The sequence below is a fragment of the Acomys russatus genome, chromosome 5 (assembly GCF_903995435.1).
Source record: "Acomys russatus chromosome 5, mAcoRus1.1, whole genome shotgun sequence".
Lineage (NCBI taxonomy): Eukaryota > Metazoa > Chordata > Mammalia > Rodentia > Muridae > Acomys > Acomys russatus.
Window position 1 is genome coordinate 7,407,355 of NC_067141.1, and position 120,956 is coordinate 7,528,310.

The 120,956-nt window shown below is 50.0% G+C and overlaps 8 protein-coding genes across 17 annotated transcripts; 4 read left to right on the plus strand and 4 right to left on the minus strand.

The window, feature by feature from the left end:
- The first annotated feature begins 16,814 nt into the window (after positions 1-16,814).
- On the plus strand, positions 16,815-22,983 carry Tlcd3b (TLC domain containing 3B). Its single transcript, XM_051145265.1, has 5 exons — positions 16,815-17,162; positions 17,993-18,076; positions 20,643-20,877; positions 22,262-22,357; positions 22,687-22,983. The coding sequence occupies exons 1-5, from the start codon at positions 17,038-17,040 to the stop codon at positions 22,972-22,974; spliced, it is 828 nt and encodes a 275-aa protein (XP_051001222.1). The 5' UTR covers positions 16,815-17,037; the 3' UTR covers positions 22,975-22,983.
- Positions 22,984-23,943: 960 nt separating this feature from the next.
- Positions 23,944-24,937, minus strand: C5H16orf92 (chromosome 5 C16orf92 homolog). Its single transcript, XM_051147182.1, has 4 exons — positions 24,868-24,937; positions 24,213-24,371; positions 24,055-24,136; positions 23,944-23,965 (listed from the first exon to the last, which is right to left on the minus strand). The coding sequence occupies exons 1-4, from the start codon at positions 24,935-24,937 to the stop codon at positions 23,944-23,946; spliced, it is 333 nt and encodes a 110-aa protein (XP_051003139.1).
- An 11,214-nt stretch (positions 24,938-36,151) lies between these two features.
- On the plus strand, positions 36,152-40,863 carry Doc2a (double C2 domain alpha). Of its 3 annotated transcripts, none has more exons than XM_051145266.1 (11): positions 36,152-36,248; positions 36,979-37,331; positions 37,774-37,853; positions 38,024-38,098; positions 38,211-38,320; positions 39,546-39,672; positions 39,759-39,818; positions 39,905-40,068; positions 40,158-40,239; positions 40,327-40,423; positions 40,513-40,863. In XM_051145266.1, exons 2-11 carry the CDS (start codon positions 37,058-37,060, stop codon positions 40,656-40,658), a joined length of 1,215 nt encoding a protein of 404 aa, XP_051001223.1. In that variant the 5' UTR covers positions 36,152-36,248; positions 36,979-37,057; the 3' UTR covers positions 40,659-40,863. The 3 variants fall into 3 exon arrangements, with proteins under 3 accessions (XP_051001223.1, XP_051001226.1, XP_051001225.1); XM_051145269.1 differs by lacking the exon at positions 36,152-36,248 and adding an exon at positions 36,642-36,828; XM_051145268.1 differs by lacking the exon at positions 36,152-36,248 and having other exon boundaries at positions 36,847-37,331.
- A 204-nt stretch (positions 40,864-41,067) lies between these two features.
- Ino80e (INO80 complex subunit E) lies at positions 41,068-52,393 on the minus strand. Of its 4 annotated transcripts, XM_051145273.1 has the most exons (8): positions 51,795-52,393; positions 51,566-51,636; positions 51,363-51,415; positions 46,895-46,973; positions 46,695-46,806; positions 46,241-46,357; positions 42,098-42,189; positions 41,472-41,617 (listed from the first exon to the last, which is right to left on the minus strand). In XM_051145273.1, exons 1-7 carry the CDS (start codon positions 51,873-51,875, stop codon positions 42,118-42,120), a joined length of 585 nt encoding a protein of 194 aa, XP_051001230.1. In that variant the 5' UTR covers positions 51,876-52,393; the 3' UTR covers positions 41,472-41,617; positions 42,098-42,117. The 4 variants fall into 4 exon arrangements, with proteins under 4 accessions (XP_051001228.1, XP_051001229.1, XP_051001227.1 ...); XM_051145271.1 differs by lacking the exon at positions 42,098-42,189 and having other exon boundaries at positions 41,068-41,617; positions 46,241-46,306; positions 51,795-52,391; XM_051145270.1 differs by lacking the exon at positions 42,098-42,189 and having other exon boundaries at positions 41,071-41,617; positions 51,795-52,387.
- On the plus strand, positions 51,874-55,191 carry Hirip3 (HIRA interacting protein 3). Its single transcript, XM_051147183.1, has 6 exons — positions 51,874-51,988; positions 52,718-52,972; positions 53,210-54,093; positions 54,167-54,335; positions 54,415-54,513; positions 54,585-55,191. The coding sequence occupies exons 1-6, from the start codon at positions 51,874-51,876 to the stop codon at positions 54,746-54,748; spliced, it is 1,686 nt and encodes a 561-aa protein (XP_051003140.1). The 3' UTR covers positions 54,749-55,191.
- An 816-nt stretch (positions 55,192-56,007) lies between these two features.
- Positions 56,008-75,913, minus strand: Taok2 (TAO kinase 2). 5 transcript variants are annotated; one of them, XM_051145279.1, is made up of 19 exons: positions 73,506-74,808; positions 70,287-70,453; positions 70,037-70,108; positions 69,841-69,942; positions 69,209-69,254; positions 68,999-69,095; positions 68,740-68,853; positions 68,539-68,630; positions 66,224-66,317; positions 66,045-66,126; positions 65,038-65,205; positions 64,629-64,895; positions 64,279-64,437; positions 62,454-62,819; positions 62,166-62,369; positions 61,742-61,981; positions 58,478-58,690; positions 57,333-57,515; positions 56,008-57,250 (listed from the first exon to the last, which is right to left on the minus strand). In XM_051145279.1, exons 2-19 carry the CDS (start codon positions 70,416-70,418, stop codon positions 56,732-56,734), a joined length of 3,150 nt encoding a protein of 1,049 aa, XP_051001236.1. In that variant the 5' UTR covers positions 70,419-70,453; positions 73,506-74,808; the 3' UTR covers positions 56,008-56,731. The 5 variants fall into 5 exon arrangements, with proteins under 5 accessions (XP_051001236.1, XP_051001235.1, XP_051001232.1 ...); XM_051145278.1 differs by having other exon boundaries at positions 64,629-64,913; positions 73,506-74,806; XM_051145275.1 differs by lacking the exons at positions 56,008-57,250; positions 57,333-57,515; positions 58,478-58,690; positions 73,506-74,808 and adding an exon at positions 75,859-75,913 and having other exon boundaries at positions 59,848-61,981; positions 64,629-64,913.
- On the minus strand, positions 75,914-87,012 carry Tmem219 (transmembrane protein 219). Its single transcript, XM_051145280.1, has 6 exons — positions 86,925-87,012; positions 85,754-85,952; positions 85,482-85,671; positions 80,666-80,895; positions 78,589-78,758; positions 75,914-75,985 (listed from the first exon to the last, which is right to left on the minus strand). Exons 1-5 carry the CDS (start codon positions 87,005-87,007, stop codon positions 78,621-78,623), a joined length of 840 nt encoding a protein of 279 aa, XP_051001237.1. The 5' UTR covers positions 87,008-87,012; the 3' UTR covers positions 75,914-75,985; positions 78,589-78,620.
- Positions 87,013-109,599: 22,587 nt separating this feature from the next.
- LOC127189936 (thymosin beta-10-like) lies at positions 109,600-109,734 on the plus strand. Its single transcript, XM_051146993.1, has one exon. The coding sequence runs from the start codon at positions 109,600-109,602 to the stop codon at positions 109,732-109,734; it is 135 nt and encodes a 44-aa protein (XP_051002950.1).
- Positions 109,735-120,956: the final 11,222 nt, after the last annotated feature.

Consider the following 120,956-nt stretch of genomic DNA (forward strand, 5'->3'; position numbering starts at 1 on the left):
ATGTCGGAGGAGGCAGCTTGGGTCCACTCCTCCTTCTGCAATGAAGGAACTGCCTGCCTCAGACATACTGTGTTTTTAAACTTTACTTTCTGGAGAGGAGGCAGAAAAGGATTAGTTGAAGACAAGGAAGAAGGCTTCCCTGGTCCCATGAAAAGGACAGATGCTCTGACTAAATGACAACGGTGTCCCAATATAAAAGCCTGGAAGTCAGGGGACACACTAGTCACCAAGTTCCTCATCCTCAAAGCCTACTCTGCCTTCCCTGCCAGGCTCCTCACTTGTTGTATGGAAATTTCAACATTTCTCAGCCCATCTCACTTACCAGCCTTCATCTTTTCCCCCAGTCCTGTCAAAGTGATTTCCGACCAACCACATCGTATCTCCCCAGCCCTCCTACCCCCCCCCCCCCCCCCCCCCCCCCCCCCCCCCGCCTCATTCCTTTGTGTTTTGCTTACAAGACAAGGTCTCATTCTGTAACTCAGTCTGGCCTGAAACTCACACTAAACATGGTAGTTTGGACCTCACAACAGACCTTACACTCCCGAGTGCAGGAATTACAGGCAAGAGCAGCCAGGCCATGCTCACACCTGAGCCTACTTCTTTTTCTACTTTGAACCACCAAAAACTACTGACTGCAGGATAAAACTCACAGCTTCAGCAGGTACCACAGCATCTCCGCTGAGCACCCTCTGGCCTCCCTCCAGACTCCAAGAATAAAGCAAAATTTCTTCCCTTCTGCTGACACTATGTGGGAGGACAGGAGGCACAGGCATATGTAAACAGATGTAACTGTGTGTCTGATGGATTCTTTCAGTGCCCCACATGAGCCCTGTTGAAGGGATGCTGAGCCCCTGCAGAGTCGCAGCTCTGTGGCCTTGGAGATGCTGAGCCTTCTGCCTAGTCCCCTTTCTTCCTTGTCCCTTGGGCCTGTGCTCGGCTTTGCCCTTCCAGGACCTTGCTGTAAACTTCTCGTTCTGCAGTCTGCAGCCTCATCACAGGATCCTGAACTTCTCCCCTGGGTGAGGCTGCTAGTGCTGGCTGCTTCTGATCTGCTTCCAAAGCCCAAGCGCCAGCACTTGGGATCGCCCGGGAGAGAATACTCACAGATTCTACAAACCACTCAAATTTTGTGAGACAGGGTCTCAGCCCTGGCTGTTAGGATTCTGCTTCAGTGGCCTACCCGTGATGTCACTGCTTACCTGCCATGGGGGTGTGACCTTGCCCAGGGCCATATAAAAGACAGACCCTCCTTGTGGTTCATGTGTGCTCTCTCTCTCTCTCTCTCTCTCCCTCTCTCTCTCTCTCTCTCTCTCTCTCTCCCTCTCCTCCTCTCTCCCTCTCTCCTTCCTCTCCTCTATCTTTCTCCTCCCTCCCCTTTACTCTCTCTCTCTCTCCCTCCCTCTCTCCCTCCTCTCCTCTATCTTTCTCCTCCCTCCCCTTTACTCTCTCTCTCCCTCCCTCTCTCCCTCTCCCTCTCTCCTTCCTCTCCTCTATCTTCCCTCCCCCCTTTACTCTCTCTCTCTCTCCCCTCCCTCTCTCCCTCCTCTCTCTCCTCTTTCCTCTCCTCTATCTTTCTCCTCCCTCCCCTTACGCTCTCTCTCCTCCCTCTTCTTCCCTCTCTCCTTCCTCCCTCCCTTTCTCTCTCCCTCCCCTTTACTCTCTCTCTCTCCCCTCCCTCGCTCCCTCTCTCTCCCTCTCTCCTTCCCTCTCGATTATCTTCTCCCTCCCGTACTCGTAATCCTCTCTCTCTCCCGCCCGCTTCCTCCCTCTCTCTCCCTCTCATCCTTCCGCTCCGCTATCTTGCGCCGATTCCGCCCCTTTACTCTCTCTCTCTCACCATCCCTCTCCTCCCTCTCTCTCCTCTCTCCCCCCTCTCCTCCGCCCTCTATCTTTCTCCTCCCTCCCCTTTACTCTCTCTCTCTCTCTCCCTCCCTCTCTCCCTCTCCCTCTCTCCTTCCTCTCCTCTATCTTTCTCCTCCCTCCCCTTTACTCTCTCTCTCCCTCTCTCCCTCTCCCTCTCTCCTTCCTCTCCTCTATCTTTCTCCTCCCTCCCCTTTACTCTCTCTCTCTCTCTCTCTCTGGGGTACTCCTTCCCTCTTTTCCTTCTTGCCCCAGGCTCACTTAATAAACTTCTCTACAACATAATGTCTGAGCCTTGTATTCTATCATTATCCTGGAACTCACTATGTAAACCAGACTTGCCTTAAACTCACAGAGACCTGCCTCCTGAGTGCTGGGACTAAAGGTGTGGGCCACCACCACCAGGCCACATGGGCTTTCTTTTTAAAAAAGACTTATTTATTGTATACGAGTGTTTTATACTGCAAGAAAGCTACAAGAGGGCTGGAGAGATGGCTCAGCGGTTAAGAGCACTGACTGCTCTTCCAGAGGTCCTGAGTTCAATTCCCAGCAACCACATGACGGTTCACAACCATCTATAATGAGATCTGATGCCCTCTTCTGGCCTGCAGGGGTACTAGTAGGCAGAGCACTGTATACGTAATAAATAAATCTTAAAAAAAAAAAAAAAAGAAAGCTACAAGAATTGTCAAGGGAGTCGGGCATGGTGGTGCATGCCTTTAATCCGAGCACTCAAGAGGCAGTGGGCAGGCAGATTGCTGTAAGTTCGAGGCCAGCCTGGTCTACAAAGTGAGTCCAGGACAGGCAAGGCTACACAGAGAAATCCTGTCCCCAAAAAACCAAACAACAACAAAGAATTCCCAGCACTTGGGACGCTGAGGCAGGTGAATTGCTCTGAGTTTGAGGCCAGCCTGGTCTATAAACTGAGTCCAGGACAGCCAAGGCCGCACAGAGAAATTCTGTTTTGAAAAACCAACAACAAAAACAAATAAACAACAAAGAATTGTCAGGGTCTGTTCCCCTCTGTGTAACAGTTTCATCTGAAATTGAAGCATTCCATCCTAAAGGGAAGTTCTTTAAACAGGAAAGTAAACAACTCAAAACAGCTTCCAGAAGTCCCTGAATCTGACCAGATTCACTAGCCCTCTCTCTCTCAAAACTGAGCGTCTCTCCCACACAAGTTGTGAAGACTCTTAAGACCAGTAGGTGTGGATCAACAGCGTCACTTCTGACCTGTGGAGCTGCCTGCTGGCTGTGCAGTGTGCTCTGGGTTCCCAGCTTTTGTGAGCTGTCACCTATCCTGGCCCAGGCTTTGGTGATACTGTTGTCTTTGAGTCATTTTGTTGGGAACGAGCATTCTAAGTCCTACCATTTTGCTTTCAGACTCCATTTAATCCTAGGGAGAAATTAAGTTCAAGGTCCCAGGCCCTAGGGAAACTGGGGTCTTCCTGATAGCTGAACAGCTTCTGTTGTGAGGAGACAGTTGTCTGAGTCCAGCCATCTTAGGGACAACTTGTAAGGAGACACTTGTCTGAGTCCAGACATCGCAAGGACAACTTCCCCGTCTTGCTGACATGATCAAACAAGTTCACATTCCCAGGCCCAGGGACCTACTCCTCCCCTGACTGATGGAGACTCCCCTGATCAGCCCTTTATGTCAAAATATGACTGGACACTGGTACAGCCCACCCTGCTCCCCTTCGCTCTATGGCTTCATCCTTTGATGTGCTGTACAGCGTCCCTTCAGTGTTGTAGTTCAGCTCCCGAGTCTCTTCTGCAGCCTTGGTTGATCAGTAGCGGCTTGATTACAATAAGTTTTGTCACGTGCATTGACCTGGCGTTTGAGTTATGTTGGATTTAAGCAGGCCACCCCCTCAACAATTTCTGCTCCTGTAAGTAATCCCAATGAAATTCACTGGCTCATCAAGTTGGGCTTTGGTGGTATCTGTAGGTCGGTCTTTCCTGGGCTCCCTATCTGAGGTGGGTAGATGTGTGTGTGTGTTTCCCTAGGGAAAGTTTTGTCACACTACAGCCCCTGGGCCCTGAGTCCCCTTTTAGCCATCTGTCATACTGACAGGATTCCAGTCATTCCTCACACCATCTCTAGCCTTCTCAGGGATGACTCTGAGCAGAGAGAACAGTGTTCAGCCACTCCCTGGTGCCAGCCTTGTTGACTTGAAGCGGTGTCAGATTGCCTCCTTGAGACTCTCTTTTCCTGAGTCTCAAGGACCAGGATGAGGCCAGTTTCCCTCTCTGCTGTAGGAAAGACCCCTAATGATACAAGTGTCCTCCCTGCCTGTCTTCAGCCCCTTCCCACAGAGAGCTGTGAGCCTTGGCAGGTGCCTGAGGATCACCCAGGCTTGGCAGTGGCCAGACTCACTGCTGATGGTATTCCGGTGAGTAGGAGAGCAGACAGTGTGCACCAAACAAGCCATAGGAGGGGTGATACCGCGTGCCTCACTTTGCCAAGGCCCCACTTCTACCCACATCATACCATCAGCAGGAGGTACGGAATCACTGACTTTACCATAGCCGCTAGCTGCCACGACTCCGTCTACCTGAGGTGAAAAGCTGGGAATGTCAGATAGCATCACAGATAGTGTTGAACTGACCCAGAAAAGTGAGAAAGCGATACCGTGGTCCCCATCATCACGGCTGGGTGAAAGATGGGGACCACAGAAGGACCAGCAGAGGAAGGAAGCTTCGTCAGGCACAGATGGGACCCTGAGAAGAGGGGAGTCAAGCAAGTAGCACTTTGACGTACTAATTTCAGCCCCCACGGGCTCCTGGGCTGGTGAGATGGCTCAGCAGGTACACATATGCATGTCTGAGGGGCTGAATTCCACCCCAGAAATCTACACATAAAGATGGAAGGAAAGAACTGACTCCTCTGATTTCCACATACATATGCTGTAGCATGGGTGCACCTACACACACACACACACACACACACACACACACACACACACACACACACACACATACACACACACATACACATATACACACACATACACACACACACATACACACACACACATACACACACATACACACACATACACACACATACACACACACACATATACACACACACATACACACACACATACACACATACACACATACACACACATACACACATACACACACATATACACACACACATACACACACACACATACACACACACATACACACATACACACACACACATACACACACATACACACACACACACACACACACACACACACACACACACACACACACACACACACACGGGGGGGGGGGGGGGGGCAGTGTTTCAGCATCCCGAATATGAAAGGCCTTTGTCTAGTACCTTCCCAACTCAGCTGGCTCTCATACCTATGTTCCCAGCACATGCGAAGACAAAGACAGGAAGACCCTTTGTTTGAGAATAGTCGAGGCTACCCAGTAAAACCCTGTCTTACAGACTGGGGGCAGGGTGGCTCAATGGAAGAGTATTTTCAAGGCATTCACAAGTCTCTTGGCTTGATCCCAAGTCTCAAAGAGAACAAGGAATCGGTCAGCCATTAATTAACGACTACCAGTGAGATCTCCTATGGGAACTGTGCTTCGTGTCTACCTTTTTTGAATCATTCCCAGAAGCCCTCTGTAGTTCCTGCTAGTGTCCCTATTTGTACACAAGCATTCCAAAGCTCTGGGGAGTTGAGTCACACAGGGCTCCTGGCGACAGAGTGGCAAAACCAGGATTCAGACCCAGGCAATATGACGGAGGTTCGGGTTCTGAAACAGACAAGATCGCATAGAAAAACCATCAAAGAACAGACCAGGAAATCCATGGTTGTCTGGCTCCATCTCACCTGCTGTGCACCTCAGCTTTTTCTGGTGTGGGGAGAAAGGGGGAGAACCAGACTTGCTTGGAACTGTACTAAGCCAGGACAGGTACAAACAAAAGAAATAAATAATGAATGCCCTGGCACCAGGCCAGAGTGTCAGGTGGGACACAGACACCACGGGCGGCTACTCAGTGGCTTCTTATTCACAGCCTTGGTCATAGCATGGCCGCATACTCTCCGCTCTGCCATCCACCAAAGTCCTAAGGATGAGTCTGGGAGCCTTTGGACAAGAGAGCTGAAAGCAACTGGAAATGGTAAACATCAGGCCCAGAGGAACCCGCTGACAGGTCTGCAAGGGTGGCAGAGCTGGGTAGAGGTGAGAGACTTCCCTGGTGAGCCAGGCTGAGGGAGGGAAGGACTACAGCAAAGCCGTCTGAGCAGAGCACTGGCCGCTCTGCCTCTGCACAGGCTGTGTACAGTGGGCGGTCCCAGGCTGGTGGCTGCTTCCTTCCAAGGATGCGTGGCCAAAGACTTCTGCAACACTTACACTGTGGCAGTGGGTGGGGGGTACCCCATCTTGAGTTTATTTTAGGAGGCATGCCAGTTCAGCAAGAACACACACATGCACACACGTGTGTGCATGTACACACACACGCACACACACGTGTGACTTTTCAAATATATTTTCCTTCTAGTTCCCTTTCTATACTTTTACTTTTTCTGCCCTATTTAAAAAACAGTATTGGGAGGCGGGCGTGGTGGCGCACGCCTTTAATCCCAGCACTCGGGAGGCAGAGGCAGGCGGATCGCTGTGAGTTCGAGGCCAGCCTGGTCTACAAAGTGAGTCCAGGATGGCCAAGGCTACACAGAGAAACCCTGTCTTGAAAAACCAAAAAAAGTGTGTGTGTGTGTGTGTGTGTGAATGCAGTTCTCTGTGTGCGTGTGTATGTGCGCGTGCATGTGTGTGTGCAGGTGCCCATGCAGGTGCCACAGTGCCAGTGTTCAGGGCAGAGGACAACTTTGTGGAGTTGATTCTTTTCTTTCAGCTTTGTGTGTTATCCAGAGATCAAGTGCAGCAGTCTGAGCAGTAGCGCTTTTGCCCACCAAGCATCTCTGCAGCCCCTCTTTTTTTTTCTCCCCCTTTTGAAACAGAGTCTTGCCCAGTCTACCTTTGAATGATCCTGCTCACTCAGCCGGCCAAATGCTGGGGTTACAGGTATAAGCCACAACACTGGGCCCCTTTCCACACTTCTGTTGTAGCCAGAAGAAAGTTCGCCTTTACCATCAGATTTTCCCACCCTCTCCTTCTTTTGGGTTTTTGAGACAAGGTTCCTCTATGCTGCCCTGACTGTGCTGGTACTTAATCTATAGACCAGGCTGGCCTCAGACTCAGAGACCCACCTGAATGCTGTGCTAAAGGTGTGCACCACCATACTTGGCCAGATTTACAATTATTCATTTATTTATTTTTTGGTTTTTCAAGACAAGGTTTCTCTCTGTAGCCCTGGCTGTCCTGGGCTCGCTTTGTAGACCAGGCCGGCCTCGAACTCACAGCGATCCGCCTGCCTCTGCCTCCCGAGTGCTGGAATTAAAGGCGTGCGCCCCCACCGCCCAGCTATTTATTTGATTTTTTGAGACAGGGTTTCTCTGCGTAGCTTGGCCCTAATGGACTTGCTTTGTAGACCAGGCTGGCCTCGAACTCACAGCGATCCGCCTGCCTCTGTCTCCCGAATGCTGGGATTAAAGGCGTGCGCCATCACCCGGCCAGGACTGGGATTTTTTGCACCTGACCTTACAGACAGTTGTGAGCCACTGTACAAATGCTGGAAATAGAACCCAGGCCCTGGAAAAGCAGATGCATCATCAGTTTGCGGCTCTAACCACTGAGCCATCTCTCCAGCCCTGTCATTTTTCAACAGTGCTAAATTTGGAGGCTACTAGGTTGTATTCTGGAATTCACACCATGAGGCTCAGACTCATGAAAGCAAACCTGCTGGCACACATTCAGAGAGCTGGAATTTAACCTAATAGAAAGTTCAAGGCTAGTCTGAGACACTTGAAATTTTGTCTCAAAATAAAAAAAAAGGAAAGTTCAGTTCCCAGCACCAACATGCCTGGCATCCAGCAAAGATTAAGAAAGGAGAAGATACAGCACTTGGGTCCTGAGTGCTGGGATTAAAGTCATGTGCTCTCACACCTGGCTCTTACTGTTACTTGTGTGTTGTTTGTTTGTTTATTTCTTTGTTTATTTTTAATTTTTTCTTGAGACAGGGTTTCTCCATAGCCTTGGCTGTCCTGGACTTGCTTTGTAGACTAGGCTGGCCTTGAACTCACAGACCTTCACCTGCCTCTGCCTCCCGAGCGCTGGGATTAAGGGCTGGGCCACAGCTCCTGGCTGGATGTTATTTGTTTAGTAAGAACACAAAGACTCGCTGTGTAGCCCAGGTTAACCTGGACCTCACTCTGTCACACAGTGACCTGAAACTCAGAACAATCTGTTTACCACAGCCTCCCTTATGCTGACCCCAGCCAGCCTGTCTTGTTGGCTCTCTGATCACACGTGGCTCAGAACTTGAGTGTCAAGGTGATGTCCTGTGCATTTTCAATGGGCAGCACGGTCTCTGTGAAAATACATTGCTTGGGGGCTGGAGAGATGGCTCAGTGGTTAAGAGCACACTGGCTGCTCTTCCAGAGGTCCTGAGTTCAATTCCCAGCAACCACATGGTGGCTCACAACCATCTATATAATGTGATCTGATGCCCTCTTCTGGCCTGAAGGTGTACATGCAGGCAGAGCACTATATACATAATAATAAATAAACAAACCTTTTAAAAAAATACAAAAAGAAAATACATCCCTTTATATTGGCACCTGTTCACTGTAGGCAATGATGACTTTCACAGATATCCTCACACCAGTTATCACAACCCTTGATCACACTCACCTTCCTGTACTCTTCTCCTTCTCCCGCCCCCCTGCCCCTCCCCTCCCTCTTCAGCTTTTGTGTTGTTCTTCTTTTTCTTTATTTCTTTGTGTTTGTATTTTGTTTAGGTTTGTTTTTTTGACACAGGGTCTCTCTGTGTTAGCCTTGGCTGTCCTGGACTCACTTTGTAGACCAGGCTGGCCTGGAACTCACGGCAATCTGCCTGCCTCTGCCTCCTGAGTGCTGGGATTACAGGCGTGCGCCACCGCTGCCCGGTTTAAAGCGGTGCCACAGTGGCATCAGAGGACAACCTAGTCCAGTTGCTTTTTCTTTCTACTTCACACTGGGTCTGAGGGTCAAATGAGGTCATTGGCTTTCCCAGCCAGAGCATCTTACCCACTGAGCATTTTACTGGCCTTTGTGTTTCTGAGACAAATCTCATTCTAGGCTCAATCCTCCTGTCTCGGTCTTCTGAATATTCCAGATGACAGTGGTGAAATGACCACTCGCTTAAAAACTCGGTTCTATTTTTTTAAAGACCTATTTAAAAATTTTTTGGAAGACACACACACACACATAAACATATATACAGTGTATATGTATTATTAACATTTTTGGTATAGGCAGTGACTAGGGGAAAGCTTCCTTAGGGATGTGTTTATGAAAAAAAAACTTGAGGATTGCAACAAGCCCAGATTTTCCTAAGTGGGTCATTGCCCACTGGTAGGTTGCAAAACCACAAAGTGCATTTGGCGGGGGATGTAAAAAGGTCCCAGAATGCTGCCTGAAAGGGACGCTCAGTACTGTGGGAAAGTTGACTGGGCTGGGGGGTAATTCAGTAGGAGAGCGCATGCGCACTGCATCACGGTACAGATTTCTGTGGGTCACTGAAACCGCAGGCAGCTACTGCGTCCCCCCCCCCCCCCCGCTTTCATACTCAGACAAGCCTGTGTAGCTGTGGGCCTTTGGCTTAAGACAAGAAGACATTGACAATGAAAAAAAGAAAAAAGAAAAAGAAAAAGAAAGAAATGTAGAAAAGTCTAGAAGGTTCTAGTGAGACGTGGGTCTGACGCTTCCCAGCTCCTGGCGCTACATTTCAGGCTAAGTTACGTGCCCAGAAAGGCAGCTGTCCCAGGGCACAGAGACAGCCCTGCCACAGGTTCAATCCCCGGGCTGGACGATTACAAAACCTCGCAAACAACCAAGCCTCCTCTCAGTTCCTGTGCGCTGCTTCCGCACAGGCATGCCCGTCCCTGGTTGGTTTGGTTTGATGTTTTAGAGGCAGGATTTCTGTGTAGCGCAGGCTAGCCTAGAATTTGTGATCTTTGTTTCAGCTGTCCGCGTTCTGGACCTCCAGGCACATGTACGTGTTTTATTTGTCGGTTTCGTCCTTTGGTGGGTGCTGAGGAGAGAACACAGGGCCTCGTGAAGGCTAGGAAGGGCTCTACCATTGAGCCACCATCCCAGCTTCTATTTCTATTTATTTTAAGAGACAGGGGCTTAAGTGCTGCAGATGAGGTTCAGTTGTAATGCCAAGCATGCCTTAAGCCCTGGGCTCCATCCCACTGCTGTATGAAGCCAGATATGGTAATGTCCTTTTGTAATCCTAGCTCTCGAGAGAGGGAAGCAAGAGCCTCAGAAGTTTAAGATCACACTTAGCTACATAGTGAGTTTGAGGCCAACCTGGGCTACATTAGTCCGTGACAGGGAAAAAAAAAAAAAAAGATCTTGAGTAGCTGGGCTGTTTTTCCATGTCTGTCTGAGACATGGGCCACACCACCCCTCCGGGCTACATGTTTTTCTGGTCAGCTGTAGAATCTGATTTTGAGATCCTCCCAACCTTGAAACTGTCAACTTTCTTATGTGCTGCGGCCTTGAATGCAGTAATGTACCGGGACCCATCTCTGGTCTTGCTTTCATTTTCAGCTCCACCCCTGAAATGAAGCTGTCCATCAAATCATCAACAAATTCTAATTGGTCAATTTTACCTAAAGGCATTAGAACGCCTCATCCCTTTCCTCGAGAACACAAACACACGATAGGGCGCGTGTCAGGAGACTGGCCAATGGGAGGACGGTATAATCCCATCAATCCACCAATGGGACGCTGATATTCCCGCCTGCCCAACTGCCTCATGGAGCAGTCTCGCACCCTTGCAGTTTGACACCTTTTTCCTCTGGTGCGAAGGTCCTTTAAAAGCCAAAAGACCGCAGGATGGCAGGCTCCAATTCCCTCCACCGCTCCTGGGCCTCCCCGACCCCTCTCCTCCGTGGAGTGGATGGGAGGAGAGGCTTTTTCGGGCAAAAAAATAATACATAAAAGATATGCACTCCAGGGTATCTGTTTTCTTTTTTCTTTTAATGGGATAATAATCACTTAAAGTTCCTTTCTTTTAATGTTTTAAAATTTCAAGTATTTTGACAATCTGAACACCCCCCTCCCTCCTTGCAAGCTTGGTTGCTGAGGGGAAACATCAGCCTCTCCCTTGCCCTCCCACATTTGTCCCAGAGAAGGGAGGCCTGTGACAAGTCTGAGAGAAACGACACGGAACTGGGTGTGTATCTGCAGAGGCTGCGGTCAGGTAGAGCCAGAGCGTGTACATCAGTAGGGTGAAGGGAAAGAAGCTGGGTGCGGAGGTTTTCTTTTCTCTCTCTCACTTCTCACCCCTCTCGCCCCGCCCCCCCCCCCGTTTCTCTCTCTCCGTGTATCCTAAGGATTGAACCCAGAGCCCCCCACACACGCACTATAGCCCTCACTTTTTTTTTTCTTTTTTGAGACAGGGTTTCTCTGTGTGGCCTGGACTCACTTTGTAGACCAGGCTGGCCTCGAACTCATAGTGATCTACCTACCTCTGCCTCCCGAGTACTGGGATTAAAGGCGTGCGCCACCACAACCGGCCAGCCCTCACTTTTTAAAAGATTTATTAGCCAGTCATGGTGGTGCACGCCTTTAATCCCAGCATTAGGTGGCAGAGGCAAGTGGATCTCTGAAATTTCCAGGACAACCTTGTCTATGTAGCAAGTTCCAGGACAGCCAAACTACACAGACTCTGTCTCAAAAAAAAAAAAAAAAAGTGTGTGTGTGTTTGTGTGTGTGCACGCATGCGTGTTTTCCTTGCATGTACAAGCTGTGCCAAGGAGGCCAGAACAGAGTGGAAAGTCCCTTGGAATTGAAGTTACAGATGCTTTGTGGGCCACCGTATGGGTTCTGGGACTCAAACCTGGATCCTCTGCAAGAGTGGTCAGGGCTGTCAGTCACTGAGCCATCTTCCCAGCCCTCTGTTTTTGTTAGTTTTGAGGCAGGGGCTTGCCCATGGTGTGCACCAACTTGTGATCCTTTTTCCTCAGCCTCCAGAATCCTGGGGTCGCTGTTCTGTGCTACCCTGAAAAGACATATAAGTTCTGGAAGTGTGGGCCATCTCCACAATGTGATGGCATTTGGTGATACGCACCCTGGAACCCCCCAGCATGGAGGAGGTCAATACAGAATAAAAGGAGTTCAAGACCAGCCTTGGGCTACAGAGCAATTTCAGGGCTAGCCTGGGCTACAGGAGGCCCTATCTCAAGGGAACACACACACACACACACACACACACACACACACACACACACACACACACACACAAAGCAAACAATATGTCCAGTTGCCTTGATGAAATGGTGGGAAAGTACAATGAAGGCCAGGCATGGTGGCACAGGTCTGCACTCTCTCTCAGATCTTAGTAGCTGAGACAGGGTGATCAGGAGTCAAACGCCAGCCTGGCAGACATGGCAAGGCCCTCTGTCTTAGGCCAAACAAGAAGTGATCCGAAAGATTAGACTTCAGGCATGCCTGGCAACTCACAGTGACTACAGAGGAGTGGGTCTCAAGGGCCACTGTGGCTTTACAGTAATGGTGGCTGGGGCGGGGAGGGGGGGGTCTGAAGAGCGTTGTTTTCATGGCCGTGTTTCTCTCCTGCAGACAGGCATGGCCCTGCTCTTCCTGCTGGGCTGTGGATTCTTCCCACTGTGCTTTGCTGTCCTCTGCTGGGGGCTGCAGCACCAAACCAGCTTGCGGATGGAGAGGAAAGAGGCTGTTTTGGTGGCATCCAAGTAAGATGGGAAGGGTGGAGCATCTTTCCTGGGGCCAGAGCTGGTGGAGCTGATGCAGCATCTTAAGAGGAGCTGGAGTGGACTCCAAGGAGTAGGACACAGGAGAGGGGGGGTGGGGCCCCGTTAAAGGGATCTCTTGCAAGTCACTGTCTCTCTGAGGTTTAGGTCCCTCACTTAGAAATGGATCTGATAATAATTTCTTTTTGGAGACCTGTGAGAATCACTGAGTGGGTGGGTGTCTACAGGCTGTGGGCTCTGAGGAGGTATAGGGCAGGATTTACATGACACCCAGTGGGAGGAGATGATGCCTGGCTCCCTCCAGGTGGCACAGAACCAGCATGCAAACCAGCATGTAAAATCCGTGTGAGCCAGGCAAGCGCTCAGTCACCCACCTGCACCCCAGCCCTTCCCCCTGAGGGTTACTTTGTGATCCAACTCGGTGTCAGACCATGGATTTGTCTGTCTTGGTCTCCCAAGTGCTAGCAATTGAGTGTTTATGTCAGCAGACAATCTGTTGGAGTTGGTTCCAAGGATTGAACACATAGAGGAAGGTTCTCTATCTCGGAAGTCATCAGGTTTGGCCATAAGCGCCTTTACTTGCTGAGCCATCTCACTGGACTGAAACTGGTTACTTTTGAACTGATAATCCAAACTAGGTTTTAAGGAGATCCTATCTTCTGCTGGGAATACCACGCTGGGAAATCACGTTTGTAGGCTGGGCCAGGCCCTCAGGCTGTTAACATAAAAGTGAGCAATGCTGGGATACGGACTGTGGGGAAAGCAGTGCTTGGAGGTTTCTTTGTTTCTCTTTCCTTCTTTTCTTTCTTTCTTTCTTTCTTTCTTTTTTTTTTTTCCAAGACAGGGTTTCTCTAGGTAGCCTTGCCTGTCCTGGACTCGCTTTGTAGACCAGGCTGGCCTCGAACTCACAGCGATCCACCTGCCTCTGCCTCCTGAGTGCTGGGATTAAAGGCGTGCGCCACCACGCCCGGCTCTTTCCTTCTTTTCAATGCTGGGTCTGGAGCTCTGAAATGCTAGATCACCTCCAAGCTATATCTCCAGCCCCCAAAGGCAGGGTCTGCCAAGGTGTTTAAATCCCTAGCATAGAAATCAGAAGCACAAAGCCCACAGTGCCCCCCAAATCCCCCCATTCCCCCCCCCATGTCACTCTGCTCTAATCAATACCACCCACAGTTAGTGCACAGTCCCTTAACCAGGTCTGTGGTCCACCGCCAAGGAATTTGGATACCAGCTCATCATCCCAACTTAATGCCTTTTGCACTTTTTGCTTGCTTTTGGGGTTTTTTTGTTTTGGTGTTTTTGGAGGTAGGGCATCACTCTGTAGCCTAGGTTATCTTGTAACTTTTTCAGGTTTTGTTTTTGTTGTTTATTTATTTGTTATTTGTTTGTTTGTTTATTATGTATGCAATGTTGTGTTTTGCCTGTACACCTGCATACCAGGATACCAGATCTCATTATAGATGGTTGCCAGCCGCCATGAGGTTGCTGGGAATTGAACTCAGGACCTTTGGAAGAGCAGCCAGTGCTCTTAACCTCTGAGCCATCTCTCCAGCCCCAGGTTTTGTTTTGTTTTTATCCTGTTACTCTTGGTGAACCTCCTGCCTCAGCCTTCTGAGTACTGGGACTACGGCCTGTCCCTCATGCTAGCAGCCCAGGCTGACCTGGGATTTTGCTGGGAATCTGCTGCATAGATCAGGTTGCCCTAGAACTCCCAGGGATCTGCCTGTCTCTGCCTCCTGTGCACCACTGCCTATGGCTTTTCCTGGAGTGAAGCAAACACAAGCTCGAGATCCCACATTACTAATGTGCATACCTGTTATCTTGACAAGGTTTTGTGTTTTTTTAAAAGATTTATTTATTTATTTATTATGTATCTGCATGGACACCTGCACATCAGAAGAGGGCATCAGATTACGTTATAGGTGGCTGTGAGCCACCACGTGGTTGCTGGGAATTGAACTCAGGACCTCTAGGAAGAGCAGATAGTGCTCTTAACTGCTGAGCCATCTCTCCAGCCCCCTTTTGTTTTTGTTTTTTTGTTTTTGTTTTTTAACTTGTAAGCCTTGGTTTCTCCTTCCCCAATCCTAGAAGATCAAAGGAACGTTGACGCAAATCTCCTAGTTCTGTGCCCAGACTGTAGTAAGACCTGGGCGTGTGGGCGAGTCTCCTTAGATGAGCTATCCAGGTTTACAACGGTCTCTAACACTAACCCCAATTTCTGCCAGTGCCAAGACTTCCCTCGGCCATTCCCACAGACTGCCACCAGAGGGAAGCACAAAATAGCGAATCTGCCCCTTCCCTTAGGGAGAGGGAGTAGGCTGTGGGCTCGAAAGGTCAGTTGTCAGTAGATTTTTGAGGCTTAACTCGGGGCCAGCGGGAAACACAAATTACAGTTAGGTGTCAGGCCCCCATAGTATTCAAGTCTGAACACCAGATGGGTTTGGGGAAGTCAGGCCTCTAGGAGGCTGGGAGGCTGTGGAAGGGTGAGAGCAGCTGTGGGCTAGGCCTAAGTTACCCTGGCTGTGCTTCTCCTTGGATTTAACGAGGGGCTGTATCAGGTGACTCCCAGGCTCTTCTCACTCATAAGCAGGGCTGTTCTGAAGAGTGGCTGAGGAGAAGAGGCCAAGGCAACAAGAGAAATAGGGCTGCAGGAGGCCATGCAGCCTGAGGGAGGGGGCTTCCATGCCTCTGCGTGGCTTTTCAAGGCAGTCCCCTTTTCTCAAGTCCATTCTTCGCCCCCCCTCCAATGCTGGCACTTCCTCTGTGGCCCAAGCTGGCTTCCCTGAGTGAACCGCTTGCTTCAGCTCCCTCCCTTACCCCCCCCCCCCCCCCGCCAGTGTCAAGTGTTGATGAGCCACCATGCCTAGTGTTTCCTTTAACCCATGCCAGTGACCAAAGCCATGCTGGAAGGGTTCCAATAGTGAGCCCTCTGTCCCCACTTACCTCTGTTCCTGCCATCTCTTCTCTTTCTGACCCTGGGGATCTTGGTTCACACCTCAGGACCATTTCCTGACCCCTAAGCAGTGAATGAGCACAGATTCCCGATCCTGTCTCAATAGTGAGGCAAGGATACCAGGCAGTGTGAGGTGGAGTGCATGCGTGGTGCCTGGGCGGTGTTAGCGTCTACTCCCACTGACTGGTGAAGGTCGGTGGGGGGGAGGGGGCGGGGAGTGTGAGCACCTCTGGGTCTGAAGGACACTGCGAGGTAGTTGTGTTCCTCTCTGTGTCTTCAGTGTTCCCTTCTGGGAAAGCAAGAAACCACCTACTCAGTCTGCCTTCTCCAGGGAATCTTGGCTGGAGTGAGCCACCCCTAAGCTGAGATCCCTACAGGCCACCGAGGGACACACATTTATATGTATAAGCATTGACAAAGGAAATGCTAGACATTTTCAAATTGCTGATGGAAACTGGGCTCGGTACCCCTTACCAGCTGAAGGACCCCAACGCTACCTTCTTCCCCAAGCGCAAAGCCCTCCCTTCCCTAGTCCCTGTCCCCAGCAGCCCCCTGCACTGCAGCTCCTGTCTCTTTAAGGACCTCCCCCTCCCTCTTTCCCATCTCTGTCGCAGCCGCTGCTGTGGCTCAGAGCTGCTGCATGGGAGACAACGCTGCTGCAGGTCCGGTTTCCTGGTGTCTGGTCGGTGCCACCATTTCCCTCCCCCTCTCCCCGCCCTCCCCCTCCCCCTCCTCACAGAGGGGGCAGGGGGCTGGGCACCAACTCTATAATGCCATGTGCAGTGTCTGCAGCACAGGGCAGCAGGGCTGTGGCGGCAGCAGGAGGAGATGGTGGTAGCCTGTGGTGGCGGGAGAGCGGCGTTGACTGGTGACCGCTTGCCCAGTTGCTCCTCCGCTTGGCCGGGTTCTTTCCTCCCTCCCTTTTTTCAGGGCTGGCACCACCGTCCCCCACCCCGCCTCCTTGGGCCCTCCCAGCCTCTCTCCACGTAAGCCCCCCCACCTGCCGCGGCTCTCCCTCCCCTCCCCCAGCTGCATCCTCCTCCTCCTCCTCCTCCTCCTGTCCCCTCTCCCTCTTGGTCCTCTCATCAAGTCCTCCCTCGGTCGTCTCTTTCCATCCCTCTCACCGGCGTTCTCCCACCCCCTCCCTCTACTCTGCCTAGCTAGCTCTTTCTTCCTGTGTCCCTAGTCTCATTGAAGTCCCTTTCTCCCGTGCCCTGAACTGGCCCCCTTGTCCCATCCTGTCCCCGCCCTGGCCCCTTTGTGCCTCCCCCTCCCTCCTTCTCCCTCCCTTCTCTACCTCTCACTGCCTCAGTTTGGTCCTCCTGTCCTTTCTGGACCCTCCGGTCTCCCTGCTGGGTCCAAGTCACCATGCTTACCCCAATGGTGGCTGGGGGGGTGGTGTTCCCCGGACTCTTCCTCCTATCCAAGAACACGCTCCAGAGGCTGCCCCAGCTGCGCTGGGAGGAGGCCGACGCAGTCATTGTCTCCGCCAGGTAAATGGCATGCCTTCCCTGAGTTCAGCCCCTCTCTCCCCAACAGGCTTCATGGGGAGGGACCCCCATCCCCTCCCTGGGCTCTGTGTCAGTGGGTAGGTTTACAGCCAAGCTTCCTCTGTCCTCGGACCTCACCTTCCCTGAAGGCCTCACTGAAGACCAGCCATCTGGTCGACTATTCAGCTTGATCGTTCTTGCTTTCCCCTGTCACCCCCACATCCTCTAAAGCAGGCCAGCCTATGACTAAACAGTCCCACAAGACAGCGGGGAGTGAGCCAAGGGGCAAGACTGTGTTTCTCAGGGCAAGTGTTTGGGGGTCAAGGCAGAGAGTAGTAGAAACTTGTACATTCCAAGACTAGGGCTCCCAGGAAGAGGAACAACTAGGGAAATAGTGGGAAAGTAGCTGGGGGAACTTGGGGTCACTGGGGGGGGCAGAGACTGTAGGCATGAGCCGCGTGGTGACTGGGTGTCCAAGGAATGCAGGACTCCCTTGGCCTCAAAGGACTCCAAGCCCCCAAGAGAAAGACCTCACTGCCAGCCAGTCCCAGCACTGGCTTACCTTAGGATGACCGCCTTGGTGTCCCGGGGGCGGGGGGGAGAGACTTAACTACCACAAACTAGGAATGAAGAAGGCTAGGAGAGGTGGGAACTAAGGGATCCCAGCTAAACATGGCTTCGTTGAAAGTGATGGTGGGAAAGCCTGGCGTGGGAGGAGGCTGACATGGAACAGCCCTAAGAAGTCCACGCTCCATGCTCTAAAGCACGGTGACTGGTAGGAGGAAGACACAGAGGCACCCATCTTATTTTCGCTCTTTGCTCTGTCTCCCTAGGCTGGTGTCCTCTGTCCAAGCCATCATGGCCTCCACGGCTGGCTACATAGTCTCCACCTCCTGCAAGCACATCATTGATGACCAGTAAGTAAGATAACCATCCTTGCCCAGGCCCTAGCAGTACATGTGAGGGACCTGTGGGACCTGGGATCCCACAGATCTCTAGTGGTCCCTGAACTGGCCCCCCCCCCAAAAAAAAAGTTCATGTGATTTGCTGCAACTCAATGCCAGGATAAGTTTATCCTGCCCTGTCTTAGAGGTCAGAAGCAAGGGAGCAAGGGTAGAGATGAAAAAAAGTCCTCAACGCACTTCCTGGTCGGCTCCCTGGCCTCTTGTCACAGGTTCTGGATGTCAACTGTGCCTTTTCCAACTCTTGCATCCCTCCGCTAGCATCCTTCCATACTCTGTTTCTATCCAGTACCTTAGCTGAGTGTCCCCTCACCGTGCCTGGCTCAGATCTCAAGTCCTTCTGGAACCCGTATGTCTAGCCTCAACTCGTGTCCCGGGGAGAAGAGAAAGAGATGACCCGAACAAGGCCACTAAGGCTCAGGCAGTGGGGGTTGGGGGGTGAAGAGGCCAAAATTTGGCACTGGCAGCTACTGCAGTGTTTGGTGCTTGCCAAAAAAAAAAGGCCCAGGTCTGAGAGGTGGGGCGGGACGAGGACAAGGGAAACACTGGCCCTGTCCGTGGTGCTGATCTTTTTTTTTTTTTTTTTTTTTTAAACCTGGCTAACCACGGGCCTCTGCCAGTTTGCTATGTGCCCAGGGTGTCCTTCCTTGGCTTATAGCTTCCAGCTCTACTGCCCTTCTGTGCTGTCCTTTAAGCCTCAGGGGACATTGTCTGGGTGACCCTGGTCTCTGTCCACCTTCTGGTGTCTGTCTCTTCCTTCCCCAGGGGTGAGCGCTCTCCTCCTGGGATCTAGAGTGAGGTCACATTCCTCCACAGAAGGGTTTCTGCAAGGGGGGACTTGAGTATGTTAAGTGCCTAGAACCGTTGGTGGCTCCATCGTGCAGAGGCTTAACTCTTAGGACTCTTTTCCATGACTTCACTTCCCCTTGCCCTCTCTCAACCCCTCCCCCAGCCAGAGTCTCCAGGAAGAGCCTGGGTGCCCGGCTGTGTCCTCTTCACCTGTTCTTACCTGGAGGTCACCTTTGGCTCCTTCATTCCCACCCCCAAGTCTGATCTTGGCCTTGTTTGTCCTTTAATCCGTAGGTAGGTGGGAGGATCAGGGCTAATCCGGGGCAACAGCTGTTCTTACCTCTGAGTACCTAATTGCTGAGAGTGTAGAGTTGGAATCTAACGCCTCACCTCACTTGTCAACCCAGGGCCTCGGTCCCTTCTGGTGCCCCCACATCCCAGAGTCCTATGGCTTCCATCCCTCATCACATCCCTAGGCAGTCTCTGAGCTTTCTCTGAGCGTGGTTGGGTCCTGTCTGTATTTCTGCTGTCTCTGTGGCCTCTCCCTTACCTCCCCTCTCTGACTCCTGACCACATCCCCCCTACATCATTGCAACATGGGCCGTTTCTCCCTTTTCAGGCCAGTCTATCTGGGTAAGCTGCTCCTATCTTTGGTTTGGTTTTTTGAGACAGACAGGGTCTCTCTATGTAGCCTTGGCTGTCCTGGACTTGCTTTGTAGACCAGGCTGGCCTTGAACTCACAGCAATCCGCCTGCCTCTGCCCCTCGAGTGCTGGGATTACAGGGGTGCTGCTGTTATCTTTGTGCTCTCCCCACCTCCCCTCCCCAGCACCCACACTTGGTGTATGGTGGCTAGCTGGGTTGGCTTTTTGGCTTTTGCTCTGTTCCTTCTGGCCCTTTCTGTCTCCTACCCCCACCTCAGGCCTGTCTGAGGATTCCTGGACTTGAGAAAGCCTCTGTGCTGACTCAAAAAAAAAAAAAAAAAAAAAAAAAAAAAAAAAAAAGCACAGCACAGCAAATCCTTGTGTTTCCCGTATTTGTTTACTCCAAAGTCTGTAGAACTCTCTCTGTTCTTGGCATCCTTGCTCGGCATTTTCTCTTTACCGCTGGCCATACCTGAACTAACAATAGACTGGCCACCTCGGAGCAAAGGCAAGCCATAATGACAGCCCCTCTGCCGCACTGGGGACTGGCTCCAGCTCCCGAACCTTCTGAGGCAGCGGGCTGATGTCAAGGACTCCTGTGGTTATTCCTTGGCCACATTACTTAGCCTTTCCACGGCACAGAGTTTCATGAGACGTGAACACGTTGCTGCTGTGTAAAGGTTGAAGTACCAGCATAGCATTTGACATGTGGTAAGCCGTCGTGGCTACTGGTGCTCGGCCACAGGCTCTCTCTGCAATACTTGGAAGTTCTTCATTTGTTCCGAACTGGGAATATCTTTGTACCTGGCCCCAGCTCATGTCCTTCGTTGCCCACAATCTGCAATTCTCCTGTCTCCTGTCCCAAAGGGTGCATGGAGGACAAAGACAGAGACGTGGTAGGTCCTGAGGTCTGTTGAGGCTGCCTGGCCTTGGGGCGTTTTTTTCACACACCACCAGTGTCTATAACTCAAGACTCAAGAGTTGTTGTGAGAGCCCCCTTGGGTCCTAGCTCACTCCCGTTGTACATCCTGCGCTGGGGGCTGCTCACCTGAGCCCTGCCCACCTACCTCTTCTTCCCCCTCCCCACAGGCACTGGCTGTCCTCTGCCTACACACAGTTTGCAGTTCCCTACTTCATCTATGACATTTATGCCATGTTCCTCTGCCATTGGCACAAGCACCAGGTTAAAGGACATGGAGGAGAAGATGGGACGCCCAGAGCACTGGGCAGCACCTGGGCCGTGATACGTGGCTACCTGCACAAGGAGTTCCTCATGGTGCTCCACCACGCAGCCATGGTGCTGGTGTGCTTCCCGCTCTCAGTGGTGAGTCCTCTCTTCTGCGGTCAGGGGAGTTGGGGGTGGGGGTGGACATCTGTTTCTCCCCAAAGCATGCCAGCAATGCAGCGTGCAGGTCCCATGTGGCTGAACTTGGGGTGGGCCTCTTGAGTCTTGAGAATCTGGGATGCCTTAAAGTGATGGCTACATGTATGTGGGCCTGTCCTCCTGTGGATGTAAGCAGGAGAAAAGAGGCAGTGTCCTGAGTGCTCAGACTTTAGGACCAAGTGTCTCTGGGCTGAGGACGAATTTCAGCCGGCAGAGTGTTTCTGTGGCATTGTGTGAAGACCTGGGTATAAGTCCCAGCACTTCGTAAGGCTAGCATGGAAAGACATTTGTAATCCTAGCACTTAATAGTGGAAGCAAGCCGGGAGGTGGTAGTGCACGCCTTTAATCCCAGCACTCAGGAGGCAGAGGCAGGTAGATCGCTGTGAGTTCGAGGCCAGCCTGGTCTACAAAGTGAGTTCAATACAGCTAAGGCTACACAGAGAAAACCTGTCTAGGGAAAACAAAAAATAAAATAAAATAAGAGTGGAAGCAAGAAGATAAAGTCACCCTCTGTTACACAGTGGGTTTGAAGCCATCCTGGGGTACATGAGACTCTTGTCTTAAAAAAAAAAAAGCCAGGTGTGGTGGCGCACGCCTTTAATCCCAGCACTTGGGAGGCAGAGGCAGGCGGATCACTGTGAGTTCGAGGCCAGCCTGGTCTACAAAGTGAGTCCAGGACAGCCAAAGCTAACACAGAGAGACTCTGTCTTGAAATGCCCCCCCCCCCGAAAAAAAAAAAGTCCAGTGGTGGTGGTGATGACCCACACCTTAAATCTTAGCTCTCAGGAGCCAGAAGCAGGTGGATCTCTGAGTTCGAGACCAGCCTGGTCTACAGAGGGAGTTCCATGACAATCTCTGGCTAAACAGAGAAACCTTGGGGGAAAAAAAGGAATGGGGGTTAGGAACAGGGCTGAGAGATGGCTCAGTGGGTACGAGATTGCCATGTAAGCATAGAGACCCATGTCTCTTGAAAAGGACTGGTTGAAACACTGGTTTCCCCAGCTCCGGGGAAACCCCAACTCTAGAGATTCGAAAACAGGAGAATCCCTGGGGTTTGCTTGGCAGTCAGTGCAGCCAATGCGTGAGCTTCAGGTTCAGTGAGGGACCCTGCCTCAAAAAATACAATTGAGAGCAACTGAGGAAATTGACCTCTAGCCATACACACGTGCATACTAGCCACACACATGTGCACCCCGCGTGTGTGTGCACACACAAACACACATAGAGGGAGAGAGGGCGAGAGAGGGGGAGAGGGGGTGGAGAGTTCTAAGCATTCCTGAAGGTGATGGGACATAGTTCCTCAGACGCTTGCCTTTCCCCCCAGGTGTGGAGACAGGGCAAGGGAGATTTCTTTCTAGGCTGCATGTTGATGGCTGAGGTCAGCACACCCTTCGTCTGCCTGGGCAAGATCCTCATCCAGGTGAGCGTGCTTTGAGGGACATGTGGGGTGGACAGCTCTGGGGATTCGGGGGGGGGGATTCCTTAAAGACCATGCAACCTTTCAGAGCTATGGTGGTATGTATCTATAACATTAGCTTTGGGGAGACCGAGGCAGGAAAATCATGAAATTTGAGACTAGCCTGGCCTACATAGTGAAACTCTGTCTCAAAAAGCAAGAATAAGAACAAGAACACTGGCCAAGTGCAGTCACAGCTGTGGGAAGAGCTATCGGCGAGGTGGAGGGGAGGCAGCTGTGGGAAGCGGCAGGCGCTGCCTCTCCCCGCCCTGCCACGATGCTTCCGTCCACAGTACAAGCAGCAGCACACGTTGCTGCACAAGGTGAACGGGGCCCTGATGCTGATTAGCTTCCTGTGCTGCCGGGTGCTGCTCTTCCCTTACCTGTACTGGGCCTACGGGCGCCACGCCGGCCTGTCCCTGCTCTCCGTGCCCCTGGCCATCCCAGCACACGTCAACCTGGGCGCTGCGCTGCTCCTCGCACCCCAGCTCTACTGGTTCTTCCTCATTTGCCGCGGGGCCTGCCGCCTCTTCCGACCCCGAGGTTCCCCGCCACCCTCTCCTTGTCAGACCCAGGATTGAGGCGGGGGCCTGGAAACCCCCTTCCCAGCCCCTGTGGAGACAGGGCTTTGGGGCCAATGGGTCGGGGGTGAAAGCCAGGAGTCCCTTGCTTTGGCAGCCCCAAGACAGATGGACTCAGATAGGCTCTCGGGAGCTGAGGTCAGATGGGCAGGCAGGAAGAGAGGGGACCAGGATGAAGGCCTCTTCTTGCGTCTGTGCTAACAAAATGAAACGAAACGGAAAAGGAGAAGTGCGGGGAGGGGGGGGGCTCAGTGGGACCAAGGAGTCAAGGGACATGGGGGTGGCCCCCCCTGCTGCCAAGGACATCCCAGCCCTGCTGCTGCAAATCCCTCTCTGCTCCCCATTACCCGGCAGAGAGAAGATACCCCAACTCACCCCATGTGGACCCCCCTGAAAGGGCAGGTGACCCCCACAGCTTCCTGTGGGAACCAATCTGAGGGACCTTATTTATTTAATCACCCATATCAAATTAATTTGTCGGGGTGAGGAGAGGGAGGCGATTGCTCCCCTACAACCTTCCCAGCGCTGAGCAGCTCTGGGGGCAGGCACCAGGCCAGTCCCTTCTGTCAGGGGCACATTTAGCCCTCGGCCCCGGCCCCGGCTTGTCCCTGGTGCTACAGGCCTCTTGCGGCTTCCTCCGGTCTGGGGCCACAGACCCCGGGAGGTGCTTTTACAGACCGCTAATAAAGACGATCTTCCTGAACGCCAGCAAGGTCCTTGAGTCCAGTTTTTTGTGTCTGGGAAGGGAGGATGAAGAGGACCACTGAGTGGTAAGGGAGGGAGGAGGAAATGGGGCGGGGGCAGCATGAATGGCCTCGAAGAGGATCCTGGGAGGAAGGGCGAGTGCGGTTGGCCACATGGAGAGGCACTGCACAGCCGGACAAGGAAGGAAACACAGCCTTTATTTCTCAGTAGAAGGCTGGGTAGATGTGTGGCACACAGCTGGGTCCAGGGCTACTGTCCAGCTCATTAGGCCCCTTTCTGGAAGCTCCTGTGGGAGTGTGCAGATCAAGTGAGGAGGGGCACAAAGGAGACTGGGTCCTCTGGAAGGGACAAGGCAGGCCTGGGGACAGCACTCACGTGTGCACAAAGAACTGGAAAAGCAGGAAGAAGAACGCCACCAACAACGCACCCACCAGGATGTGCTGGAAGAACCCAGAACCTGCGAGACATTAGAAAGCAGCGTTGTTCCAGACCCTGCCGGAGAAGGAGACCCCTCCATCAAAGCTGGGTCATACCTGTCTTAACAAAGGTCACTGGCTTCTCTCCAATAAACTGGGCCACAGCAAGAATGCTAGCTTGGTCTGAGTCTGAGTAATCAAAGAAATCAGGTCTGTCTACCAACAGCTGGGAGCTGGCTCTTAGTCCCGAGGCTTGGGTGTCATCCCCTCTGGGTGCTAGGAACCAAAGAAGACTTTGTGAGAAGAGCCCACAGGCCCCTTGTGTCCACCGAAGAGGTCAGGAAAACTCGGGGGCCCTGCTTGCTTTGTTCCCCGGGGCTGGATGAGCTCTCATCAAAAGCTCACCTTATCGGAGACAGGGAGGAAAGGGGCACAGATCACAGAAGGAAAAGAGAAAGGCCGGCCAAGGGTCTTGGCTCACAGCTCTGGTCCTATCATTGGGAAGCAAAGGCAGGGAGATTGCTACAAGCTTGACATCAGCTTTGTCTGTATAGTGAGCTTGGACTACAGGATGAAGCTCTGCCTCCAAACAATAAAACAACACGAGGTGGGAGGGAGGGAGAAGAGGGGGGGAAAGAGAGAGAAAAAGGAGAAGGGGGGGAGGAGGAGGGGAGAAAGTCCTGGGGCTGGGCTGGCCGCCTGGCCTAAACCAAGCTAACTCCCCATTCTCAAGCCCCGTTTATTCCTACTGTTCTTGAGCCCAGCTCCCCACCTGTGTCTATGGTCCCCAGCTGAGCCATACACATCCACACCCATATGGGCAGCCACCGACACAACTCCATAACTCAACTGTGAGTGAGTGGGATTCTATGATGTCACAGGCCAGAGCCATTCTGGTACCCTGGCTGTAGAATGATTCCGGCTCCTGATGCAAGAAAGCCCATTGAGCCCCATTCTTAGAGACACCCGCACTGACAATAACAGTAACAGTGGCGGGGGCCTGGGGGTGTAGCCCAGGGGTAGAGCTGCCTCAGCAAGTACAGGGTCTTGGGTTCTATCCCAGAATCACCACAATCAGTCAATCAACTGGCCATTCAGGTCCCAGAACTTAGCTGGGACTCTGAGACGATGCATTTGTGCGGCAGCTATATTTGGGAGGTGAAGTGGGCCACACATCTCCATTTGTGCTTTAGCTCAACCACAACTTGTTTATCGAGTGCCTATTAAAAATGCCAAGAAATGTGCACAGACAGGCTCATGCAATTTGCGGAAGCCCAATCCGCAAGGAGAAGAAGAACGCGGAAGCTCTACACTTCCTGAGGGTGTGCATTTTTCTATGTGGCGGCTCCCCTTTGCGTTGTGTCCGCAGTTTCAGGGGTCTCCAGGCTTGGTCTTAGCGCTCCGCAGAGATGGAGGCGGACGGTGAGAAATAGGAGAAATAACAGGCTTTTCCACCAGGTGGCAGCAGTGTCGGTCCGACGGTGCCACCATCTCAGCCGGTTACACCGGGTGCGGCAGGCAGGCTCCGCTCGGGACTGGCTGTCGCGGGGAGGCGGGGAGTTTGTCCTTAGAGGAATTCCCCCCCCCACCCCCCCGCTTATTCCAACGCTAGTCTCTCGGCCTTTCAAAGAGCCTAGTCTATTCGGCTCACCGTGACTCAGTTTCCCCTTTGGTGGCATGAGTACGTACCACCCCCACCCCGCCCCGCATTCCACCCTTGTCTCTTTCCTTTAGTTCCCATAGTCTTCCTGGTGTCACTTCCTAAGTGCGACTTGCACTCCAGAGGCCGTGTCTCGAAGTGTGAGAGATAGCTCGTTTCTGATTGGCAGTTAGGCCTGTCTGTCACAACTGTATTCCAGCCCACTAGGGCCAAGGACACTTCAGGGTCTTCTTGATTGCGCCTCTGCCTTGGCTTGTTTCACAGCCTCCTAGTTCCTGTTACTCCACTTGCCCACAAGGCGGCTCCTTATTATAGGATCCTCTCTTTCCCGCGCCAACCCACCTGTTCGCCACAAAACAACCTTGCCACCATCAGCTCATCTCTGCTCCCCTCCTTTCCTTCTCCCCCCCACTTCCCCTTGAGGCAGTCTCACCATGTAGCTCTGTCTGTCCTGAAACTCACTATTTAGACCAGAATGCCCTCGAATTTACAGATGCCTCCAGAATGCTGGGATTAAAGGCCTGTACCTCTATATCCTGCCCCACCCCCGCATACACTGAGAATTCAAGGGTGCCACAGCTATGCATGGAAGGCAGTTCTACAACATTCCATAACCTCCTCCTGAACTTTGTTACTTTGTTTTTCTTTCTCTTTCTTCTTTTACTTTTACTCTCTCCTCTCTTTCTCTCTCTGTCTCTCGGGTGGTTTTTTGGTTTGTTTTTTGAGACAAGGTTTCTCTATGTAGCCTAGGCTGTCCTGGACTCGCTTTGTAGACCAGGCTGGCCTCGAACTCACAGCAGTCTGCCTGCCTCTGCCTCCCAAGTGCTGGGATTAAAGGCGTGTGCCATCAACGCCCAGCTTTACTGTCCTCTCTTACATTACATTACTTACTGCAGTTTTCCCTCCCTTTACTCCTTCCAGTCCCTCCCCCTCTATCTCCCCCAGGTCAACTCTTCCTCTGTTTCCTTTAAAAAACAAACAAGGGGCTGGGGAGATGGCTCAGAGGTTAAGAGCACTGCTTGCTCCTCCAAAGGTCCTGAGTTCAATTCCCAGCAACCACATGGTGGCTCACAACCATCTATAATATGATCTGATGTCCTCTTCTGGCATACAGGTGTACATGCATTCAAAACAGTGTACTTAATAAATACATCTTAAAAACAAAATAAAACCTACATCTAAAAACAAAGGACAGCCGGGCGTGGTGGCGCACACCTTTAATCCCAGCACTCGGGAGGCAGAGGCAGGCAGATCGCTGTGAGTTCGAGGCCAGCCTGGTCTACAAAGTGAGTCCAGGATGGCCAAGGCTACACAGAGAAACCCTGTCTCGAAAAAAAAAAAAAAAACCAAAAACAAAGAGAGCCGGGCGTGGTGGCACATGCCTTTAATCCCAGCACTCGGGAGGCAGAGGCAGGTGGCTCACTGTGAGTTCGAGGCCAGCCTGGTCTACAAAGTGAGTCCAGAACCGCCAAGACTCCACAGAGAAACCCTGTCTCGAAAAACAAAAAAAAAAAAAAAAAAACTCAAACAAACAAACAAAAATAGCAGGCCTCCTAGAGATCTCCACCTAACATGGCCTAACAAGATACGGTATGCCTGGGCACAAGCCCTCATATCATGGCTGGATGAGGCAACTCAGTAGGAGGAAAAGGGTTCCAAGTGCAGGCAAAAGATTCCGAGACACCACTCCCCACTTCCATTATTGCGCGCCCATAAGAGCCCCAACCTACACAACCATACGGTATATGCAGAGGCCCTATCTCTGACCCATACAGGGTCCACGGTTGTCTCTTGACTGTGAGCCTCCGTGAGCCCTCTTCAGTTGATTCTGTGGGCCATGCTGTCATGGTGTCCTTGACCCTTCTGGCTCCGACACAATTCTTCCTCCCCATCGTCTACGGGGTCCCCCGGCTTCCCCTAGTGTTTGGCCGTGGGTCTCTGCATCTGCTCCCATCAGTTGCTGGATGACGCCGCTCTGATGACAATTGGGCTAGGCACTGTTAGCGCACAGGCGATCCTGATAGCCTGCTTTCAGGGTCCTGGCAACTACTTACGTTGTCACCTGCCACTGCCAGGTGTGTGCCAGATAAAAGGACCCACCTTCTGGCCAGCTTTCTTTTTCTCTCGACCTCTGGATCTCTCTGCTCTCCCCCTCTCTCCTTCTCGGCCCTCATGGCTCTGCCCCTGTCTGTCTGTCTGCCTTCCTGCATGTCCAATCATCTGCCCGTCCCCCTCCTCCTGAAGGCCTTAACTCCTCCCCTTCCCCAAATAAGCTCCCCTATGTCAGATGTGCTGTGTGATCTAATTGTATATTGTAACAGACACCGTCTAGGAGGATAGGAGGAATATCATTAGGAGTCATTTCACTGCCCCGTGGCCCCCAGCGTTTGGTTCTGTCCTGGGTCTCTGTGCTGTCTAGCCTCTGGTTCCTGGTCATCCAGGCAGTGTCGAGCATGGGCTCCCTCTCATGGCATGGGCCACAAGTTAAACCAGCAGTCCTGGGTTGGCCACTCCTGTAAGTTCTGTGCCACCACTGACCCAGCACCTCTCTCAGGCAGGGCGGACTGTAGGTGGAAGGTTTGTGGCTGGGCAGGTGTCCCACTGCTCAGAGCCTTGCCTGGTTATAGAAGGTGGCTGGTTCAGGCTCCGTATCCCCCACGACCAGGAGACTTCACTACAGTGGCTCTTGTAGATTCCAGGGAGTTTCCATTGCAGCAGGTCTGCCAGTTCCAGTCATCTTTCCCAGTACTTTCCCCCTCTACCACCCCCCCCAATGTCTGATCTGTGCTCTTCCCATCCCCACCCACCCCCTTGTTGGCTCTATTTTTTAACAATTAAACTTTATTATACAACCCAGCTAGCTTACACAAGAGGGAAAAAAGGTTAAAGGGAAACAAGAGTGAACCTTCCGGTATCCGCTCCACAGGACGGGTCCCTAGGTGCCTCTGGCCTGCGTGCTGGTCCAGCCTGTTTGCTGATCTTCCCGATCCATGTGCGCTCAAGCCCAGTCTGAACCTGTAGCTCTCTCTCGTTCTCTCTGCCTGTCTCTCTCTCACGTGCAAGGGCCGGTCTCCTCTCCCATTGAGGGCCAATTAGAAACACAATAGTCCAGGTGGAATCCCCAGGTCTGCTTCCTGAATTCCAGGCCCAGGATGGCTCCACTCAGTCTATCTCAAGGTTAATCTCAAGGAGTATCTGTGGTGTGTCCAAGGGCAAAGCCCACCAAGACTGCTTTCACCTGTGACAAAGCTTACAATCCTTCCCACACCCCCTATCCACCTGCGAAATCCATTCTATTTTCCCTTCCCAGGGAGAGCCACAGGTCCCTGCTTCAGCTTTCCTTGTTACTTAGCCTCTCTGGGTCTGTAGACTGTAGCATGATTCTCCTTTCTTTCACATCCGATGTCCACGTATAAATGAGTCCACGCCGTGTGTTTGTGTTTCTGGGTCTGGGCTAGTGCAGCTTTTATTTTCTAAATAGAAACCCAGAGAGGTGGGTAGGATGATGTGCAGCACACAATCCCAGTGCTCCTGAGGCTAGGGCAGGAAGGATACACAGCAAAATCCCATCCGAAATAAACACCTATGAGATGTCCAGCTTCAGCAAAACCAGGCAGAGGCTACCCTCCGAGAAGATGGCACCCACACCTGGGCATGGCTTCTTTGAGACGCTCAGGTACTCAGGTGTGTCCTGGATCCTATTAAAACAGCTTTACCAACCCCCGACTCTGCTTAGGAAAGACAAACAAGATGCCAAAGTGGAAAGTCCCGAGGAGAAACACCTGCAGCCTCTACACACCTGTCCCCACACATATGCCCACCCCACCCACATATACACAGAAAAATAGCCAACCACAAGACGCACTCACATTCTACCAGCCAACCATAAGGCAGACAAGACCCTTTCCCTTCAAGCAGACCTCTGGGTCTCCTGCTCTCCCACTTGTCTGACCATCAGTAATTGTAGAGTGTTCCTGCTGTGCGCTGCACTGGACTCTGGTTAAGGTTTGGAACATGGTTTCCAGGGTGTGGGTATAACTAGGGAGGATGGCAGAGCATTTGCAGCAAATGGGTGAGCACCTGAGTTTAAATACTTAGACCCACTGGGTGTGGGGGTGCATGCCATTGCACAAAATCCCCGCACTCAGGAGGCAGATCTCTGTGAATTCCAGGACAGAGCTATATAGTGAGGCCTTGTCTCAAAAAACAAACAAACAGAAACCCCCAGAACTCACACATGTGTAATCCCAGAACTCCTAGCTGGAGATGAGGTAGAGACGGAAGATCCTTGGAAGCCCTTGTCTCAAGGCAGAAGGTGAGGAGGGTACACAGACTGTCTTTTGACTTCCACATGCATCCCATTGTAAAGTGAACTTTTTTTAAAAAATTAATTAATTTATTATTATGTATACAGTGTTCTGTATGCACATAAACCTACAGGCCAGAAGATCACATTACAGATGGTTGTGAGCCACCATGTGGTTGCTGGGAATTGAAATCACGACCTCTGGAAGAGCAGCCAGTGCTCTTAACCTCTGAGCCGTCTCTCCAGTCCCGTAAAATGAACTTTTATTCTCCTGTTTCAATTGTTGTCTCAGAGGCTTACTGTCTCCTTCTGCTAACCTAGGCCTAGTCTTGGAAACTTCTAGCCTCTGTACAATCTAACCTAGGCCTAGAATGTTTTCAGTCTCTGGGATTTTCTGTTTAATAAGCTCATCCTTCCTTGTTCTTCCCGAGCTCGGGGCTGGCTGGTTCAACTCAGCTGTTCGGGCTCAAACTCTTCTCCCAGCTGACTTATTTAATCTGGCTTCTCTTTTGGCCCAGAATTGCTCTCTTGGCTCAAACTAACTCAGCAATCTGCTCTAATCTTCTGGCTCCTTCTCATTTTCTGTCCTGTTTAGTCTTCACCTGAGTTGTCTCTCTCTCTCTCTCTCTCTCTGCAACCCATCTCTCTATTCCTGTCCTGGTAAAATGTGTCTCTTCTCTCTGTAAAGCTGCCCCTTAAGTAACTTTCTTTTCTCTCCCTTCTCGTAAGAGTTGGGCGTATCCTATTCTGTCAAATCTTCTCTGATTTGTCACCTTTTCTGCCACTCAGTTAGACATCACTTTCAAACATGGCTGCTTCCTTCTGCAAACTTTACCTTAGTTTGGGATTAAAGGCATGTACCACCATGCCTGGATCTAAGTTTTTCTTTACCTGATACTTGCTCTATACCAGGCTGGCCTTGAACTCAGATCTGTTTGCCTCTGTCTCCTGGACTAAAGGTGTGTTTGTATTCCAGCCAAATCACACAGACCTAGAAGGTCTTTGGATGTGATCTCCTGACAGAACAGCTATGTTCTGAATTAACATTCCTCTACAGCCCATCGCATACACTAGGGCATGCAAAGGAAGGAAAGAGGGAAGGAAAGAAGGGAAGGAAGGAAGAAAATAAAGGAAGGAAGGATGGATGGATGGATGGATAATTTATGGCTTCTGGAATCATGAGGGAAAACTCACAGATGTATATCGGTTTAGAAGAGACAGACAACTGTCAGGTGTCTGTGCTTGCTGCCTGCACTCCCTCAGCCTCTTCTGAGGGGCTTTGTCCCCTCCACTCTCCTCATAGTGCCTCCTTTGGTGAAGTCCACCAGTGGGGGTTACTTTCTTTTTCTTTGCTCTCTCAGCAGGGTCCCCTCATCCCTCACATCAACACAGACCCACCCTCGCCAGCTTCCAAGACTCTTCTTGCCAGCTTGGTCTTGGCCTCTTCTCCTTTCATATATATATTCCTTCTCCCTAGGTGATCTCATCTATTCTCATGGCTTTAAATACCATCTATATGCTGGTGACTCACAAATGTATATTTCTAGCCCAGACCTCTCCTCAGAGCTCCAGACTCCTATGCCCAACTTCCTGCTTAATGTCTCCAGGCCAAAAACATCTCCGAGTACAATCCTCCACGAAGCTCTCAGCTTTCTTACTCCAAACCTGCTCCTCTCTCCTCATCTCAGCAAATGCTTTCACGATTTCTCTAGATGTTCTACCGGGAACGTGGAGGATCGTCTCAGATCTTTCCCTCTTACCTATCAAAAACCCCAAGTGAACATCTGCCATTTCCAACAGAAAGCTCAAGTCTGTCTAGATGGTGGCGCGCAGCTGCGATCCAAGCACAGGCGAGGCTGGGAGTCATGGATCCAGATCAGCCTGGGAGGTGGACCAAGAACCTGTCTCAAAGGGGGGTGGGGTGGGCGAAGATGAGGGGAGAGGAGGGGGAGAGAAGCAGAGAGCAAGGCAAGGCAAGGCAGAAATCTCAAATTTGGTTTCCTCCCTCCCTCCCTCTCTCGGCTTGCCTCCCACCAAGGTCTTTCAACTGATCTATTGATAGCCACACTCACTCCCACCTCCAAAGTCCCAGCCTCAGCCATTAGCAAGAATCTGTCAGACCCAGTGTCCCTACACGAAGCCTCCTGAATGAGAGTTCTGTGGTCAGCCTGACTACCCGCTCACAGCCAGCCTGACTGACCACCGCTAACAGCCAGCCTGACTGACCACCGCTAACAGCCAGCCTGACCACCCGCTCACCATCTCCCGTTTCCTCCAAACTTTTAGCCACTCTGGTTTCAGACTACTCTTTAAATTCTAGGTTCTCCTCAAGTGATTAATTTTTTTCTGAGACAGGGTTATGTTACGTGGTCCAGGCTGTCTTCAAGTTTGAGATCCTGCCTTCGCTTCCCGAGCGCAGGGCTCGCTCACTGGTGTGCCCTCCATTCATAAGGCTTACTCCACGTCCCAATTGCTTCCCAGAGGCTCCCAGATCTCACCTACGACACTCCTGCCCCATTCTAGATCCAGCTGTTGACTCATCTTGGAATTGCCAGTTGACACATTTCCTGCAGGAGGAGAGGCCTGAGGCACCCTGGCTCGGGGCCATCCTTCATCCAAGTCACTTGTTGGAGTCATTTGGGTGTCTGTCTATCTCCCCAGAAAGCTGAGGCTGGAGGCATAGAAGGTATTCAAGACATGATGGGGCTGGTGGTGGTGACACACACCTTTAATCCCAGCACTTGGGAGGCAGCAGCAGGTGGATCTCTGTGAGTTCAAGACCAGCCTGGTCTACACAGTAAGTCTAGGACAGCCAGGACTGTTAACCAAAAAAAAAAAAAAAAAAAAAAAGGAAGTCATGGGACGTAAGTATGTTGGATACAGAGCTTTTCCCACGGTGAACTGGTAAAGCCCATGACTGTCTGCCATGTCCCTGGGCTCCTTCCTGCCTTTGGAGGAGGCTTTGCAAGGCATGCTGGGATGAGTCCAAGATGTCCACTAAGAGAAGACAGAAGTAGAGGACTCACTGGTCACACTGCTCCTTTCATGCTGGCCCCTGTGTTCAGGCCAACAGCACCCTTGCTCTGTAGTGCTGGCTGGGCTGCAACGCATTACATAGAGCCTGGCCTGGAACTCATGGTCAAACTTTCTACCTATGCCTCTCAAGTACAGGGATTGCAGGCATGTGCCAGCAGGCAGGCCTGGCTTCTTCCTTCCTTGCCCAGGAGAGCTATGAAGGATGCATGCATTGTCTGCACAAGGCCTGAGTCTGACTGTGAACACACCAACAGACAAATATGCCGGGCGTGGTGGCGCATACCTTTAATCCCAGCACTCCGGAGGCAGAGGTAGGTGGATCGCTGTGAGTTCGAGGCCAGCCTGGTCTACAAAGTAAGTCCAGGACAGCCAAGGCTACAAAGAGAGACCCTGTCTCGAAAAACAAAAAACAAAACAACAACAACTGTTGGATATTTATTGGTTTGTGTATGTGTATACCAGCATGTGCCATAGCTCACATGCGGAAGGCAGAGGACAACTTGTAGGAATTCTCTCCTTCCTTCTACCATGTGGACTTCTGGAAGCAAACTCAAGTATGTGTGGCAAGTATCATGACCATCCGAGTCACCTCACACCCTCAAAATGTGTATGACTTTAATGTGCTCTTGGGTGACATGCGCGGGGCACAGTTTAGAAGCATTTGGATGGTGCACACCCTTAATCCCAGTGCCCGGAGGCAGAAGCAGGCAGATCTCTGAGGCCTAGTCTACTTAGTGAGTTCCAGGCCAGCCAGGCCTACACAGTGAGATCCTGCCTCAGAGAGAAAAAACAAACAGAAACTTGTATGTTGGAGGCTAAGTCTTTCCTATGCTTGCCCTTCCCTGCTCCACAGCAACCCCGTTCTTTAGCGGTCACCATGGCTACCATTTTCTTGTGTAGCCTTCCGGAAATAATATATGCACAAATAAGCACATGTAAGGTCTTTCCCTCGTTCAAATAGCAGCATTCCATATGCTCTGCTCTGCATCTTGGCTTAAGTGAAAGTGACATTGTGAAGAATATATATATATATTTCTCCTTTTTCATGGCTGCATGCTATTTTGATATGGGAAATTATGTCACAGCTGACTTAATGAGTCTCTTTTGCATGGACATTTTATTTGTTTCCTTTTTAGAAGTTGTAGGTAAGTCAGATGGTGGTGGCACACACTTTTAATCCCAGCACTTGGGAGGCATAGGCAGGCCAACCTCAGTTCGAGGCCAGCCTCATCTATAGAACAGAATGAGTTCCAGGATAGTCAAGGCTACACAGAGAAACCCTGTCTTAAAAAATGTAAAAAAAAAAAAAAAAAAAAGTCATAGGTCAGAATGCTGAACTTCTATTCTTTTGGGGGTTTTTTGTTTTTTTTGAGACAGGGTTTCCCTATGTAGCCTTGGCTGTCCTAGACTTGCTTTGTAGACCAGGCTGCCCTCAAACTCACAGTGATGCTCCTGCCTCCCGAGTGCTGGGATTAAAGGCGAGCGCCACCTGGCTTCTTTTGTATGCTTCTTGGAATATCTGTAGGATAAAGTCATAGAGCTGGAATTTCAGGGTCACAGAGCATGTGTATTTGTGATCTTGGCATCCAGTGTCAGACTGGCTGCAACAGAGGTATCACTTATTTAGTGTGTTAAGTGTGCCAATACTTTGAATTTTGTCCACTTGATAGGTGTCAGGTGTTGTGTTACGTAATTTGACTTTATATTATTCTTACTTTGAAAAAAGTTTTAAGTCGGGCACAGTGGTGCATGCCTATATCCCAGCACTCTGGAGGCAGAGGCAGGCGGATTGCTGTGAGTTCGAGGCCAGCCTGGTCTACAAAGTGAGTCCAGGACAGCCAGGGCTACACAGAGAAACCCTGTCTCAAAAACAACAACAAAAAGTTTTAAAGTACAAACACATACAATCTGCACGTAACATTTACCAGGCATTTTATCTTTTCTATTTGGTGCTGGGGGATCAAACCCAGTACATGCTAAGCACACACAGTACCAGGGCCCCCAACCCTTGACTATTATCAAGGGTACAGTTTGTCAATGTTAAGCAGTCACATGTTGAGCAGCAGAATTACTCTGTTGAATCCCAATAATTTTGTGAGGCTGACTTAGTGTCAGGCCCAGTCTGGGGCACTGGGGATTCAGAGATGAATCAGCCCCTGTTCTCTGTGGGGCCAGGCTGATAGGAGTCACACGTAAACAGGCAGACAAAGCTGTCTGCAGAGCTGAGTCTGAGGGATCTAAGGGCTAAGAGGGAGGTGTTTGTGGGGGTGCTCCAGGAGACTGCTAGGAACAGGTGACTTGGAATGACCCGGGAAGGGCAGCTCTCACGAGCAAAGGCCCAGAGCTCTGAAACTGCGTTACCTGCCTGCCGTGGGCGGGAGTTCCTGGTTTGAAGGGACTCTCTGAGGATTTAGTCTTTCCAGGAGGTAAGTTTAGGACACAAGAAAATATCAAAGGTTAGGGTTGATGATCGGGTAGTGACAGTCTGTAATCCCCAGTGAGGCAGTGGGTTCAAGATTTCAAGGCCAACTTGTGCTGCCCATCTACGATCATTAAGATATTAAAACAAACAAACAAACAAAAACCCCAACAAGCCAGAAGCCTAGTGATGTCCTGAGGCGGGAGGCAGTGTGGGGCAGGCTCTTCATAGACCGCAGGTTCAAGGCCTGAAGTCCTCCTGAAGGGCAGAACCCAGAACCGGAGATGGCAGAGGGTTGTAGGAGGTGTGGGTCTGAAAAAGAGACCCAGGGCTGGGTTGTGTCACAAAGAAGGAAGGAGGGGTAGGGAAGCCAGTCTCCTTCCGAATGAGGTTCCCCAGCGCAGCAGGAGCAGCTAGCAGGTCCCTCCTTACCCAGCGGGTCCCTAGGTCACTGCGGATCTCTAAGCCACACCCACGGACACCCAGGGGTAGGACAGCTGCCCTCTTCCCTTCCCCCTCTGATGCTTTCTGGGATGGGGGTGTGCCTGAGAACCAGCGTCGCTATGGCAACCAGGCCCGGTGGTCCGGCCCTGGAGCCCTGGGAGCCAGCGAAGGCGAGAGGCGGGGCAGCGGGAGGCGCCAGGGCTGCGCGGCGGGGCGGGGGCCTGGGTCTCCCGGGAGGAGCTGGGGAACACCGGGCGCCTCTCGCGGAGGTGCACGCCAAGTTCTCGGGTGAGTGTGCACGCGTGTGAGCTGGTGCAAGGCGCACGGGCTGGTGTGAGCGCGAGCACACGTGTCGAGTGTGCACTCGCGTGCGCTCTGGGGCCCCTGCCTGGCCCTCTGCGCCCCGCGCCCCTCCCGGCCGCCCGCCGCAGCTCCCGCCACTCCCGCCCCAAGCTGCTTCTCGCTCGGTCCTCGCCCGCCGCGCCGCAGTCGCCGCCGCCGCCCAGCCTGCGCCCGCGGGCCGCCCGTGCCGGGCACCTGTTGGAGGCCCAGGGACAGGTGCGGGGGCTGGACCGGCCAGGGGAGCGCGGGTGACGGTGAGAGGCGGAGAAAACCAGTGGCAGGGGCTCCCCCACCTTGGGAGGGCTGATGGCCCGGGTTGGGGACTAAGCAGGCAGGCAAGCAGGCAGAACCTTGGGCAGAGTGAGGAGAAGCTTAGAGGGGTGGGTGACACCCTGGGAGCCCCGCGCCTGATGCAGAAGATACCCAGAGTCTCAGAGAAGCAAGGAGGGGAGCTGTGGGCCCCCTGGAGGACTTGAGGGGATGCGGACAGAGGGGGAACCCAAGATGAGAGGATAGCCCTGGAAAGGTGACAGAGGGACAGACAGAGTACAGGGAGTGGGCAGGGTTAAGGGGGAGGCACGACCTGTCTGGCAGGACAGATCTGGCAACCCCTGTGAAGCCAGGCCTCCTGCTTGCCCACCAGCTAGCGCAGAGCATCTTTTCCCTCGACACTCAGGAAGGGAGGGCAGTGAGGCTCCTCGAGACCCCAGCCAGCTACTCCTGCTCTTCACCGGTCTCCCAGCCTGAGGTGCTGCATGAGGGGCCGCAGGGGCGATCGCATGACTATCAATATTCAGGAGCACATGGCCATCAACGTGTGCCCTGGACCCATCAGGCCCATCCGCCAGATCTCCGACTACTTCCCTCGCAGGGGGCCAGGGCCAGAGGGTGGCGGAGGCGGGGGCAGGGGCTGCGGGGAAGCCCCAGCTCATCTGGCCCCTCTGGCTCTGGCTCCGCCTGCCGCTCTCCTTGGGGCCACCACACCAGACGATGGAGCTGAGGTAGACAGCTACGACTCGGATGATACCAGTGAGTCTGGGGGCTCAGCGAGCTTGTGGGAGGGAGCAGCCTCGTGTGTGTGTGTGTGTGTGTGTGTGTGTGTGTGTGTGTGTGTGTGTGTGTGTGTGTGTGTGTGTGTGTGTGTGTGTGTGTGTGTGTGTCTAGGGTGGGGAGGAGGGAGGGCAGTCCCGCCACCACAGCTGCAGTCTGGGTGCAGATTACAGCTTCAGCAAGGCTCAATATTCAATATTTCTGCTGAGACACTCCACCACCCACACAGTCAGTTGCTGGCCTGAGCCAGGGACCTAGACGCAGGCATGCACATGGCTGGCTGCTCAGCCTCTTGCACACACACACACACACACACACACACACACACACACACACACACACACACTTTCAGCCACCAGGTCTCACACACTTGACTTGGACCCGAGACTCACACCTTCTTTCTCCTTCGCCTTTTCTGCAGCTGCCCTGGGTACGCTGGAATTTGACCTTTTGTACGATCAGGCTTCCTGTATGCTGCACTGTAGAATCCTCAGGGCCAAGGTGTGTGCGTATCCCTCTTTCCTAGGCTGCCACCCTAGCCTGGGGGCTCCCTCCATCTTTCCCCCCAACCAGGGCAGATTCTTCCTCCTTCTGCGTCTCTGTGGGGCTCTGGTCCTACAGGAGGCAGAAAGGCCTGGAAGTCTAAAGCCCCTTTGTACCCTGTCCTCTAGGGCCTCAAGCCCATGGACTTCAATGGCCTCGCTGACCCCTATGTAAAGCTGCACCTCCTGCCGGGAGCCTGCAAGGTATGTCTCCTCCCAGGATTGGCTTGGTTTACGGGTCCCTCCCTGTGGCCCCACCTTAAGCCTTTGAGGCCCCAGGTACCATGCATCAGAACCCTTTGTCCCTATGCCCCAGGCCAATAAGCTAAAAACTAAGACTCAGAGGAACACACTGAACCCTGTGTGGAACGAGGAGCTGACGTACAGCGGAATCACGGATGATGACATCACCCACAAGGTGCTCAGGTGAGGGCTTTTCCTCCAGCCCAGCACCTCTGGGATAGCTGTCATTGTAACCTTTGCTTGGGCCGTCTCCTGAGGTCCCACTAAGCCTCTGTCTTGCCGACTTGGCCGCAGTAATCAGTGGCTCCCAGCCCCCTCAGCAGCAGGTTCAAATGTTCCTTCTGGTCTTCCAGCAGAGGGCTAGGTTTGGCAGCCGAAGGTCTTCAGTTGTCCCACACATGCTCTTGGCTTCCTCTGCCAACCTCTGTGCTTCATTGGAGCCTCAGCTCCTAACCCACCTCTTCTGGAAAGGTTTCTCTGCTCTCCAAGAGCCCCTCTCGGAGCCCTTGGCTTTAATCAGACCCACATAGCTCAGGCTGCCCGCCCTGCTCCGCATCTACCTATCTCAGTGGAGGGAAGTCTGTCCGACAAACGGGAGTCCAGGGGCTGAGTCCGGGTGGGCAGGGACCTCCACCTTCACTCATCCTTCAGTCTTGAGTGATAAGGAGCCACAGGGGGTTCTGTATCATACAAGAGGCATGATCATCAGGGCTGTTCCACAGAGCTGACCTTGGTGTCAGAGGCGTCAGAGACAAAGGCAGAAGCACTGAAATCGGCCTCATGTCCCTCATGGTAGATGGTGAAGGGCTTCATCGTTCCTCAAGGTCACAGATGGCAGCTTTTTGTTTTGATTGGGTCAGCCTAGGCTAACTTGAACTCCGATCCTTCTGCCTCACCCTTCTGAGTGTTAGGATTAGTGTGCCACCATACCCAGTTACTAGGGACCATTTCTTTGCTTTAACTCCCATGACAGCTTTGGGTTGGCTTTGGTGCCTTGCCCCAGGTCACACGGGTAATAAGCAGGGGCGGGACTTCAACACTTTGATACAATAACCACCTACCTCTCAGTCCTGTACTGCTGCATCGGCACCTGGCTGGCTCCCTGCTCAATCAGGAGTCCTTGGCTGGTTACCACCACTGTGCTGGGGCCACACCCACCCACAAATGTGGGGTTCAGTTGGTACTTGTCCCCAGGCGGGGAATGGAGCAGTTTCAGAAGCTGTGACGGATACTGGACAGCCCAGGGCAGGGGACAGGGCAGAGCCAATTGCCGTTCTTAAGCTCCTGCCCATTTTACAGATGAGGTGGCGAGCTTAGGGCAGAGCTGGGACTGGTCTGAGGTCCTTTTTCTTCCTCCGGAACGGGGCTCACATACCCAGGGGCCCTGACTGTGCGGTTTCCCCCCCAGGATCTCTGTCTGTGACGAGGACAAGCTGAGCCACAATGAGTTTATTGGGGAGATTCGAGTGCCCCTCCGCCGCCTCAAGCCTTCACAGAAGAAGCATTTTAACATCTGTCTTGAGCGCCAGGTCCCGGTCCGTGTGGGGGCTAACAGGTGTGTGGGGGGGGGGCGGGAATCTGGAGGGGTCAGCTTGTCATAATCTTTTCTTTGCCCTCTCAGCTTCCTTCACCTTCTTCAATGTCTGCGGCGCTGAGAGGCATTTCCTGTTACCTGAAGGAGGTGAGGCCCATCCTGGGAACCCTGTCTGGGTGGGAGGTGTGGGGAGCCCTAGGCTGACCTCTGACCCTTGCCTCCTTCTCCGGCAGCTAGAGCAGGCCGAGCAGGGACCTGGGCTGCTGGAAGAGCGCGGGCGCATCCTGCTGAGCCTCAGCTACAGCTCCAGGCGGCACGGGCTGCTGGTGGGCATTGTTCGCTGTGCCCACCTGGCTGCCATGGATGTTAACGGCTACTCTGACCCTTATGTGAAGACGTGAGCCCTTGCCCAGCCCTTGCCCAGCCTAGCTGCTCTGGGACCTAGCCTGTCCCTAACTAACTTCTCGGCTCCCCTTCCTCCCCTAGGTACTTGAGACCAGATGTGGATAAGAAATCTAAGCATAAAACGTGTGTAAAGAAGAAGACACTAAACCCGGAATTTAATGAGGTAAACATGGCAGGGACAGAAATAAAGACTGGGGACAGCGATGCGGTCAGAAGGCCTCACAGAAAGCACGTCCCGCCTTGTTCTCAGGAATTCTTCTATGAGATGGAACTCTCCACTCTGGCCACCAAGACGCTGGAAGTCACAGTCTGGGACTATGACATTGGTAAATCCAATGACTTCATAGGTGAGTGCAGGAACCCACCAGGTGCTGTGAGGTGAGTGGGCCTGGAGAAAGGGCGCTGATGGGGCCTGCCTGCCTTGGCTGTTCTTCAGGTGGTGTGTCTCTGGGGCCCGGAGCCCGGGGAGAGGCGCAGAAACACTGGAGTGACTGTCTACACCAGCCGGACACAGCCCTAGAGCGCTGGCACACCCTGACCAGCGAGCTGCCTCCAGCAGCAGGGGCTTTCCCTTTGGCCTGAGCAGACAGCAGTTGCCCAGCACAGGCCCTTTGGGCCGGGTCCAGTACCCAACCTTCGCACGAGTGTGTTGCACGTTTACATGGGGTGGGATGCCCCCTGCCCCACACTACCTGTCTTATTTTTGTGAGTCTCTGTGGCTGTGGGTCTGTCTTCTTGTGAGGGACTGTGGAGAGCTATATTCACATATGCAAACTTTCTCCTGCCTGACTTGCTATTACCTGCAAATATGCAACCACCCCACGCACAGGGCCATGTGGGAGTCTCCTGCCAGTGCCCCTACCACACCCTGCTGCTCCTCTCTTGGCCTCTCCAGGCTGCCCGACTCCCTGCCCCACAGGCAGGAGGTCGGATTAGGGGAGATTAGAGGAGGACATTTCCAAGTGAGGAAAGGACAAGGAAAGAACCAACCCTTTATTACAGAGCCTTCATGCAAAAGTCCCAGCCCTGCTCAGCTGCTCTTCAGAAGGGGTGGCTACCACACGGTCTGCCTCCCTAAGATGTGGCAGATCCTCTTGGCCACTCATTTAAATAACTGTCCCCTGGATGCGGCTGGGATGTGAGGGTAGGGCGCCTGCCACCTTCCTCGGGGACATTTGTGCATGTTTACGCCTTTTCTGATTGTGTCAGTGGCCGAAGCATGGCAACTGGGCATCAATAAACACCTCTTGAGGAAGTGGGCGTGCGTGTGCTGGTATGGGAGGAGCACCGCGCGGGCCCGGGCCGGCAGCACTGGGTGGCTACTCTGGGATGTCAATTACCAGGTCGTCATCTCCGTCCAGGGCATCATCCCCGCTGCCGGCATCGCTGAACATCTGCTGGGGGACGGTGCTCAGGATCGTGTGTGGGGGCATCTTGGGAGGAGGCAGGGGGGTCAGGGCTGCCCCAACACTGGCCCCAGAACCTCTGGCAGGGAAAGCCAGCGGTCCACCCACAGGGCAGTCAGGGGGTCCGACCGCCATCTGCAGCAGGGGAAAAACACAAGGCAGGCTAGTCAGACACACTGGCATGAGGTGGCTGCAGTGCCCTTGCAAGTTCAAGGTATGGGGGAGAGGCCCTACCGCAGCCCCTCAGTCTCAAGCCATGAAGTGCCTGGGGTAGGGGGCAGTGATGGAGGCATGATGGGGATGGGGTGAGGGGGTCTGACAGGTAGCCTGACAGGAAAGCTGGGCTCTTCCCTCTCTAGCAAGGCACCCTGGTTGCTCTGTGCCAGCAGTTGAAGCCAGATTCAAGACTAGCGCAGAGCGCCTTCTCCCTGCCTCTCTGGGTACCTTGCTCTCCCTCCTCCAATGGGATTCACTGGTTCAAGGCAGGATCACAGGCTGCCTGAGCCAGAAGCCTAAGCAGTAGCTTTGCTCCCCAGCGTCTATGACAGTGTGGGTGAGCCCCTCCTTGGGAACCCAGCAGCCACCAGCCTGGGCCAGGCCCTCCTCTCAGCTCACCTGGTCTAGGTACCAGCCTCCTAACTGGACTCCCTGCCTTCAGCCTCTCCCAGATCCAGCTCCTCCTCCACACTGCGGCCAGAGTGGTCACTCTAGAACACAAACCTGAGCGTGTCACTCCTCTGCCTGAGGGCCTGGGCCTGGGCTGCCCTCAGGATGGGCAGGGAAGTGTGCCGAACAGGCTGGCCTTGCTCCATTTGACAAGGTCATGCTTTGTCCTCTAGCGTTTGAGAGGACTCTGCTTGCCCCACCCTGCCAAGTGCTCACACATCTTCCCCCAAGAGAGCTCTCTGGGTGCTTGTGACAGGTCATGTGCTGTGGGCACAAACTGAACACCTACTACGGACCAGGTGTCTTCTATCTATAATCTCTACCTTATAGGACCGTCCTGGAGGAGAGGTGGGGCCATATGCCAGAGGAAGGAACTGAGGCGTGGAAATGGAAGATAAAGGAACAGGATGCATGTTCTCACTGCACAGCACCCAAGGTGCCCATGGGCTGGGGCAGCAAGCAACACATGTGGCCTCCACCATGTCCTCTGATGGTGGCCCTGTGGCCTGCTCTGCTTGTCAAGGAGCTCCACCCTTACCTCTGCTTGTGAGGTGATGTGAGGGTGCTAGCATAGGCAAGGCCTCAGGAAACATGGGTGTCAGGCAGACAGGAGGGCCAGCTCTGGAAAGAAGCAGGACCCCTGTGGTGGTCTGAAGGAGAATGGCCCCCCCCCACACAGGCTCTTATGTTTGAATATTTGGTCCCCAACTGGTGAAACTGTAGAATTACAAGTTTGCCTTCAGCGGGAGAGAGGGCTCAGCCGATAAAGGCTAGGCTCACAACCAAAAATATTAGAAGTTGGCCTTGTTGGAGGAGGTGTGTCCCTGGAGGGGAGTTTGCCTCTTTGAACACCCTCACTCTTGTCAGCTAGCTCAGATGCTCCCCCTCTCCATCTCTTCCCTCCGCCCTCTGCAGAGGAGACTTGGGCTCTAGTTCTCTGAAATCGTAGACCCCGAATAGACACGACAGGCTGCCTTGGTCATGGTGTCACAGCACTGGAGGAACCGAGACAACCCCAGTGCACAGAGAAGCAGAGGCAGACGCACGCCTGCAAGGGGCCGCTCCACGAGGGCCTCGCAGGCTTCGCTCTGTACCACCACCCTGCTCCCCAGGGCCGACCCAAACCAGGGCATCCTCAGCATGACCAAGAGCAGCCAGTGTGGCTCCATAAGGCTGCCAGGGCCCAGGCACTCTATCCTTTATGCCCTGTATGACTGAAATAGAGTTCAGTGACATGCCCAGGGTCACATGGTGAGCATGTCAAAGAGCTGGGATTCAAACCCATCTAAAGCTAAGGCTCCAGACTTTTGTTTTTGCCTTGGACTTCCATATCTCACCTCTGCTCACATTTGCACCTTCTATATCTCCCACCTAGAAACTGTGGGACTCAAGCCTTTCAGTGGTGGCTGTCTTCTGACCTCCAGGTCTAGGCCTTCCTTACTTTTCAGTGTCCTCTTCTGTCAGCTCTTCAGTCATGCTGCAGCTTATGTCCCAGCATGCTCCTCTTTCCCCTCCCAGCACCACCTCACTGGCACTATCCTGATCATTAGCCCTTCCCTGAGCCTCTCCATGCCCTGCTCCAAAAGCAGTTTGCTCTAGCCTTTTCCTACCAACACAGTCACATCCAGACACACCAAACCTCTTACCTGCCCTGTGCTGCTGTGCCTTGTTTTCTCCCACCTGCTCTGAATGTTAGAAGCAAAACCTTTCAGGAATGGCCAGTGTTATTACCTCGATTGTTTCTCTCAGTGCTAGGGATCAATCTGAAACTGCCAGGCAGGCTCTGAAACTGAGCCACATGCCTAGTCCCCGGATCCATACTTATTCCCTAGGAGCTGGGGCTTTGGGCAGATGTGAGCTTCTGAGCCTGGGTCCCAGGAAGAGCAACAAACTATTTTAACTTCTCAGTCTTTTTTCTAATCCTAAGAATTTACTCATTCATCCTTTCACTTATTTTTTTTTTCTCTTTTCCTCCCTCCCCATCCCTTTTCCCTGAGACAGAGATATGTAGCCTTGGCTGGTCTGGATCTCGCTATGTAAACCAGGACAGCCTCAGATTCATAGAGTATCACCTGCCTCTACCTTCCAAGTGTTGGGATTAAAGGTGTACACCACTGCACCAGGCAGAATCCATGCTCTTAGCCACGATAAATATAATCTGATTCTTCTTGTGGTGTCGGGTCACCAAGCTGTTTAGCTGGTCCCTGCTCAGCTTGGCTTCCCAGGGCATGGGCACTTCCCTCTTCCTTCATCTTTGCTTGTTTAGCTTTTTGTTTGTTTGTTTGTTTGTTTTCCGAGACAGGGTTTCTCTGTGTAGCCTTGGCCATCCTGGACTCACTTTGTAGACCAGGCTGGCCTCGAACTCACAGCAATCCGCCTGCCTCTGCCTCCCGAGTGCTGGGATTAAAGGCGTGCGCCACCACGCCCGGCTTTGTTTAGCTTTTTTAAGACAGAGTTTCTCTATGTGGCCCTGGCTGACCTGGACTCGCTATGTAGACCAGGCTGGCCTCGAACTCACAGAGATCCGCCTGCCTCTGCATTACAGGCGTGCGCCACCACACCTGAATTCCTTCATCTTTGGCTTGCTTCTCGTCACTTCTAGGGCTTCGTGTTGAGCCTTCTCCTCTTCTCCGTCCACACAGCCCTACAAAGCTCAGCTTACACAGGCTGCTGTCTAATTTTAGCATTTCCAGACACCTTTTCAACAGGTCCAAGGCCAATTTTAATTTCCCTTCTAGAATCAGCTTCTCCCATAGTCCTCATCTCAGAAAAACTGCCACTCTACTTCACTGCTCAGGTAAGAGCCCTGGAATCTTTGTGGGATCCCTTCTGTCTCTCACACAGTCTAACTGGGTCTCCTCTGACATGGAGTCATGGTGCACTCTGCTGGTTTCTTGCAGTCACTTTCTTCCCACCATTCTAGCTGTACCAGGCCTATCTCTACACAGCCATGTTGCCCATGTATCTAAAACGCAAACTGAACTAGACCCTGTCCTGCTCACCTTGCCCATGACTCTTACCCCATTTCCACATAAGCCCCAGCCTCTCTAACACCTCAAGGCCCTGTCAGCTTCTGTCCCTTGGCACTTAGCCTCCTGCCCAGCTTCTCCTCCCCGGGGTTGCTCCCACCGCCCTCCTCCCCCCCTTCAGTTTTGAGACACATCCTCACTACGCAGCCTGGGTTGGCCTGGAACTCACTAAGTAGACTAGGCTGGCCTTGAACTCATAGGGCTTCACCTACCTCTACCTTCCTAGAGCTGGGATAAAGGGCATGAGCCACCATGGCTGGCCTCCTCCTTGTCTTTCAACAAGCATGTTCACCAGACTGAAACCCTTTCCCAGACACCTCATGGCTTGTTTCCTGTATCCAGTCAATAGCACCCTAGATTATCCACCTTAAAAGGTCCATCCATTGGGTTTGCTTCCTTCACTAGGGCCAATCTATCTTATTTATCTTCTGCCAATTTTGACAGAACAGAAGCTCTGTACAAGGGTTCGGCTCCCTGTTTGTTATCACAGCTGCAGCACTCCAGATAGGGTCTTCAACACAGGACATATCTGGTTTGACCAGTTTGAGTCACACTGTTCTGAACTGGGGGAGCCCTGCCTAGACTCTCCACACCACAATCCTGTCCCAGCTCCAGGGCAGCATACGGTACCTGCGTAACTATGCAGGACATGGTCATAGAGCCTGGACCTCAGGCATCCTAACTTGGAGTCTTTCAGGACTGACTGTGTCACTTCCAGCAATCCAGGACTTCTCTGAGCCTTGGGCTGAGACTAAGCTTCTTAAATTAACCTTTCAAAACTCCTGGACATTGGGCTGGGGAATAGCCCAGTCGGTAGGGTGCTTGCCTAGCCCGCGAGGGTCAACCCTCAGGCGTGGCGGCCCATGCCTGTAACCTTCGCACTTGAAGAGCAGAGGCAGGAGAACCAGGAGTTCAAGGTCACCCTCCTACCAAGGCTACAGGAGCCCTCTTCCAAACACCACAAAACACCCAAAGTCTCTGTACATGCCCCCTAGTCTTGAGCCTCCTTTAGATGGATGTCCTGCCTTTGTGGCCCCTCCCTATAGTCCCCACATCAGGGTACCTTGAGTTTCCTGGGTAGGCGGGGCCGTTTCTCCAGCTTGGGCCTCAGGGGGCTGGGCTCAGGCAGCTGCAGGGCCAGGTAGTCAGAAGGGAATGGGGGATAAGGGGGAGAAGCCAGCTGCAGGTGGGAGCAGGAAGATGGAGATGGGAATGGAGTGGGTGAAGGGAAGAAATGTATACAGGAGAATGGAAAACAAAAGAGATGCTGATGAGTGTGGCTCCCAGGGCTCCTGAGAACAGAAGGGCAAGGGGCAGCAGCAGCAGGACCCCGTCCTGGGACTGCCCCCGAGTCCTACACAGGGAACAAGCAGGAACCCTGAACCACACCCTCCGGAGGTACGTGGGCACTCTGAGCTGGTAAGGCTCTCCCTGAGACACAGCCCCTTTGCCCAAATGGCGCCCACTGGATTCCCAGGCATAGCAGCACACTACTTCCTGCCTTCAACCCAACTCACCGAGCTCAGGTACGGGGAGGGGGCCCCAGAGGTCTGCAGGGGAAACCCTGTTGAGGAAGGCAAGGAGAGACTGGAAGGGGAGGGCGCACTCCCCATCGGAGGGCTTCTCTTCCTGGAGAAGAGATAGGGACAAGGGTCAGAAGCATCTGGAAAGCCCAGATCCCCCACCCCAGCCCTGGAGAATTCTGACTCCCGCTTACCTCTTTGGGGCTGGTGTGTCAGACAACTTGGGTGTCCCCTCTGTCTCACTGTTATCTGAGGAGGCAGTGGCATCTGAGTCTGTAAGGAGGGCTGGTTAGTGGGGTTGTAGAGGGTTCCCTAATCCACTCACAGGATGTAACCTTAACATTATAGAGGGTCTAGGGAATGGACTCCCCAGCTGGCACACATGTAAGCATGTGACTGTAGGGAGTCCCCAGCTGGCACACATGTAAGCATGTGACTGTAGGGCGTCCCCAGCTGGCACACATGTAAGCATGTGACTGTAGGGAGTCCCTTAGCTCTTAGACCTGTTTCCTAGTTAGGCACCTCCATGACACGCTTGCCAGCACACACTCTGTGCAAGGCTACTTTACACTCTCCTGGTCTTTCAAAGCACAGAAGCAGGAAGGTCAGTACATCACCTCTGCTTTCCAGATGAGTTCACGGTAGCCAGAAGACATGTATGGAGCCTGATCAGGTCTGTGGTTCTGAGCATCTTAGGCCACTCTTTCACGTGCCTCTAAGTAGCCTTCAGCTTGTGCTCTGTTGTCCTTGCCCAGGGACCCATTAAAACCTTCCTCCGAACCATCCAACTTCCTCTGCTCCGCATTCCAGCTGCCACCGCTCTGGCCACCGCTGTGTTACAGCCACCTCCTCAGCCATCTCCCACTCTGCTCCTTCTGTTCCACACAACTTAGTGACTGCGTGCACAGGCTTTAGCAGTGTTTATCTGCCGTCAGTCTGCCCTAACAGAGCTCTAAGTTCCTGACCCAAGGTCTCCTGCACTCTGGTTCATGGCTTCACTTCAGAACTCCAAGCGCTTTCTCCCTTCTGTCCTAAGGGAGACCTGTCTCCTAGTTGAGTGTTCTTCCTAGGCGGCTTGCCACTTCCTGAGCTATCACTGCACATGACATATGCTACCTCCCACCCAGACCTGTTGCTTCTATTCAGACCGTCTCGATGTATGTGCATCCCTGGCAGGCTTTGAACACAGATCTGCCAGCTATTGCCTCCTTAATGTATTTTTATATTTATGTGTACCAAGTTCATGCACAAGCCTGAGGGGTCAGAAGGCGGCATTCAACCACCTGGAATAGAGTCAGGTGGCTGTGAGCTGCCATGTAGGTGCTGGGAACTGAACCCAGGTCCTTTCCAAGAGTAGTAGGCGCTCTTAGCTGCAGAGCCATCCCTTTAGCTCTTTGATTGCAATTTAACATTAATTGTAAAAAATCAAAACAAACAACTTAGGTTGGAAAAACAGCAGTCTATGTTTCTGTTGCTGTTGTACATAGCAGCTTGGCTTCTGCTTCTCGCATTCCACCTGAAAGTTCTGGTCCTGTCTTCAACAGGTAACCTGCTGCTGCAGTTCCCATAGAAAGTTCTGGTCCTGTCTTCAACAGGTAACCTGCTGCAGTTCCCACACACCTCTTAAAATGGCTCTTTTTTCATTTGTATACACTTCAGATACTACGTGCTATTTTTTTGTTCTTTTTCAAGACAGGGTCTCTGTGTAGCCCTGGCTGTCCTGGACTCAATTTGTAGACCAGGCTGGCCTTGAACTCACAGTGATCCACCTGCTTCTGCCTCCCTAGTGCTGGGATTAAAGGTGTGTGCCACCAAGCCTGGCTTATTTCAGTTATTTAATTGTTTTTTGAGACAGGGTCTTACTATGTAGCTTAAGCTGACTTGGAACTTGGAGTTATTCTCCTGCCTCAGCCTCAGTGCTGAGATTATAGGTATAAGGCATCAATCAAGTCAATGTGGCTTTTGCATTTGCACCTTTTCATTTTTATTTATTTAGAGATGGGGTATCATGCAGCTCAAGTTGGGCTTCAACCCCGTGTCCTTCTGTCTCTACCTTTCAGGGCTGGGGTTCAAGGCCTGGGCCACCATCCCTTCACACACCCTATCCCCTTCCTGTGAAACATAGTCTCACTTAGCTAGGTTGGAACTCATTTAATTTTTTAAAATTACATTTGTGTGCAATGGGCTTATGCAGGTAGAGGTCACAGTGATTCACCTGCCTCTGCATCCAGGGTAAAAAATATCTTAAAACAACAACAAACTAAGCCGATGGGTGTGGTGGCGCATGCATGAAATCCCAGCATTGGGGAGGCTGAGGTAGGAGGATTATGAGGTTGAAACCAACTAGAGCTACAAATGAAGAACATACCTCAATGTCTCAAATAACAATAAAACAAAACGTGAAAAATTGTAGATTAGGGCTGGAGAGATAGCTCAGAGGTTAAGAGCACTGCCTGCTCTTCTAGAGGTCCTTAGTTCAATTCCCAGCAATCACATGGTGGCTCACAACCATCTATAATGATATCTGGTCCCCTCTTCTGGAGGGAAGGCACATATGCAGGCAGAATATTGTATACATAATAAATAAATCTTTAAAAAAATTATAAAGACTATGAAACTATGTAAACTTCAAAATGTAATGTTTACAAATAAAGTTCTAATAAAACACAGCCAGCCGGCGTGTTTAATCCCAGCACTCAAGGAGGCAAAGGCAGGCGGATCTCTGTGAGTTCGAGGCCAGCCTGGTCTACAAAGTGAGTCCAGGACAGCTAAGGCTACACAGAGAAACCCTGTCTTGAAAAACCAACCAAACAAAATCAGGCCAATTTTCTTATTAATATGCTAAGTACAGCTGTGTTCACATGAGCCAAGTTTACTTTAAAGACAGTATTTATAAAAACCAAAAGTATTTTCCTGACCCTTTGCAAAAGAAACTTATCAACTCCTATTATATACTATAGTTTCTACCATTTAATCTGGTTTTAATGTTCATCAAGTTCTCATCATCACTTAACATTCTAGTTTCTTTAGAAAAAAATTTGGGGGCTGGAGAGATGGCTCAGAGGTTAAGGGCACAGACTGTTCCTCCAGAGGTCCTGAGTTCAATTCCCAGCTCCCAACCATCTATGGTGTGAAATGATGCCCTCTTCTGGCCTACATGTGTACAAGCAGGCAGAGCACTGTATTCATAATAAATCTTAAAAAAAAAAATTTTGGGGGCTGGAGAGATGGTTCAGTGCTTAAGAATGGTCCCGAGTTCAATTCCCAGCAACCACATGGTAGCTCACAACCATGTATAGTGTGATGCCCTCTTCTACAGATAAAGGGCTCATATACAATAAATAAACAAATAAATAAGTAAATCTTTAAAAAGATTTTTTTGTTTTGTTTTGCTTTTCAAGACAGTGTTTGTCTGTGTAGTCTTGGCTGTTCTGGAACTCGCTCTGTAGACCAGGCTGGCCTTGAATTCAGAGATCCACCTGCCTCTGCCTCCCAAGTGCTGTGATTAAAGGCGTGTACCACCACTGCACGCTCTTTAAAAAATTTTAAAGTGCTAGGTTTTTTGTTTTTCCAAGACAGAGTCTTTCTGTGTTAGCCTTGACCGTCTCGGACTCGCTTTGTAGACCAGGCTGGCCTTGAACTCACAGCGACATGCCTGCCTTTGCCTCCCAAGTGCTGGGATTAAAGGTGTATGCCACCACCGCCCGGGCTTAAAGTGCTATTTTTATAATTGCTATTAGTGTCTGTGCAGATGCCTACGTGCGATAGAGAGTGTTTTGAGGTTACATGACAACTTTCAGAAGTTGCTGTGACCTTTGTAGACTCCTTTGTTTGTTTTAAAGATTGAGTCACTGACGGTTGAATGTCTTTGCCTTCTGAATGGTGAGATAACAGGCATGGGGTACTACACCTTTCTAGTCCCCCCCCCACCCCGCCCCCAGAGGCTTCATTCATTTTGCCAGCCTGTGCCACACACAATGCCTGGAACACAGTGGATAAGTAAATACTTAAGAATTGCCAGGTAGAGCTGGGTGTGGTGGCACACGCCTTTAATCCCAGCACTTCGGAGGCAGAGGCAGGTGGATCTCTGGGAGTTCAAAACAAGCCTGGTCTAGCAAACTGAGTCCAGGACAGCAAGGTTACACAGAGAAACCCTGTCTCGAAAAACCAAACCAAACCAAAATACAAAGAATTGCCAGGTGGTGTGGTCGCACACACTTTCCATTTCAGCACTCTATGGGAGGCAGAGGCAAGCAGGTCTCTGTGAGTTCGAGGCTAGCCTAGTCTATAAAGCAAGTCAGGACAGCCAAGGCTACACAGAGGAAGCCCTCTCTCAAATCCACCCCACCCCCCAAAAAACAAAACAAAAACAAAAAGACCAACAACAACAAAAGGAATTGCTGGGCCTGGTATACACTCCTTTAATCCCAGCACTTGGGAGGCAGAGGCAGGTGGATTTCTGAGTTCAAGGCCAACCTGGTCTACAGACGGACTTCCAGGACAGCCAGGGCTGGGGGCGGGGTGGTGGCAGCCGGAGGCCAGCAACTAGGCTTAAGAACTATTGGAGGGCTGCCATCAGCTTCCGCATCTTAAGAGGACGGACCCAGGAGCACTTGTTTAAAGTGCCAGTGTCACACGTCTTCCACAAACGCCTCTGCTCACCCGAGGACTCTTCATCCACGTTCTCATAATGCAGGAGTCGATCTAGAAGGAAGCTGGGACAAGTGGCAAGGAGAATGGTCATTCCCATGTCAGCGACGGTCCCGGGCTCTATTTAGTTCTATTTAGCATGCATTTGGGGTCCTCTTCCAGAGCGGAGCGAGGATCCCCCAGGAGTAACTGCCCCTTGTGCCCACAAGCCTCACCTCTTGTCCCGGGAAACCTTGAGCAATTTCCTTTGCGCCTTTCGGAGCTCCTCCTGGAAGCACTCGTGTTCCTGTACCGAACAGGGCGGGTGCTGAGCCAGAGCATCCGTAAAAGGACCAGAACCCGGAGCCGGCTCTCCCTACCTATCCCCTTTACCACATGGGTAAACTGAGGTCCCCCTCAGCGCTTAGGCCTCACACACCACGACATCCTCACACCGGCACTCACGTAAATGAGAAACTTGAGCTTCCGCTTCAGATTCCGGTATTTCTTTTTGTAGTCCACTTCGCCGTCCGCTGGTCCGTTCATGACCCGCCTGGGAGTAGCGCCCCAGACGAGAGTCCCGCTACCCAGAGCCAAGCCGGCCCGGCCTCTCACACCTCCACTTCCGGGGACTTTGCAATTGGACTACAACTCCCAGAGTACTCCGCGCGCAGGGAGCGTTTTCAAACCGCCTGGCTTCCAGGGGAAGACCTAAAAGGAACGCGGCTTCCAGTGGCTTCGCGGTACTCTGAGGTCACAGAGGAGCCGGATACTGGAGGGCGCAATTATCGTTACTAAGCCGATTAGAACCTTGGAGCCAAAAAAGATAACCAGAAATTCAGTGTGTTGGCGAGGATATCCTTTTCCTTCTGCCATTCGAAACAAGAGAGCTAACTTGGTGACCCTGACCACAGAGCAGCGTTAAGAGTTGAGTATCTTACACTCAAAGAGTGCTGGCCCCAAACTGATTTCTAGAGAGAATTTTTAAAAGTAGCTTCTAACAAAGAGCAGAAACCTTGAGAGCCACCAACTGCTCAGGGAACACAAGAGCTGCCAAAGCTCGAGGTCCCAAAGCTCTACGTCATAGGCCCAACGGCTCCGCCCCCTCACGAAGCCGCAGCATCGCGCGTGCGCAAACTACTATCCACCGGAAGGAAAAAAGGCGGGAGTTACCAATTCCCGGTAGGGCAAAATGACTCTAGGAGGCGAGAAGCCGGAATGCACGCGCAGCTTCTTCTGAAGCTGCCCTGACCTCAGGAGCGTAGGGCGTGAGAGTCGGGGTTGGACTGGGATTCTTATGTTGACACGTGTCTTTGTAGCACGGTTACGCCCTACATCGTGCGACAAAAATTCCTAATTCAGTGGGTCGAGATCATCTTGAACCTGAGGAGAAGCAGGCACTGAGGAGGCTGGTGGAGGAGGAGCTGCTGAAGATGCAGGTGTGGGTGTGAGCCTGGGCCAGGGGAGACAGGGTTTACTGCTGAGGGCTTGGGGCAGGACACAACCTTGGTTCGGTTTGCTCGCATGCCCACAGGCCTATGCTGGTACCAGGGAAGGAAAGCTAGACTTTATCAAAGCGAAGAGGTCTCCTGCTCCCTGCAGTGGCCCAGAGAGAAAAAGGTCCCGCTTCAATTCCGAGTCAGGTCAGTACCTTCTCCCTTGCTTATCTGTGTGTGACCTCAGTGTCATTGGCTTATCCAGAAGGCAGTGTGCACGTATCAGTTGCAAGGCAGTGAATGGGGATGGGCGGGGTGTGAGTCAGGAACCAGGTGGAGCTAGATGCAGCTGTGGTGCTTCCAGCTGCCCTTTGCTCTTAGGCTGAGTAGGTCTAGAAGCATCCTTTCCTAAATGGAAGGGACAGTTCTGTCCTCATGTTCCAGAATCCAGCTCCACATCCTTCAGTCCGGACTGCTCCGGATCCCCAACAAAAGGCAGCACGACCAAGAAGGCGTATCCAAGGAGAGCCTTAAAGAAAGCAGCTGAAAGCACGGATGAAGAACAGCAAACAGGCCTGGTTGCAAAGATGGGATCAGAGGACAGCAGTGAGGAGGAAGGGGAGGGCTCTGTCAGATCAGGTGAGGTCCGGAAGGAAGAGAACACCGAGGAAGAGGATGATGTGGGAAAAAAGCAGAAGGCTAGGGCTAGAAAGAAAGCTGGAGCCAAGAAGAAGCCAGCAGCACGCCAGGCCTCAGCAAGTAAGCAGGCTAGGGAAGGGAGTGAAAGCGGCGGGGAAGGTGCACAGAGAGGAGTGAAGGCGGAGGCCCACGCAAGTGCTAAACCACACGCGGAAAGTGAGGACAGTGAGGAGGAGACGCTAGCGAAGAGCAAGTGCAGGGAGCCCAGGTCCAGAGGCAGCAAAGGAGAGAGAACGAGGCATAAGCAGAAAAGCAAGACTGCCAGGCTAACTGGAGGCCGTGGAGATGGTGAGGAAGAGGAGGAGAGGGGGGAGGTGAGTAGTGGGGACAGCAGTGGGGAGGACGAGAAGGCAGCAAAGAGAAAGAGCAATGACAGGACCCAGCCTGAGAGTGGGCGAAGGCAGAGAGCAAGCAGTGAGGAGGATGAAAACAGTACGCAGGTGCAAGCTACTGCTCAGGGCAGCGTGAATGGTGAGAGTGATAGGGAGGGCGAAGCGAGTGACTCCCAGGCAGGAGGGAGCACCAGAGAGGAAAGGAGGAACCGTTCTTCCAAGAAGAGCTCCAAGAAAGGCAGAGCACGCAGTTCCTCTTCCTCATCAGATTCAAGTGCAAAACCCACAGGCCCGAAGGTGAGGGGACAAAGCAGGTGGGTGGCCTCCAGTAGGGAAAAGCCTGGGCCTTCAGCTCTAAACTCCTTATTAGGCTGCCTCTCGTAGCCGCAGAGAGGACCACCCAGCTCTGGTGAGACTAAAGCGTTATATTCGGGCGTGTGGTGCCCATCGAAACTACAAGAAGCTGCTGAGCTCCTGTCGCTCCCACAAGGAATGCCTGCGTGTCCTCAGGGCTGAACTGGAAGCTCTGGGCATGAAGGGTGAGACAGGATGTGCCTGAGAGCTGCCGGAGGGCTGAGCCCTGGGGAAAGAGAGGCTCACGGGGCACCTCTGTTCCAGGCAATCCTTCCTTGGAGAAGTGTCGGGCCCTGAAGGAACAGCGGGAAGAGGCAGCCGAATTGGCTTCCTTGGATGCTGCCAACATCATCAGCAGTTCAGGTAAGGAATCTCCTCTTTGAGAAAGAAAGAGGCTGGACTCAGATAACTAATTTTCTCTCCCAACCTCCTAGGCCGACCACGAAGACGAAATGCCTGGAAGCCTTCAGGGGAAGGAACTCCCCCAGGGGAGCTTTATCGTCGAGCCCTGGACTCGGAAGAGGACCGGCCACGCCAAGCACCTCCAGACTGGTCCCATATGCGTGGCATCATCAGCAGTGACGGTGAGAGTAGCTGAACTCCATGTCCCAGGATGCACCTTACCCTGTTGTACAAGAGCCTGCAGTGCAGAAGCAGCTTTCACAGACAACTAGAGGCGCAGGGGTCTCAGCTGTTGGCACACTACTCCATTTCATGTTCTCTAAGGTGGTTTTAGGGTTGGGGGGTTGTTTTGTTTTTAAAGACTTAATAAAAAACATTTGTAATTACTTCATCTGAACTGGTCCCTAACTCTCATGCCCTGTCTGTCCTTTGGGGCCAAGAAATTGGAAGTAGCCCTTGCTACTAGGCAATAAAGTCTAGTGCTCTTTCTTAGTGGTTCCCCAGTTGTCCTAGCCCCTGGGCTGTGTCAGAGAGAGGATATGGCTCCTTTTCCTCCAGGGTGACCAGTTGGTGTCTCTGATCAAACTGGCCCGTGTGGGAAAGACTGTAAGCTTTGTCACAGGTGAAAGCAGTCTTGGCGGGCTTTACCCTTAGACACCCATGGATACCTTGAGATAGACTTGAGTGGAGCCATCCTGGGCCTGGAATTCAGGAAGCCGACCTGGGGACTCCACCTGGACTATTGTTTTTCTAATCAACCCTTAATGGGAGGAGACTGGCCCTTCAGATGTGAGGCAGGCAGGTGGAGAGAGCAACAGCAGGTTCAGACCAGGCTTGAGGGCACGTGGATCAGCAACAGGCCGGACCAGCACGCAGGCCTGAGACCCGTCCCGTGGAACAGATACCGAAAGGTTCAGTTTTTTCCCTTTAACCTTTTTTCCCTCTTGTGTAAGCTAGTTGGGTTGTATGATAAAGTTTAATTGTTAAAAAACAGAGCCAACAGGCCTTAACATTGTTAAGTTTACTGGAAGAATGCATGCCTAGCATGAACAAAGCCCTGGGTTTCAACTCCAAGAACGAATGAACACACACACACACACACACACACACACACATCAGTTCATCTTCTTGCTCACACTGCCATAGCCTCAGAGTTAGTAGGTATAGTAGACTGGCCAATCAGAACCTGACAAACCTCTGCAGAAACTCAAGTCCCCAGGCAGGCATCTAGTGAAATAGATGTGGGGCTACTGCAGTTTGTGCACCAAATAGCTTTCTGAGGATCTTTGAGCCCAAAGCAAAGCAGAAGGGTTCAACACGCTGACCTTCCAATCATATGTGCAGCCATTAAAATCTCTAGAATTTTAATCACATAACCCAACTAAGTATAAGCAGCACTGTCATTTGCTCCTGCTTGATCCTTCACACACACCTTAGAAAGGGAGACGTCCTGGGGTCTGTTAGAATAACCAACAGTTTATTAAAAGCTTGCCGTAGGGCTCTGTGTCAGCCCCATAGCTGAGAGGGGATCCCATGACTGCTCCCAGGCTTGGCAACAGCCCTTTCCAAGGTCCTTCCCTTGTCCCCCTCCCCAGCCCTGACCCCAGTTTAAAAAAAAAAAAAAAAAGAAAGAAAGAAAGGACAAGACGGCACAGGACGTCAGACAGCAACAGGAGAATGGTGAGACCCAGGCACCCTGACCTCAAGACCCCTGACCCTTCTGGAGGAAGGCCTCCTCCCATTCTCCTTGCCTTGGCACCAGACCTGCTCTGCCACATCCAGGTCTGGGGGTCCTGTTGTCCCCAGTTCATGGCCCCATCACAAGGGTTGTATAATTCTCTGAATATAATATATCTAGACCCACCCTTCCCCTCCCCCAGGGGACCAGATGAATATTTGACACTCACAGTTCCCACCTTTTGTAGGTGGTGATGGAGGGAGACCCTGGCACCATGGTGGGGAGGCAGGGCTCCTGGTCAGCCTTGGGGCACCGATGCCCAAGCTGGCCTGGGGTCACTGGCCAGCCCCAAGAAGCTCATGAGATGAGGAGGTCTGATGGGGGAGCTGGAGCCAACATCCTGTCCCCACCACCACTGGGTGGGCTTCAAGCACGCTGCCTGCAGGATCAGGCACCACCCACTCCCACCTTGCCCTATACCTCTGCTCACCACCCTGTCCTTCAGGAATAGAAGTGGGAGGAGCCGTTGAGGATGTGGGAAGCAACACTGGTGCTTCGGCTCAGCGGCCCTGGCACTGCAGCAGGTGGGCCCACGTTCTCACTGCTGCTGCTCCCTGACGCTGCCCGCCTCAGGGGTTGAGGGCTGTTTCTTAGCAGCAGCAGAGCCCCTCCACGGGGTGTTCCACTTTGTGTTGGGGGCCCTAGCCAGTTTGGAGGCCCTGGGGGAGCCAGCAGAGCTGGCTGACGCCAAGCTGGTGGGGGCATGCCTGGAGGAGGAGGGCCATGGCTCCAATGGGCCCCTGACCGGGGAACTGGACGGGAGGGCCAGGCAGGGGCTGGGGGTGGAGCAGGATAGCCCTGGGCAGCAGCTTCAGCTGGGATGCCCCCCAGAGCCATGCTGGAGAAGCCCAGCCTCATGCTCTCAGCATCAAAAGCCTCGATCTCACGGGCCTGCCGCTCAAGCAAACTCCGGATTCGCTCAGAACGCCCTGTTTGCAGGGCCAGCAGCTCTTCTTCCACCTGGGACACCCAAAAGAGGGGTGAGAGTCCTGGAACGGAGAGCCTGCCCTCCCTTTGCCACCTTGGGGGACCAGCCTCTCACCCGTTGCTCTAGCAGCGCCCGCCTCAGTGCTACTCTTTGCTCCAGCTCCCTCAGCTCGCGCTCGTGCTGGCTTTCTGTGCGGATCTTGATCTTGCTCTGGTAAGCGTTGAGGAGCTCCAGCTCCTGTTGGAGCTGTTGCCGCAGGGCCTGGAACTCTGCCTCTTGGGTCTCATCAAGCCGGAGCTGGAGGACAGGGAGGACAGGGTTTCGGGACCTTCTCCTCTCTCCCCACCATCCTCCCCTGCCCCAGTAGGCCTGGGCCCTAAGGTGGCAAGGAGCGGCAGTGTCAACCTCTATCAGAAGGGAAGATGGGCATACCCTGTGGCACAGCAATTACACTTGCAGGAATCTATCCCCCAGGTATACTTGCACATGTGCTCCAAGTGTTCCCGGAAGCGTTGTGATAGCAAAATGCTGGCAACAACCTAAACGTCCACCAATAAGGGATGGGTTAAGTAAATTATGGTACATCCATTCCATGGGAAATTCTATACTGTAAAAAAAATTATAGGTAATGTATGTACTGACATGGAATGATGTCCAAAGAAATAATAGGTGGAAAAAGGAAGTCAGAAAACTAAGTCTGGTTTGGTTGTGTTTAAAACTTCTATAGTTCTCCAAATATGCCACAGGAACTCTACACAAGTTAATCACTACAAAATCACCTCTGAGAGGCGGGCCTGAGTGAGAATGGGGCCTCTAGCTCTTTGGACTCAATGTGCATTTGAAGCAGCCCACTCCGGTGTTGTGTACACTTTTCCTAAGAGATTCTTTCCAGATTCCTGAAGCCTGAGTAAAAGGGCCTGAGAGCCACAGTCACTGTAGTCTGCTCCCCTGCTCCCTGTTCACACAAAGTCAATTCAGGTCCAGGAAAAAAACATACTGCATCCATTTTATTACAGCCACTATTCCCTTGGTGGTTCTAGGCATAGCCGGCAAGGCGACTTTGTTAAGATATTAGAAGCGACAAGACCACTGAGAAGGGTATGAAATAAAACCACCATGGAAAACGTCAGTAGTCAAAGAACACCCGAGTTTTTCTAAGTCCAAATGTACTGTTCACACCTCCCATCTTCGTCTGCCACAACAAAGTTTAAAGCAAAGGTACAATCTCCACAGTCTCCCTCCCAGACCCCAGGCCTCACCGCCTGTGAGCTGAGCATCTCGGAAATGGACTGGTCATACTGCTCGGCCAGGATCGCCAGCTTGCGGGTCTGCTCCTCCTTGAGCCGCTTAAGGAGGCTCTTGTGCTGAGCCTTGGGTGTGGTCTCCAGCAAGTGTGCCCGAAGAGCCTTGTATTGCCGCGTCTGGATCTTACACGTCTCCTGGAACTGCTTCTTGATCTGCAGCTCCTTCGACTGTGCAGTGACCGGATCAAGGGGAAATGGGGCAGGGGAGAAGGAGAGGAGGAGGAGGAGGAGGAGGAGGAGGAGGAGGAGGAGGAACAACGAGGGGAAAGGAAGAAAAGGAGGAAGGAGACAGAAGCAGAGACAGGGAGAGGGAGAGAAACAGAAAACATGTTAGACAGAGGGGGCGGGGGGAGCTGTACACAGACAGACGTGGAGAGATCAAGAAGGTCTCCATGGGCAAGAGAGGCAGAGGAACAGTAGAGTTTCCGAGCACATCCAAGGTTACATGGGATGTCACAGGGAGGAGCAGAAGATCTCACAGATAGGAAGTGGAGAACCTTCAGAGGACTGAGGACACAAAAGAAGCTCTAGTCATGCAAAGAGGGAGGGAGAAAGTACCACCCTGAGATAGAAGCATGTAATCAAATGTTTAGGAATGTAAAGACTGAGTGAGAGACCAAGGCACACACAACATCCACGAAAGGGCAATACAACTAAGGACAGGCAGAGGAAGGGCCCAGATCCAGCACCTCAAAGAAGGCAGGAAGAAGCACTGGGCTGAGGAACGGGTAAGAGGTCACCCCATAGCAGGCCACAGCAAGGGCAGCAGAAGGTGGCCTAAAAATGCTTGAGAAGTTCCACAGGGAGCAGCTGCCCCCCTGACCAGATCCACACGTTAGCCCAGCCCAATATACTCAGCCTCCGCTCCAAGCCCACAGCAATCCCAGGCCTCTAGTTTGCATTCTACCTGGTCCCAACTTAGCACCCTTGAGGTTCTGCAGTCCCAGCCCCAACCCTGTAGACTAATGCCTGACCCGGGCAAGAGACGCAGCTCCAAACCATGTAGGCGATGGGTTCACAGTAAAGGAAGGGGCAAAAAGATCAAAAGCCTTTAACCCTAAATACTAAGGGTCCCACAAATGGGGAGCTGTGAGATCAGCAAGTTCCGTGGAAGCTCTACAGGGGCTCACAGCCCAGAGCCGGTTGTGGTCATGGTGCAATGAGGCTATGAAGGCAAAGAGGATGAGGCTGAGGTGTGAAAGGAGTGAAGACAACGGAGATGGGCTGAAGAGGTCATGGAGCTGAGGGCCAAGGGTCCAGACTTGGGGCAAACCAGGGAGGCTAGGCGGCAGGACAAAGCAGACAGAGGCAGCCTGGGCCAAAGGTATAGTTCCGCTCAGACATTTTATTTGTGTTTTTGTTTTCTTTTTTCTTTTTTTTCTTTTTGGTGGAGGGGGAAGGGGACAGGTTGGAGGGAGACAGAAAAACAAAATCAAAGAGGGAAAAACCCCCATGACTCCCTCCCTGCCACCCCTGGCCCCGGCCTGAGCCGATGAGGGTGAGGATGAGCACACACACAGCAGGAAACAGTAATAACTTAGGGGTTGGGGGAACACAGAGTGTCATTTCTGGACTCCACAGTGGAGGAGGCTGCCTGTCTAGAGATCTCTGGGGCTGGAATCGGACCTGGGGAAACATACTGAGGGAAGAAAGGTCAGAAGGGAGGAGAGGCTGGGGGATTGGAGAAATTTCACTGAGTCATGGGAGATAAAGTGCTCAATGCCTTAAATTTGGGCGGAGGGTTGCAACTGGTTACCTCCAGGGGGGCAGGGCCCTGCGGGTCTGAGATCTCCGCCCAGCCACAGTCCCTGGTGGTAGCTGTCGGGAAGTAGAGAGCCCGAGACAGCGCTGGCTACGTGGTAGGAGCCGAGGGATCCGACTGGGCCGTTCGCCCTTAAGCAGGCCCCAGCTGGCTAGTGTGTGAATAGCCCAGGGGGGCAAGCAAGAGGCTAATTTGTGGCTAGACCGTGCTAGGCGCCAGTTCCAGCCCTTGCACAGAGCCCAGACTCTCGCCAATAGAGCTAGTGGATGTTGCGTAGTGCGAGGATGGCCCTGACGGGGCCCGGGGACAGGTAGTCGGCTTCGGAAACCGTTCTTATTGGTCTTAGGGTACAGAGCAAACAGCCCCCGGTCTCCCACAGCCCCACACCCCTGTAGGGCCCGAAAGGCCATGGGTGACAGGCGCAGCAGAACCCGCAACCAGAGTCGAGAGATGCCCCGACGTATCTGGGGGCCTTGCTGCCGCACCCATTTGCCCCCAGCTGCCATAGCTGCCAGAGGTAGAGCCAGGCTGGGCCAAGCTAGGAGCCAGGCAGCCCCAAGGCCCAGAGGCACACCCATAAGGCCTCGGCGCCAGCTCAGGCTAAGGACAGCCCCCAGTGCAGTACCCTGAGCCAGGAGTAGGAACATCCCGGGGGGCAGGTGTAGAGCTGTACAAAGGAACAGGTAGGAGGCTCCCAGGCCCACTAGTCCTACCTCAAGGGCCAGCAGTGCCGCCTGCAAGCCCCCTCCACCCTGGGCTGCTAGCAGTGGGAGCAGCAGCAGCAGGAGCAGGGGCAGGAGGCCTGAGGAGGACCCCACTGCAAAGGAGAGGCCAGCCAGGAGGCCATGAGACAGGAGTCCCGGGAGCTGGCTAGCAGGGTGCTGTCTCAGATGGGATGGAGGTGGCTCTGGGGGGATATCTGGGGAAGGACAGCCATCTCCAGGGTCCCTGGGGGTTCCAATTGGAGCCCCTCCCTCCTCTTCTTCCTCCTCCTCCTCAGGGACTGGAGTCAGAACAGGACCCTGGACCCAGCCAAGCTTGAACTCCACGTCCACAAGGTTTCCACCCTCCTTCTCCCACAGACTCCATGCCCCAGCCTCTTCCTGGCCAATAATACTTCTCTCCTGGGATGCCGGTGACGGGACTCTAACCTCCTTCATCTCCTCAGATATATCCCAATCTTCCTCATTAACCAGACTCCTATGCTCTTGTGGGCTGGAACTAAAGGTCCCCATTTCTTCCCCCAGAATCCTCTGCTCCTCTGGCACCAAGGTGGCCCCTTCCTTTCCCAGAATCCTTCTCTCAGACACTGCTTCCTCCTCCTCTCCCAGCATCCTTTGGTCCAGGATTGTCTCCTGGCCAGATGAAGAGGGCTGCTCTTCACTAGGGGTGCCTGTGCTGAGTGGTCCCAGAGCCCCAGTAGCAGGGAGGCCCATGGGTAGCTGGCCTGCACGTACTTTGAGGCTCTTGGGCTGCTGGCGAACCTGGGCTGCATGCTTCTGCCGCAACTCTTGCTCCCGTCGCTTGTTGTACTCCAGCTGGTTGCCGAGCTCTGTCTGGTGCTGGAGGCGGGTGAGCTCAGCACGCGTGCGCTGGACAGCCTGCAGCTGCCGCAGCTCCAGCTCTCGCGTGGCCTCATGCTGCCGCAGCAGCAGAGCACACTCCAAGTCCTTCTGCGTCTGCTTCTTGTTCAAGTCCTAGGACAGGACAGGGGCAGGACTCAGGGCCCAGCAGGGACAGAAAGCATGGAGAATGCTGAAAAGGAGCCAAACCAGAACACTAGGAGGGCAGAGGAGAATGGAGGCCCTGGGGAGGCAAAGGAGAGGAGAGCGGGGCTAGGATCTTTGATTGTGGATAAGGAGGGCAGGTGGCCATGTCTACCTCTCGAAGCAGGTCCTGGTCTAGGCTGTGTCTAGCCAGCAGCATCTTGCGCTTGTACTGGCGACATTGCAGTTCGAAGTACTGGCGTTGCCTCCGCAGCAGCCCCGCCTCCTCTTCTGCCTGGCACTGTTGCAATTGCTCCTTCTGCCTCAGCAGCCACTCGGCCTTCTCTCGTTTGGGTGTGCTAGGGTTCTCCTGGAGCTCCTGGGGGGGGGGGGGGGGGGGTCAGGGCCTGCTGCCGTCCTGCCTACCTGCGGCCCCGCCTCACCCCGGGCATTCGGGCCTAACCTCCTTCAGCTGCTCCTTCCGAAGCTTGTAGGTGCGCTTCTGTGCCTCCAGCAGGGCAGCCAGCTCCTTCTTCTGCTGCCCCAGGATGTGCTGCTGGAACTTCCGCTCCTCAGCCTGGGCAGCTCGCGCTTCTTTCTCACCAATGGCCTGGTGCCTCCTGGCCAGCTTCTCCGCCTCCGTGCCAAAGCCAGCCCGCTGTGCCTCAAGCTCCCGCTGCAGCCGCCCACTGTGCTCCTCGCGTTCACCTCTCAGACGGGACTCCAGGGCCAGCAGCTGCTTCTGGTGCTGCCGCCGCATGCGCTTGTAGCCGCTCAGCTGCTCCCGCAGGGCCGAGTCCTGCTCATGCTCCTGGATCTGCCGGCTGACCTGGGGCAGAGGACAGGGTAGAGCGCGGGGGTCAGCCCGGCCCCACTCCATGCACAGAGTGCTGGTGAACAAGACTCTCAGACTCATGATTTTATTGTTATTAAGAATCTTCCTCACACGGAAACTCTCTGAACGATTATCTACCTCATGTGTTGGTGTAGCTAGTTGACTGAGATGACACAAAGTGGTATACACAGGTCCTGGTGCAAAGGTAGGAACAATTCAGATTAGTGCAAAAGAATGAATCCGATGCTACCTCTGGGTTCAGACCTCAGCTCTGCCCGTTATTATCACTTAATCTCAAGCAAGTTAACTTCTCAAAACACCAACACCTCTGCACAGACAAGTGAGCCCTGGCTAGCACTCTCCCGTCAGCAAACACTACTGAGGGTCCATTATGTTCCAGGTACTAAGCTAGGATCTGGGTCCTGAGTCGCTAGATCAAGCCCTCTAGTCTCATCTCAACTGTTCTATCAGTGGCTCTCAGGCTAGTCCAGGATGCCAAGGCCCAGGACAACCAGATCTCTCTACATAGTACGACAAAGCAGCAACAGCAGCTCAAGAGTGGTCCTAGCAAACCTATTCCCAGTCACAAGCAAAAGCGTAAAGCATCAGACTTGCCCAGTGGCCTCCAAGGGGACTGCTGGCATTTCAGGTGCAGCTGGACTGGAATGTGACCTCTAAAGGCTATCAAGGGCACGAAGAGAAGGCTGCTTTATGAGAAGTCTGAACTTGCCTATAAATCCTAGAACTTGGGGGTCTAAGGCAGAGGGATCATAAGTTCAAGGCTGAGCTACTTAACAAGAACCCATCTCAGTAAGCAAATAACCCCTTTCCTCATGAACTGAGAAAAGTGAATTTTTAAAGAAGATCCTATTTATTATAGGAATAGAGCCCATGGTACCTGGGCAAGTATGTTGGGCAAACAACCTCTCTAAGCCACAGCAGCTTCGGCTCTTACACGAGACCCAGTGCTTTCCCTCCCAGAAGAGCTGCAAAGATTAAACATAAATAAGCATGTGTGTGTGGGCCTAACATCAAGTCATCAACACGAGGCAGATGCCTGAACCCCACCCCTGGCCTCTAGCAAACCTGCCCATTGCCACCAGGAGTACCACAGCAGGGTAGATGTGCCTGTCCAGGCATGTAAAGCATCTGGCCAGCCAGAGGAGCCCAGGAAGGTCTCCACAAACTGTTATTTCCACAAGGCCTTGAAAACAGCAACAGGCTGGGAAAACCCAGAGCAGGCAGTGACAAAAAAGTCTGCTATGAGAAGTGAGCAGGCAAAGACAAAATGAGGGTAGAATCTTGACTTAAATCATGTGCCATAGAGAAAGCAATTTCTGGACTTTTATCTGATGTATCCAGGTAAAAGACAGAGAGAGAGAGAGAGAGAGAGAGAGAGAGAGAGAGAGAGAATAAGACAATAAGGCAGCTGAGTGAAGATGGTCACTCTTACCAGGGAGGCGGTACGGATGGTGGCAAAGTGATCTCTGTTGCGGCAGTAAGCTCGGCGGCGAGCAGAAGAGGTGGTGGAGGTGGGAGGGGCTGCAGGTGGTTGGAGTGGACTTGGGGTTGTCTCTGGCTGGTAGGGATCATCATATAGGTTGTCTGAGCCCTAAAAAAAGGAAAGAATGAAGAGATGCCCAAGGCTCGGGTGCCAATGGACCCCAGAGGAGCTACCCAGGAGGCTCACTCAGACTGAAAGAGGAGTGTCACACTGGAGGAGAGCAGGGACGTGGGCAGTCCTTGAGCACACTGGCTCAGGCCGGCCTCCTGTCCACTAAGGCGCTCAGGGGAGCTGCGTACCGGCAGCCGGTGGATGATGGAGCTATGGGAAGTGACTGTATGCTCCCCTTCCTGCATCATGGCCATCTCCCGGGCTTCAGGGCCTTCCTCCTCCTCCTCTTCCTCCTCCTCTTCTTCTTCCTCCTCCTCCTCCTCGTTATCTGAGGCATCTGCTAGGCTGTTGACTGAGCTGCTTTGGCTGGAGGCGCTGATGGACATGCTGGGCACTGAATGGCTACTTTCTAGACTGGTCAGTGTCCCCGCTCGGTGCATGTATGGTTCTGCTTCCTGCGAACAGGGTGTGAGCTGTTGGGCAGGGAGAGGGAAGGACACGGATATGGAACACTGCAGGAAAAGAAGAGGAAGACCGGTGGGGAGAAGGCCAGGCCCAGGATGATGGGTGAGGAAGTGTCAAGCGAAGCTACTTCACCTCCTCCTCCTCGGGAGCCTCAGCACCAGGGCCATTGGGTGCCTCTTGGAATAGTATCTTCTTCATCTTTCGGTATTGCAGGTTATCCAGTTCCCGGACAGCATCCTTGGTCCTCTGGATCAGGTCCATGATCACTGTGGGTGGCCGCTCCCGGAGCACAAAGCGGTGCTAGGGAAACACAGCACCTGAGACCTGCTGTCGGGTCTCCTTCACCACCTCTAGCTGCCCTGCCTGAGGGGAAGTGTGTGGGGCCTGAGGCTCTAGCCCACCACAGCTGGAAGCTCACCCTTGTCTTGTCCCCCTTCCCACAGCCCAGACAGCGTCATTTCTCCAGGTACTGCTGATAGAGAAGGGACTCAGAAGAGCTAGGTGGCAATCCAGCTCTGCTCACCAAAGGCTACGTGCTCTTGGATGAATCACAAGACCTCTTCAGGCCCTCAAAAGCTATGTTTAAAACCCAGCACAGTGTTGGAAAGATGGTCAGAGGTTAAGGGCACTGACTGCTCTTCCAGAGGTCCTGAGTTCAATTCCCAGCAACCACATGGTGGCTCACAACAATCTCTAATGTGATCTGGTGCCCTCTTCTGGCCTGAGGGTGTACATGCAGGCAGAACACTGTGTACATAATAATAAATAAATCTTTCAAAAAGAAAACAAAACCAAAAACCCCACAGCAGATCAATCTAGCAGTCTGTTCCTCCCAACTAGGGCTTCTTAGGACACTTGGGCCTGTGAAGGGAATGAGGTTCCCCCAGCTTGGAACTTAAAAACACCTAAGGGAGATCATACATTTATCCATGATCTTTGACTAAGAAAAATGTGACAACAAATTATTATTTAAATCAAGATGGTATGGCAGATTAAAATCAAGCAAGACACAGGGAAGTGAGGCATCAGGGCTAGGGGCAAAACTCATATAGGAGGCTTCCTGGATGAAGAACCGGGAACCCGTGACCTGAGTTTTCGTGGCTCTACCAGCCACAGCTCTAAATACCAACAGTGCTCACCTTCAGAAGAACCTCTGAGGTTGGTCTGTCTTGAGGGATTTTCTGAAGACAGGAGTCAACAAAATTCCGGAAGTACTCAGACCTGATATCCCAGGAAGTATGAGACAGGAGGAAAAAGCATGAGCCAGGCAGCCAGACCCCATGATGTGACCCCTTGGCCCAGGAACCCCAGTCCTCACCAGTGTCCTGACTGGAGAGCAGGGGACTCATTCTGTGCAATGTGGTATAAGGCACTCATTGCATTCATGTTAAACAGTGGTGGCTTCCGCTCCGCTACAGAAAGGACAAAGGGAGGTGAGAAGAGACAGATGATCAGAAACTAGAAGGGAACTCAAAGCAGCTTGGGTTCAAATCCCATCTCCCTGGCTTCCTTCCTGTTTGACCTTGGGCAATTCCTGATCCTGCTGCATCTTACTTTCCTCTCAATACAATGCAATGCTCATTCCATCTGTTGCACATGGGCAGAGCAGGGACTAAAGGAAACAGCAAAAATGCATAAAGAAGCACACTCAATTATCAGCCCAACTAGTACTTATGAGGGCCAAATGAGAGCAAAACTTACCAGTGTGGGAAAGAAAAACAAGCAACATGTTCTGCGTTCAAGAAACTTCCAATCTAAAATTAACTAAACTAAACAAGTAGCATTAGATAGAGCATGATTGTTAAAACTTAACTGCCAACAATAATTATAAGAACGTAAATTTCCAGTTTTTCTTTAAGAGGCAGATATAGTCAAGAGGAGTTGGGAATACACAACAGCAGCCCTCTACAGGGACAGAGGCCTCCAGTGTGCCTGCCTTCCTCAGCACTGCTCCACTGACGCAGTGCTGGCTGCCATTTCTAATCAGCCTTTCCAATAATGGAGAACTATTTCTGTGTATCCACTTCAAAATCTAGAAACAAGGTAGACAGCTCTTCTGTGTGACCTGCTCCATACATTTCACCACCTGTCTGGCCACGGCCTCAAATAGCCAATGCAGTGTATGTGGAAACAAAGGCCAACAGTACCAACTACCTCTCAGAGAGCTGGCACAGGACACAATGCAAACCAAGGCAAGAACCTGGGTGTGCTCCTAACATGTTCCACATGGTAGAGCCCACGGAGGAAAGAGGTACCCCGGGCCCTAGCTGATGGAGGAAGGTGGGGCTAGTTCTGCTTTAGGAGGCAACAGGAAGCTACTGGGGGTGCTGAGCAGGGAGTAAAATGCTATATTGAGCTTAGGCAGCCCTCTCTAGCATCAGCACATCAGAGAGACTAGAAAGAAGAGACTGGTTGCCCAGTGTGGTGGCAACACGCCGTTAATCCCAGCACTCGGGAGGCAGAAGTAGGTGGATCTCTGAGTCCAAGGCCAGCCTGGTCTACAGAGTAAGTCCAGGACAGCCAAGGCTACACAGACAAACCCTGTATCAGAGAGGTTGTGGGGAAGACTGGAAAAAGAAAAGATCCTTCTCTGTAGGAAGCGTTTAGTAAAAGTTACTTTTTTTCCTGGACAATTATTTCATGCCTGGCATTGTACTGGAGGTGTTACAAGCATTACCCCATTAGACAATTACTTCAGTAGCAGGGATGGGAAAGAGCAGCAACAGAGCTCCAAGACCTCAGGGACTCCCTTGGGCCTAGCTTTGGGGACCTGTCAACTCATTTCTCTGCGTTACACATGCAGCTCCAAAGGGCAGTCTCAGGTCCTCAGGCTTGCTCTTACTCTAAACGTCTGCAGTGCTGTCTTCTGTCTAGGATGCTCTAACCTGCATCTTACTAGCAGCTTTGTCCTGCAGGTTTGGTTAAGTATCTGTACACAGGGCTTCCTCAAGCTCTAAGCTAGATGAAGTTGTACCTTGGGACTCTCTTCCCCCAGTGATAGAAAACGTGCCCAGCTTCCCCTACTTGAAAGCAGTTTAAATGAGGGCAGGAATTTTCGCGCTGTACCCCAGAACCTAGCACACTGGGCACTTAAAACAGATTTAGAGCCCAAGTCGTAGACAAAAAGCAAGAACTGCTATAAAATCTTTAGATATGAGAATTGGCAGGGGGAGCTGGGCATGGTGGCGCACGCCTGTAATCCCAGCCTTGGGAGGCAGAGGCAGGCGGATCTCTGTGAGTTCGAGGCCAGCCTGGTCTACAAAGTGAGTCCAGGACAGCCAAGGCTGTACAGAAGCCCTGTCTCATGGGAAAAAAGCAAAACACAAACAAATAAACCGTTCCAAAAGAATTGGCAGGAGGGGCTGGACATGGTGGCATACACCTTTAATCTCAGAACTCAGGAGGCAAAAGCAAGTGGATCTCTGAGTTTGAGGCCAGCCTGGTCTACAGAGGAAGTTCCAGGACAGACAGAGACTCTTTCCGGAAACAAAACAAAAAGCGGAGTTTGATAGTTGCTTGTATCAAAGCTCCATCAAAATGGTCAAGAACTTCGATGCCTGGGGTCCATGGGTTGGGATGGGGAGGACCAGAGCAAGGTGGAGGATAATCTGAGAAGGCAGACGACATCCTTACCCAGCTCAATACAGGTTATCCCCAAGGACCAGACATCCACCTTGCCATCATACTGCCCCTCATCCATGGCTAGGATCACCTCTGGAGCCATCCTGGGAGGACAGTAAGAAAGAAAGGCTAACCGCTGAACCCAGATCCTACACTTGTGATCGCCAACATTCTGGGAATCTCTCCACCTGCCACCTCTCCTCTTCCACTCACCAGTATGGAGTGCCCACAAAGGAGTTGGCAGGTGCCATGATAGATGCGGAGCCGAAGTCCCCCAATTTTACTAAGCCTGGTTCCGATAGCAAGATGTTTCCAGCCTTCACATCCCTAACAGAGGCAAAGTGCAAAGATGAGACGTACATCTCCGACAAGATGTGTGGGGGCTTCAGCGGTGCCTGAGACGATGAGAGCTCAGCAGAGGAGGACTGGTATCAACAGTGCCCACCCTCAGCCACAGCTGCCGCCGCCATACCTATGGATCATGTTGTGCGAGTGCAGATATGCCAGGCCCTGAAGCGCCCCGTGGGTTACGGCTGCAATCTCTACCTCCTGAAGGGGCTTCTTGTGCACTGTACAAGGAAGCAAAGTACCAGGCTGAGGGAGCCACCGGGACATGGAACAAGCTGCTTTATCCTACAGCTGTTTGGCTCATCTTCCTCACCCCGCTTGCTGACATACTTACCTTCTAGAAGATCAGAGGCTGAGCCCAGGCAGTACTCCATCACCAGCTAAGGAAGGGGCAAGGGTTAGAGATCAGCAGACTCGGGCCACCCCTGGCCCAGCTCCCTTGAGCAGAGACTCAAACCAACTTTCTTGTTTATCTTCCACTCAGGCAATGCCAAAAGGGAAATGACAGAGGGGAAGGGTGGCCAGAGAAAACAGAGGTGGTAGGAGAGGCTCTGGATCCAAGGCCTCCCCTAGAGAGATTCCAGAACACCATGCTCCCATCCGGATCCCTTTAAAATCTCCTTGAATCATCAGCTTCTAAAAAAGTCATGTCCCTCTTGCTGTCTACGGCACTCTGGGTCAGCCTCTCCTGCACCTACACAGATGTTCACTGGTTTGTGTTTCTTTTTGATACAGGGTCTCACTGTGTAGACCTGGTTGGCCCAGAACTCACTATGTAGACCAGGCTGGCTTTGAACTCACAGAGATCCACCTGTGTCTGCTGGGATTAGAAGCATGTGCCAGCAGGCCTGGCTCGTGGGGTTTTCTGAGGACTAACATGGTCAGGAGAGACCGCCCACTTAGGAGGCGGGACCAGCAAAAGATGGCCCCGTGTAAAACTGTTATAGCAGCTGCGGGGCAGCTCACCCAAGCTGTGTGCTCCCTCAGGTAACAGCCCCGGTACTGAATGGTATTAGGATGTCGTAGCTTCTGTAAGAACCGCACTTCCTTGATGATGTCCTGCCATTTCTGGAAGGTGAAGAGAGGAGAGGGTTTCGCAGCCTGCACACGGCGACCGGGGCCGTCTGCCCCCTGCGAGCGGGTCTTCGCGAGCCTGACTCACCTCGCTTGATTGTTTCCCACCATACGACATCTTCTTGATGGCCACCACCTCACCGTTCCGCACATCCCGGGCCTAGAGGACCAGATTGGAGGGTGGGAAAGAGCGCCCTGGGCATGGGGCAGAAGAGGATCTGCTGAGCTAGTGGCAGAGGGAGGAAGGACTGTTGAGGTGTAGTGGGGCAGAGGCCTGAATAGACCAGCGGGGCTAAAGACTCCGCCCTTGCTTTTACCCTCTTCAAGACTCAACTCACAAAGTACACAGCTCCAAAGCTGCCATGGCCAATTTCCCGGAGGTCAGAGAAGAGTTTCTCAGGGTCATCCTTGAAGAAGAGCTCAGCTACATCAGGGTCCTTCAGGCTCCCGGCCCGGCCCCCAGCTGGCATGATGGCCCCTGGGGGCCCTGAGATTGGGACCTTGCCTGGAGAAGAGTAGATAGGACCCTTAGAGCAAGGACAGAGCCCTGAGGGAGAGGAAGGGCCTCCCTCAAGTCTCTGCCTTCTCTTCCCTCATTTACCGACGAAGGTGGAAGTACTGATGAGGAAGGGTAGGGGGGCTGTTAGAAACAATATCAAAGCTCAAAAATAAGCAAATAAATAAGTAAATTGCCCTGGCAACCAGACTGAGGGGTGGCGGGGAGGTGGCGGGGGGTGTCTCTCTGGAGTTCCTAAACTTGCCAGGAAGACAATTCTGGAAAGCCAGGCATCCTCACCAACCCCCTCAGCCCTCAGCAATTCCCTGGTTCCCTATACACAGCTATTGTTCTCAGGTATACAAGTCTCTGCCTCTCAGCCAGAGCTTCAAATCCCCACATGTCCTGTCCCACAAGTTCTCTTAGTCCAGTGATTTCCAGGCACCTTCCTGTCCCTCTTGGTGCTGAGGCTACCTCCTCCTTCAAGCTCTCACACACTGGAAGAGAACAGGAAATAGTCAGGCCGGATGTGGTGGAAATCCGGCCATTGTAACAAGTGGGTACTGGCCTGAAGGGACCAGGAGGCTGGCTTTCAAAAAAAGTAGGGACACTGTGGCAGAGGGACATCTAGAATAGGAAGTCGCAGGGACTGGCACCTGACTCTCAGGGCCTTTGTGTTCTGGGCTCCTGTTTGTCCAGTCCAACTATATAAGCAGCACACATGAGAACGGAATGCTGTGGCTCACAAAGAACACTTACTGAGCATGGCCAGTCAGCATCCCACACGCATCACCTTGCTCTGGGCTCCTACAACCTCATGGATAAACACTATCGTTACCTTTATCCTTTATAGGAAAGCAAACAGGCTCGGAAAGGGCAAATGATTTGCCACCACCAAGCATCCAGAACAGTTATATGAAACCAGCAAGGCAGGATCAGGGTCACCACTTCCCACATTGTCTCTGAGGCACAGAGAGGAAAGGGGGCTCTTCCAAGGTCACAGAGCAGGCCCTTTCCCTCTCTGGTTTAGGACAGCATTGTTAGGAGGGCAGCTAAGCCTAGCCTCCCAGATCATTCCAGCCTGGGTGGGCGCTCCAAGCCAAACCCATAGAGGAAGCTGCCGCAGGGTACCAGACTTGGAACAGCCGGGCCTCCAGGACAGGCTTCTTTAAGGACCAGTGGGAATTGAGACACAAGCGCCCTCAGCAGGGTTGGACTCCTGAGGCAGAGTTCTAGCTACTTAAAAGTACCTAACAATTTCGGCATATAATTATATTCTGTGGTGCATTGTTTCCTGGTCATGTTGTTAATTTTGTCTCCTCAGTTCAACTGGAAGCTCGAGGGTAGGGAGGGAGCCTGAGTTTTTGGTGGGCCCCCAGGGTGTGAAAGGCTCAGAATAGCCTGAGAGACTGATTGATGGATACCCTCAGCAGCTCCTAGTCAGCTCCAGGCAGGCCCCTTCAGGGAGCAATAGTGGCAACCGCCCCTCATCACAGACCCACGTAGAATGCAGGTGCTCACAACTTGCCAAGGGAACCCTCAATACTTCTTAACCAGCAGCAAGCCCGAGACCGCCAACCCAGAACCTCAGGCCACATGAAGAGTGTCAGCCACTGGAAAAACATCATATAGGCCCCCTTCCTTATGGTAACATTTGAACAATTACCATGGTCTGGGCTAAATCATAACCATCTTTTAAAATCCATGTTGCAAAAGAGTCCCTAAATTGTCTTACCAGAGCGTCCCAGCTGCATGGCTCCAGCTGAGTCCCTTACACTTCTCTTTGGTTAAGTGGATTACAGAATGCGACTATATGAGATCTCACACTCAGAACACTTTGTAGACACTAAGCAAATGGCTTTTCCTTCCCTGGTTCCAGGGTTGCCACAAGGCTTTAATACTGGGGGTGGGGGAGGGGGAAGGACTCATTCTAACTCATCAGCTAAGAAAAGCCACTAAAATTATCATTTGTTAGAAAAGAAAGCTCTCTCTGGAACATGGGCCAAAGTATGGGATCAGGGTAAAAATGAAGGTCATATTAGAAAAAACACCCACGAGGAAGCAGCAGCACAAGCCAGAGCTTCCTCTCAGGAAAAGTTCCCAAGTATAGACCTTCTGGAAGGGAAGCTCTTTACACCCCCACTTTAAAACCTCACCCTGATACATTCTCTCCTGTGGGTTCCCGGTCAAGCCCAGGTTCACAAGAAAAAGGGATGGCAAGAAATGAGTCCCAGTCCCGGACAAGACTGGGGTTAAAATCCCGAATCCGCCACCGGATGACCTTGAACAATCTCTCTGGGCATCAGTGTTCTCAACTGTAAAATGGGAAGACAGTAATAAAGAGCTCCCACAGGTTGAGTGTGTATGCGTGTGGCATGAAAAAATGTATGCACGAGTACTTTGTAAAGGATAGGTCACTTGACAGGAATATGCTACCAAATATACACAACACACACACACACAGACACACACACACACACAGGGGTGGAGGGGCTATGCAAGGACAAAAACTCCAACCAGCCAGAAAAGAAGATAAGCAGCCTGTGGTGGCTTGCACCTGTCGTCAAAGCAGTAGACAGGTTAAGGTGGGACTCCTTCCAGTTTTAGGCCAGATTGACCAGTCAGGGTGACAGAAAGACTGCCTCAACCAAAATAAATAAATCAATAAAAAGATAAGCCCACCTACATGGGAATCAACCCCCTGGAGCAGTCTGGGGTGGGGGGGAAAGAGTATAATTAAATCATGGAGGAGAGGTGGTTGTGAGGGCAAGATTAATGAGAGAGAAGACTAGAAAGGTGGAAACCCATTTGATTAGCTAAGTATCCTAGGGCGTGACCCTGGATGCCATGACAGGCCCTGTCACCTGAGGTACCCTTTCAACCAGACACAATGAAGGGAAGAGGAAGAGAGAAAAGAGGAGGCAACAGAAGGCAAGGCTGGCCAGAGACTGACCAAGGGCCCAGCAGGGCTTCCTCATCCTGAGGAGAGGGCCCTACCCAGTCCCACCTCCTCAGAAAGGAGCTGGCAACAGGGACTCCTGCCCATGCACCCGTGTCTCACCTGGTAGGGGTCACTATGGTGCCCCAGCGCCTCCGCTTCCGCCTGGGGTACTCCAGTTGCTCTGACAAGCAGGGAGAGGGGCAAGGAGACCTTCCCCCTCGCCACCTCTTCCTCAGCTTTCGCCCTTCCTGAGGGGCGGGCCCGGGAAGCCTCCCCTGGAGGGGAGGGGGTGACAACCTGATCTGACCTCGCGGTCCAGTCCTCCCCCAAATCGAGGGCGACAGTTGCTGAATCCCGGATTTCCGATTGTGGGGTCTGAGCCCCGTATATTTGCAAAGGCTAAAAATGAATCCGATATTTGAACGCCTGGAGGAGGAACCCCGGATATTGGTGCACGCAGGGTCCTGAATCCCAGGTATTTTAAATTCTATAAAACAGAGACCCAGGTTTGTAAAGGTTGGGACTCGAGTCCCAGATATCTGATATATGAGGGCTTGATACCTGGGTATTTGAGAAACGAGGGACCAAGCCCCAAAATTTGGGACCCAGGGGCCTGAGCCCCAGGTCTTCGGCCACTACAAGGGGCCCACCCCGAGGACGCCCGGCTGCACGGCCCCTCCAAGACTGGGGTCCGAGAGTGACAGCCCCCACTCCAGCCCTAGCCTCCTCCCTTCCCCGTCCTCTCGCTCCAGAACAGCTAAAGGACTGTAGCTGAGGCGCTGCTGATCGTCCCCCGCGCCCTCACTCCTTTTCCTCTTCGTCTCAGCTTCTCACCGCACCACAGCCCTGCTCTCGTCCCGGCCTCCCTCTCCCTCTCTCTCTCTCTCTCTCTTCCTCCCAATTCCAAGATGGAGACCGGGCGGGAGCGCGCAGGCGCGGTATGGACGCCGGGCTAAAGTGGGTGGGGCCCCAAAGGAAATAGCCCCGCCCCTCGCCTCTAGCAGCCGCGGCCGAGACGACAAGCTGCCCTCGAGCTCAAGTGCGCGCGCGCCCCGCCACGCGGATCCTGGGTGGGAAGAGGAGAGGAGAAAGGCTTGGCTTGCTCGGGGAGGAGCCCAAGCGCGCTGTCCGAGAGCTGACGGTGGAGGGAGCTGTGGCGCATGCGCCCGCCCTGCTTTCGCGCTGCGACTGAGCTTGTTGCTAGGGGAAGCTCCGAGGGGGCGCGCGAGGAAAGCGAGCTGTGGTCTGCGCCTGCGTACAGGGTAAAGGCTGAAAGGAGTAAAGCAAGGGTGCTAGTAACTGGGCGCAGAAAAGGCGGGAAACCGAACTATTCTGATGTTCATAAATATCTAAACTAGACTTGAACTCCCAAGTGCGAGGATGAAAGTGCCAAAGTTGGAGAAACCCAGTGGGTCCAATCCTTACAGGAAAACTGAAGCACAGTAGGGTTGCATGACTCGCCAAAAGTCATGACAGATTTATGTCAAAGCATTTCCACTACCTGACCAGAATCATCAATTTACGTTCTTGGAAGAAAACAAGTGGTCAAATGGCACAGGTGGGGGTCCCAGGATGTTTCTAAGGTATAGTGGTGGCTTAATGTTTACAATTCCAGCACTCAGCAGGCTGAGTATGGCAGGAGGATATAAATTCCACAGCAGCATGCAGCCGGAAGGAGTACTACTATCAAAAAAGCAAAGCCAATGTTTCCCAAAGCAAATCCACCAATGTGGCCAAAGTTTTAAGCGACCTAAGCCCTGTGTCAACTTGTATTCCAAACTTAGGTCAACAAAGATACCAAGGGCGCTAGTCATCTGGACATCCAGGCCAGCATGGACCGCATATACGAGCTCATCTCAAAAAAGAGAAAATGAAGGGCGGAGAGCAAGGCTAAGGCTTTTCATCCCAGCAATTCACTTGACAGGCAGATCTCTGAGTTTGAGGCAAGCCTGGTCTACACAGTGAGTTCCAGGCAAGCCAGGGCTACATAGTGAGACCCTGTCTCAAAGAACCAACAAAACAGAAGACCGTGGGAATACTGTTCCATGGAAGAGTGCTTTCCCAGCGTGTGTGAGGCCCTATGTTCAAATCAATCCATGGTGCCACAAAAGGAAGTGGACCAAAAGAGCTTGCCATGAAAATCTGGCAACCCGAGTTCAAATCTCCTGAACCCATGTAAAGGTTGAAGATGAGAACAGAATTGTTCCGTGACCCCCACGCACATGCCATAGAACGTACATACATCACGAGTCTGCGCGCACACACATTACCAGGGTGTGGTGGCACATGCTTTTCATCCTAGCACCTAGGAGGCAGAGGCAGGCAGATCTCTGAGTTCCAGGGGCAGCCAAGGCTATCCAGTGAAACCCTGTCTGGAAAAACCAAAAAAGAAAAAAGAAAGAAAAGAAAATCCTTTAAGTCAACAAGAAAAAGTACCCCCAGTGCTTACTTTAATCCAATTCCCAATAAGTACCTTACACAATAGTGGTCAAAAAGCCATTTATTTTCTCACATTCCAGTTCTTCTTCTTCTTTTTTTTTTTTTTTTTTTTGTAATAGGTCTTCTAAACTCAGAAGTAGGCCCAAGAATTTGATCTGCACCTGAAGAAAAGAAAGAAAACAGAACAGGTAAGAAGGCCCCTAGAGGAAGCTCTACAATGCAGAATTACAGAGGAACGGGGAGCTAGAGACTTAATCCCACAGGGCTAGCCTCAGAATCACAGGGCTAGCCTCAGAACCCCAGGATCAACCAGGGGCCCGAAAGCTAGAAGCTTTTTCCCAGTCCTGACTCAGTGGGCTCCCTGTTTCTTGTTCTGAGAAGATGGCTGGTGAGGCCTAGCGCCAAGGAAAGTCGACACAAAGATCTTGAGCTTCCAGCTCCTCTGGGCTGGAGTTGTTCCACAGCCTGTGCTGGCTCCATGTCTCCCACAGAGACGTCCTGGCACACAGAGGCCAGCAGAGCCTGGGGAAAGGCTTGCGAGCTGGATGTATAGGTTATAGCTTTCAAGCACGGTGAAGATCTCTTTTAGGTTGGTTTGGTTTTTTTTGTTTTTGTTTTTGTTTTTTTTTTTACTCAGTGAGAGGATGTGAATTGCTACATTTGCCAAGCTTGTTCCACCCAAATAGCTAATTGGCAGAGAAAACTATTTTCTAAGAGCAATCATGACTAAATGAAGAAAATACATATAAAGTGCTTGGCATAGTATGTGTCCAGTGATAGGGCTTGCCACTCGTTAGATTCTTTTCAGCTGTTTTGAGCAGAATTCCAGAAGGGCTAACAAGATGGCTCTGTTATGGGCTGATGACCTGAGTTTGAGTCCCAGGACCCACAGGATGGAAAGACAACTGTGACTTCTGGACACTGATTGTCCCCTGACCTCCCCATGTGCATTGTTGCATGCACACAAATACATGGCTCCCTCTCAAATAAATTTTTTTAAAAAAAATGTAAAAATAATAATTGTGCCAGGGTAGTGGTGCTTGCCTTTAATCCCAGCACTCACGAGGCAGGGGTAGACAGGCCTTTGGGCCCAGTCTGGTTTACCTAGCAAGCTGCAGGCCAGCCAGGGCTACACAGTGAGATCCTGTCTCAAAATGAATAAATAAATATTAACTTTCAGGAAAAAAAAAATCAGGACTACATATGTGGGGAGATCGTCAAGTGCGAACCCCCTTACTCCATCATTGCTGACATGCAGGTGTGTGTGAGGTGCAGCTCCAGTGCGTCTTATGATCAGAACACTACTTGGAAGACATCACAGAGGATATGCACGAGAGCATATCAAGTTAAAAAAATAAGGCCCGGTCAATGTCCTCAATCCCAGCACTCAGGAGGCAGAGGCAGGTGGATCTCTGTGAATTTGGGGCCAGCCTGGTCTACACAGTAAGTGTCAGGTCACTGGGGCTACAAATGAGACCCTATCTCAAAACAAAGAAAGAAAGAATCAAATAGGGTGCTGGTGGTTTGGTGGCAGCCACATCTGGCAGCTCCCAATCACTTCTAACTCCACCACCCTCTTCTGGCCTCCTTGGGCACCGTGGAATTTTTAAAAATTAAAAAATAAAAGAAAGAAAGGGGCTGGAGAGATGGCTCAGAGGTTAAGAGCACTGACTGCTTTTCCAGAGGTATTGAGTTTAACTCCCAGCACCTATATGGTGGCTCATAACCATCTATAGTGTGATCTGATAGCCTCTTCTAGCAGGCAGATGTATATGCAGGCAAAGCAATGTATACAAAATAAAATAAGCCGGGCATTTAATCCCAGCACTCGGGAGGCAGAGGCAGGTGGATCGCTGTGAGTTCGAGGCCAGCCTGGTCTACAAAGCGAGTTCAGGACAGTCAAGGCTACACAGAGAAAGCCTGTCTTGAAAAACGAAAAATTAATAAATAAATAAAAATCTTAAAAAAAAAAAATCAAAGTACATTGGGGAAAGTTTTCATATTAAATCATCAAACCTTCAGTAAACTTCATTGGCTGTGATCCTGTCACTAATCACACACTTTGCAATGCACAGTTGTGTAAACTGTAAAGTGTATTCTTTCCTGACTGAGCACTGTCAGGAAGGAAGGGAAGTGTCTTTCCTTTTCTTTTTTGAGACAGGATTTCTTTTTTTTTGTTTGTTTTGTTTTTTCGAGACAGGGTTTCTCTGTGTAGCCCTGGCTGTCCTGGAACTTGCTGTGTAGACCAGGCTGGCCTGGAACTCACAGAGATCTGCCTGCCTCTGCCTCCAGAGTGCTACAGTGCTGGCACTAAAGGCGTGCGCCACCAGCGCCCAGCTCAGGGGAGGCATCTGAATTACTGAGAGCAGTCTTTTTCTCCCTGGGTGGTATTTACAAGTGCCCACTTTATGATAATTTGCCAAAATGTACTTTTTGTGGTTACCTGTTGCATAGTAAAGATAGGGCCAGCAAGGTAAAGGTTCTTGGCATGAAAGCAGACTTGACGACCTGAATTTAGTTCTCCTGGCCCAATGTAAATGTGGAGGGAGACAATTAACTCTACGGCACATAAGTGTTCATACACACAGAGACGAAGAAAAAAGTAAAAAGAATAAAAATGCTGTGTGTTTATGGAGAAGACTATTCCCAATTCCCATAAGGCCAGGGGTGAACAGGACTCTCAGGGACACACAAGGCCTAAGGATCTGCTTTACCAGGTTACAACTGCCATCCCTTCCCCACCGCGACTCCCACAGAAGCTCACCTGAGAACAGAGGAAGGAGCAGGCCAGCGCCCTCACAGCCGTGTTCTAGACCAGTGGAACTCTGGCCGTGGATGGAAGCACAGGGCAGTGACACAGCAGAGAAGACCACAGAGCAGAAGCAGGAGAGCGCCCAAGACCAGCAGCCTGCTGCCGCACAGAGCTAGCTCCTCCTAGTGGTGGGGACATGGAGGGACAGGGAGGTGATAACAGCGGAGAGGGCAGGGTATCTTCCCCTACTGCACCAAGACAAGCCTCCATGAGGCAGGGTCCTCCTCACACCTAGGAGCAGCTATGGTGCAGATGAAAGATAACATTCGTCCTGACAGTTTCCAGACTGCTTTCTTGCCCAAGCATCGATTGAACGCCCCGAAGGCCTCCACACTCCTTTTGTCTTCCTTCCTTCCCTCCTCTCTTAAACAAGGTCTTGCTATGTAGCTCAGGCTGCTCTCAAACTCTCTTGTTCCTCCTGTCTTGAGCCTTTGGAGTGCTGGGGTAACAGGTGTCTACCGTCACACCCAAGCACCGTCCTTTTCAAAGTATTTTTTTAAATCTATATTTGTATATGGCTGTTCTGTGCACCACCTGCATGCAGTTCTTACAGAATCCAGAAGAGGCATCGGATCTCCTAGGTCTGACGTCACAAATAGTTGTAAATTGCTATGTGGGCTCTGGGAATTGAACCCAGGTCCTCTGGTGGGGCAGCCTGTGCTCTTAAACACTGAGTCATCTCTCCAACCATAAAATGCTAGTTGCCAGCAAATGTCTTTACTTAGGTAAGCCATCTTGCCAGCAGTTCACATGTTAAAGACCGCAAGTAGAGCCAAATTCTGCTCCCCCAAATGCCACACATTCCCTACTCCCCTCCCATCCCAGACAAGACAAGGTTTCTCTGTTGCCCTGGCTGCTCTGAAATTCACTCTGTAGAGCAAGCTGGCCTGGAAGTCAGAGATCCACCTGCCTCTGCTTCCTGAGTGCTGGGATTAAAGGCGTGCGCCACCGTGCCTGGCACAAATGACCCTTTTTAATATGGAGGACGAGCATGTCTCAGCCTTTACCCGCTTCCTCCACTTAGTCCAGCTCCCCTAGCCTGCCGACCGAGAGCTTCTTTCTCTTGCCCAACGGCTCTGTGTGGCTCCTGCGTCAGTGTCACACTGTACTCACAGTAGCTCAGCACTGGCCCTGAGATGGGGATCCCTTAAAATCCCTTAACGCCTCCTGTGAATTCCAAAAGGCTGCATCGAGCGTGGAAGGGGCCTGGACTGCGGCCTTAGCTTATCCACTTAGCCAGCTGTGTGCCTTTAGGCAGTTCACTCCCTCTCTAACCCTGTTTCCTCATCTGCAAAATGAGATAATAGTACCTGTCTCAAAAGATTATCTTAAGATAAATGAGATAATGGACACACGTGCTTTGTATACTGTAAACTGTGTACAGCTCTCTCTTCCTGGCCACCTTCCTTAGGGAGGCCCTCCGCAAATGTTCATTGTAGGGTCAACTGCTCCTTGCTTTATATCTGGGTAACACTGCTCAGATCTCTAGGACAGCAATTAGTTCATTCTGCCTCTTATTACACGTCTGAATTTCTTTTGTTCGTTCTTTAGACAAGGTCATGTAGCCCTGGCTGTCCTGGGGCTCCCTACACAGACGGAGGCTGGTCCTAAGTCAGTGAGCAGCAAATGGCTGTCTGTGATCAAACCTGTTCTGCGTCAGGTACTGTCTGTGCTGACGATGTTCCTGCTGCCGTTCTTATTCAATCCGAAATTACTGGGATTCGTAGATTAGATCATGTTTGTCTTTTGCAGACGAGGAAGCAACTCTTAGACAGGTTCGGACGACTTGCTCTTGACCAGGCCGCTTCTAACCTAAGGTGGGGTTATCACAGTCGAAGCTCTTCTTTTTTAATACCCTGTCATCCTATAGCCCAAGCTGGCCTTGAACTTTAAACCCTCCCGTCTCAGACTCTGGAGTACCAGGATTGTAAGGGAGCATGGCAGAATATCAGACCAAGCCCATCCCTTCTCTATGAAGTGAGGTTGCTCCTCACCCCTTCCAGACATCACATCAACCTCAGGCACTTACGGAAGTGAGCAGCTTGGTGAGCACAAGGTGTTCGTGGCTCCAGACCCTGACACACTCCTCACCCATCACGGGGCTCAGGGTAGCGTTTCCAGCTCCGTCTTCTGAGCAGGATATAGGTGGCTGGCTAGAGGGCAGGATTCCTGGAACAGCACTAAAATAGAGGCAGGTCCCCGGAGTTCTTCCTGAGGCCACTCTGGCTGTGACGAGGACTGACTCTCCTGCAAAGGACCCTGCAAGAGGCACAAGACACAAGATGGAATACTGATTGGGAGGTCAGAGAGATGGCCTGCAGCAAAAAGCACTGGCCGGTCTTCCAGGGGACCTAGGTTCGGTTCCCAGCACCTACAACTAGAAGTTTTTAACTGCAGGAAACTCCAGCTTCAAGGTACCTGACCTCCTCTTCAGGCCTCTTCCAGTAAACACACACACACACACACACACACACACACACACACACACACGCAGACACCCATATGCACACATGCACACACACAGAGAATTCACAGACATATGCACATCTACAAACCAGGCGTAGTGGTGCACACCTTTAATCTCAGAACTCAGGAGGCAGAGGCAGGTGGATCACTGAGTTTGAGGCCAGCCTGGTCTACAGAGTGAGTTCCATGACGGGGCTACACAGAGAAACCCAGTCTCAAGGGGGAAAAAAAGCAAAGAAAGAAAGGAAGAAAGAAAAATTGTCCTTTTAAAGAAATCAGTTATCCACTGGGCATCAAAACCCATTATAACTCCACACCCTATTTCAAATTACTGGACAAAGGATAGGCTGCTTAGCAAATACCTGTGGGGCAATTTTCAGTGCAAAAGCCACAAAGTCAGGCTGTCACCTCCCTGTATGAGTCACCCAGATGTATTAAAGAACATGTAAACCAAGGAAAGCTCTCAGGAAGGATGAAATAAAATATAAATAAAATAAAAACTCCAGTTCTAAGTGTTGAAGGTATTTCCATGAAAGACACAAAAACCGAAAGTGTTTTGTTTGGAGCCCAGAGTAGACTAGAAACCATCTTCTAGCCATTGGTGACCTAGACTCGTGGCAGTCCTCCTACCTCAGACTCCTAACCACTGGGCTTATAGGCATGAACCAGCATGTCCAACCTCTACCATCACCATTTTAAACGGGCAAAGAGGATGCTCACCAAGCTGTCGGCGAACCTACACTGGCTTTGTTCGCTGCTGTATGGTCTGAATTTCTACATGGCTGGGGAGGACGCACAGTTGATAGAATGCCCGTGGACCACAAACCAGCATAAAGTAAGAGTGAGTGGTACCACGCACCTGTAATCCCAACACGGGGAAGGTGGAGGCAGGGAGGTAGATAGCTCAGGAATTCGGCATCATTTCTGGCAACATGGTGAGTTTGAGGCCAACTCTAGCTAAGTGAGACCCTGTCACAAACTAAGAAACACAAGAAGCAGATGTACAGTATTAAAAGCAGAAGAACAAGAAAGATGGTTCATCCAGAAAAAGTCCTTTGCACACAAAGCAGCCAGGTAAAGGCGGAAGGAGAGAACTGTCTACACAAAGCTGTCCTCTGACTGCTCCCCTACACCAATAATAAATAAAAATTTTAAACTACAAGTATGTTAGGAGCTAGGTGTGTAGCCCAATGGCAGAGCTCTCGCCTAGCAGGAGGCCCTTGGGCTCATTCTAAAGCACCAGCAAAAGAAAAAACAAAAACATACACTAGGGCTTCTGCTCTGATCTTATCAAATACAAAATAACCAGGAAACAACAGTGTTATTTACTGGAGAAAACATTTGAAAACATGATGTATCCATTAAAGTAATAGCCATTAAACAACAGACCAGGTAGTGATATGGAAAGCCATATATGTCTAAATGAGAAAGAAAGAAATACAACTTGGCATATACATTATAGCCACAAATGAAGAACGCACATATACAATAACTTCTTCCTCCTACTCCACTGCTCAATGACCTTGGTGCCCAGGTATTATACTGTTAATCCCAGACAGTGAATGCCCCTCGTAATTCACAAAAGTTTTATCTAATTTCTTCCACCATGTCTTTCTCTCTCTCTTTCCCCTTTCTTTTTGTTTTTGTTTTGAGGCAGGGTCCCACTATGTAGCTGTGGCTGTTCTGGAACTCACTATGTAGACCAGGCTGGCTTCAAACTCAGAGAAATCCACTTGCCCCTGCCTCCTAAGTGCTGGGATCAAAGGTGTGCTTCGCTACACCAAACTTTATGTCTTTTATTAAAAACAGGGTCTTGCTACATAGTCCAGCCTATCCTCAAACCTGCACTTCTGCCTCAGCTTCTCCAGTGGTGGGATTACAGGCAGGCACTAAAATGCCTGACTCAATGGCTCCTTAGAAGTCATTTCCCAGTTTTCCTGTGAATGGAGCCAATCCTGATACTTTCTTGAGTAGACTGAGTTTGCCCAGTGCACTAGAGAAAGCCTAACCGCTTTGGGTTACATACAAAATTTCTTCTTTCTTTCTTCTCTTTTTTCCCTTTTTTGTTTTTGAGACAGGGTGTCTCCCTATAGCCTTGGCTGTCTTGGAACTCACTCTGTAGACCAGGCTGGCCTCGAACTCAGAGATCCTGTGCCTCCCAAGTGCTGGAATTAAAGGTGTGCACCACTACTCCCAGCTCATACAAAACCTTATATGGGGTGCTAGCAGCAGCAGCAGCAGCTTATACCTAGAAGGAGTGAACCAATGCCTGCAAGTTACCCGCTCTGACCTCCACATGTATGCTGTAGCACATACTCACGCGTGCGCGCGCACGCACACACACACACACACACACACACACACACACACACGAACAGAGACAAGTAAGTACATAACTAATTCAAAGGCTGTCCCTGAGGTTCTACTTCCTGCTTTGGAGCTGTTTCCCCACTCAGCACCCCTTCCCTGCACCATCCGAAGTGACCCTGAGAAGCTCCTAAACACGCCATCACGGTTCCTTGCCATCTGCAGGCCTCTGTGTCTGCTGCTCCCTTTGCCTGGAATTACACATGGCTAAGCATTCTGAAAGCTTACGCTCAGATGCTGTAGCCTGTATCTTCTGTTCTACTTTGCACACCAGCGGGTGTACTCTTCTTCTATGTCCGTATTCTTGCTTGATAGACTATAAGCAACTGAACGGGAAAGCCAAGAAACCTGGAGAATCACTCCCAGAACCAGAGTGAGAAGGGCTTCTCAGTGATTAGGGCGGTACAGTGAAAATGAGAGATAAAGTGCTAGTGAGTGGACACAGGCGACACACGCCTTTAATCTCAGTGCTCAAGAGGCAGAGGCAAGAGGATCTCTGTGAGTTCGAGGCCAGCCTGGTCCACATAGTGAGTTCTAAGATACTCAGAATTACGGGGGGGGGGGGGTCATGTTTCAAAACAAGAACAAAAACAAACAAAACAAAGTGCAGTGAGGATGGAAGAAAACCCAAAGCTCCAGTTGTAAGACTATAAGATGGTACCTCACGTTGGAGGTTCCCTAAAAGATTAACCGAAGAGCTATCTTACCGTCCATGTGTGACTATATCCTCCATAGTACTACCACAAAAACTGGTGCTAAGAAGAGCATCATTTCTTTTTTTCTTTTCCTTTTTTTTTTAATGTATTTTTTTCCTTTTTTTCTTTCTTTAAAAAAAAATTTTTTTTTTTTAAATTTAAAAGAGTCTCATTATGTAGCCTTGGCTGGCCTGAAGCTCGTTATGTAGATCAGGCTGGACGAAGACCTGAAGAGATCTGCCCACCTTGGGTCTCCCAGTGCTGGAATTAAAGGTTTGTAGCACCAGGTCAGGCTGAACCCAGGCCAGGCTGAAACAGCTTAATTTCTAATGACCCAAAGTGGAAACAAGCTAAAGGTCAATCAGATGATAAACAGATACGTGATCATATGGAATATTCATCCAATTCTATTCAACAATAAAAGGGAATGGAATAACGCTGTAACATGATAAACCTTAACAAGCTCGTTTCAAGTCAAAGCAGCTGGTCACAAGGACTGCCTTTGTAGCAATGTCCAGAATTAGGCCGAGCACGGGAGACGGAAAGCAGACTCTGGAGGCCTGGGAATCCGGGGGAAAGAGGTGCAGAAAAGCAATGGTGCAGATCTACTTAGATAGTTAGAAGAAATATATATATTTTAAAATGGATTTCAGGGTGGCTCCACAGTTGTACAAAAAGACTAAAAGTAACTTAATTGTATACTTTGGGGTTTTTTGTTTTTGTTTTTGTTTTTTTCTGAGACAGGGTTTTCCCTGTAGTCTTGGCTGCCCTAGAACTCATACTGTAGATCAGGCTGGCCTCAAACTCATAGAGATCTGCCTGCCTCTGCTTCCCAAGTGCTGGGATTAAAGGGCGTACACCACCATGGCTCGGTTCAATTGCATACTTTAAATGGGTGAGCCATATGGTGACCTGTGACTCGTGCTTTAATGTTGTCATACATATTTTAAAGGTGGTTTCTGATCTTGCTATGTGGTCCTAGATGCCCTGGAACTCACTATAGAACCCAAGCAGTATTGGCATGCTTGAATTCCCTCTCCATACCTACTTCTCCATCACAGTTGGGCAGGGCATTTGGTTTAAGCCTAATGACAGAAGTGAAGCTGGGACAGAAGTGAAGCAACAAGAGACTGGAACAGCAAAGCCAAAACACAGAACCGTTACTGTGGACGACATTCACTGCAAGTGTCGTGCACTATCCAATCTGTACTACAGCAAAAGTGACTACGGTTATAGATGTGCCCAAGGTCCCCAGTCTGGTAGAGTCAGAGGAAGGGCCCAACCCTAAGCACTCTGATTCTGGACCCCAGATCTCACCTTTCAATCCTATCTGACTACCATGGATCTTGGCTTGGAATGTTTGGGTTTTGTTCCCGTCTGGACCATCTCCGAAGTTCAAAGTAGTGAGTAAGCCAACGACGTGAGGCCCTTGCCACTTCCCTGTGACTGTCCCATTCATGGGGCACAGGCTTAGCTGGCCAAAAGATCTCAAGAAGGAAACCCAATCCTGTGTGCAAAAGAACAGTGAGATTAGCAGCAGGGGCAAGAATATACCAGAAGGGTGGGCACCCCCCCCCCCGGGAACTTACCTGGGGAATATCAGGGCTACGTAGGCCAGTCGTGTGGCTGAGGAGGAAGCCACCAAGTCCCAGGCCAGAGAGACCAAGGAGCAGCAGGACCAAAGTGGCACAGACCAAAGGTGGATGATGAGCCAGACAGAGATGCAAGTTGTGCCCTGCCTGGCAGCTGCCCATGGGGAGCAGAGGGGTCTGGGCTTCTGTGGAGTGCCTGTTGGAGGACAGTGAGGGAGAACTGGACAAGAGCTTGCTGGTCAGAAGGCATTCACCCATGTTAAGCAAAGGCAAGCTAAAGCTAGAAGACAGTGGGTCTGCTCGAGGCCACACAGGAAGTGGCAGAGCCAGGACCAAAATCCAAGATTCTGTACTCCGAAAGTTCACCTCCTTACAGCACTGAAAGAACGCATGCTTTCGCTTCTGAAGGGGTGTGAAAAGAACTCTCAGCTGGAGAAAGAGGAAGCAGTTGACCTAGGGCTAGGGTTTGGCAGCCAAACAGTCCAGCCAGAATCCAGACCGGAAGTGTCTGGGTCCAGAGTTCCTACTTTGAAGTTAAACTAACCACCTAGGTAGGAAGGCAAGGAGCTCACTGAATGCGACCCCGCTCGTTAATGTCTGTGCGGTTAAGATGTTGTGAAACAGCTAAACATTCTAAGATCACTGAGTAATGAGGATTCGATGGGGCAGCATTTTGCTCGGTAACTTGGCCATGCAGGGATTCAACAGACGACCATCTCCTTTCTTTTTATTGGTGTCATACTGATCCTTAAGACCAGAAGAAGATAGAAGAAGAAACGCTGTGGCTCAAGGGGCCCTAACACAGAAGTGGTAGGGGTTATGGTCTAAAATCCGTCTCCAACTTCCGAGTACCCTATTGCAGGAAAGGAGCGATAGGCTATTGAAAGTAAACATCTGGATGGCAGGCAGGTGTGGGAGGAGAGCGTGAGAGAGTGTGGAAGCCACCGGGAAACGAAGGTGTCACATATGCTCGTGCCCTGCGCGGCCCCATGTCCCAGCATTTACGCAAAGGGGAGGGTAGGAGGAGGGAGGGCAGAGCCCGAGGGGCAGTAGCGGCTGGTGCATCTGGGCCTCCCGTCCTCCCCAAAGCCCCCTCCAGAAAGATCTCGACACCCGCATCCCTTCCCGACCAAGCGGCTTCAGGGCCGTCCGCCGCTAGCTCTCTCACCGCTTGCAGCCGGGCGGAGGCCGGCGCCCCGTGACGTCACGGGCTGTGCGGCGGAGGGGCGGGGCCCGTTCTCGAGCACGCATCCGCTCCCGCCCCGTCCCAAGGCGCATGCGCGGTGGCCGTGCTGCGGGGTCTTTGCTGGCTACACCCCTGGCTCGCCCAGGCCGAACCTAAAGAAAATTCTCCCTATGGGCTGAGCGGAGGGAGTAACTCGCCCGGAGGTGAGGAAACCCGCAACCGGCGAAGGAGCCCGTGCTAGCTGTTTTGAACACCTCAGGCACCCTCCCGAGAGATCGCAGGAGGGTTTCGGCGGGACCTCACCAAAGTCACTTTTGTGTTGCTCGCCCCTGACCTGCCATTTGCACAGCCCGGCCGCGCCCAGGTTTCCAAGAAGGACTTGGGATCCTCTGGGAAGGATGGGGCCCAACTCCGCTCTGAGAGTTGTGTGTAGGCGCTGCTCATCTCTGCTCTGTCAGACGGTTATGGTCTACACACCTTGCGCTTGGCCTTCGGCTCTTAGTGGCTCCTAAGTGCCCAGGACCCTACTGTTGCAGTACTTTTCAACCCGCAGAGCCTCCTCTCACTCTGTTCGCCTTTTAGAGGGGAGATCATCTTACCTGGAAAAGCATAAGACACGGCCAGGAACTCAGGTTCATATCCTCACTCTGGCCAGCATGGCGGTACAGTCCTGTAAGACCTGCACTCATGAGTTGGAGACCTGAGCATCAAGAGTTGAAGGCCAGCCTAAGATTTCCGCCCCCGTCCCCCGACACACACACACACACACACACACACACACACACACACACACACACACACCAAACCAAACTCAAACAACAAAGTGAATAAATCTAACTGTGCAAAATGTATATAGAGACAGTGGAATGGAATTTTTTTCCAGCCATAAGGAACAGTCATTCTGGTTGGGTATGTTGGCACTTGGGAGGCAGAGGCAGGCAAATCTATATGAGTTCAAAACCAGCCTAGTCCACATAGTGCTAAACCATCAGGGCTCCACGGTGAGATCTTTTAATTTAATTTAGTTTCTTTCTTTTTGTTTTGTTTTGTTTTGCGACAGGGTTTGTCTGTGTAGACCTGGCTGTCCTAGAACACATTTTGTAGACCAGGCTGGCCTCAAACTCACATACTGGGACCAAAGGCATGGGCCAGCACATGCCAGCTCACAACTGTCTACAATTCCAGGGCTCTGATGTTCTATTTTGACCTCTGCAAATACCAGGCATACATGTGGTACACATAGACATGCAGGCAAAACACTAATACATAAAATTAAAAATAAATAAAGCTTTAAAAAGTGTTATTCCTTGGTAGCACATGCCTGTAATGCCAGCACTCAGGAAGCAGGGGCAGGAAGACCAGGAACTCACGGCCAGCCTTGTAAATAATTTTGAAGTCAGCCTGGACTACACAAGGCCATGTCTCAAAAGCCCATTTAAAAAAAAAAAGAAGAAAGAAAAGAAAAAGAAAAAACAGAACAACAATTGCCAATGACTGGCTGGAGAGATGGCTCAGAGGTTTAGAGCACTGTCTGCTCTTCCAAAGGTTCTGAACTCAATTCCCAGCAACCACATGGTGGCTCACAACCATCTATAATGAGATCTGGTGCCCTCTTCTGGTGTGTAGTTGTACATGCAGGCAAAACATAGTATACATAATAAATCTTTTTTTAAAAAATTGCCAATGACATGACTCAGCAGAAAAAAAGCACTAGTTTGATGACCTGAGTGCTATCCCCAGAACTTATGCTGGAAAGAACAGACTGCTGGGCACGATGGCACACACCTTTAATCCTAGCACTTGGGAGGCAGAGGCAGGAGGATTGCTGTGAGTTTGAGGCCAACCTGGTCTACAAAGTGAGTCCAGGACAGCTAAGGCTACACAGAGAAACCCTGTCTTGAAAGAGAGAGACAGAAGACAGAGAGAGAGAGAGAGAGAGAGAGAGAGAGAGAGAGAGAGAGAGAGAGAGAGAACAGACTTTTGAAAGTTGTCCTCTGACTACACAATGCACATGTCCCTCACCTCTCTCTCAGAAGACAACTTTCAAAAGTCTGTTCTCTCTCTCTCTCTCTCTCTCTCTCTCTCTCTCTCTCTCTCTCTCTCTCTCTCACACACACACACACACACACACACACACACAAGATTTTAAAAAGAACAAAGTTATGGCATTTGCAAGAAAATATAGTCAGTGATAATCATGTTTAGTGAATTAAGTCAGCCTTAGGAACATAAATATGGAGGCTAGACTTGAGGCATGGTGGTGCACTTGGGAGGCAGAGGCAGGCGGATCTCTGTGAGCTTGAGGCCAGCCTGGTCTACAAAGTGAGTACCAGGACAGCCAAGGCTACACAGAGAAACTTCTAGTATAAGTTTGGTTTCTTTAAAAACTCAGTTATTAGTATTTTTTAGATTTATTTATTTATTATGTATACACTGCTCTGCCTGCATGTATACCTGCAGGCCAGAAGAGGGCATCAGATCACATTATAGATGGTTGTAAGCCACCATGTGGTTGCTGGGAATTGAACTCAGGACCACTGGAAGAGCAGTCAATGCTCTTAACCTTTGAGCCATCTCTCCAGCCCTCAACTATGTTATATAAGCACATTTTTGTTTTAATCCCAAATGTGGGATATAGAGATGTTTTTAGTTTGTCCACAGCTGATAACAACCTTGTGTGGCTTGGAGAGGGGTGCAATCTTTGCCAGTTGCAGTTAGTTTAATTCTAAGGACTCTGAGAGGGTATAAATATCAGAGCCCAGAGAGAGGAAGAGGCAGCTTTGGCACTCTGGGGGGGGTGGGGTTGTCTTGGAGGAGATGCTCAAAGAGAGACAGAAAAGGATACTCAGAGAGAGAGAGAGAGAGAGAGAGAGAGAGAGAGAGAGAGAGAGAGAGGGAGGCTGGTACTGCTGGATACCCTGACTGAGATTGGTATTTTCCCAAAGAACCTGACAACCCTAACCAGCCAGAACTAAATCTAAAGAGGTCTACATCCCCTATCTCCCCTATCCCTCCTAACCTTCTTTCTCTCCTACCTAGGGCTGGGGGGTTAGAAGGGATGTAGAGGCATTAAGAAACTCCAAATAAAATAGACTTTAAAAACTAGCATCTACAGAAACCCTGTCTTGAAAAGAAAGGAAGGAAAGAAAGAAGGAAGGAAGAAAGATATTGTTTTCTCCCATTTGTGGTTCCAGGATTTTATATAGATACAGGAAGGTGTGTGTGTGTGTGTGTGTGTGTGTGTGTGTGTGTGTGTGTGTGTGTATAGTGTATGTGTGTGTGCTGTGTGTGTATGATGTGTGTACATATGTGTGGTTGAGTGTGTGTATGTGCAGTGTGTGTGTGTGTGTTTGCACACATATATAAAACACAGAAATAGAACTGAATCACCCAAGATACTGTAATTCAGAGACTGATGGGAAGGGTGAGAATAAGAAAAGGGAGAAGAAGTAGGCGTGGTGGCGCACGCCTTTAATCCCAGCACTCCGGAGGCAGAGGCAGGTGGATCTCTGTGAGTTCGAGGCCAGCCTGGTCTACAAAGTGAGTCCAGGACAGCCAGGACTGTTACACAGTGAAACCCTGTCTCCAAAAACAAAACAAAACAAAACAAACAAAAAACAGGAAGAAGAAGAAGAAGAAAGAGGAGGAAGAGGAGGAGGAGGTCTGGGAGAGAATGATGAGCATGAATTATGTACTTATTTGGAAATGTCCATATGCAAACAAGACCATGTACATTGAATACAATGAAAAAATATGAAAGTGAAGAAGGACCTGGAAGAGATTGTCACAGAGAAGATAAGTGCAAATGACCCTCAAGCTTATGAAAAAGATGCTCAGCATCAGTAATCATTACAAAATACACAGCCAAAAGCAAAATGAGCTAGGGAAAATCCCTCGCAGGTAAAGCTGCTTTTCCATACCTGACAGATGAGTTCAATCCCCAGAACCCTCATGGTGGAAGGAGAGAGCCAGCTCATGAAAGTTGTCCCTGATCTCAACACATTTAAGTGCACACACACGCACACACACACACACACACACACACACACAAATAAGAAATCAAGATGAAAAAAAAGAAAAATCAAGATGAAGTATCATTTTATATCCATTGGTATGACTACCAACAAGAAATCAAAAAACTAGAAAGTGTTGGTAAATATATTGATAAATTGGAATACTTCAACTGAACATTGTTGGTAGGAATATAAAATGGTGCAAAGGCTATGAAAAGAATTTGGCTTTTCCTAAAAAGAAGAACAACAAAAATAGTATTATCATACGGTTATAATTCCACTTCTGGATATAAAATTACTCCCCCAAATTGAAACAATGCATCCATGAGAGATTTGTAGCAATATTGTATTCACAAGAGCCAAAAGTGGAAACATCCCAAGAATGGATGAATCAAATGAATCCAAATGTGGTGCACAGAACACATGAGGGAATATTATTCGACTTTACAGAGGAAGGAAAGATCTGCATAGTGCTGCGTGCATTTGTGAGGTAGAGGTAACAGGACAAGGAATTTAGAAATTTAGAGGACATCTTTAGCTACATAATAAGCTAAAGGCTAGCCTAAGTGACATGAGAACCTGTCAAAAAAAGAAAAAAAAAAAAAGAAAAAAAGAAATTCCTAATCATATTGCAATGTAGATGAACCTTGGGGCATTTTATGCTGAGTGAAACACATCAGTCACAAGAAGACAACAGCAGCATTTGGGAAGAAAAAGACAATAGTGTAGGATGCCACATGTATGAGATGGACTAGGTAATAGCATATGATTCCCCATCATGATATGTACAGGATAGTAACAAATTATTCTACCCACATGAGATGCATAAAATAAACAAGATTGGGAGCCGGGCAGTGGTGGCGCACGTCTTTAATCCCAGTACTTGGGAGGCAGAGACAAGTGGATCGTTATGAGTTCGAGGCCAGCCTGGTCTACAAAGTGAGTCCAGAACAGCCAAGGCTACACAGAGAAACTCTGTCTCGAAAAACAAACAAACAAACAAACAAAAACCAACCAACCAAACAGAAAAACCACCCAAGATTGTTCTACCTACATGAGATATAATATACAAGACAACAGTGCGTAATTCCAGCTACAGGTGACACACAACACAGTAGTGTGAGACGCCAGAAGCATAAGGCGCAGAAGACAATGGCATATGACTCTAACCATATGATATGGATAACACAATAGCAAATACCTATATGAGATGCTTAGGGTGATGGCACGTGATCCCACCTATACATGATAAATCACACAGTAGCGAAAGGTCCCACCTCTACATGATAAGTAACACCACAGTGAAAGGCCCCACCTATGAGTTGGACAAGACAGTAGGCATCACCTATGTTTGCACCAGCATGTGGTGTGAAGGGTAATTGCGGATGATCACACCACCCTGAGAGGCACAGGATGATAAGCAAATGGTTTCACATATATACTCCGCATAAAGCAGCAGCATATGTTTCCACCTTTGTGGGATGCACAGGACAATGGCGTATGCTTCTGCTGAGACACATGGGACGATACATACGAACGCACCTATGTAAGATGAACAAGATAATAACAAACGAGCCAACGGCATATATGCGATGCAGAAGACACAGGCAAGTGACATCACCTCTCTGAAGTGCACAAGACAGTTGTGAACGACTCTACTGATGTGTGACGCGCAAGACAATCTCATGGTTCCCCTCTCTGAGATGAACAACAACAGCAAAAAGATAACAAATGACTTTACCTGTATGAGATGCACAAGACGAGAGTGTGTGATTCTGCCAATATGGATGCCCAAGATAATAAGCGAGTGGTTCCACCTATACAAGACGTGCAAGACAGTAACAGGAGTCCACTACATGATGTGCACAAGGAAATGTTTAATGATTCCAGCCACATGAAGAAGATGATTGTGTACCACCGTGAGATAGAGAAAAGTGCAAGCGTATGATTCTAGCAACCTGAGATACACAAGACAATAAGAAGTGGTCCCTTCTGTATGACATACACATGACGATAGTGTCTGATTCTATGTTTATGACATGTAAAAGACATGTACAATTCCATGTATATGAGAAGCACAGTGGCAAACGGTTCCACCTCTATGAGATGCACAAGAAATTAGCGTGAGATTCCATTGACAGGAGACGCACAAGATTCCACCTATATGAGGCGACCAAGCCCATAGTGACTGATGCTACTTTTTGAGCTGCACCAGGTAGCAAATTATATCATTGGTATTAGATGCCCAAGAAAAAGGTGTAAGATGTCATCTATATAAAATCTAAAAACCACTCCTGGTGGTGTTGATGCACGCCTTTAATCCCAGCACTTGGGAGGCAGAGGCAAGCGGATTGCTATGAGGTCAAGGCCAGCCTGGTCTACAGAGAGAGTCCAGGACAGCCAAGGCTACACAGAGAAACTCTGTCTCAAAAACAAACAAACTAACTAAGCGAAAAGACGATAAATAGCAAATGACTCCAACTATATAAGACTCACAAGACACAAGTGCGTGAGTTCATTGACCAGGTTGCACAAGACCATAGAGCACGAGATGAAGAAGACTAAACAGAAAACGATTCTATCTGCATGAGATGCACAGGACAGTAATGAGCGACGTCCCCTATATGAGACCACAAGACAACAGCATCTGATGCCACCTCTATGAGATGAACAAAACAGTAGCATTTGATTATATAGACCTGTCTTGAACAAAACTATTAGGAAAGATTCAGGAGATTAACAAGACAATATCATATGATTTGACCCACATGAGATACACAGGACAATAGCATGTGATTCCCATGATACAAGATATACAAACAATAGCAATGATTCAAAATGTTTATGACACATAAGACAAATAGTTCATTATTCCGCCTGATTGAAGTACACAAGACAATATCATATGATTCCACCAACAGTGTATGCATGGATAATATTGTAAGATTCCAATTATATGAGATGACTGAGAATTAGCACAGAAGTCCACATGTGTGAGTGACAGGAGACAACAGCATATGACTTAAACTTTGTGAGGTGCACAAAACAACACAGTGTGATTCCACAGATGCAAGATGCACAGAACGGTAGCATTAAATACACTTATATGAGATTTGTTTCTCTGTTTTATTTTTTTTCAAGACAGGGTTTCTCTGTGTAACAGTTCTGGCTGTCCTGGAACTCGTTCTGTAGACCAGGCTGGCCTCGAACTCACAGAGATGCATCTGCCTCTGCCTCCCAAGGGCTGGGATTAAAGGCATGTGCCATCACCACCTGGCTTTATATGAGAGTTTTAAAAAAGACAAAATCAAATGATTCTACCTATCTGTGACACACAAGAACATGGTGTCTAATTCTATCAATATGCGATTCACAAGACAATAAGCAAATGATTCCTTATATATTACATGCAATTCGCAATCAGCCATGATTGCATTAGCATGGTATGCATTAAAAAATTGTTGGGGGGCTGGAGAGATGGCTCAGAAGTTAAGAGCACATGGTGGCTCACAACAATCTGTAATGGGATCTGATGCCCTCTTCTGGTATTCATGAAAACAGAACACTCATGTACATAAAATGCTTAAGTAAATAAATCTTAAAAAGAAAAGAAAAGAAAATTGTTGAGCTGGGCATGGTGGCGCACACCTTTAATCCCAGCACTCAGGAGGCAGAGGCAGGTGGGTCTCTGTGAGTTTGAGGCCAGCCTGGTCCACAAAGTGAGTCCCAGTGCTGGGATTACAGGTGTGCACCACCACAGCCGGCTTAAATTGTTAATTCTTTTGAACGTGTCTGAGGCTTATGTCTCTGTCCACCACCACCCTCTTTTCTAGGTCCCTGTGATGCCCACAGCTGTACTGGCTGTGGCCAAAAAAATAGTTAATGATTGTATATTTTTGAGATGTACAAGATGATAGCACCTGAATCAAAGGACATGAAGTGTGGAAAATGATACTGTTTGGTTCCATGACATGAGCTGCACAGGACAATAGCAAATGATTCAACACCTGTGAGATGAACAGGGCATTAGCAAATGATCCCAAATACGTGAGACGCACGAGACTAAAGCGTATGAATCCACCGACTCTAGATGCACAAGGAAGTATCGGCAAATGGTTCCATCACTAGGAGATGCAGTAGGCAGCAGATGATGATTCCGCTTACATCAGATACACAGGACAACAGCATATGACTCCACCCAATCGAGTTGAACCAAGACTCAATTCAACAAGGGATTCCACCTCGATGACACACACAACACCACAACAAACTACTTCAGTTATTTGAAATGCACAGGTCACCGGAGAATGATTTTTTCCTATATGAGATGCGCGAGACGAGAGTGTGTCGTGCCACCAACATGCGCTGTGCTAAACTACAGGGAATGGTTTCGCCTATAGGAGACACACAGGGCAATAGTGAGCGATTCCAACTGCGTGCGATTATACAACAGTGTGAGCCCACTGACCTGAGACGCACAGGACAATGTTTGTTGTAGGAGTCTGTCTATATGGAACGCACACGGCAACAATGTACGATGCCAAGGATATGAGGTGCAGAAGGATTCCCCTGACGTGAGATCCCCATGACAATAGTGCGTGCTTCCACCTAAGTAAGCTGCACCAGAAAATAGCCCATGATTCCACCTCCGAGGGAAACAAGACAATAGCGTATTCCAGAAAAAAATCAGATACACAAGAAAACACAAGAAGAATTGTTCTGCCTGTATGAAATACAAAAGACAATACTTAATGACTCCACCTATATGAGACTTGCAGTACAGTACCGTATGATTCCATGGATGTGAACTGCGTAAGGCAATAGTATGTGACAGCAACAAAAGGGGAGACACATGAGAAAGCAGCAGGTGAGTCCACCTCTATGAGATGCAAAGACAACAGACAATGATTCCACCCATAAAGCAGCCGGACAAGAAAATAGCATATGATTTCAGTGACATAAGATGCACAAAACAGTGGCGAATGATCGCTGTTATATGAGACATGCAAGAAGTGATTGAGGGGCTGGAAGGATGGCTCAGCGGATAAGAGCACTGTCTGCTCTTCCAGAGGTCCTGAGTTCAAGCCCCAGCAACCACGTGGTGGCTCACAGCCATCTATACTGGGATCTGAGGCCCACTTCTGGCACGCAGGTATACATGCAAATAGAGCACTCATATATAAAATAAATTAATAAAATCTTTTTTAAAAAAAAAAGCGCTTCAACCTATATGAGATGCACTACACAATAGCATATAAGCCCACCAACGTGACACACACTGCAGTGACATATTATTTCACTGTTGTGAGATGCAGTCAACTCAGAGACAGAAAGAGATAGCTGCCAAGGACTGAAGAGAGCAGATGATTGGGAGTTATTGTTTAATGGATTCAAAGCTGTATGTTTGCTGGGCAGAGGCAGAGGCAGAGGCAGGGGCAGAGGCAGAGGCAGAGGCAGAGGCAGAGGCAGAGGGCAGAGGCAGGGGCAGAGGCAGGGGCAGAGGCAGGGGCAGAGGCAGAGGGCAGAGGGCAGAGGCAGAGGCAGAGGCAGGGGCAGAGGCAGAGGCAGAGGCAGAGGCAGGGGCAGAGGCAGAGGCAGAGGCAGAGGCAGGGGCAGGTGAATTTCTGTGTTTTAGAGGCCAAGCTGGTCTAAATAGCAAATACCAGGCCAGCCAAGGTAACATGCCAAAACCTTGTCTCAAAAAACAAACAACAACTAACAACAACAAAAGAAAAACCCAGAAGTTTTAGTTTTACATAGTGAAACATCTTGGACATGGGTGGTGGAAATAAATGACTATAATCATCAGCAAGTGGTTATCCTTTGTTTGTTTGTTTTTGTTTTTCGAGACAGGGTTTCTTTGTGTAATAGCCCTAGCTGCCTGGACTCGATTTTGTAGACCAGGCTGGCCTCAAACTCAGAAGATCTTCCTGCCTCTGCCTCGGGAGTGCTGGGATCAAAGGCGTGTGCCACCACGCCCCACTGCGATTATCCTTAATATTACTAAGTGATACACTTAAAATGGTGAAAGCAACACTGGGTGAGTTGTTGTGTGCCTACAGTCTCCGTGCTTTGGAGGTTAGGGTGGGAGGGTTGCACAAGTTCAGAGGCAAGCCTGAGCTACATAGCAAGATCCTGTGTCAAAGAACCGGGGAACATGACTAGACAGATGGCTCCGTGGTTAAGTGCGTGTGTACTGCTCTTCCTGAGGACCTGAGTTCGATTCCTAGCACCCACATCAGGCACCTCATGACTACTTGTAACCAGGTATAGGCATCTGACACCTTTGTCTTCTGTGGCTCCTTCCCTAACCTGTAAAATCTCACAGACAGAGACACAGACGGTGTTAATGCGGGTGGGGAGAAACCTACTCACAGTGGTGTTGGCAAGGGTAGGACAATCCACTCATAACCTTGACAGAAGCTTAAAATGATTTCTGCTTTCTAGACAGGGTTTCTCTGTGTAGCCCTGGTTGTTCTGGAACTCATTCTGTAGACCAGGCTGGCCTTGAACTCAGAGATCTGCCTGTGTCTGCCTCCCAAATGATGGGACTAAAGGCATGTACTGCTGCCGCCACTACCACCCAGCTGACCCCCTCATTCAAACTTCTTAAAGGGCTGGTTAAGAATCACAATCACAGGCTGGGTGTGGTGGCGCATGCCTTTAATCCCAGCACTTGGGAGGCAGAGGCAGGTGGATCGCTGTGAGTTTGAGGCCAGCCTGGTCTACAAAAGCAAGTCCAGGACAGCCAGGGGTACAGAGAAACCCTGTCTCGAAAACAAAACAAAACAAAACAAACAAACAAACAAAGAATCACAATCACTGAAGGTAAATGTAACCTTTGATTCAGCAATTCAAATTATAGGAGTTTATGTTTCCCTTTTAACTGGGGATAGGAGCCAAGGCCTGCACATATAGACAAGCACTGTACCCCTGAGAGGCAGCCCCCACATTTAAGAGTTTCTTGGGCAAACTCCTTCATGTGTTCCAAGAAGTAGGACAAAGATACTTATTGCCACCCTGGTGTCTGTCAGTGTGACCTTCAGCAAACCAGGGTGTATCCACAACAGAGCACCCTACAGCCACTAAGTAGGATGAGAGACATTTGCATATTCAAATATGACATAAGCCTGAGACATAGCAAGAGGAATCGACACAGCATAAAGAAACACATGCAGTATGCCAGCATTTGTGTTGAGTAAAAAAATTAAATATACATATATATATATACATATATTTGTAAGTAACTCTCTCTATATAATATATTGTAGCCTGTTTTAGAAAGAGAAATTCTGGTCAGTGTCGCTTGTGGAGAGAATAAAGCTTTATTGAACACTGAACATTCTTCTTTTTTTAAATTTTTATTTATCATCATCATCATCATCATTATTATTATTATTATTATTATTTGGTTTTTTGAGACAGAGTTTCTCTGTGTAGCTTTTGCTTTCCTGGACTCGCTTTGTAGACCAGGCTGGCCTCGAACTCACAGCGACCCGCCTGCCTCTGCCTCCAGAGTGCTAGGATTAAAGGCGAGCGCCACTATGCCCAGCTATTTTTCTTCTTCTTTTTTAAATATTTATTTATTTTTATTTTATATACATTGGTGTTTCGCCTGCATGTATGTGTGTGTGATAGTGTCAGATCTTGGAGTTACATACAGACAGCTGTGATGTGAGCTGTCATGTGAGTGCTGGGAATTGAACCTGGGTCCTTTGGAAGAGCACTCAGTGCTCTTAACCGCTGAGCCATCTCTCCAGGCCCCTATTCTTCTTTTTTTAATCTTTTCAATAATTACTAAAAAAACATTTTAATCAATAAAAGAAGCCAGGTGTGGTGGGACACACCTTTAATCCCAGCAGAGAATTTAATCCAGCAGTTTGAGACCAGCCTGGTCTACAGAGAGAATTCTAGGCCAAGCAGGGCTACATAGTGAGATCCTGTCTCAAAAACAAAACAAAACAAAACAAAATAACAACTAGATAATAAAGGAAGAGTCAGGCTGGGGCTCTGTCCTGGGTGGGTATACACGCAGGTATAGCCCGCACACTTTCTCCCTATGCCGCCCTGCTGGGGAAACCCTGTTCCCACAGAACCTTATTATCCCCCTGGTAGAAACACCCCTGCCCAAGGAATGCAGGGTAGAGCCCTCCTCAAAGGCATTAAGCAAACAGCCCACTTTGAGACCTTCCGTATCCTGACCACACCTGGTGAAGGTTGTTCATGATTTCTCCGTGCCTGCGTTTGAACCCTGAGCTATCTTGGAACAAGGCGTCAGAGAAGCCCTGTAAATGACTCTTCTCAGTTGCGCTGGAGTCCCCGGCTTCTTTTGAATCTCAAAACTGACTCAATTCCTCAGCAATTGGCAGGTCTTTGTAAATAAAGTAGGAGCCCTGAGTTCAATCCCAGCACTACACAGACACAAAAAGAGATAGTAATGAGATACTAGAGATGGCTCAGAGGTTAAGAGCGCTGACTGCTTTTCCAGAGGACCCAGGTTCAATTCCCAGCACCCACATGGCAGCTCACAACTGTCTGTAACTCAAAGAGCTGATACCCAGAGACATACATGCAGGCAAAACTCTAATGCACATAAAATAAAAATAAATAAATTATTTGAAAAAAAAAAAAAGAATCCTTCTAACCATTTCTTTGGACTTAGCCTTCTTTACGATAGAGCTGGTTAACGGAAAACTGTCAGGCCTTTCGTAGTAGCCCCTCCTGTTTCTCTTCTTCTTTTAGCTATGCATGGCATGGGGCAGGAGGCTTGTATTTATGGCTGCTTGGTTTTCTTGAGAAGTTCTTTGCAAATGGCCTACTTGGCCAGCGTGGGAACCCAGAGAACGGGCAGGGGAGACAGAGACCTGGACTGTGACCACTTGGTGACATAAGGACACGGTCCATTGGACTATGTTTAGAAAAACTTGATAAGAAGTGCTGTAAAAGAGCCACATGGGTGGCTGATGACGTAGCTCAGAGTAAAGCGCATGCCCAGCATGGAGTCCAATCGCTAGCCCTGGGATATACACACAGGTAATTTTCAGGTCTGTACTCCCAGCACTTGAGAGGCGAAAGCAGGAGGACGAACCTGAGGCTAGCCTGGTCTACGTGACATGCGTTCTCAAGCAAACAAGGAAACGAGATTCATACACACAGTATGTCAGGTGCAGCCAAAGATCCCTGAGAATAACTCCATTCCAAACGGTGGTTCTAGGTAACCACTGTCTCCTGCCGCCCAGCCCAGCCTGGCACTATGAGTGTGAGAGGATGGCCTTGAGTCCAGGTACTTTAGGCTGGCTTGCGCCTGGACCAGCCCCAATCCTAAGGAAACCATGTTGTTGAGCTGGGCCCACAGAGCAAAAGCAAGGGAAAGGTAGAGAGGTCTGGTGGGCCTAAGGTTTTACAGGACTCGCTTTAGGTGTCCAGAGAAAGGCTCTAAGGAGTTTGTGGAGAACACAGTGAAGGGCATATTGTTGGGGACGCAGGAAAGTGACTTAGCTGGAGAGCCATCACTTAGTCTTAAGTCTTTCTGTTCCTTCCTACCACACAGGCCTAAGCGGCCATCCGGTACTGGGGATGCTCTCAGCGGTAGAGCACTTGACCTAGCAGAGGCAAGGCCCTGGGCTCAATCTTCGGCACCAAAATCAACAGAGAAAAACTGGTGACCTTGTTCCTGGGTCCAGGGCTGGATGATCACTAAGAAGATTCCCTAGCCAGGACTCTTGGTGACAGGGGAATTGCTTCTAGACTAGACTCCAGACTGCCACACTCACAGACCAGTGGGGGTCCTAAAGACGGGGACCTGCAGGGCGGTGGTGGCCCACGCCTTTAATCCCAGTACTCCGGATGCAGAGGCGGGTGGATTTCTGTGAGTTCGAGGCCAGCCTGGTCTAAAAAGCGAGTCGAGGGCTATAAAAGAAACCCTGTCTCCAAAAACAAAGAAACAAACAACAACAACAACAAAACCGGGACCTGGTACACAAGGTCTCTCCTGCTCTCTCAGGAAAAGCAAACCCTAATGAACTCTCCCCACATGCCTGGCCCAAATCCCAGCCTCGCCCTCGCCCTCGCCTCTCCCCTCCACTCTCCACCCTCTAAGAAGGCCATACCTGAGACAGCTCCACTTTCTCCTCAGGAGGCAGCTTAAAGCCAGGAGGCAGCACAGCGCTGCCAAGCCTGGAGCGTCCCTCAGATTCCTCTGTGGTCAGGCCGGCTATATTAAAATGAACTTTGTTCCCTGAAGATTTGCTGATGGAGGTGTTGTTGTGTACTTGACTGCAGTTCCCATGGCTACAGGCTCACAGCGAGAAGGGACTGGGTAGGCACCGGCCGTTTCTGTAAAATAGGAATTTGACCTCGTTTATAGTCAAACACGCAGCAAGAGCTCCTGCAAATGGCTTGAATAGAGTCCAGAGGGTTATGAATGACTGAAGGAACATCAAATGAAATATACACGCGGAAGGATGGACTCCGTCCCTGGCTCAACCCAGGCGCATAATAGCTTTGAGCTGATCATCAAGAAATTAACTTCAGAGCCGGGCGTGGTGGCGCCCGCCTTTAATCCCAGCACTCGGGAGGCAGAGACAGGCGGATCGCTGTGAGTTCTAGGCCAGCCTGGTCTACAAAGTGAGTCCAGGATGGCCAAGGCTACACAGAGAAACCCTGTCTCGAAAAACCAAAAAAGAAAGAAAGAAAGAAAGAAATTAACTTCCACATATGAGTGGTGGACCACTCAACTGAAAGTCATCGGATTGACCCACCCACAGGCCAGTCTAACTCACTTTGGTCAACTGGAGAGGCAGAGGCAGGTGGATCTCTGTGAATTCGACAGAGCTAGTTCCAGGACTGCCAGGGCGGTTACACAGAGAAACTCTGTCTAGAAAAAAGAAAATTGTTTTTGGATCCAGGTAAGGTGGTACACACTTTTAATCTCAGCACTTGGGAGGGAGGTGGGTAATTATGGATTCTTGGTCTACATAATATGTTCCAAGCTACCCAGGGCTACGTAGTGAGACTGTGACTCAAAATAATCATCATAATAATTTGCGGGGAGGGCAAGTTTTTGGTTTTTGGGTTTTGGTTTTAAATCTGAAGCTGAGCATGGTAGCACACACCTTTAGTCCCAGCACTTAGGAAGGCAGAAGGCAAGTGGATTTTTGTGAGTTCAAGGCCAGCCCCATCTACAGAATGAGTTCCAGGACAGCCAGTGCCACACAGAGAAACCCTGCCTTAAAAACACAAATAAATAAATAAATAAATAAATGCATTTTTAAAAAATCTGTATTTTGGACCAGTGAGATACATCAGTAGAGAAAGGCACCTGTTGCCAAAGCCGATGCGTCCATCCCTGTTACCCTGTGTGTGGTGACAGAAGAGAAACCCATACATAGAAGTTGTTCTTGCAATCCTCAGACACACGAGAGAGAGAGAGAAAGAGAGAGAGAGAGAGAGAGAGAGAGAAAGAGAGAGAGAGAGAGAGAATTTCAAGGTCATCACAATACACAGTGAGTTTGAGGCTAGCCTGGGCTATATGAGACTCTGTCAATAAGCAACAAAACAAACAAAATTCAGTATCATTCACTAAAAATCCAAGTTGTCTTGTGGAAGGTCACCAGGAATACACTAAACATTGGACAAAGGAGTTCAAGGTCGTGACTCCTAAGGACAACACACAATCTAAGGAGCTGTGAGGTGGCAGCCGAGAGGAAGAAAACCACAGTAGGACTGACTTGTCCTGGATAGATTTGGACAGGGTTTTCCCTCTGCTTAGGGTACCGTCAGGAAGCAGGGAAAATTCTATGCTTAGGAAGCCGAACGCTTTCTATCTGATAGAAGAGTGAGCAACAGGCCATGTGAGGCTCTCAGTCAGGCGGAGGAAGCCAGGACTTCACACTCCGCCTCCTTCTTCTCCAGGATTTTCCCAGTTAAAAGACTGTGGAGCAAACACTGATAGTTGGGCTAAGATTAATGTCCCCTCCTCTTGCTGCAGGGCACTCTCTGGCACGACAAAGGCTGTTCTGTAGCATTTGGCATTGGCTGGAGAACATCAAGCAATGACATCCTGTAAAGTCTCAAGAAACCAAACAAACGTTTATTCATGAACCCGAAAAACAGGGCCCCAAAGACAGTTTTGTCCGTTTGTTTGTTTTGAGTTTTGCAGGTTTTGTTTTGTTTTTGTTTTTTTGTTTCTCTAGATAGGGTTTCTCTGTGTGGCCCTGGCTGTCCTGGAACTCTCTTTGTAGACCAGGCTGGCCTCGAGCTCACAGCGATCCACCTGCATCTGCCTCCCTGAGTGCTGGGATTACAGGCATGGGCCACTGCAACAATTCTTTTTCTGTTCTTTCTTTCTTTCTTTTTCTTTTTGTAAGATTTATTATTTTTGTGTCTGCACGTCTGTGTCTGGATGCCCTTGTAGGTCAGAAGGGACTTTGGAACCTCTGGAGCTGGAGTTACAGATGGTTGTGAGCCACACAACTTGGGTTCCAGGCTCTGAACTGAGTCCTCTGCAGGAGCAGCAAGTGCCCTTATCCAGGGAGCCAGCTCCACAGTCCAGGCTTCCTCCGTCAGCACAGTGACAGATGATTCTGCGTGAGCCGCTGTGTGAACGCAGGCATGGTAAAATTGCCCCCAGCATGGACAGTTTTTCATCTCTTGCTGGGGACAGATTCCATGGTGGAAGTCATACCATTCCCACTTGGTGACTTAGAAGTCAGGCTTGGTGTCACGTCCCTGGAATCCTAGCTCTGGAGAGGCCAAACTGGGCATGGAGGCACCTGCTTTTAATCCCAGTGCTTGGGAGGCAGGTCTCTGTGAGTTCTAGGCCAGATTGATCTACATAGTGTGGCCCTGGCTTACACAGTAAGAACATGTGTGTGTGTGTGTGTGTGTGTGTGTGTGTATGTGTGTGTGTGTGTGTGTGTGTGTGTGTGTTGTGAAGAAGACTGGAAAACAGACTTTTGTAGCAAGGAGAGCTATTATGTTTGTTTCCATTTCTGACAGGCCAGGTTTTTTGTTTCTGTTTTTTTTTTTTTTTTTTAATCTATCATCTATCGATCCATTTGCTTACTTACTTATTTATTTTTCTGAGACAGGGTTTCTCTGTGTAGTCCTGGCTGTCTCGAAACTTGCTCTGGCCTTGAACTCAGAGAGCCACCTACCTCTGCATCCCAAGTCCTGGGATTAAGGCATGTACCACCACACCAAGCCCAGGATAGATTTTATAAGTAGTGTTATAACTAGCTTAGCAGAAGTATTTTTGCTCAGTCCAATTTTTACAAGACCAAAGCTTGGAATTAATTGTGTAAAAAAAAAAAAGAAACAAACAAACAAACAAACCAAAACCACTTCCGACTGGGCCTATGGATGGGCTCCATCAGATTGCTGTCAGCAGGGCTAGGTGTTAGGGGAGGGCATGAGAACCAGCAGTTTATTAAATTCAGAGAAGCCGCTGAGGTCTGAAAATTCTACACTAGTACTTTTTTTTTTCTCCTTGATTTGCTAAAGAGCATAAGAAGTGAAAAGCGGGGGCTGGAGAGATGGCTCAGTGGTTAGGAGCACTGGCTGCTCTCCTAAAAGTTTGGGGTTTTTTTGTTGTTGTTGTTGATGCCTTCTCCTTTTGGTATAACTATAGCCATTTTTTCCCTCAGGCCTACCAGCCTCTTCGCTTCAACTTGCTGCTGATATAGGGAAAGCTCTCTGTGCCGGGTCAGGTTGATCAGAAACTATGTTTATATTCAGCAACCCCTGAGGCCTTGCTGGTTCTCGAAATTCCCCAAACATAAGCACAGTCGGCCCCAGCTGCTAGCCTCATTTTCAAGGTTGACTGATTTGTCTAGCTAGCGAAAGAACTTGAGTCAGAGGCGACTAGGCTGGTCCACCATCACGGTCCAGCCCACCCCACCTCATGCGTGCTAACTGTGGGTTTTGCCTTTACTAGCTGTCTCTAAAGAAGGTAGGGTGTTGGAAATTCAACTCTCAAGTCTGAACTGTGTCCCTGATTGCAATCAGTCTTGGGGTGAATAGATCAGTGTCTGGTTTGTACGGCCTCTGCTGGACCCTAACAAGAGTCATTCCCAGCACTCATGTGGCAGCTCGCACCTGTCTGTACCTCCTGTTTTAGGAAATCTGACACCATCACCCAGACATACACACATGCAAGCAAAATGCCAATGTACATAAACTAAAAATAAAGTATTGAGGAAAAAAAAAAAAAAAAAAAAAGAAGCCAGGCAGCAGTAACACATGCCTTTGATCCAAGCACTTGGAAGGCAGAGGCAGGCAGATCTCTGAGTTATAGGCCAGCCTGGTCTACAGAGCAAGTTCTAAGGCAGCCAGAGATATACAGAGAAACCAAGTATTTAAAAAGAGCCCTCCCTCCAAAAAAAAAAAAAAAAAAAGAAAAAGAAAAAGAAAAAGGTGTTCTGGAGGGACAGTTCATCAGTTACTAGTACTGTCTGCTCTTCCAGAGGTCCTGAGTTCAATTCCCAGCACCCACATGGTGGCTCCCAACCATCTATAATGAGACCAGGTGCCCTCTTCTGGCCTGCAGGTGTATGTGCAGGCAGAGCACTGTATACGTAATAATAACTAAATACATCTTAAAAAAAAAAAAAAGTAAAAAGCAACACAATGCTGGCTGAGGCATAGCTCTGTTGATAAAGTGTTGCCTCTCCTACATGAACCTTGAATAAGTTCCCCAGAATCAAACTGGGGTACAGTGACATACATGTGTAATCCCAGCCCTTGGGAAGTGAGATGGAGGCAGAGGGATCAGATCAGTTGCTACATAGAGGCTAGCCTGGGATACATAAGACCCTATTTTGAGAAGCTGGAGTGATGGCTCAGTTGTTAAGCGCTCTGGCTGCTCTTCCTGAGACCCCAGGATCAATGTCTATTTCTATATGGCAGCTCACAACTTGTTGTAACATCAGTCCCAAACAATCAGGTATCTTCTTTTGGGTTCTGTGGGCACCAGTAATGCATTTGGTACACTAAAACACCCGTGTGTGTGTGTGTGTGTGTGTGTGTGTGTGTGTGTGTGTGTGTGTGTGTGTGCGTGCGCGCATGTGTGCGTGTTTGGTGTTTTGAGACAGGGTTTCTCTATGTAGCCCTGGCATCTCTGTAGACTAGGCTGGCTTGAACTCACAGAGATCCTCTTGCCTTTGCCTCCTGAGTGCTGGGATTAAAGGTGTGTGTGTTTTAATTTAATTTTACCTATATTCAGGAACTGGGCTAGAAAGATGGCTCAAAGGTTAAGAGCACTGACTGCTCTTTTAGAAGTCCTGAGTTCAATTCCCAGCAACCACATAGTGTGGCTCACAACCATCTATAATGTGATCTGATGCCCTCTTCTGTCCTGTAGGTGTACATGCAGTCAGAGCACTGTATACATAATAATAAATAACTCTTTAAAAAAAAGAAAAGAAACAAAAAATGACTCAGGGGCCAGATGCTGGGGCAAAAGCCCGCTAGCTCAGAGAGGCAGAGAAAGTACCCAGCTGACCTTCCTACACAGCTCATGTCTTAGAGGAAAAGCCCAAAAAGCTCTCTAGATAAGCTGACAGCCCAAAAGGAAAAGGCGAAAAGCCCCAGAGCAAAGGCTACCTAGCTCAAAGCTCAAAAAGACCAAAAGCCCCTTTTGTCTTCAATACCTTCAACTCAAAGTCTCTCCTACTCTTTTTTTTTTTTTTAAGATTTTATTTATTTTTTATTATGTATATAGTGCTCTGTCTGCATGTACACCTGCAGGCCAGAAGAGGACATCAGATCACATTATAGATGGTTGTGAGCCACTGTGTGGGTGCTGGGAATTGAACTCGGGACCTCTGGAAGAGCAATCAGTGCTCTTAACCACTGAGCCATCTCTCCAGCCCCCGGGGCCCTCCTACTCTTTAATCCCTGTCAGCTGGGTTCTTGTGCCACCTCTTGACCTTGGGTTAACTTTATTAAATCCTGTGTACAGAAAGCTCTTGGATTAAAGGTGTGCACTAGGACTGGGCGAACCATACCATAATCTATTTACAATAAACAGCAAATTCTTGGATTAAAGGTGTGTATTCCAGTTCACAATCTCGGGGTTCACTATGGAATCAAATATCCTGAAACAGGTATGCACTGCCTGGCTCACATATAATGAAGAAGAAGAGGAGGAGGAGGAGGAGGAGGAGGAGGAGGAGGAGGAGGAGGAGGAGGAGGAGGAGACGCTGTCTCAAAAATCAAACACACAGTAACACAATAAAGTGTAAAAGTAACTTTATTTACCTGTTTCAGTTCTCTGGAAGGCTAACTGCCTCTTTCTGCTAACCTAAACCTAATCCTATACGATTCTAGGCTCTGTACAATCTAACCTAGGCCTAGAATGTTTTCAGCTTCTGAGACTTACTGCTTACTAAGCTCACCCTTATTTGTTCTTTCTGAGCTCTGGGCTGCCTGGTTCAACTCAGCTGTTCTGGCTCAAACTCTTCTCCTTGCTGGTTTGCTTAATCTGTGCGCGCGCGCGCTCTCTCTCTCTCTCCCTCCCTCTTCCTCTCCCTCCCCCTCTCCCTGTCTGTCTCTCTGTTTCTCTCCCCCCCCCCCCCACCCCTTGAATTGCTCTGCTTGGCCTCAGACTAACTCAGCAATCTGCTCTAATTTTTTTTGCTTCTCATTTTCTGGCTTGTTCCGTCTTCACCTGAGTTCTCTCTCTGCAACCCATGTCTCTATTACTGTCCTGGTAAAACTGACTCTTAAGTAGCTTCCCCTTTCCTCTCTTTCCTCCTGAGAGTTGGGCATGTTCTCTTCCGTCAACTCTTCTCTGATTCGTCACCTTTTCTGCCACTCAATTCGACATCACTTTCAAACGTGGATGCTTCCTTCTGCAAACTTTACCTTCCTTTGGGATTAAAGACATGTACCACCATGCCTGGATCTAAGCTTTTCTTTACCTGATACTTGCTCTATACCAGGCTGGCCTTGAATTCACATGTGTTTGCCTCTGTCTCCTGGATTAAAGGTGTGTTTGTATTCCAGCTAGATCCCACAGACCTAAAAGGTCTTTGGATGTGATCTCCTGCCAGAACAGCCATGTTCTGAATTAACATTGCTCTACAACTTCTTCCTTTCTGTTTAAGCTAAAAATTGTACACAGTTTAAATTTATAATAGAGACAATTATCAATCCTACAAACTTAACAGTCTGAACATCCTTATGAAGATCCACTCAGCCACTGATGCGATGATCCTCCGTAAATGCAGTCCTGATCATCTGTCCGTCAGCAACAGTCCATTTCAGCGTCAGCATTTTCTAGTCTGCCAGTCTGAGGGACTATCTGTCCTTCCTCAGCTGGCGTGTTAAGCTGACTCCACGCAGGGAACCTGCTTCCCACATCATCTGCATTGCTATCTTTCTGCTTCTCTTCCTTGAATTGTGACTTTCATTTGGAAGTCCCTCCCCCTCCACCCCCCCCCCCTACCTCCACTTCAGAAATTGTTTCTCTGTATAGCCCCGGCTGTCCTGAACTCACTTTGTACACCAGGCTAGCTAGCCTCCATGCCAGTGAGCTAGCCTTCATCCCAGTGAGCTAGCCTCCATGCCAGTGAGCTAGCCTCCATCCCAGTGAGCTAGCCTCCATGCCAGTGAGCTAGCCTCCACGCCAGTGAGCTAGCCTCCATCCCAGTGAGCTAGCCTCCATCCCAGTGAGCTAGCCTCCATGCCAGTGAGCTAGCCTCCATCCCAGTGAGCTAGCCTTCATCCCAGTGAGCTAGCCTTCATCCCAGTGAGCTAGCCTCCATCCCAGTGAGCCAGGCTTCTTGTCCATTATCAGTGGGCTCCCTGCCTTTGTCATCAATTTCATTAAGTACCATGGATTCATTTTTTTTTTAGATTTATTTATTGCATATGTGTGCTTTATCTGCAGAAGAGGGCATCAGATAACATTATAGATGGTTGTGAGCCAACATGTGGTTGCTGGGAATTGAACTCCGGACCTCTGGAAGAGCAGGCGGTGCCCTTAACCACTGAGCCATTTCTCCAGCCCGGTACCATGGATTCATAATTAAGCATTTTCTGTTCTCTTAGTTCCTCTGTCTCTTGTCTCCCAAGCCTTTGTATTACCACAGCTAATTTTTCTGGCTGTATAACTATATTTTTAACCTTTTTTTGAGAGGAAAAATATAAAGATTGCAATGGACAGTAGAGAGGGGTTTACTCCGGAGATCGTAACTGCAGTGAGCACTGCAATGGCTTCTATACCCTCAACTCCTACTCTTGTCCTCAAGGGATCTGAAATGGAGTTTCCCATTTTTAATGCAGGAAAAGTCTATATAATTAAAATTGTCTTTTGGGGTAGCTTGCTGTGATTCACTGTCTGAGAGGCTCCTGCGTTGTTTCTTTCTCCACCTCTTGACCTAGGGTTAACTTTATTAAATCCTGTGTACAGATAGCTCTTGAATTAAAGGTGTGTGTTAGGGCTCAACCACACCAAATAAAAGACAGGTTTTTACAGTTCACAATCTCAGGGATCACATTGGGATAAAATGTCCTGCAACATTCCCCCCCCCTTTTTTTTTTAAATAAAAGATATTTTCTCTATCATCAATAAAAGATGGACTATTGGTGGGAGCACCTGGAGTGTGAGCTCGGAGTGAGACTGCATGGGCTTCAGAAAAATGGCAGACAAGCTAGACATGGGGGAAATTGCCATCTTTGATAAGGCCAAGCTGAAGAAAACCCAGACACAGGAGAAGAACACCCTGCCGACCAAAGAGACCATTGAACAGGAAAAAAGGCGTGAAATTTCCTAAAAGCCTAGGAGGATTTCCCCACTCCACCCCACCCTGTCATCTCCAAGACCCCCTCGTGATGCGGAGGAAGAGTCAGCTATTTAGTCTTCAACCCCATCAGAGACCTCAGAAGGGTAAATATTTTCTGACTAAACAGGAAGTGCAGAGCAAGCAGCTTCTAAAACTATAGAAAAGACAGATACTCCTGGCAGCCTGGACAGTCATCCAAGGTTTCTCTATAACATTGGAACATCATCTTCAGCCCTCTGGCTCAGAATATCTGACAGACTACTATGAAGCAGGTATTATGAAGGACTTTCCTACCTTGTCCTTGCAAAGCTTTGGCAGTCGACTTTTCTGCATCCAGTTTGTACAGTATTCTGTTGGCAGTAGAAACAAGGACATTTTCTTGTCCAGTGGCCAGCTTGCCACAGTGAGGCCATCTCCTAAAAGAGAATTTTTTTTTTATGCTCATCATCATCTTCAAAGTCAAAAGAAGGTGCTGCTAGGAGCTGACATGTATCATTGTCAAAAATTCTCAAATTAATAAGATATCTTTAAATGTCATATTCTACAGATCTCTGAGGTTTCTGAACACCATCTATCTATCTATCTCTAGAATTACTAGTTTCTAGCTAAGTACTACTGATTAACTTAGAAAATTAGTACCTAACAAAACCACAAGTTTGATTGGCTATTAGTTTGCATTTCTTAATTGTCCTAAACAGCTTCTGATAACAGCTTTCAAATGACTAGAACTTCACATTGCATTTTTTTTCTGATCAAGCCCCATTTATTGAAAAAGTTCTCAGAATTTTTATAAGGCAGAGGGTTCACATTGCATTTTTAAGAATTACATAGTACAATACCTTAAAAGGAGTTAATACATAGTATGCTATACCCAAAAGATAACCTTAATTTTGTATCAATATACAAAGATTTATAAGAGTAGATTCAGCCGGGTTGTGGTGGCGCACACTTTTAATCCCAGCACCTGGGAGGCAGAGGCAGGCAGATCACTGTGAATTTGAGGCCAGTCTGGTCTATAAAGCAAGTCCAGGACAGTCAAGGCTACACAGAGAAACCTTGTATCAAAAAACCCCAAAAAACAAAACAAAAGAAAACAAAAAAGAGTAGATTCAATGATCTACCCCTTTTTGCTATTGTTCTTATGTATTTCTATATCCTCCCTTTTGTCTAAATAAAAAGGAAAAATTTTAACTCTAATACAGTAAAATTACTTTCAATAATGAAGCAATTTCCCCAAGCTTTTCATAATGTCCAGCACAGTTGTACTTGGTAGTTTTAGGATTAAGTTTGTGTGTGTGTGTGTGTGTGTGTGTGTGTGTGTGTGTGTGTGGTAGTTGTTTTTTGTTGTTGTTTTTGTTGTTTTTGGCGGCGGGGGGTGGGGCACAGGGGGGGGAGAAGGGGTTTGAGACAGGGTTTCTCTGTGTAGTAGCCCTGACTGTCCTGGACTCCCTTTTGTAGACCAGGTTGACCTCAAACTCATAGCAATCTGCCTGCCTTTACATCCTGAGTGCTGGGATTAAAGGCATGCATCTCCACTCCCAGTAGGCGTTACTTGGGCAATTCCAATCTTTGGAGTTTTGTTTTGTTTTGTTTTTCCTGAGACAGGGTTTCTCTGTGTAGCCTTGGCTATCCTGGACTTGCTTTGTAGACCAGGCTGGCCTCGAACTCATAGTGATCCACCTGCCTCTGCCTCCCAAGGGCTAGGATTAAAGGCGTGCGCCACCACGCCTGGCCTTTTTTTTTTTTTTTTTTTTTTAAGGTATTTGGGTTTTGTTGTTGTTGTTGCTGTTTATTTATTATGTATACAGTGCACATAAGATCATATTATAGATGGTTGTGAGCCACCATGTGGTTGCTGGGAATTGAACTCAGGACCTCTGGAAGAGCAGTCGGTGCTCTTAACCGCTGAGCCATCTCCCCAGCCCCGATTCCAATCTTTGTGGTCAGTGTATTTAACAGCCCAGCTAGCCAGCAACAGCACAGGGAGCAGCAGCCTTCTTTCTCTAAGCCTCCCTCATAGCGTCTCTCTTCCTCTCTCTAGGCTCTAATATTTATACTGTCTCCTGAGTCCTCGGAATTCCACCAACTACAGCTGGCAAGGAGCATGCTTCTCTCCAAGCCACATGAGGCTGTTACCTGGGATTACAAAGCCACCATCAGTTTTCCCAATAATTGTGTAGCACATGGCTGCTAATGATGTTGGCCATAAATATGGTAACATGGCATCCAATAGAAATGTTGGATCTAAATCATTTTAAAAGGGTCTCTTATTTCTTATGCAATGCATTCCCCATTCATCAAACAAATATTAAATAACTAGCCTACCCCAAAATAGAATTATTCCCCAAGATTGGAAGGGATTGGTGTTGGCTGTGCTAGAATGCGGTCAGCAATTACAATGGTTATTGTGGGGGAAGGATGAAGCCATGAAAACAGAACACTGAGATACAGCAAGGAGGATAAATGTAAAAGATCCATTGCTTGGCGAAGGGCGCTATGTTGATCTAACGATGTCATTATAGAACACTGTTTCTTGGCAGCTTTAAGAGCTTGGGATATGGTTGATGATCCTCAGAAAAAATCAACTTTGTTTACCAAGATAACGCAAGGCCCAAGAGATTGGTTTCAGCTGTAAACAAAGCCATAACAAACCCTGATGCCAGACAGATGTTGATAGAGACCTTGGCATTTGAGAATGCAAATACTGAACGTAAGAGAGTAATTAGGCCATTAAATCCAGGAGCAGCACTAATAGATAAATGGATAAGAGACACAACTGATATTGGTACTAATGAGTATCATGGCAGTATCACAGGACAAGCCGTAGCTATAGGTCTCAGATGTCAAAATACCCAGCGCTTTAATTGTGGTGAATTTGGCTATTTACAAAGAAACTGTAAGGTTAAAAACCTCAGCTCAAATGGCAGGCGTGTTAACCCTGGGGAATACAATTCTTTCACTCCTAACACCAATGAGCATTTTCTGGCAGCAATGCAACGCCCAGGTTTCCTGAGCTTTGTAGGCACTGTGATAAAAGAAGGCTACAAGGATGCAGCTCACCCTTTGAAGAAGGAGACTAAGCTGGGGTTATGGCAGGTTGAAGTTTGTAACAACGCTGACCTGGAAACTATTTTGACGGAATATGGGAGCTATTGTTTTGTAAAGTCCCAGTAAGTGCGGGCCATAACCTTGATTAAGTCCCTGCCCTTTGTACACACAACCTGTCACTGCTACTGATTGGATTGGATAGTTTATCGAGGTCCTCGAATTGACCCCTCCCTCGGATCTGCCCATGGCCCTGGCGGAAGCTTCAATAAGATGGTCAAAGGAGGAAGGCGGCCCCTGGTCTGTCCTGCTGCGTTTGTGGTTAGCTGGGTTGCTGGATATTCTGACTACAGCGGTTGGTATTGCCCCAAAGAACCCGATGACCCTAACCAGCCAGTAGTAGTAAAGAGGTCTATGTCCCTTGTCCCTTCTAACCTTCCTTCTCTCCTAGTGTTGGGGCAGGGGTCAGGGGTGGGGGGAGGCGGAAGGAAAGCAGAGGCATATGAAACCAAAATAAAACAGAGTAAAAAAAAATAAGTGCCAACAGTGACCCTTCCCAGCACTGAGAACACAGTCACATGCCACCATGGACTGCCTAAGGTTTTTGTTTTGTTTTGTGTGGAGCTGACGATTAAACCCCGGGCCTCATGCATACTTGACAAGGCCATTACTGAGTACCTCCCACCTCCTTACAGGGAGTTGTGGTGGTCAGTGCCTTTAATCCCAGCACTTGGGAGACAGATAGATTGATGATGCAAACAGAGCTACATAGTAAGACTCCCCCTACCCTTTTCTCTTTCCCTCTTACACGCATGCACGCACACATGCCTGTGCAAGCAGCTGTTGCCATGGGGATTTAGTTTTGTTTGTTTGTTTTAATGTATGAGTGCTCTATCTGCATGTGCGCCTGCACTCCAGAAGAGGGCATTGGATCCCATTATAGATGGTTATGAGCTACCATGCGGTTGCTGGGAATTGAACTCAGGACCTCTGGAAGAGCAGCCAGTGCTTTTAACCACTAAGGCATCTATCTCTTCAGCTTTAGGGATTAAGTTTCTAACACATGAACTCCGAGGGATACACTGATAATTTACTTAACAAATAAGATAATTACCAAAATTGAGAAGGCTTGAAGGATGAAAATTAATTTGATATTATATAAATACATATATTGTGCTGACATTATTTTTGTATATTACTTAAAATTTAAAAAAAAAAATCTGGCCTGGAGAGATGGCTCAGAGGTTTAAAAGCCTTGTTGGTTCTTCTAAAGGTCCTGAGTTCCATTCCCAGCAACCACATGGTGGATTACAACCATCTCTAATGAGATCTGGTGCCCTCTTCTGGCCTGCAGGCACATATACAGGCAGAATACTGTACAAATAATTAATAAATAAACAAATCTTTTTTTTTAAATTTTCAGGCATAGTGGTATACATCTGCAATTCCAGCACATGGAAAACAAAGACAGAGGATTGCTTCATGTTCAAGGCTAGCCTGGTCTACAGAGCAACTTCCAGGCCAGCTGGCCTCAAAAAAATAAAATAAAATGGAAAGAACTAGATATTGCCAAGTACTATTTTCCCCCTTAAAACAGGCTAGACTTTTATCATCTTGTAGCTAGTGTAACAAAAGCTATGACAGGCCCCACAAAGGACACAGCTACATTTTAATAACATTTTATTTCCTTTAGACATTTTTGACTATTTAATCGTACTAGATTTCCCTAGAGTAGTCACATACCATCAAACTATTTTTTCATTAGTTCATTTTGAAAGCTTTCAAAAAGAGGATGGTGGGAGAGAGGAAGGCAGCAAGGAAAGAAGGAAAGGTAGATACTGCAGAAACCAACTTGAATGTCAAAAAAATACATTTTAATACACAAGTCATACTGTATTATTATTATAACATTTAAGATGATGATGACAACAATACTGTTCTTGTGATGCTGGGGCTAGAGCCCAGGGTCTTTCACATGCTGAGCAAGTCTCTGCCACTGGGGGTAGCTCAGGGTTAGGGCATGTGCAAGACCCCGGGTCCTCCCCAGCACCACAGAACCAAACCAAACAATAACTCAGAGACTTGGCATTTACTGAAGGCATAGAATCAAAAGGCTCAGCACTGCAGGCTCAGCACTGCAGGCTCAGGGCTGCAGGCTCAGCGCTGCGGGCTCAGTGCTGCAGGCTCAGTGCTGCAGGCTCAGTGCTGCAGGCTCAGTGTCAGGCTCAGCGCTGCAGGCTCAGTATCAGGCTCAGCGCTGCAGGCTCAGTGTCAGGCTCAGCGCTGCAGGCTCAGTGTCAGGCTCAGCACTGCAGGCTCAGTGCTGCAGGCTCAGCGCTGCAGGCTCAGTGCTGCAGGCTCAGTTTTACAGGCTCAGCGCTGCAGGCTCAGCGCTGCAGGCTTAGTGCTACAGGCTCAGTGCTGCAGGCTCAGCACTGCAGGCTCAGTGTCAGGCTCAGTGCTGCAGACTCAGTGCTACAAGCTCAGCGCTGCAGGCTTAGTGCTACAGGCTCAGTGCTGCAGGCTCAGCACTGCAGACTCAGTGTCAGGCTCAGCGCTGCAGGCTCAGTATCAGGCTCAGCACTGCAGGCTCAGTGTCAGGCTCAGCGCTGCAGGCTCAGTATCAGGCTCAGCACTGCAGGCTCAGTGTCAGGCTCAGCCCTGCAGGCTCTGTGCTACAGACTCAGCGCTGCAGGCTCAGCACTGCAGGCTCAGGGCTGCAGGCTCAGCCCTGCAGGCTCAGTGCTACAAGCTCAGCGCTGCAGGCTCAGCCCTGCAGGCTCAGCCCTGCAGGCTCAGTGCTACAGGCTCAGCGCTGCAGGCTCAGCCCTGCAAACTCAGCGCTGCAGGCTCAGTGCTGCAGGCTCAGCGCTGCAGGCCTGCAACCCCAGCATTTGCCAAGCAGAAGCAGATGTATCAGGAAACCAAAGCTAGTGTTGGCTGTATACTGGGTTCAAAGCCGGCCTGGGTTACATGAAGCCCTATCTCAAAACCCAAAAAGCAAACATACACAAAGACGCCAGCATTTATTAATGTTCAGATAAAAACTTGACCATGTTAAACAAGCTATCCCTGCTTTGGACAGCCAAGACAATACCCTTATGACACCACTTCCCCTTTGGTGTTGGGTTGTCCCCCACATGGATTATCTTGTTCTTACTAAAAGTTCCCCCAAGGGGCCCCTGAAATTCAAAACTGTCCCTGGTGAAAGTTTGCCATTAGAGCCACTAGGCTAAAAGTTAATATATTCATGAGAAACACATAAGAACGTTGAGCTTGGTGCACAGGCCTGGAACCCAGCTGCGTTAGGATGAAGCAGGAAGATCAAATGTTCAAGGCCCCCTCCTAGAGTGAGTTCAAGAACAGCCTGAGCAATTTAGTGAGAGCTTGTCTCCAGATGGAAAGGAGAAAGTGGGGCTGTGGATTTGGCCCAAAGATAGCCCACTTGGCTAGCATACGTGAGGCCTTAGTACCAAAGAAAATGAAGAAACATCAGCGTGCAGCAGGCAGGTCATGGCCCCCTGCTGTGTGAGATAAGGACCCTAAAGACAGTGCCCAGGCAACCTTGAGTTTCCAGGCTAAAGACTCAGAATCACTCATCGCGGTCAGAAAAGCAAAATAAGACAAGCCAGAACAAAACACCTGATTATTAATAGATGAAATGAAAGAAATGGGTGTGCAGACACAAACAAAACTAAGAATTTCTTAAGGTTTTGAATACTTCCCTGAGCAAAGTTAGCAGAAAACCAAAACAAAAAAAAACCTGGTTCAAGAATATACTCTCGCCAGTGGGCAGGGCATTCTCCACAGTTGAGTGGAGAGTGGGGACTGACTTTCACACGAACTCTGGTGCTCCATATTTGACCACGTCCCCTGGATGGGGAGGCCTGGTGGCACTCAGAGGAAGGATAGCAGGCTACCAAGAAGAGACTTGATACCCTATGAGCATATACAGGGGGAGGAGGTCCCCCTCAGTCACAGACATAGGGGAGGGGAGTAAGGGGAAAATGGGAGGGAGGGAGGGAGGGATGAGAGGATACAAGGGCTGGGATAACAATTTAGATGTAATATGAATAAATTAAAATATATTTTAAAATTTTTTAAAAATTTTAAAGACTATACTCTTGCTGGGGGCTGGGGGCTGGGCACACCTGTAATCCCAGCACTCAGGGAGGCAGAGGCAGGCAGATCTCTATGAGTTCAAGGCCACCGTGGTCTACAAAGCGAGTCCAGGACAGCCAGGGTTACACAGGGAAACCCTGTCTCAAATAAACAAAACAAAACAAAGCAAAAAAAAAAAAATACTTTCAATTATACAGCTTCTGGAGAAGGTTGTAGGACTTACTAACTCTTGGCTGATGGAAAGATGTATCAAAAAAATAATAAAAACAAAATAAGGGGCTGGAAAGATGGACCAGTGGTTAAGAGCACTGACTGCTCTTTCAGAGGACCCAGGTTCAAGCCCCAGCACTCACATGGCAATCTGTAACTCCAATTCTAGGGGACCTGTTGTCTTCTTCTGGCCTCCTCAGGCACTGCATGGATGTGGCGTGCACACATACATGCAGACAACACGCACACAAGATTATATATACATTTATATATATGGCCATTTGAATGAAAACATTTGTATACTTAGTCCCCAGCTGATGAACTGTTTGGAAAGGATTTGGAGGTGTGGCCTTGTTAGAGAAATTATGTCACTAGAGTGGACCTTGAGATTTCAAACGTTCACTCCAGGCCCACCCTGTTTTCTCTCTCTCTCTCTCTCTCTCTCTCTCTCTCTCTCTCTCTCTCTCTCTCCTGCCTGCTGCCAGGGAATCAGGATGTACAGCTCTCAGCTACTTGTAGGATCAATTTTCTTAATAATTATATTTTGTTATGAATTTATCAAATGAGCACACCTCCCTTATAACTCAACTAGCATAAACCTGAGGAAAAGAAGATTAAAGAACACAAAAATAGAGCCTTCTGGGTATCAGTTCCCAGGAACGACTCTCCCGATGCTGTCGGCAGGATTTCCTCTGCTGGAATCTGGAGCAACTGTTACCCAGAACCTGGAGCCTCTGCTGAGACTTGAAGTAGCAGCCAAAGCCCAGAGCCCTGCCTGAAGCCTTCACTAGAGCAGTTCTCTTGAGGAGCGTCTCGATAGCCAGTGATGAACAGCCACTCAATCCCAAGTCTCCAAAGGCGGCCCCCCTCCTTTTTTTTTTTTTTTTTTTTTTTGCTCACATTTATTATCTCCTCTCAGAATTTGTTCAAGGATGTTTTTCAGCTGCTAACAGCCAAACTCCCCCCACAAACTGGCTCGACTTCTAAGGGGATGAACATCACCTGCTCTCTCTCACAGGTCTGTTCCTCATCCCACACTTGGGATCTAAACAACAAAAAAAAAAAACATGTTTATCTCTCCACCAGCTGCTTCTCCAGTACCATGTTCCACCTGCTCTGCATCATGATGACAATGGACTCACCCTCTGAAACTACAAGCACGTCGTCCCCAATTAATGCTTTCTTCTATAAGCTGCCTTAGTCATGGTGTCTCTTCAGAGGAATGGAATAAATACTACTATAACTCCCTCTCTCTCTCTCTCTCTCTCTCTCTCTCTCTCTCTCTCTCTCTGAGCTGGGTGTGCAGTGGCGCATGCCTGTAGTACCAGCACTCAGGAGGCAGAGGCAGGTGGATCTTTGTGAGTTTGTGTCCAGCCTGGTCTACAAAGTGAGTCCAGGACAGCCAGAGCTAAACAAAGAAACCCTATTTTGAAAAAAAAAAAACAATAAAAATAAACAAACAAACAAATGCTCTTGTTGAACTCAGGGCCTTGAATATTCTCAGCAAGTTTTATAACACAGAAGGACACCTATAGCTCATCTTCATTTTTGAGACAAAGTCTCCCAAAGTTGACCAGGTAGGGCCTTGAGTTTGAGACCCTCCTGACTCAGTCTCTCTCCCAAGTACCTGGGATTGCAGGCATATGTAGCACCATGTCTGGGCAGCCTTCAACTTCTTGGAGGGACAAGTCATGCTTAGTCAGCAGAGATAGAACACTTACGGTGCTTTTAGACACACAGGACTGGGTGCCTTGCATGTGAACAGCAAGGAGACAGCCATTAGGGAGTGGCATAGAAGCCCGGAAGATAATCTCACCAAGAAAGACGAAAGTCTGATAAAAACCAAAATGGCCCAGGAGACCTTATTTCCAAGAGACAAAAGCAAAACATAAAATATGCATTTTTATTTTTGGATCCTGACAAAATATCAACATTCATTCAGCAAGAATTTACCTCCTAGGATGAGAATTGTGTCTCAAAGAGAAACTCAAAAGGTTTCAGCTGTGTCCACCATGACTAAACCAGGGTCCCCATTCAAGGTGGGGAGGGCCTCAGCCAGATCCATATGGACCCTTCACTTCTGGCAGTGCCCTGGGCCAGACCATTAAAAACAAACCATAGTGCTGGCACATGCCTTGAATCCTAGCACTTGGGAGGCAGAAGCAGATGGATCTCTGAGTTCGAGGCCAGCCTGTTCTACAAAGTGAGTTCAGGATAGCTAAGGCTACACAGAGAAACTCTGAAAAAACAAGCAAGCAAGCAAACAAACAAAAAACCCAAATTACAGGGTTTAGGAATACATAGTAAGAGATTTCAAAACAAAAACGGAAAAATAAAGATGGGGATTAATCTTGGTAAATCACATGTTCAGGAGAACTTATTACAGGATTTGGGGCTTGTTATTTGATCTTATAGTAGGTTTCAAAAAATTATTTACTCTAGGTTGTACTGTTAGGAAGTAGGATTTTTTTTTTTTTTTTTTGAGATGATTTCTCTGTGTAGCCTTGGCTGTCCTGGAATTTATGATGTAGACCAGGGTGGCCCATCTCAGAGATCTATCTGCCTCTGCTTCCTGAGTGCTGTGATCAAAGACATGGGCCACCATAACCAACCTGAATAATTATTTTATTTTTCTGTGTATGAGTATGTTTTGTCTCCATGTATCTCTGTGTACCACATGTGGGCCCCAGAGGCGCATGTTGGATCCCTTGGAACTGGAATTACAAAGAGCTGTGAACTGCCATGTTGGTGATGGGAACCGAACCACAGTCCCGTGCAAGAACGTCAGTTGCTTTATTCCTGAGCTGTCTCTCCAGCCCCAAGAAGTAGGAATAGTTGTTACTTATAATGGAAGTTTTGGTTTCTTTAAAAACTCAGCTATGTTATATAAGCATGTTTTTGTCTTAATCCCAGGCGTGGGATATGGGGTCTGCTCCAGTTTGTCCACAGTGGATAACTGCCTCATGAGAGGGCAAGTGATCTTTGTCAGTTGGGAACTGCCTCGTGCAGGAGCATGGTCTTTGCCAGTTGGAATAAAAATGCCAGACCCATAGAGAGACTGGGGGCTCCAAGACAGAAGAATGCAATGCCTACCCCCACCCCCACCCCACCACCGATGCTCCTGGTTGCTGTTGATGCAGTGGGATGAGAAGAGGTTGGAGTTATCCTGATGATGGAGGTTGGTGTTGCCTCAAAGAAGCTGGATGCTGACCCTAACCAGCAGGAAGTAGCCAAAGAGAGCTCTGTCCCTTCGCCCACTAACCTTCCTTCTCGCCTACCTGATGTTGGGGTGTTGGAAGAGATTGGGGTGGAGAAGGGAGAAAGAGGTATAAGAAACTGCAATAAATTAAAGAAGAAGAAAAAATAGCGCCTACGTTTATTGGTTATCTTAGTAATGATTATGGAGGCCAAGCATGTAGCTTAGTTTATAGAGTGCTTGCCTAGCATGCACAGGTGCCTGGATGTGAACCACATAAGCTGGGTGTGGTAGCAGGTACTTGTAATATCATTTGGGAGGTGGGGACAGGAGTTCAAGGTCATCATCCTTGGCTGTATATCAAGTTTGAAGCTAGTCTGGGATACATGAAGCAACCATCTCCTCCTCCTCCTCCTCCTCCTCCTCCATCTTATCTACAAGTTGGGAGGGACGAGTCAGGGCTAAAACAGTATCTGTAAAGTGCAGGGTCTCTGAGGCCTTCACCAGCCAAGAGAAGATCCAAGGGAGGCAGGAAGGCAGTTTGGTTCAGCAGGGATCAGTAGCCAATGTTGGTTCAGACTTGGAAAGTCTGGCCCTAAGTGCTTTATTTTAGGCATGGCACAATTGGGTGGAAACCATT

Coding starts and splice junctions, on each gene's coding strand:
- LOC127189936 (XM_051146993.1), top strand. CDS start 109,600: ATGGCAGACAAGCTAGACATGGGGGAAATTGCCATCTTTGATAAGGCC.
- Taok2 (XM_051145275.1), bottom strand. CDS start 70,418: ATGCCAGCTGGGGGCCGGGCCGGGAGCCTGAAGGACCCTGATGTAGCT. Junction 64,914..65,037: donor AGGCTCCCGAGGAGGAGGAG/GTGAAGTAGCTT, acceptor CCTGCCCAACAG/CTCACACCCTGTTCGCAGGA. Junction 64,438..64,628: donor CCATCATCCACCGGCTGCCG/GTACGCAGCTCC, acceptor TCCTTTTTTTAG/GGCTCAGACAACCTATATGA.
- Ino80e (XM_051145270.1), bottom strand. CDS start 51,875: ATGAACGGACCAGCGGACGGCGAAGTGGACTACAAAAAGAAATACCGG. Junction 46,974..51,362: donor CGTGGATGAAGAGTCCTCGG/GTGAGCAGAGGC, acceptor CCCTCCTTACAG/ACTCAGATGCCACTGCCTCC. Junction 46,358..46,694: donor CCTCCCCGTACCTGAGCTCG/GTGAGTTGGGTT, acceptor TCCCACCTGCAG/CTGGCTTCTCCCCCTTATCC.
- Tmem219 (XM_051145280.1), bottom strand. CDS start 87,007: ATGCGTGCTCGAGAACGGGCCCCGCCCCTCCGCCGCACAGCCCGTGAC. Junction 85,672..85,753: donor GTAGCCCTGATATTCCCCAG/GTAAGTTCCCGG, acceptor TTTTGCACACAG/GATTGGGTTTCCTTCTTGAG. Junction 80,896..85,481: donor TAGTCAGATAGGATTGAAAG/GTGAGATCTGGG, acceptor TGCCTCTTGCAG/GGTCCTTTGCAGGAGAGTCA.
- Hirip3 (XM_051147183.1), top strand. CDS start 51,874: ATGACCCGCCTGGGAGTAGCGCCCCAGACGAGAGTCCCGCTACCCAGA. Junction 52,973..53,209: donor CCGCTTCAATTCCGAGTCAG/GTCAGTACCTTC, acceptor CTCATGTTCCAG/AATCCAGCTCCACATCCTTC. Junction 54,514..54,584: donor CAACATCATCAGCAGTTCAG/GTAAGGAATCTC, acceptor CCAACCTCCTAG/GCCGACCACGAAGACGAAAT.
- C5H16orf92 (XM_051147182.1), bottom strand. CDS start 24,937: ATGGAGTTGTGTCGGTGGCTGCCCATATGGGTGTGGATGTGTATGGCT. Junction 24,372..24,867: donor GCTGGGGACCATAGACACAG/GTGGGGAGCTGG, acceptor TTTGGTTCCTAG/CACCCAGAGGGGATGACACC. Junction 23,966..24,054: donor TTCCAGTTCTTTGTGCACAC/GTGAGTGCTGTC, acceptor ACACTCCCACAG/GAGCTTCCAGAAAGGGGCCT.
- Doc2a (XM_051145266.1), top strand. CDS start 37,058: ATGAGGGGCCGCAGGGGCGATCGCATGACTATCAATATTCAGGAGCAC. Junction 37,854..38,023: donor GTAGAATCCTCAGGGCCAAG/GTGTGTGCGTAT, acceptor CCTGTCCTCTAG/GGCCTCAAGCCCATGGACTT. Junction 38,321..39,545: donor ATCACCCACAAGGTGCTCAG/GTGAGGGCTTTT, acceptor TTTCCCCCCCAG/GATCTCTGTCTGTGACGAGG.
- Tlcd3b (XM_051145265.1), top strand. CDS start 17,038: ATGCTTACCCCAATGGTGGCTGGGGGGGTGGTGTTCCCCGGACTCTTC. Junction 18,077..20,642: donor AAGCACATCATTGATGACCA/GTAAGTAAGATA, acceptor CCCTCCCCACAG/GCACTGGCTGTCCTCTGCCT. Junction 22,358..22,686: donor TGGGCAAGATCCTCATCCAG/GTGAGCGTGCTT, acceptor TTCCGTCCACAG/TACAAGCAGCAGCACACGTT.